This window comes from Ursus americanus, chromosome 18, assembly GCF_024610735.1.
Source record: "Ursus americanus isolate L20-20 chromosome 18, mUrsAme1.1.p, whole genome shotgun sequence".
NCBI lineage: Eukaryota > Metazoa > Chordata > Mammalia > Carnivora > Ursidae > Ursus > Ursus americanus.
Genome location: NC_142144.1, coordinates 25991471 through 26097630, shown reverse-complemented (window position 1 = coordinate 26097630; position 106160 = coordinate 25991471). Strand labels below are relative to the sequence as shown.

Below are 106160 nucleotides of genomic sequence, written 5' to 3'. Positions count from 1 at the left end.
GTCATGGGATTGAGCCCGAAGTCAGGCTCTGCATTCAGTGGGGGAGTCTGCTTGAGATTCATTCCTCTGCCCTTCCCCCTGCTCACGTGTGCTCCCTCTCTCTTTAAAATAAATCTCCCCCCCCCCAAGATGTTTCTTTGCCTATAATTGAGGCTGTTTTTACCTAGTCTTGTTCCGTTTGTCCGATTGGATTGGCTGACCAAGTTAAAGCATACTGACAGCTGGAGGCTTACAGCTGGGCTCCCCTCTGGTTTGCGGGAGAAGTACTGCTCCCAGCAGTGAGTTACGTGTTTACCTTCTGTTAGCTGTTTGTTCCCAAATCTGTTTATGCTAGTGGCAGTTGTTGTAATTACGTAATTTAAATATGACATAAACCAATGAAATATGAGTATGAAAAATTATGAGAATCGAGGGAAACTTTAAAGAGCTAAAAAAAAAAAAAGTCACTGACAAGGTAGTTGTGTCCAAGGTAATTGTAAATGATAAGGGAGGACTGCAAAACCAAAAACAACAAAATAGGGCTCTTTGAATTGATTCCTTCACCTGTTTCTGTAAGTTCTTGGTCCACTTTAAAAAAGTAGAAATAGTAGGGGATGCATTATGTCTGTGGTTTATATAGGAGAAACAGAAGCCCCAATCAGTTGATTTGTATTTTAAAAGATCTTCACTCAAGGGGTGCCTGGGTAGCGCAGTCGTTAGGCGGCTGCCTTCAGCTCAGGGCGTGATCCTGGCGTTCCAGGATCGAGTCCCACATTGGGCTCCTCCGCTGGGAGCCTGCTTCTTCCTCTCCCACTCCCCCTGCTTGTGTTCCCTCTCTCGCTGGCTGTCTCTCTCTGTCAAAATAAATAAATAAAATCTTTAAAAAAAATAAATAAAAGATCTTCACTCAAAAGATCGGCCAGTGTAATCATCTGCTTTAATTGCTGTTTTTTTTTTTTTTAGGTGTACATGGAACAAGACTTGTTATGCATTTGAAAAGTATCCTAAGAACCTGATAATTTTCCTCTTATTAATTTTTATTATGACAATTTTCAAATATACAGAGAAGTAGAGGCTATTGTTGATATGATTTATCAGTTAATATTTTGCCATGTTTGTATCATCTTTTTTAAAGTTTTTAAAAATTTCACCTGTAAGCATTGCAATATGCATCAATGATGACTTATTTTTTTATTCTTTTAAACACAGCCACATTCCATTAACATTCTTAGCAAAAATACACTTCCTTACTATCATCTAATGGCGCAGTTCATATTAAAATTTTGTCTCAAAATTTATTTATTTTTAATTTTTTTTTAGAGAGCGAGAGCGTGAGAGTAAGCTTGTAGGCGGGGCGGGGGGAGAATCTCAAGCAGACTACACACTGAGCATGGAACCTGATGAGGGGCTCAATCCCACGACCCTGAGATCATGACCTAAGCCTTAATCAAGAGTCAGACACTCCACCAACTGAGCTACCCAGGCACCCCTCAAAATGTCTTTTTTATGGTTGCTTTCTTCAAATCAGGATCCAGACAAGGTCTACACACTGCCTTTGGTTATAGGTCTCCTTAAGTCTCTGATTTGGTAGTACTTACCTCCCTCCTTCCTTTTTAAATTCCATTGATAAAGAGACTGAGGCATTTATCTTGTAGAATATCGCACATATCTGAATTTAGCTGATTGCTTTTCTATACCCAGGTTCAGTTTTTAGGCAAGAATCCTTCACAGGTGGTGGTGGTGTGTACTTTCTGTTGCATTACATCATGAAATACACAATGTCTTGTCCCAGGATCAGTCATAATAATGATCAGTGGGGTGGGTTCAGGTGGTGCCAGTCTAATCCACCTATAATAATTTCCCCCATAAAAAATTACAAATTTTTTAAAAGTCTCCCATCAACATTTCACGTTAATGTTAACACCTATTGATGAATGTTGTACCTTGTATTATTTCATCAGGAGTAGAAAAATGGTGGTGGTTCTATCATTCTTTTATTAGCTAGAATTCTCATTAGCATGTTGGCTGCATTGAAATGCAGTTCATGCAAGAAAGGATAAATGCTTGATGTTTTTTCCCTTCAAGTTTTACAATAGTGATTTGATGCCCTGGCAACCTTCAATCATGACTAGTGTGTTTCATTTAAGGAATTACTATGAAGTCAAGAATTTTTATGTATTTGTAGTGTTTCAATCAGTAAGTTATTCATTTTCATGCTCAAATTTTCCCATATTAGGTGCGTCAAGCTAGCACTTGTGTCCAGCGATCCCTTTAATCTTTGAAAACTTCCTTCCTTTGGGTGTTATCTTTTTTGATTAATCTACCAACTACTAGTTCTAAGTCTATAGAACTAGTTCTAAGTAATAAAAGGACTTCTAAAAGTAAGCTTGTATGCACACAGAAAATTTCTAGAAGGAAACAAACTTATAACAGGAAACGAGAAATACTTTTCATTATATACTGTTCCAAAAAATAAAGTTTAGAAAACTCAAATATACAAAAGCAGTATTTTTAGGATTTACTATGGACTGATAATAATTTTTGTAGAAACTTAAAATTACAGTATTTAGTGCTTTATAGTTTTCAAAATTCACGTCAAAATTGATACATATTTGATCCTTAACAAACTTTTGGATTACACTGTGAACTAAAAAAGCCAGGGCCAGAACTGTATGCCTGTATATTTCCAGACGTAAACCGGAGTGTAACGGTCCTCTGGAGCTTGGATGTCATGCACCTCAACCTCACGAGCAATATTAAATGCAGCTGCTATTTCGCACTACATCCCGCATCTCGTCCGATGGTTCCCTAACCAGAATTCCGGGAGTTATTCTGAATCCCTCTGCGTAGCACACACACTAAAAAACTACCTGAAATTCACATTTTTAACTGGCATCCTATATTTTATCTGGCAAATTCACACTCTTTAAAAAACACAGCTCAGCTGGTGCCTCTCCAATTCTTGCTCCACTTCCTAAAATCTCATGTCGCCTCAGTGCGCTACAGCAGGTGTTACGTAGGCAAGTGATGAAAGGGCTTTGGCTACGTGGCCTGATATCAAAAGCTAGGAAATCGTGAGGTATCAGTAAACTTCGGACAGTGAAGAAGTGGCAGGAACCGAGGACATGCAGAGGTCCGCAGCAGTACAACGCGATCGTCTCCGACAGCCACCAGAATAGCCACGGCTCTGCACTTGACGGCACCTTTTGCAGCAGATGTTGTGAATGCCGTAAAGCGGGGTTGCTGCCGCTGTTGGGTGAGGTAAGGTGTAGAAGACGCCGCTTGGTCGCGGGGGAGGGGAGGGTGCCTTCAGACAGGTATCGCGGGTGGCTCGAGTGCCCTCACCGGGCATCCCCCAGCATTCTGGGCACCTACTTCCCCCGCCCCCCAGCGGCCGAGGCGGGCCACAGGCTGAGCGCGCTCCGGGAGGAGGGAGGCACTCAGTGAGTCAGTTCACCACTAGGGCAGTCCTTCCCACGCTCCTGGGCGCGTCAGCAAGTAAAATCCGCATCCTGAGACAGGTTTAGTTTTGGAGGGTGATCGAGACCCTCGTAGGACTTTGCTTGGGGTAGTGACGTTTGAGCAGGGTCGTGAGAGCTATCGCAGGATTCGGGAGAGGACAGGCACTGGGGGTTGGGGGCGGAGAGCGCTGCAGGTTGTGGGACCAATGTGTGTAAGAGTGCAGAAGCATGAAAGGTTTGGGCAGCACCGCGTGCATATTAGGATAATGGCTGGAGAAATGGGTGCAGGGAAGGGAAGGCTAGGAATGTGGCTGCAGCTGACGTTGGGTCTCAACCGGGAGGGATCTTGATGCTCTGTGAGTGTGGGGTTCTTCCACGGGCTGTGGGGAGCTACAACAGTTTTATAGAGAGGGATAATTTAATTAACCATCTCTCATTCTGATGCTTTCCCCGTGGGTTCAACTTTTAGTTTATTTGGAGGCATATTTACTGAAGCAACCCCTTTTTGTGCTTCATAATGGATGGACGCTGCTAGCTATGCTAAAGTTTCTTATGGCTTTGATGTCTGCCTTTTGTTTGCACTGACAGTTGGGGGATGTCGGGAAAGACTGGATATGTGTAGAGGTGGTTGTGAATAGGAGTGAGGAGAACTGAGTTCAGAATTCATCACCATCAATTTTTCAGGTAACATGAGGCAAGTCACTTCTCTCAGGGCTTTGGTTTTCTCAGATATAAAAAGAGGACCTATCCGATGTCAAGTTCTTTCTACTTTTGAAGATAGCAGGTTTCCAAAGAATAAAGGTCAGCTTATGAACAGCTATCAAAATGAGCGTTGGAGCAGTGCATTAAGAATTGGGAAAAGAGGGAGGCCTAGTGGAAAGGGCTGGGATACTCTGGGAATGGGTAGGGTTTGAATCATCTCTGTTGAGCATCTTGGATAAAGATAGAAAAGGCAGGAAGAGGCATTCATATTAAATTAAATTATTTAAAAGGGTGTGAGGGTTAGAGGGGGAGGGAAACAGAATCTGAAGCAGACTCTGCACTGAGGTGGAGTCTGTGGAGGGGCTTGGGGCTTGATCTCAGGACCTGAGATCATGACCTGAGCCCAAACCAAGAGTGGGACATTTAACTGACCGAGACACCCAGGTGCCCTGAGGCATTTGTATTTTAGAGTCTGTTTGTGGCAGTAGGTTTCAAGGGCATAGAGGACCTGGGAAGGATGGTACTGGGTATCCAAGGAACTCCAAGTGGAAAGAAAGTGCAGTGTGTTTGAAAAGGAAGAAAAGGAATAAGAGAAATGCCAGCAATATACAGGACTTAATTTCTTGGATCTAGGTGATTGATATTTAGAACCTGGGTTTTGAAAAAGTGAATTTAAGTGCTTTGGACAAAAATGAGCGTTTTATCAGAATTCCAGCATGCAATAATGTATTGGCAGTACGGTGATTCAGACTGTAGCTGTGGATGTTGCCAATAAGTAGCCTCTTGGACTGTCATTTAATTCTTCTAGAACTTATTCTCTGTAAATTGATATTGTTGGACAAGGTGGTCTCTCTCTCCTAAAACGTGTAAAACATGAGTCTTAAGAATGGAGAGCAACCTTCTGAAATGGGGGAGGGGATAGTTGATGAAGAGTAAAATTGTTAATTTTGAACATACTGAATTTGAGGTGTTGGAAATAGAGTTGGAAATATAGGCAGATGGAGTTCATAGCCTGGAACTTAAATAGTAAGTTTTCTCTCAGAGGTGGTTGTTAAAAATCTTGAAATAAGTTTGTTTTGAGGGATAGATTCTAGAGTAACTAGAGGATGTGTCCATGGATGGGAGGCTAGAAAAATGACTGAAGGAGACGAATGGCTCTCAGAGCAATGAACAAGGGACTCGTTTTAAAAAAGATTACGTGTAGTCATAGTAGATTGTTGAGGCCAACATTGTTATTAAAATACTGTAACAGCATTTGCAGCCAATATTAAGCACCCATTTCTAGGAACTCTGGCAGAAAACAACTCAAATGAATATAATCTCCAGTGTCTTTCTAATTGTCTACTCAAAAATAATATCATTTATATATTTATTTATTCAACAAATATTTATGTGTGTCAGGCACTGCTGGGTGCTATTATTCCTGCACGTAGGGGAACAAGTAGATGTTGTTCCTATTATTCCTGCACGTAGGGGCCTTAACTTCTAGGTCAGTGCTTTTCAAATTTTAACATACATAGAAATCACCTGAGGGTCTTGTTAAAATGTAGATTCTAAATCAGTAGGTCTGTAGTAGGACCTCTATGTTTGTATTTTTGACAGACTCCAACATGCTGCTGATGTTGCTGGTTTGAGGACTGTGCTTTTAAGTAGCAAAGATCTAGATCCTGTCTAGCAATTGTAGCAGTTATTAAACCACTACTACTACCCATCATCTGTTTTTATTAATAATTTCATTGCCTTTATGAAAATAATGTATGATAATTATAACAATATTGGGACAGTATAGAAAAGCATAAAGAATGATGTAAAATATCACCCATTTCCCCCACCTAGACATTATTGATATTTTGGTGAATATCCATCCAGATCGTATATGTGTGCATATGTTCACACTTTATATATTGTCTTAAGTACTTGATACATTTTGAGCCCTGTGTTTGAGTCTTATTAGCTATATAATTTTACTAAGCTCAGTACCCACACATTAACCAAGCAGTTAAGTACTTGCATTCTTGAGGGGAAGACTCTACTCACTTAATTTAACACCATTCTGTTACTCAAAAAATGGGAAGGTATTAACATAATTAAAGCTTATAACATGTGCGAGCTGTAGTAAATGAGTACTTGTTAATTGTCTCAGAATGAAAGAAGCCTTTTAAAAGTTTTGTTAAAAACTTTTTTTATATTTGAAAATCAATTGATGTTCACATAGGATAAACAGAAAAAAATACCTTCACTCCACCCAACCCAAACACAACCACTCTTCTTACCCTGCAGTGTATGCTAACTAAGGTAGCTCTTAAATGACCTCAAGAAATAGATTATGTAAATAATGGTTGGGTCAAAAGAAATCCGTGGTTCCTCAAGTTTCTGCGGCCTTTGAAATAACCATAATCTTTTGTTTATGCCCTTACAGTCTTGTGACAGGGAACTGCTAGCAGCTCGCCCAGTGTCTAGTACATAGGGCTCAGCAATATTTGTGAAGTTAATGGAAGAATGAATGAACGAGGTAGCAAACCAAACTGACCTGTGTGACATAAACTCTGGCTTTCACTCTTCATCTGTACTTGCTTGCATTCACCACTCATCTCACATTCTTTTGTACTCTTCTGGCCACACAGAACTCTTCTCTTCTGTAAAAAGTTGCTCTTTAAATCTATGTTTGTGCTTAAATTCTACTGTGGAAGAATTTGAAAGGCAGAATACTGTGGGATAAACATGAATGATAGCCTTCTGTCTCTAGGAACTGTAATTTAAGACTGACTGCAAAAATAGTACAGATATACAGTGGTGTGGGAATATAAGAGAGGGGGACTTTAATTGTCTGAGAGCAGAGGGAATTATTTGTAGACCTTTAAGATGACTGTTATTAATTATTGCTAGCATTACTGTATACTCTGACATTCTAGGTGCTATTCAGTGCTTTACATGAATTAATTTGTTCAATCCTCAGAACAGCCTTTTGAGTCAAGTGCAATTTATAGATCCACTCTAAAGATGGGGGCGCAAAGACATAAGTAACCTGCCCAAAGTCCTACAGGTTGCAAGTGGCAGAGCAGGATTTGAAGACCGCAGTCTGTCTTTGGAGCTTATACTCTTTAACTACTCAGTAGGCAGTGAGGGGGCAGAGAGGTGGGAAGAGAAAGCCTTGTAGATAGAAGGAATAGCATAGGCGAAGGCGCCTAGGTGAGATGGTACTGTCTCAGCGGATTCATACAAAAGAATAGTACAAAATCAGCCATCGAAGGTCTTAAAGCAGAGGAAGTGACACAAAGAGGTACATTAGAAATAATTTGACTTTGATCCCTAAGATGGGTATTTTGAGGAAAGCCTGGTAGTAGGATATTCAGGTAGGAGGCTTTATATCTAGACAGAGGTAATACGGCCTTTAAAATAGGCTAACTGTATGCAGATGGAAAAGAAATGACAGCTTTTAGAGGCACTGAGAAGGATACACAGTTTGTTGACTCATTAGATATAGAGTTAGAACAGCAAAAAAATATTTTGTTTTGAACATAAGTAATTGAGAATATAGGGATACTACTAACAGAAGAGATAGTCAAGTCATGGGAGAAATCTGGTGTGAAGGCGGACAGTGATTCATTTTAGGTGCTAGTAGAGTGTTCAAGAAGACATATTCAGCAGTCAGCTGGAATATTTATAAGTTGTACTTAGCCAGTAGATTATGGGAACTATCCCTAATAAAATGATTAAGAGCAAGAGAATGTAAAGAGAACTTCCATCTGAATTTTATAGCCAGCAGAGAATCGTAGGCATATTAGACAACGCCACTTCCTTCACCTTTTTACTTTGCCCTTGTAATATCAATCCCCTCCTATTTTCACTTCCTTTCTTAGCTAGACTTTCTTATCTAGGTTTATCATTTCAGACACTCTTTGCAGAACCTTACCATTCCCTAGTCATTTAGAAGGGAGTCACTATATATTTATATATCCGGAGCATCAGATAGACCAGTTTTGTTTTGTTTTGTTTTGTTTTGTTTTTTATACCAGGTGTCAGCATGTTGAGTAGAGGTTATATTGCAAAGAGTTAAGAAGTAAATGAGTGGTAAGCAGATAAAGAGAATTCTTCACCCCGTGCAGCCTAACCTTAGCTCCCACCCTACTGATAGCTCTCAAGAAGTTGGCCGTGAGGGGCGCCTGGGTGGCTCAGTCATTAAGTGTCTGCCTTTAGCTCAGGGCGTGATCCCAGCGTTCTGGGATCGAGCCCCACATCAGGCTCCTTTGCTGGGAGCCCGCTTCTTCCTCTCCCACTCCCCCTGCTTGTGTTCCCTCTCTCGCTGGCTGTCTCTCTCTCTGTCAAATAAACAAATAAAATCTTTAAAAAAAAAAAAAAGAAGAAGAAGAAGTTAGCCGTGAAAGAAAAGGAAATGAACAACATGAAAGACCAGCAGTATTTAGGGAAAATGGGTAGCATCTATTGCTACTGGGCCTTTTTTTTGATTATAGCAGCTGGAAATGTTGATTTTTTTCATGTCTTAACCTTGAATACATTTGCAGAAGCATTTTCTCTTTGTGCTTTCTAAAACGCTGCCTCATCTCTGTAATCGTGCCTTTGCCTAATTACACGACCCTCTTTGTAGGTTAGCCTCCTGTTTTACTTTGTAGTGCAAGCCATATTTGAATCTCAGTTCTGTCTGATTCATACCACCCATGTCTCCCTCTCCTTTCTCTCATGTCCCTGAATAAGTTGGGACCTAGCAGCATTGAGGGGAACAGGCTAGCACACATCATCTATTAACCTAAATTAGGTGTCAGGGCTGACATTTCTTGTCGGAGGGCCTCTGATGTCAAGAGAGATGATCCAGTAAGGCAGGAGTAGGGAAAAATGGAATAAAAAAGTCAGGCAGTTAGACGTTCTTTCAGACAGATCCTTACCCAGATGATTCTCAAAGGAGTGGTGGTGGTCATAGGATGTCAGTTAGGCAGGTGTCAAAGTCTTTCATTGCTATTACCTGCAAAGATCAAGTAATGTAAAACAGGCAAACGGGAAGCCGAAAGAACATGAAATGCTGCTCTTTGCTGTAGAGAGAGCCTGAGCACTTGTCTTGAACTTCCCATCCTGTACATTTTCCCTTCACATTTGTGTATGGCTTTGATCTACCACCAGTTTTTTTCAAACTTTCTCATGTCTTGACACATAGTGAAATTGATAATAAAGGATATAAGAATGTGTTCATTCTTGGCTGGAGGTGACCAGTCTTAGGCTCTGGCTACCCCAGGCCCAAAGACTGAGAGGATTGATAGCTCTGACACACATAACCCATTAAAGATTCAGTTGAGAAGCAGATCTACCCAATCCTTTCTTCATTGCCAATTCTTAGTTTATGGCACTGGTGATGGCAGGCCATCTGAGACACATTCTGTGCTATAATATACCATACTTATTTTAATCTCATATTTGCATTAGAACTTGAAGATACTTGAATTACTTAAACCTCCTAACTCCCCTTAGTGTCTGCATTATATATTTTTCTGAAAACATTTGGTGTCTTTTTTTCCTTTATTTCCCCCTCATTTTAATTTATTATCTCTGCAATACTCATTTTCATTAGACATGATATACTGTCTTCTTTAGGAAGCTTTCCCTAAGTATAAGTAAAAAAATACATTACCTATCCTCCCCAGAACTTTTATTATGATAGGTAAGATGTCACATATAAAAAGAAACGTATACACAAAGAATATTTTTATTTTGCTTCTATGCCATATTTCTCCATATGTTATTTTTAAATGTTTCTTGTTCAGGAGTTGGAACAAAGTATGGGCTTTAAATTCTAAAAACAAAAATCACTCTTCATATTTCATATTTTGCTTTAACATAAAAGTTCCTGCAGGACAGAGAACATTTTAAAATAGAAACTTTAAAAAATAATTTTGTGTACTCTTGAGCATTGTGCAATGTACTTGAGTATACTTAGCATACATTTTATTTCTTTATGTTAATTCAGCCAGTTGTAGGCTGGTAGGGGGCATGATTCATATCTATTAATAAGTATAATTCAAAACGGAAGGTAGTAAAAGCCTCTCCTTGTGCTCTCATAGTAACTTGTGTCTACTCGTTCATAGCAGTTACACTGTTTACATTGCCTCCATATTTGCCTCTGATAGAGTCTATCACAAGCTAGATGTGGGGGTGATAAGGAATGGGGTCTGTACATTTTGCTAAAAACTTCCCATGCTATTCTTTAGGTACATCACACCTTCCATCACCATTAACATCACCATTCTTCTTTTGAAAACTTCTACTCATCTCTAAATTCTTAGAAAATAGGAAACTGTATCTTATGTATCATTTTATCTCCAGTGCTTAGCTTTTTGTGGCATCTGTGCTTGTACAGTAGGCAGTAAATGTTCCCAGCAGGAAGGTAAAACTAGGAGTTTAGAGATAGGAGAGATTAATTTTGACTCGGAAGAGCACAAAAGACTGTATACGAGGGTTACTTGAGAGGAGTTATGAAAAGAGGTGTAGCTAGTTTTATGGAAATGGATGAGGGCATTTCACACAAGAGGGAGTGAGCAAAAGCAGAGGCAGGAAAGTGTGATATGTATTCCAGGAATTCTTAGGCAAAAATTTCAGTTTGTGACATGGGAGAACCCTGCAGAATTTGCTTGTGTTCAGTCTGATTATGAATACTCTTCTGTGGAATTGGAACTTTGTTTGTAGGTGGTAGAAAGTCATGGAAAAATTTTTATTGTGGCATGACTTGATTCATCTCTCAGCAACTTGGTACGTCTGTTGCTGTGTAGGTGAGATTATGGGTAGGTAGAAAGTGGAGACTGGGGCTTTAGTTAAAATTAGGATATTAGGTACAATTAGAGTCTAAATTAGAATGACAGTGAAGAAAGAAGCAGGAGTTGATGCCAGAGATATTTTAGAGTAAAATCAATAAGCCTTGGCCTCTCTTTTTTTAAGTATCACATTTTTTCACTTTAAAGTGGTAACTACATTCCTAATAAACAGACCGTGCTAGCAAAAAAGGAATGTTTTGAGAGGTGAATACTCCTCCTTTGCAATTGAATTGCCTTGGCATTTATAGAAAATAATGAAATAACATTAATTGGATATCATCTTGATAATAACAGTAGAGTTAAGTGATTGATGATACGTGTTAGAGGTTTATTTTATGTTAAGAATTCATTGTAGATTAGAGACATGTCCAAAAAGAGAACAAGACAATAATTTGAACCTTATGTTTCTGTAGTAGTGTATATAGGTCTTTTATGCTATTTATTTATTTATTTATTTATTTGTTTATTTATTTTTTAAAGATTTTATTTATTTATTTGACAGAGAGACAGCCAGCGAGAGAGGGAACACAAGCAGGGGGAGTGGGAGAGGAAGAAGCAGGCTCATAGTGGAGGAGCCTGATGTGGGGCTCGATCCCATAACGCTGGGATCACGCCCTGAGCCAAAGGCAGATGCTTAACGACTGTGCCACCCAGGCGCCCCTATGCTTTCTATTTATTAATTCAGGCATAGAAGAGGCTCAGTTATGGCACACTCTGAATGCCACTTTAGAAAATTACATAGGAATCAATATACAATATGTTGATGTACTATTTAATATAACTACAAGAAACTGAGCTGAAATATTGAAAATGAAGGATATTCTCCTTGTTATCTTGTGAGCTACCCTTGTCAGCATATTTGTTTTATTTTAGCAGATTTTAGCTGACAGCAAAAACTAATGTCATCATCAGTGTTATTTTATGTATGTTGCTAGTTTTTACAATTTGAGGAAACAGAACATGATCGTGATTTATTCAGTTGTTTTTGCTCTATACATTATCTGTAAATCAAATGAATTATTCATATTACTGTTTGGTATCATTTTTCTTAAGTAGTTTGTTGACTTTATATAATGTGTTTGCTTCATGTAGGCTTCAGCTCTGGAAGCTCATTTGTGTTGTTTTAAAACTCTAAACCAAGAACTTTTGATTTTTAAAATGGCAAAGTAGAGACATTCGTACCCTCTTTTATCTGAAATTAGCCTGAAACAACAAGGAGAGTGAGAGACAGAGATTACATCTTTGATGAGACCAGAAATCCTATAACCGCAAACCAAAATCTTTGAGAAATGGTTGTCAGATGTAAGCAGGAAGAGATTAAAAGAGGATGCTAGTAGGAAGAGATCTCAGAGCTTGCAGAGCAACGTGAGAAAGATCTTCTGCCTACAGTGGGATCAGGATGTATAGGAAGGCAGTAGGAGCGTCCTTGGATTGTTTGGCTGCATGAACTAGCAGGAAGGGAAGAGAAAATGAGAAAACACACAGATACACCATCTTTGCAGAACACACTTTCTTGGTGAGGTAAGAAGTCATGGCTAAACAACTTTCTCTCATTGTTCTCAGACACGTTCTCTTTGTATCTCTTTCACACACACACGTACAAAACACTGTGTCATAAAATGCTTTGTTGTACATCGGCGACTACCTTCTAGTTTAGAACCAAGCCTGCTTCTTCCTTCCACAGTCCTCTTGCAAATAAATGATCCTAATAGAGTTCACATCATTCACAGGTAAATAATAAAAAGGAAACAAGAACAGTATCTGCACAAAAATGCTGCAAGAAAAAAAGAAGAAAGAAACAGGGAAAAACAAGTGACAAAGAACCCATGGGAAAACTGTTTTGGCCTAACAAATTTAATGAAACAATCACTTCTCTAAAATAATAGACAAAGTTTATTGGCCACGGAGAAATAGTAAGACAACAGGATATGATAAATCATATTCTGGCAGAGCTCAAGAAAGAAAAGGAAGAAAAATAAAATCAGAGAAATAGATGGCCATATTGGAAGCAAAAGGGAGAATTAACATTGTTGAAAAGTCAGTAAAGGGCGTGACTACAGGCTTTTCAAAGTTGAACAAAGTGAAATGTGAATGAAAAGAGATGAAACAAATCTGCTGTGAAACAAATCAGTTGTGTTCTGGAAATAGAGAATTCAACATTAGAACAGAAAAATATTCAAACATATAACTTAAGAAACTTCCCACTAAAGAAATCTTAGTTCTAGAGATTGAAAGGGCATGTAATAAAGAAAAATTAGTATGCATGAACCCTTGAACAGTGTGGGGATTAGGGACACCGACCCCCCCCCCCCATGCAGTTGAAAATCTGTGTGTTAACTTTTGACTCCCCAGAATCTTAACTACTAATAGCCTACGGTTGACCAGAAGCCTTATTAATAACATAGACAGTTGATTAACATATTTTGTATGTTATATATATTATATACTGTATTTTTACAATAAAGTAAGCTAGAGAAAAGAATGTTATTAAGAAAATCATAGGGAAGAGAAAATACATTTACAGTACTGTACTGTAAAAAATCCATGTATAAGTGGATCCATGTAATTCAAACCCATGTTGTTCAAGGGTCAGCTATACAGTCATCAACGTTGTTATGTAACCTAGTTTTTTTAAAAATTGGATTTCATAGGTAAGAAGTGCATTCTCTGTTCACCCCATTAAAATTTACCTGTAGGGGTGTCCTGGGGGAAGGATCAGATATTGTCAAGGAGATATTTAGCATTATAGAACAGTGGTACAAAGCCTACAAGTCATCAGGGGAAAGAAAGTATGATCTCAGCCCAACTATCAGTTGACAAGTGTATTTGAACAATGTAAGAACTCAAGGTAGGGGCTCCTGGGTGGCTCAGGGCGTGATCCCGGCGTTCTGGGATCAAGCCCCACATCAGGCTCCTCCGCTGGGAGCCTGCTTCTTCCTCTCCCATGCCCCCTGCTTGTGTTCCCTCTCTCGCTGGCTGTCTCTCTGTCTGTCAAATAAATAAAATCTTAAAAAAAAAAAAGAACTCAAGGTAAATAATATCTATAAGTTTTTTGATAAACTATAGGAAGATGAATATCAGCTATCCAGTAGATGAATGGAGCTGATTCAGCAGAAGGATTGGTAGGGAAGATAGGATGAACAAGAACAAATTAACTGTGAGGTTTGGGGTTTTTTTGTTTTTTTTTAAAGATTTTAATTTATTTATTTGACAGAGAGAGAGACAGCCAGAAAGAGAGGGAACACAAGCAGGGGAAGTGGGAGAGGAAGAAGCAGGCTCCCAGCGGAGAAGCCTGATGCGGGGCTTGATCCCAGAAAGTCGGGATCACGCCCTGAGCCGAAGGCAGACGCTTTACCGCTGTGCCACCCAGGTGCCCCTAACTGTGAGATTTGTGGTAACAATATGATAGAACTGTAATGAGGTAGAAATAACTAATAAAGTCAAGATTGAAGGAGGAGAAAAAGCAGGAGGGTAAGTATAAATTTGCTGATTTCCTCTTATTTTTCAGCTGGAGAACAAAGGACAAAAAGTTTAGACATCAAGTAATGAGGTGTTAGTATATTTAAAGGAATAAAGGTGAACACTTGAAGAATTAAGTGCAATATGTTTAACCAAAATCAAATAGTACAGAGGAGGTACAAAGAAGTAGAACTGTTTTGAGTTTCTTATCCTAAATAATCAGATGCAACCAAAGATGAAAGAACAAAACTTTTTATCTTTATACTTTATTTACATTTGCAAAAAACTGAAAACATATATGGGATATTTATAAAAACTGACCATATCCTAGGTCACAAAAAACAACAAAAAGCTATCATACAGATGATATTTCTTGACCAAAAATTTTCTGTTTCTTCTATGAGAGTGGTTCTTAATATGGTCAGCAGCATCAGCATGGCCTGGCAACATGTCAGAAATGCAAATTCAGAAGCCCCATACCAGATCTACTGAATCAGAAACTGTAGGAGAAGCCCCCAAATCTCTTGGTCTGGTTTTACAAATATCCTGTTTGTTTGTTATTTGCAGTTGTTATTTGTAGAATGCCATGATAAGTATTTTTGTTCTTTCATGTTTTGTCTCATATCTGATTATTTATTTAGGAGAGGAAATTAGCAAATCAAAGAATGTTCAGTAGAACTTTAGGTAACTTTTTCTTTGTTGTGGTGCTGGTTATTAGAGGTGAAAAATTAAAAGTACGTTTTTGTTTCTTTAGAAATATCTTTTTTGTTTACAGAAAACAAGATTATCTTCTTATCTAAAGAAGATGAAACCAACCGGGTTACTCTCAAAAGACAACCAAGTGAGCACTGCAGACTAATGAGTAGAATCAATAAGAACGTGATTTTGGCGCTTTTAACTTTGACAAGTTCTGCATTTCTGCTGTTTCAGTTGTACTACTACAAGCACTATTTATCAGCAAAGGTAATTTTTTTCTCTTTTCTCATCATTAGGCTTCATTTTAACTGTGTATTTTTCTAACATTCTTCCCTATTTCAGTACATAAAATTAATCTCAGTTTTTCACATTCTTGCAGAAATAGTTCTTACTGAGATTCTCATCTTTGTGAAGTATGGCAAGCAATTCAACATTGTAGTTAAATGTTGTTATAGCACAGTAATCAAAGGTGCCAAGTTTCAGTAATGTTTAATCTATTGAAATTTTTTCTGATACAGTTATATAAAATTATTACTCTTACAAACATATTATCCCTCACTGGAAAGAACTGAGTAATAAATAATTTTGATAAAATACCAAAATTCATTTATTTCACTATGATATACTTCTCCCTCCCACTCTAGGGGACGATACTTCTCTGCCCTAGTTGACCCTGACCATGAGACTTACTTTGGCTGGTGGAATGTTATAGACATATGCAGAAATTTCAAAGGGCCTGTTATGATATGACTTGCCCTTTGTGCAACCCTGACCTATCAGGAGAAGAATGTGCCCTGGGTAGATTCTGCCCCTCCAGTCTGGGCCCTGGATGGGATGTATGAAGCAGACCAAAGCATAGCTGCCTGGCTGACCTGTGGATCTGACAGAGAAAATAAATGCATATTAGCCTTTAAGACTGGGGCAAGTTTATTATGCAGCATTGTTATGTGGGGTTGCTAGATCTCATTATACAGATGAGAAAACCAAAACTCTAACAGAGATGTTAGATAACTTGCCCATGCAAATCACCCCATTTCTAACATGCAGGGCTGACAGTCTGTACTTCGCCCCATTCTTTCCAGGCTAAATTATTTTTTAAAATAATTGACAAGTACCGAGGCTGCCAGCTACCTTGGCTGTTTATCCGGTGAGTGTCTGACAGTAATGGCATCTGTATTAGTTAGAGATGCTTTTGGCTGACCAATGGTAGCTTAAACAAATAGAGGCTTATTTGTTTCTTCTGCCTTTGAGTCCAGAGCTTCTAAAATTCTCTTGACATTTTCCTTGTCTAGACAAGGCTGGAAGAAGAAATAGTGCATTCTAGAAGCCTTCTACTTTTGTGACATTAGCCAGCAGATTTTCAGGTATAAGATAATCTGGGAAAGCAAGGTTTTACTACTAGCGTTGTTGTTGTTATTTAGCTTTTCCAGACTCTGTAATAGAGATTGTAGAGGAGAAGAAGTGTGAGAGTGGGTGTCAGGTCAACTTACACACTGTCTGTCACAGCAGCTAACATCTTTTGCTGTGCTTATAGGCTTGGCACTGTGCTAAGCATTTCACATACATTTAATTCTCATAACAACAAATTGAGTGTATCTTATACTTTCTATTTTCCCAGAGAAAAAACTGGGGTTTGTTGAGATTTATTAATTTGTTCAATGTCACATAATTATCATTTTTTTTTTTTGAGAGAGAGAGAGAGAGAGCATGAGCAGGAGGAGGGGCAGAGGGAGAGGGAGAGAGAATCCTCAAGCAGACCCTGCTGAGCACAGAGCCTGATGTGGGACTCGATCCCAGGACCCTGAGATCATGACCTGAGCCAAAACCAAGAGCTAGACGGCCAACTGACTGAGTCATCCTGGCACCCCATGAGCTATTATTTTTATTATTATCTTCAATTTTATAATCAAAAGTAGTATTTGTTATATAGTGTCCATGGCATGCAAACTGCCTTAGTAATAAGTGCCATATTCATTAAGCAAAACTGAACAAAATAAGGAATAAAATTAAATAAAGTTTACTAAACCTGTATTGTACTCGAGTTCTTGTTTTTTTATGTTCACTATTAATAATAGGTAGAAATGATAACATCTAAGTTCTGAAATACCAAAGGTTACTTTTATTTTATTAAAAAAAATGGAAATGATATTAAGCTATTCCTAGTCAAGTAACTTTACATTCTATAAAATGGGATTTTAAACTTTATTAATTCAAAAACTTTTATTTAAAAGTCACTTTTTGCCGGGCATTATGACAGGGTGATAGAAGAAATGAGAAATGGTTTCTTTCTTACATTTATTTATAATTTGTTGGGGATGGGTGCTACGGGAAGTATAGATGCTTCTTGTATGTCATTAGTGTGAAGATAAAGTACCATCTGTAAGGAATATAAGTAGTTTATGCCAACAGGAAAAAAATGCTTTGTTTAAAAATAGTAGATGTAGTTAGAGTAATAGATGCTTAAGCTCCCAACATTTTTTTAAAAAGATTTTTTATTTATCTATTTGAAAGAGAGAGAATGAGCAGGGAGTGGGGGAGGAGCAGAGGGAGAGGGAGAAGCAGGCTCCCCACTGAGCAGGGAGCCGATGTGGGTTCGATCCCAGGACCCTGAGATCATGACCTGAGCCGAAGGCAGATGCTTAACCAGCCGAGCCACCCAGGCACCCCTGAAGCTCCCAATTTTTAAAAATATTTTCAGTTTTGTTGAAAATATTTAAACTTTGGCTTTTTACTAAACTTCAAGATCTCACTGAAACTTCAGGGAAGAACAGATGGATCTCGAGTATTCTAGTATAGTTTCTTGTGACATAGGAAGAGAACTCAGAATTTTGTAAACTTTGTTTACTGATTGTATCTGAATTGCATTTCTCATTTGTTCAATATTCTCATTTGTGGGATATTTTAGATAAAGGAAATTCACACAAATAAAATGATTTCTAGTTCAACTAAATTAGTTTGATTTGTTAGCGGAAGACTACAGAATGGTAGCCGCAATCAGCACTAACTTATAGGTTAGCAGCATCAGCATAAAAACCATGATGTTAGGTCATGTTTGAACTTTAAGGCAATTTAGAAGGACAGTTGAGATTATGTGTTAAAGCTAGGACAAGAATGAAAAGTTGGTTTTATCTGTGATCACAGCCCACTTGTAGTAGTAAATGCCTGCAGCAGTAAGTGTTGAGAAGGACTGCAAAGCTTTTCAGGCTCCTCAGGAGAGAGTACTCTTTTATCATCGGTTAGGGAAGACAGGGTATTGCTGTCTTAGAGTTAAGGAGGCCTACTTTTGACCATTTCTAGGGCCTCACCACAGAATTCCTTTTGGCCCTAGCTGGTTAGACAAGTTTAGCCTTTCTATGATTTCCTAAATGAGGTCTGAATAATCTAGTTAGTTGATAGCATTGAAGAGAAGGAATTAGTGTATTATATCTATTGGGTTGGCTACAACTCCATAGATGAATGGAGTTGACTCTTCAGATTCCAGAGAACAACCCTCTAGATCTTTTAAATACAAACTCTTGTGTGATGGCCTTATGAGCATTTTCTTTGAGCTCCAACTTTCAGGTAATTGGCTCACAGCTTGCATCACAAAGGAAGGGGTGTCTGTAGGACCCCCTGTGTGACTGTGTGATTATAATTCTGTGGGCTCATTCAATCTGTATTTATTGATTGCTTGTCATATATGTGTGTATATATATACACACACACACACACACACGTGGCCACTTTATGTATAAGTTATATATAAGGCCACTTTACAGGAATACAGAGATAAATAGAACACAGATCCTACTCTCAGGGAACTCATAATTTGATATAAGAGACTAACAGCATTAATTCTTGAGTTTGGGACCTAGATAGACCTGAGTTCAAATCCTCATTTGGTTGTTTGGCTTACTGCAAGTCATCTCACTTTTTTGAGCCTCAATTTCTTTAAATGGGGCTAATAGCAACTTTGCTGGTTGAGATAATGTATGAAGTGCATCTAACTTAGTGTCTGATATATCGTAGATGCTCAGTAGATGGTAGCTGTTAATAGTTTACACATTCTAGTCCTTTTAAGGTTTACATTGCTATTTGATAAATAAAATTATATTTAATTATTACAGACTTCTCATGAGCCTACATTTATCATTTTTTCATAAATGAGTTATCTGGGGCCCAGATATGTTAAGCTTCTTGCTGAAGATTGCCAAGTTCAGGTCCTAAAAGTTATGTCTTCTCTCATAGAGTCTCATATGAATATGTTCAAACAAAATACTATAGCATTGTTAAGATATGAAATGAGATGGCTTTAAGGTATTATGAATAACAGTAGAAAATGATAAAATATTGCTAACTCAGTGGAGGGAAGACAAAGCCAACCGGACTATGTTTGTATAAAGTATTGGGTAAACCAAACCCTAACGATGTTCTTGACTTAGAACCGTAAGCGACACCAGTGCCTGAAGTATTCAGCTATTCTTATTACCTAGAAAGCCACTTACAGGGTTCTGCGCTAGGATGTCTTTCTTTGCATTATGTGTAGTAACCTCTGTGTGTTTGGTTAGAAGGCCAGGAGGGAGTGGAAAGGGGAGTTTGGATTTAAAGTTTGGCAATAGTCATTCACAGTGAACAATTTCATATGCCATTATTAGAAATGGAAATTAATCTGGTAGCCATTTAGATCATGTGCAACAAAGGTTTTTGAAATATTTTGAGTTGGTCAGTTGCTTGCTAAAATCATGCAAGAAACATGATTGTAAAAAAATCTTCTTTGACTATTGGCTAATTCTCTTATGCTCTAAAGGGTAATATATGGGTCATTGCTGGAGGAAGAGTATTCTATCTGATAATCTGATCTAGTATGATAAACTGATAAATGCTGTTGTCCCTCTCTTCCTATCCTTCCCTCTACCCCCATCCCCATCTCCACCATTGTTCAAGAGAAATGTGAAAGAATTTCTTCCATTAGAATTGAGGGATATTTAATAAATACTTCCATGTATTCCCAGACTTCAGACTTCATAGGTTTTCTGGCCAAACATTTTGGCTTATTAATAAACAAAGCTTTCCCACTGTCTCAGATCACATTTATGGCTCCTATCCACTAAGAACTTCCGGGACTTAGGAGTAATAAAAGAACAGTACATCTACTGGAAGGAAAGGCACTGAGATATAGAAGGGGAAGGCTGCCTGGAGGGTTGGTGAATTTACCATGGTTAGTGTTTCTGATTCTTAGGATTGCAAATTTATTTTCTTTTTATTTAAATATTTTATTTATTTATTTGACAGACAGAGAGAGCACAAGCAGGAGGAGCAGGCAGAGGGAGAGGGAGAAGCAGGCCCCCTGCTGAGCAAGTAGCCCAACACAGGACTCCATCCCAAGACCCCAGGATCATGACCTGAGCTGAAGGTAGACGCTTAACTGACTGAGCTATCCAGGGGTCCCAGGATTGCAAATTTATAAATGATTGAAAAAGATGAATTATTAAAGACTTAAAAAATGTTTTTTAAGTCTTACTGTTTGATTCTCTATTAAGAATTCTGGTTTTTGGTTTCTGTAAGAAACTGATTATTGGATACCGTCTTTCAAAAAAATGAAAGGATTTTTCCTTAAATCTTCACCCCGTATATCCCAAATACTTTCTCTTTAATGGCATATCTTAATTTGACTTATTTATCAGTGGGGCTCAGTAGCCACCAGACTTTTTCTACCCTCCTTTTTGGTATCTGATTCCATCTTTCCATTTATTCATTCACTTCACTTAATTTTTACTCTAAATATCCTATAGGAATATCTTTAGGCTTAAAATTAAAAAAAAAAAACCTCCTGATTTTATATAGCATTTCTTTTAGAACGTTCAGCCATTTATTTCTCAAGTGTTCATTGAGCGCTTATTGTGTGCCAAGCACAGTACTAGGCTATGAGACAAAATGTGAGTCAGGTGTAATGCTTGCTGTCTAGGAAGTCACAAATTGGGGAAATTTGGAATTGAAGAGGAGAGGAGTTAAGAACCCTTAGGGGCGCCTGGGTCGCTCAGTCGGTTAGGTGTCTCTCCAACTCTTGATTTCAGCTCGGGTCATGATCTCAGGGTCCTGGGATCAAGCCCTGTCCAGCTCTGCACTCAGCACAGAGTCTGCTTGAGAGTCTCTCTCTTCCTCTCCCTCTGCCTCTTTCCCTGCTCACTTGCTCTTTCTCTCTAAAATATATAAATCTTAAAAAAAGAGAGAGAGAAATCTACAAAGAGACATACAAGCAAATGATAACATGTTTAAAGCGCAGTTCATAAACCCTGTTCTGACCACTTTACTAGTTATCGTTTAAGAACTCTTCTGTTCTTTAGCTTTTGTAATCCTCTTCTGTACTGCTGTCACAGTTATTTTTCTTAAGATCCGATCCACTTATTCTCTGCATAGCATACCTATGGAATACGATCCAAATTTCTTACCATGGTATGGTGGATAGTCTCTCTGCTTCTCGAGATCTTGTCTTCTGCATACTCTGAGCCTCAGGAGGCTGACCTCTATGGACTGCATTAGCTGAGTTCCCTTGACTTTTCTAGTTGCGGTCAGCCAATGGGAAACATCACCCTGAGGTTGGAGACCAGGAGAAACGAGAGGTCAGGTTATTTATTCTCTTGGTTCTCTATTTCTAGGATCGTTGCTTGATAGGGACTGCATTCCTCCGAAATGGCTACAGTGTAGCCACTGGGTGCCAGTAACTATTCCTCACTGGAGATATATTAACCATTAAAATAAATGAAATTTAAACTGCAGGGCCCTTCACTTCCAAAGGCCCTTGAAGGGACCTTAGGAATATGTTACAAAGCTATATATTTTGGTAAAGTTTGCAGAAGATATTTTTGCATTCTTTTTCTTAAAAAGGACCACCAAAATTGTATAATTTTCAGGCCCCCCTATAAAACTGGATCCTCCTATGTCCTTATCCTTGACCCTTCAAGCTTAGGTAAGTGCAAAGTTTATAGGGAATGAAAAACTGCTGAATAACCTACTTAGGAAGGTTATGATTGAATATTTAATGGTTGAAATAATATTTTGAGTTGGTTTTATGAGTATAAGTTCTCCAGGTAAAGAAGGATGGGAAGGTGATTACAAATAGAGGAAACAGCCTATTTGAAGAGGATGAGCAATGTGGATACCTAGACAAGGAGCACACTACCTAGAGACCAAAGGAAGTACAAAAGTCCTGAGGCAGGAACATGCCTGGCAGTTTTAAGAACAGCAAAGAGCTGAATATGGCTATAGAGGACTTTTGCTTTTATTCTAAATGAAATTAGGAACCATAGGAAAGTTTTGAGCTGATATGTGACATGATCTGACTTAAAAAAAGTAGAGTGGATGCTTTGTTGAGAATAGACTGTTGGGTCAAGAGCTAACACAGAACAGTTAGAAGGCTGTTCTGGTAATTTACACGAGGTGATGATGGCTTGGACAAGGGAGCTGATAATAGAATTCATGAGAAGTGGAAACTAGAGCTATAAGAATTTGTTGATGGGCTAGATGTTGGGTATAAAAGACAGAAAGGAGTCAGGGATAACTTTAGTATTTTGGGCCTAGATAATTGGAAAAGGGAAGTTGCTGTTAACTGAGATGGGAAAGACTAGGAGAAGCAAGCTTGAGGGATGGTTAGAGATCTGGAGTTTTTCTCATACATGTTAAATTTGAGATGCTTATTTGACATCCAGTTGAAGAAGGTCAACAGATAGTTGAATATCTAAGTTTGGAATTCAAAGGACTGGTTTGGTTGGAAATATCAATTGAGAGGTGTAAGCGTATAGATTGTATTTAAAGCCATTAGAGTAAATGAGTTACCAAGAAAGTGAATATAGAGTAAGAAGAGGGAGAAAAGTCTCATGGTCTGAGTTTTGGGACCCTCCAATATCAGAGATGGAAGAACTAGCAAATGAGAACAAGAAGGAGCAGCCAGAGAGAAATAGCAGGAAAACCATTAGTATGGGATTCTGAGAGCCAAGCAACTGAAGTGTTTAAGTGAGACAGAAGTGATCAACAGTTCTTGATAGATCAAATAAGACAAGGAGTAATAATTGACCATTGGATTTAGCAACGTGGAGGTCATTGGTGATCTTGATGAATACTTGGAAGTGTGAAATTAATCTTGTAAGCTCATGAGAAGAGAGGAATCCGAGGCAATGAGAACAGACAACCCATTAAGGGTTTTGCTTAAAGGAGGACGGAATTGTTAGTTGGGAAAAGAGGAATTGTTTGTTTGTTTTAAGATAGGTGAAATAATATATTTATATATTGATGGTAATGATCCAGGAGAGAGAACAAACAGCTCAGAAATTCAGTCTCATCTACTCATGGAGGGCTAGGGTGAGCAACAAGGGCTATGTTACAGAGTTTATAGTCTCTTTTCAAGGATGAAGATTACAAAGCTGTCTCTTTGTGATTTGTTCTCAAATATCCCTTGGTATGAAAATGTTATTGTCTAAGTTGCAGAGCTTATGAGGAGAGACAGTTCTGACTTTACCTTAATTACTCAGTATACCTCTTTCTCTTTTTCGCTCTCCTTCCCTGCATTTAACAAACCATCAGGGTGCCTGGGTGGCTGAGTCAGTTAAGCATCTGCCTTTGGCTCAGGTTATGATCTGGGATTGAGTCCTGCATCAGGTTCCCTGCTCAGCGGGGAGTCTGCTTCTCCCTCTCCCTCTGCCCCTCCCCCCCTGCTTGTGCTCTCTCTTGTTCACTCTCTCAAATAAATGAATAAAATCTTAAAAAAAAAGCCCATCATTAAACATTTACTCATTACCAAGCACTACACTAGGCACTGTCAATACAGAGAAGGATTGGACTTGGTCCCTTGCAGTTTACTGGGGATATGAGTCTCCTTTTTAGGAACGTGGGGCATATTTCATTTTTAGGGTAAGGCTATTCTTACTATTCTTCAGCATCCTCCCATCTATATCTTATAGGTAAAGAACATATTCAAGGCATAAGAAACTTCTCTGAATCTTCTTTGAGCATGAAACATTTTTCCTATTGTCTGTAGACCATCAGACATTCTTTTTCCTGTTACTTTCGAAGTATTTCGGGGCTTATCAGTTGAAGACTGATAATGCTTTCTTCCTTCTGATTCTCTAGACCTGGATATTTTTTTAAATTTTTATTTTTATTTTTTAGTGGAGTATAGTTGATACACCATGTTATGTTAGTTTCAACACAGTGATTCAACAGTTATGCTATGCTCACTACAAGTATAGCTACCATATGCTATGTAACACTATTACAGTACCATTGACTGTATTCCCCAGGCTGTACCTTTGGTCCCCATGGCTTATTCATTCCATAACTAGAAGCCTGTATCTCCCACTCCCCTTCACTCACTTTGCCCATCCCCTCACCTCTTCCCTTCTAGCCGACACTCTAGTGATTGTTCTCTGTATGCCAAGCAAAATAAGTCAGAGAAAGATAGCTTTGAATTTACTAAAATGTTTTTTGTTGTCCTCTTAGAATGGAGCTGGTTTATCAAAATCTAAAGGAAGCCGAATTGGATTTGATAGCACACAGTGGGTATGTATGATAAACATGAATGAAATTCCTCATTTACAATGTTCCTTTGGTTCATTTATTCATGTACTCAATAAGTATTTGTTGAATGATGATGCTGATAATAGCTGTCTTGGTGGGCAGTGGGAGTACGTGGTGGAGGGGAAGGGGCAGGCTCTGTGTCAAGTGTGTTACATGCAGTATCTCATTTAGTCCTTATGGCAACTTTATGAAGTCAGTACATATTGTTATCCTCAGTTCACTTAAAGGGTTTAAGGTTAGTTGGCTAATAAGTGGCTGAGTCTAGATTCTAAGTGTTTACCTTCAAAATTCTCACTCACTGAACTATGGTGCATCCCCCAATGAAAAAATATATGAATCAGGATTGAACTATGAGTAAGGGAAAATAATGATTAGGAATAAAAATCTATTCAACAGGTTTCCTTTTTAAGATAAGGAAAACTAGTAGTACATACGATATATCCCTGTTTTGATTTATAAATTCAGAGCCTATACATTTATAAAAATATGTTTTCTTACCTTTTTTTCTAGGCAAATTTAGAATGAAAAGTGATGCTAGGTTACTAGTTACTAATAAAAAATTACATTTATCCTATCAGTATACATTTTGGTTATGACCAGTTATTTCTTGTGGATGACTTCAGTCTTTGGCATCTCTCTAACCAGAGACATGAAGCTTCTAAGATAGGAAGTGGGTTTTCAAAATCATGAAGCAGCAGTGAAGTAGTAATAATTTTAGGTCATTGCTGGCATCAGTTGGTTTTGAATTACTATTTAAAAAGTAAAGTCTGGGATATCCTTTACCAGGCTCCTCATCTATGAAGTATCAAGATGAACTTTTAATTTATTAAAAATAGCAGATGTTTTGCTCTGTGAACTTAGGGAAGTCTGAGGGGAGCAAGAAGCCCCATCATTTTCATTCAAGGAAGGATCCAGAGGTGGGAGAAAAGAATGGATTTTTTTTTAGAGATTTTATTTATTTATTTGACAGAGATAGAGACAGCCAGCGAGAGAGGGAACACAAGCAGGGGGAGTGGGATAGGAAGAAGCAGGCTCATAGCGGAGGAGCCTGATGTGGGGCTCGATCCCATAACGCCAGGATCACACCCTGAGCCGAAGGCAGATGCTTAATGACTGCGCCACCCAGGTGCCCCAAGAATGGATTTTTTTTAAAAAGGGTTTACTTCCAAGATAAATGAGCAAATATTAAGGAACAGCTTGCTACATTCAGTGAGTTCTCTTTGTTAATTACATTGCATGGTATAAGAATCAGTCTTTATAACTGCAGAATTATAAGGAAGGGAAGTACTAAAATACTTTTGTAATAGTATTTTAAAAGGAAGGAAAAGTGAAATCTGATCAGTAAGTGGGATATGAGCCCTGATAAAATTCTAGAATGAGTTATTAAACAGATGACTTGAGAGCACTTAGGAAAGGGAATGATTATTAGGAACTAGCCTTTCTCTAAGAACAAGTCCCTCCAAGCCCTTTTAGATGAATAGGCTTACAGTCTTAGTGTACCCTGTTTTCAACAAGACGTTTTTCTTTCTTGCAAACAAAATGGATTACTGAAGGTCAGATGGTAATAGTCATGTCTATTTAGAATTAATTGGATTTAGAGTCAATTAGACATCTGTTTCCAAGGAGCATTGATGATTGCATTGATAACAACCTGGAAGGCGTATTTAGAAGGTGAGTTAGAGAATCTCTCCTCTACCCTGCCCTAATCTATATTTATATCAATAATTGTAATGAAGCCATAAATATGTTCATCATGTTTGTATTTAACACTAAGCTGAAAGAGATTTCATTCAACAAACATTTATTAAGCACCTTATATGTGCTGGTGTCTGTCACTTCATCATCTTTCTTCCAGAATCATTTCTTTTATTCTCCTGGTATAAAGCACAGAAAGCAACAACCATAAAAGAAAAAAAAATGATAAATTAGAATATCAAAATTTAAGACTTCTACTCCTCAAAAGACACCATTAAGAAAATGAATAGATATGCCACAGAGGAGGAAATATTTACAAAACATGTATCTGACAAAAGATAGGGTATCAAGAGTATATAAAGAACTCCTACAACCCAAAAACAGATTTTTTGTTCATACTCTATCAAGTTGAGGAAGTATCCTATTCCTGGTTTGCTGAGAGGTTTTAATCATGACTAGGTATTGAATTTTTTTCTATAATTTTTTTTTTTTAAAGATTTTATTTATTTATTCGACAGAGATAGAGACAGCCAGCGAGAGAGGGAACACAAGCAGGGGGAGTGGGAGAGGAAGAAGCAGGCTCATAGCAGAAGGGCCTGATGTGGGGCTCGATCCCAGATCGCTGGGATCACGCCCTGAGCCGAAGGCAGACGCTTAACCGCTGTGCCACCCAGGCGCCCCTTTTTTCTATAATTTTTATTTTGTTATATTAGTCACCATACAGTACATCCCCAGTTTTTGATGCAATGTTCCATGATTCATTATTTGCATATAACACCCAGTGCACCATGCAATATGTGCCCTCCTTAATACCCATCACCGGCCTATCCCAATCTGCGCCCGCACCCCGCCCCCCCCCCCCCCCCCGCCTCCCAGACTCTCAGTTTGAATTTTGTCAAATACTTCTTCTGTATTGAAATTATCATTGGGTTTTCCCCCTTTATTCTGTTGATATGGTGAATTTCATTGATTGATTTTCAAATGCTAAACTAACCTTTCATTTCTGGGATAAACCCAGGTCAGGATGTTTACTCTTTTTTTGGTCTTTTTTTTTTTTTAAGCTACTGGAATTGATTTTCTAGTATCTTGTTAAGTATTACTGCATCTATTTGCATGTGAGATAGTGGTTTACAATTTTCTTTTTTTGTAATATTTTTGTCAGGTTTTGGTATTAGGATTACCCTGGTCTCATACAATGAGTTAGGAAAGATTCTCCCTGTTCATTTTTCTGAAAAAGTTTTTGTAGAATCGGTATTATTCCTTAAATCTTTGATAGAATTTACCTGTGCACCATCTGAGTCTGGAGTTTTTTCTTGTTGTTGCTATTGTTTTGATGGCAGAGTTTTTATATATAACAAATATATATATGTATAACAATACATATGAATATATAGCAAATATATATATGAATATATAACACACATATATAAATTCAATTTTGTTAATAGGTACAGTGCAATTCAGATTTTCCATTTCATCTTGTGACTATTTGTTAATAGTGTTTTTAAAGAAGTTTGTCCATTTTATCTAAGTTATTGAATCTTTTAGCATGAAGTTATCTTTCTAACTTTTTACTTAGTTGTTTCACCCACTAAGAGATAATAAACTCCTCTAGAGCAGAGATTATTGTAGTCTTGGTATTTGCTTACTCAGCACTGAAAGCAAATGGTAAGAGACTTATTACTAGCTTTATCTCATTTTTTAATTTGAATTCAATGTAGTTAACATTAGTTTTGGGGGTAGAATTTAGTGATTCATCAGTTGCATATAACGCCCAGTGCTCATTACATCAAATGCCCTCCTTAATTCCCATTACCCAATTACCCAATCCCCCCACCCACAGGCCCTCCAGCAACCCTCAGTTTGTTCCCTATAGTTAAGAGTCTCTTATGGTCATTTTTTTCTATCCTTAAAATTCTTAATATCCTTGTTTATTTATTATCTTGTATATGTTTTTACATATTTCTTCAGATTTTGTGAATATGAGTTTACCCTTAATTCTATGAGGCACCTTTTTGATGGCATACGTTCCTATGATATTATTACTTTCATTAAAGTATGCTTTTAAGCAGTGATGTATACTAGTTATACTATTTATCTTTGCTGCTCTTTGGTGTTACTTACTCTTGAGTGTGATTATTGTGTTTCTATTTTAATTTTGAAATCTATTTTTTCAATAGAGGACTCTACTTACTGCCCCAAAGAATTATATTTTAAAATACTACATTATTATTAGAAAATCAGACTGTATATGGGAATAGTCTAGCAGGCAATATATTTTAGTTTTAATCTTTTGCTTAGAAACATTATTAAGCAGTATTATAAACATGAAAAAAGTGGCACATACAATTAATTTTTGATTTTGAAAAGACTGACATGACCGATTTTTAAAAACTGACAGATCTGGTATTTCCTCTCCCACTTTGGCTCAAAAAGGTTTAGCTAATACCAAGGGAATAATCTGTAAGCCCAACGTTTTCATCTCAGATAGGACTTCCTCTATGAAGATTTTGTTATTCTACTGATGTATAGTTAATTAGTAGCTTACTATTCTCTATATGTTGCAAATATTTTACTATAGCATATTTTACCTTGTATTGTAAATATACTGAGTGAAAACTATATATTCTTATAAAATTAATGAATAAAAATTTAATAAGGTAGATTGTTGTATCGGTTTAGAAGAATTAAGGGACTTTTTTTCCTTTCAAACAGCGTGCAGTTAAAAAATTTATTATGCTAACATCCAGCCAAAATGTACCAGTGTTCCTTATTGATCCTTTGATTCTGGAATTGATTAATAAAGATTTTGAACAACTCAAGAATACTTCTCATGGCTCCACTTCAGAGTGCAAGTTTTTCTGTGTTCGGAGAGACTTTACTACGTTTGCACTGAGGTATCACCTTTGGAAGAATGAGGTAAGATGATTTGCTTTCAGATAACAGAATGTGTCTTTTACAAAATAGTGTGGGATTAAACCAGTTTAAAAGTAAAACATTTCAAAAATCTTTAAAGCTTTTTGTAAATTGTATTGGGAATATTTTCAGCAGTAAGTTAACAGAAGACACTTAATGGCTTAAGCAGATAGGGGACTTATTTTTCTTGTGTAACAAGAGGTTAAAAGATTGGTGCTGTTGGTATTAGTTCAGCTGCCCACTGGTGTCAGGGCTGGCATCCCTGAAGTTCTTTCTTCATTTTTCTCATCATTACAAGATAGCTGTCATAGTTCCCACGCATCACATCCATGTTTAAGGCAGGAAGATGAAAGGAAGGGATGATGACACTATTCATCCTTTGAAGCAAAAATTTTTCTTGAAAGCTCTGATAAACTGCTTATAACTCACTGTCCAGAGCTTGACTCATCTTGTTGTAAAGGGAGCTAAAAAGACAGGTATTTAGAATTTCCATCAGTGTGGGCAGGCAAGTAGGAAGGGATTTGGTGATGAATATTCAGTATCTGCCCCATAAGGTATCTAAGGGCAATATCACTAGTCTATAGCACTACTCTTTCCATTGTGTAAGTGTGCAGTACTTGTTTGATACTCAAATGGAGTGCTGCTTAAGTGTATCCAAAAATTCAAATTTATATTTCCATCCTGTTTAATGGTTACAAGCAAAAGTTGACCAAACATGCCAAAAATTTGCTCACTTCTTTATTTGGAATACCTCTAATTACCCAATTTCACTAATTTTTCATTCTGAGGAGTTATTCAAATAAGAGTGAGAAAATTAGCCTCAGGTTAAATGAACTTAAGTAGTCAGTCAGCCACTCATGATAGATGTGCCCCAGCTCTGCAGTGGGGTTTGTTTTAGTTTTGTTGACCCCTGAGAGGTAAGCTTATACTCCAGGGTGATGATGGGAAGGCAGTATAAGCAGCACGTTTCCTTGATTGCCCTCGGCTCTTACACAGAGCCTCAAGAGACTGAGATTTGACATTTTCCTGGCTTACAGCTCTTTACAGGCAGTGATGCAAGTGATGGGACAGACGAAGTGTACGTATAAGTACATGGGTTTTGTTGGCATATTTTTTTCTTTCTTCCCGATTTTATATTAAAATATTTAAACTTTGGAGAAGTTAGGATATGGTATTTTAAATTTAATTTTTATATTTTTAATTAAAATAATACCAATCCTAAGTTTGAAAAGTCAGATACTAATGCAGAACTCATAAGGGAAAAGAGCAGTATCTGCTTCTTTCCTCATCCCTTATTTCTACTCCCAGAGTCAACCACTCTCAACTCTTTCTACCTTGTTTATCTTCTCATTTATAAATGAGATGTTTCCACTTCTATTTTTTAATATTTCTTATTTAGTGTGTAAATTATGAGATTCAGCTCATATCTATTTTGTCTTCATATATACACACACTCTTTTCTCCCATCATCATCCTAAAATGACTACATCACATTTTGTAGTTAAATCAATAGTGTTAACCTTATGGATATGTAATCACATGGATGCTACCTAATTTAATCTCATATTCCTTTTCTTATGCAACTCTTTTTTCTCCTTTTCTGTTTGCTGATTTTCTATGTGTTTATTAATAATCTATGTATAAATTCTGTAACAGAAGCATAAAACTGTCAGTAGGCTCTAACACATCAGGTAATCTCTCAGTTCTATTTTCTTGCCCTTGGAGATGTTCCTTCTAGAACTTTTGGTCTTCTTGCCTTAATACAGACTTATCGTTGTGCAGATATTTTTCTGTAACTCCCCTTCACAATATTTTAGGAATTCCCTTCTGAGAAAGGGTGAATGGGAGATTGAAACCTTGCATATCTGAAAATGTTTCTTTTTTCCTGCATGTTTGATTTCTAATTTGACTTATATAATAGTTAGCTTCTACTGTGTAACAAATCACCCTAAAATTTAGTGGCCTAAACGACAACCGTTTGTGTAGCTCATGATTCTCTGACAGTGATTTGGGTTGCATTTAGCTGGGCAATTCTTCTGATCTCAGCTAAGCTCAGTTTCCAGTCAGTTAGGCAGCTCTGCTTCCTCAGGATGGCTGGCTGTCAAATGGGGCAGTGGGGGTGCCTGGGCCAACGTGTCTTTCATCATCCAGGCTAGTGAGAAAGCAAAAACATGAAGGGTTTCTTGACATTGTTAAAATATTAAGATTTTTTAACCATGAGCATAAATACAGCTCCCTTCATTCAGGTGTCCTTTGATGAGCTTTAATAGAATATTGTAATTTTTCTAACAGATTTTGCACATTTTAAAAAAGATTTTATTTATTTATTTAGAGAGGTCACAAGTGGGGAGAGGGGCAGAGGGAGAGGGAGAGGGAGAGCATCTCAAGGAGACTCTGCACTGAGTGTGGAGCCCAGTGCGGACTCAATCCCACAACCCTAAGATCATGACCTGAGCTGAAATCAAGAGTCGGACGCTCGACCAACTGAGCCACCCAGGTGCTCCATATTTTGCACATTTTTGATAAGATTTATTCCTTGCTGCCTTACAGTTTGTGTGTGCGTGTGTGTGTGTGTGTGTGTGTGTGTGTGTGTGTGTGTAGTGGGGGCAGTGGATAATGTGGATATTTTTCCTCTTCCTTGTCCAATTCATTGTTACAGGTAATGAGAATGCTGTTGATTTTTGTGTATTGATCCCATTTCCCAGCTACTGTTCTGAACTCTGCACTGTATAAACTCCAAAGTTCCTTCCTCCCATTCTCCTTTCCTTGCTCCCATCCCTCCTCTCTTTCTTTTTCTCTTTCTTTAAATGTAAATGGTTGTATTTTCTGCACAAAAAGACATTTTAGTTTCTTCCTTTCTAACCCTTAAACCTAATTTCTTTTTCTTGTATTATTGATTTAGGTAGAACTCCCCCTCCCCCAGGATAGCATTAAATAAAAGTGGTCTTTCTTTCTGAAAGAAAGAATATTTTATTACTTGGATGTTGAACTTCCAGAATTGATTCTCTCATTTTCTTGTCTTTGCTCTATGATTTTCCATCTCTTTTTTCTAACTGTTCTACTTTTAGACAAAATCTTTAACAATGCCATTGATTTTCTTCATATTCTAGCTCAAAATTTTTATATTTTTCTAAAAGTTTTGTATACTCTTTCTTATAATAGGATTCTTGTTTCATGGGTGCAGTTTTGTCTTTTTCACTCTGTAGATTTTCATGTTTTGGGGGTTTTGTTTAGTTGTTTGCTTCCTGCTGCGTTTTGTTTTTCTAAATCCCTTCATTTTGGGTGTTTATTTTTTGTTATGCTTCTTTATTTTATTTGGTTTTATGATACAGGCTTTCTACAGTGTTTGTTGATCTTTGTTCATATTTAAGAATGAGGCATTGAAAACCAATTGGAAGCGTTTTGTTATGACCTTGCTTCATAAACTGGTGATTTTCACCGTAGTGTAATAAGGCTATACCAGCTTTTTCACCAGCTCCTAAATGTCAGTATTTGTAGACCATTCCTACTGTTTTGTTGGATTTCCTCATAGAAAAAAGACTACAAAGCTTGTATACCTTTTCTATAAAGAGTCTTTTATTCCTTTATTTTCCCAAAATGAAGTTTATAGAAGTTATAACCTGCCTACATACATAATTCCCCAAGTCCGTATGATGTATTAACTATAATATAAATTAGAAATAAAAGGAAATGTGTATTTCAGCATGTAAATGTTCGGTCATGACTACACTGGAAAACATAATGAAGTAATTCAGATGGTTTCACTTTTCAGTGAATCATTAAATATGATTAGCTTCAATGTAGACTCATTATGAATGATATTGTTAGTAATGTGGTTTTTTAAAATAGTGAACAAGTTTGCAACAACAGAAAAGTAAAATTGTCTCTCCTTTAACATAGCTATTGTAATCCTGGGAAATAGAGGCTCAGGTCATTATGAACAAGTTTTTCACTGCAGGACTATCTGATAGAACATTTGAAATTATTCAGGACATGGGGCAGATTTTCATATTTTGGATTGTAGAATGTCTAGTATTCCTCTCCTGAGCCTCTAAATGCCAGTTGTGTCTTCCTCAGTCATTATGATAATTTAAAATATGCCACAAATTATTTTAAAGATTTTATTTATTTGAGAGAGAGAGAGAGAGCATGAGCAGGGGGAGGGGCAGAGGGAGAGGGAAAAGCAGACTCCCCGCTGAGCAGGGAACCCGCCACGGGCTCCATCCCAGGACCCTGGGATGACCTGAGTTGAAGGCAGATGCTTAAGCAGCTGAGCCACCCAGACACCCCTGCCCACAAATTATTTAAATGTCTCTTGGACACAGTACCACTTGCCTTGAAAACCAGTACTTTAGAAGAAAGAGAATGTGCCACAATTGGCAAAAACCAATATGACCATAGTTGGTGGAAGAAGCAAAAAGTCAGAAGGGGGAAACCATGAAAGATTTTATGAAGATTGTAAGGCCAGGCCTAGAAGTATTATATGGTATTTCTTCCACATTCCTTTGACCAGGACACAGTTTAGCTCTATATCCATAAAGGAGAAGACAATTGTTACTGCTAGGTTAGCGTTTTCTACCAGAATTAACACTTTCTCTCATATAACAGTATAAACAACATAACAACAAATATCAATTGAGCACCTGCTGGGTACTAGTCACTCTGCTAATTCCTATGGTTGAGGAACTTGAAGTTTATTGATGGAGTTTAAACAAACTATTAAAAAGCAGTATAATCAATACTATGATAGAGGTCTGTGTCTGTAATGACAGCATGAATGAGGATACAGCTAATCTGAATGACAACATTCAAAAGCAGTAAGTGATGTGAATAAAGTATTCTTGAAGAATGTTTATGAATGCTTTGGCTTTTAAGGCAAACTTACAGGCACAGCTCCATAATTTAATAACATCAAAGTCTGATATTACCACTTAGAGCTTTGTTTTCCTTAACTGTAGACTAGGTATAATAATATTTTCCTTGCTGACCTCAAATAGTTTCTGGGGGCATCAGATGAGATAATGAATGTGAATGAGCTTCATATACATTATATAAATATAGACTAGAGAAGGTAGTATTAAGAATGGAAAGAACCGTGAGGCGCCTGGGTGGCTCAGTTGGTTAAGCATCTGCCTTCAGCTCAGGTCAGGATCCCAGGTCTTGGGATCGAGCCTGGCATCTGGCTCCAGAGCCTGCTTCTCTCCCTGCCCCTCCCCCTGCTTGTGAGCTCTCTCTCAAATAAATAAAATCTTAAAAAAAAAAAAAAAAAGAATGAAAAGAACCTTAGATTTGGTTGGATAAGACCTAAATGTTGGTGGTGGCTTTGCCTCTTAATAGTTTTGGTTTTTTAGACTTCCATGAGTCTGTTTTTTAATCTAGCATACCTGTGCAACTTATTTTATAAGATAGATGTCGTGTAACTACAATAACACTTATAAAATTTCTTGGAAATCATAGTTGTATTAAAATCTTGGGTGTTCTCAATAATTAATACTGTTTAATCATCCACAGCACTGGTTGTTGATATTAGAAGTAAAAATCTACCATATGGATTAATCTTGTTACATGAGATTTATACTGTAACTAATGATGTTGGAAAATGCACATTTTATAGTATGACTCAGTTTATTTCTAATGATTTGCATTATGATGGACTTCTAATGAAGTAGCAGTTTAAGGTGCTGGGATATAAACTATGAGATGAAAGTACTACTCTTTTGAAGCAACTTTTGAAGAGAGATTAATGGAAGTTAAATTGAAAATTACGAGTTTTAAGTGTTATCCTTATATTAACATTTACTTCATAGATACTAACCAGAGAACACTAACATGAGCATTCTCTTTCCAAGGAAGAAATTGATATTAATTTGCGCTAAGGGAGTCTTTGAACATGTCTGCCAAACTACGTAGTTTCCCTTTTTGGTATTCTCCTTTATTCTCCCACCACCACCTTCCGCCTTGCCACCCTTAGTTTGAAATCTTTGGCCAAAGAGCAGACTAGAAAAAAATATGTATGGCTTAATTTGGTGTAAGAATCACTTTAGTTTTGCTGCCAGTATTTGGTTTTAAATATTTAAGCTTGATGTTTCTTTGGTTTTAGGAAGGCTGGTTTCGGATAGCTGAAAATATGGGATTTCAGTGCCTTAAGATTGAGAGCAAAGATCCCCGGCTAGATGGGATAGACTCACTTTCTGGAACTGAAATTCCGCTGCACTACATCTGCAGATTGGCCAATCATGCCATCCACTTGGTGGTCTTTCATGAGAGGAGTGGCAACTACCTCTGGCATGGCCATTTACGGCTCAAAGGACACATGGACAGGAAATTTGTTCCTTTTCGAAAATTACGGTTTGGTCGTTATCCTGGAGCTTTCGACAGGTAAATTCAGGATCTAAAGAGGAGTTCTGAAACCTCTATTGTCCAGTCATGACTTCTTTCTCTTTGTTTACATTTAGTAATTAAATCTAATATGTAGTTCACACAAATCAGTTTTGAAATGTAAATATTCAACAGGAAGAAATTCATGGACAGGTGCGCCAGGAAATATATATAAGAATGTTGATAACAACACTGTTCTCAATGCCCCCAAACATTGTATATTCACACAATGAAATAGTGTACTGCTTAATACAGGAAATGAATGAATTAGTGCTCTGTGTAACAATGTAGATGAATCCTACAATCTTGAGTGACAGGAGCAAGACATAAAATAATACAGCTCTTGATTATATTTATAAAAAGTGCAAGTACAGGAGAAAGTATGTTCATGGATATATGCTTACATAGTAAAAGTGGTCAAAAGGTACAGACTTCCAGTTATAAGATAAATAAGTTCTGGGGATGTAATGTACAGTGTGGTGACTATAGCTAACAGTGCTGTATTATATATTTGAAAGTTGCTGAGAGAGTAGATCTTGAAAAGTGATCTCAGAGGTAACTGAGGAAAATATGCTTGATGTTTAGCTATTTTACTTATCTTGTATATTTTGAAGAGGCTGCCAGTTTTCTGGGTTAAGTCCTTGTGATAAATCTTAACTTTTTTTTTCAGGCCAGAGTTGCAACAAATTACTGTTGATGGACTAGAAGTTTTCATCCCAAAAGATCCAGTGCACTTTCTAGAAGAAATACCACACTCTAGGTTTATTGAGTGTAGGTATAAAGAAGCTCGAGCATTCTTTCAGGTTAGAAATAATCAAATATTGTACTTTTTAAATTAAGGGAGATGTATTTATTTTTAATATTTCTGGGGAGGGGTAGGAAATGAAGGGACTTACAAAAAATTGGTAAGAAAACCTCTTTTTTGATTCATCCATTTTCTTCTAGATTGTTTTATTTTAACTTTTTAAAAAGTAGATTAGTAGATTAAAGATTTATTTATTTATTTTTGAGAGAGAGAGAGCGTGCACGTGCCAAGAGCAAGGAGAGGTGCAGAGGGGAGTCCCATGTGGGACCTGATCCCAAGACCCCAGGATCATGACCTGAGCTGAAGGCAGGTGCTTCACCAACTGAGCCACCAGGGTACCGTAAAGTAGATTAAACATCAACCTTAAGAAATTATTTCTTCCCTAGTTGAATGGTGTGATGTTTATGGAGACCTTGTTTTATTTGGATAGACTTTTGGTAGGTTTAGCACTGGCCTGTGCTTTCAGTTAGGATACCCCATACACTTTATCAAAGGTGGTGTGTTCTTGAAGCACCCCAGTTAGGATGAAGCCACTGTAGAAGATAGACCATGTAGATTTGGAAAAGATTTCAGTTTTTCTCAGAGGGTTGGCAATGACTATGAATTCTTTGTGTTTATGAAGGTTTTTAAAAGTAAATGCTACACAGAGACCAGTGCTTTTTGAACTTTACTTTATTCTGCTGCTGTAGCTTTCAATTCAATTTTTTATCGAAAGCCTGTTTCCCAGGAACTCTGCTGACCCTGAGGATGGAAAGATGATTTTGAGAGACATGAAAGTTCAGCTCTAAGATATGATTTGAAACAGAAATACAGTGAAACCGGTTAGATTTATTGTGGGGTTTTTGTACCCTAATCCTTCCACTTGCCCTTTATTTTCTGGGATTCCCTTCCAAGAAAGCTGTAGACACATGGACAGGAATGGAATGAGGGAATGAAGTACCAACTGTATTATCACTGGCCAAGTGCCTGACACCCGCAAATGCAAGGTTTTTCTGGTAGCCTGTGTTATTCCCCTGGGCCGAGGCCTGCCAGCCTTCCTGGTGGGTCTTCCCAGGCTAGTCCCCTTAAATCTGTAATTGTGGAGCTGTGTAACATACCCAGTCAGTCTCATGGATGAAAAGGTGGCAAACTGCGTCTGTGAATGGGCGTACTCTCACAGGCAAGCACTGATCATCCTTTATCACGTAGTAAGTAACAAAACGCAGAGGAGATGCAGCCTGGTGCTTGGACTTGACCGCTCACTCTTCTGGCCTTACGGGAGTTTGTTCTGGTTGCCACCTCTGTCAGACCTCTTATCACGGTGAATTGTGAATGTATGTCTTGTCCCCATACTAGATGATGTGAACTTATCTCACTTTATTCACCTCTGTAGCCCCAGTATCTAGGACAGCATCTGCCACAAAGAAAAGATCCTAGAATTATGGAAAAATATATGGAGAGTAAGGTGCTCATCTGAATCAAAAGATTTTTTAAAGACACTTATTAGGACTACTCCATTACCTAGCAAGCATTTGCCCAGACTTATTTTGTTGATCTTTGTGAGAAAGCAGTATAAAGTATAAAATGCTTCAAAATATTGATACATCGTTAGGTTAGTATCAAATTTTTTAATTACGTATTTTCATTCTTTTGAATTCATCAAGCACTCAATCAGAATTTGAGTAAAGGATATGGATGACAGATGCTCAGAGGGCTTATCATATATAGCCTCATAGTTTTGATGTTTAAAGTACCATCACACTGAGGACAGGACTGTAATCCTGTCTGGAGGTTTATATTCATCGTAGGATCATGTGTGTCCTTCACTTGCAGCAAGGTATACTTGTGATTTCTAATCTGCTTTTCTCTTTCGCTGTTGTATTGGTATCACTGCTGTAGGGTGCCTAATTAGGTTGGTAACTCTTTATTCTTATTCTCTTAAATGTGTCATTCTTCATTTAAAAGTACCAGGGGGGTCAGTTTTCAAATTAAAGTGCATACATAACTTTGAACACTTGATGGCGCCAAACAATCTTAAATATAATGCCTGGTGTAAAATAAGCAATGAACTAATCTAATAGAGCTCATAAAACAACCTTCTAACTTTCTATTTCTAATAATATTTTTTTGGAAACATTCTCAAACTTTCAGGAAAGTTATAAATAAAATGCAAATAATTTTTTCCTGAACCATTTGGCAGTAAGTTGTTGACTGTATACCCCACAACCTCAAATAATTTAGTATTTTCCCAAAACAAGAACATTGTCCTACATTGTCTTAATAAAAAAATCAGGAAGTTAACACATAGATTATCACCATTTAATCCCCATTCAAGTTTGCTAATTGCCCCAATAATGGCCTTTATAATAAAAGGATCCAGCTGAGTAAAATATGATAAAAGGATTTAGAATCACATGTTGTATTTAATTTCTTTTTCCCTCTCTTTTTAAAAAGATTTTATTTATTTTAGGGAGAGATAAAGACTGTGAGTGGGGGAAGGGGTAAAGGGAGAGGGAGGAAGAGAAGCCCAAGCAGACACTGCACTCAGCGTGGAGCCCAACCCAGCTCTTGATCTCACAACCCTGAGATCATGACCTGAGCCGAAATCAAGAGTCAGTCGCTTAAACAACTGAGCCACCCAGGCACCCCTGTATTTAATTTTTCTCTCTTTGATTCCTTCCAGTCTGGAATGATTTCATAGTCCTTTTTTTAACTTTTATGACTTTGATGCTTTTGAAGATTACAGGCCAGATATTTTGTAAATTGTCCCTTGTTTGAGGTTTGTCTGGTTTTTCCTCATGTTAGATTCAGGTAATACACCTGTAGTAGGAATAATACAGATGTGATTCTGTGCTCTTCTCATTACATCCTATCAGGTGCTGCATGGCTGTGATTTGTCCCATTGCTGGTGATATTCACATTGATCACTTGATTAAAGTGGTATCTCTAGCTTCACCCCTGTGAATTTTCTGTTTTTTCCTTTGTAACTAATAGAAATTTGGTATGAATTTTTTTAAAGGTTTATTTATTTGAGAGAGAGAGAGTATGCACGAGGGGGGGGGCAGAGGGAGAGAGAGAATCCCAAGCAGACTCCCTGCTGAGCACAGAGCCCGTTGTGGGGCTTGATCCCATGAGCCATGAGATCATGACCTGAGCTGAAATCAGTCAGAAGCTCAACCGACTGAGCCACCCAGGCTCCCCAAAGGTACCTTACAACCAGGTAAATACTGTCAGTATCCCAAGGCGCCTGGGTAGCCCAGTCGGTGAAGTGTCGGACTCTTGATTTCGGCTCAGGTCATGATCTCAGGGTCATGAGATTGGGCCCCACATCAGGCTGTGCACTGGGCATGGGGCCTGCTTAAGATTCTTTCTCTCCCTCTGGCCCTCGTCTCCCCACCACTACTGTGTGTACGCTCTCTCTCTTAAAAAATAATTGTCAATATCCTTATCTTTCAATTTATTTGTTTACATCAGTATGAATTCATGGTTTCCTGTTTTATTCAATAGGTTATAGTCCATTATTTTCTTTTTTAAAATTAATTAATTCATATTTTTTTAAGTAATCTACATACCAAACGTGGGGCTTGAACTCACAACCCAGAGATCAAGAGTCACATGCCCTTCTGACTAAGCCAGCCAGACGCCCCCCCCTTATTTTCATTATTTACTCTGATCCTCAAATTGTTCCCTATTTGGCCAGTGGGAACCTCTTCATGATGTCTTCTGTGTCTTTTTGACATGTCTTCATCATTTTTTTAGTACTTTTTTTTTTGTTCTTTGGAACAAGATGCTCTAGGTTCATCTTGTAATTTCTCTGTGACAATACTGGAATCAGCCATTTCTCTAAGTCCTGGTTCCTTTTAAAAGCCAAGGTTTGGATGCCAGGTGTGCTCATTGCTACTTGGGTTTTGTTGCACACAAGCCTTCTCAGTGACTCTGTGTGTGTGTGTGTGTGTGTGTGTGTGTGTGTGTGTGTGTGTATCTGTGTTTTTATATCCGTCTATCTATATCTGTCTTATCTATCAGTGATGGGGAGGTTTATTTCTATATCTGTCTATCAGTTCCATAAATTCACATTGATAAGCCAGTCCAACTAATTTATTTCCTTGTTTGTGACTCCCTTCTCAAACAGTGAGAAACTTGACTCCTGTTATTTTTAATATATTTGCTTATTTTTTCAATCTCCTGTCATTGCTTCTATCTCCTCTCCCACGTGGTTGATGTCCTCACCCTGCTTGAATGTTGCTCGTCTCCCCCTGGGCTGCCCCCATCTATGGACACACTTCTCAAACTGAACATGGAGCGGGTGTTCCCTCCATGTGGATTCCCTCATCACTTGCTCAGGCTCTGATACCCGTACCAGGCCATGCATGTGCATTTTCTTGCTCTGCCTTACCTAATAGTTCTAGTATTGAATAGTTTAAGAAGGGAGGAGGAGGAGAACAGGAAATGCTCTCTTGACTTACTTTATTTACTTTTATTTTCTCAATCTACCAAGAAGTTTGGAAGTAGGATAATATACATTTTCTTGAACTTGATTTTGTTTTGAGTAACCATCAAAAAATAATTAATGAATTCAGTCCAGTCTGTTGAGTTCCAGTGAAAAATCAGAGGGAAATATGGAGCTATCTGGACACCTGGCCTAGGGTTGTCTACAAAGCTATTATTATCCTCCTTCTACTAATTTTTTTCTGAGACTTTGGACAAATTCCTAAGTCTTAATTTCCTCATCTATAAAACGAGTGGGTACCTTCTGTCACGTTATTTTCAGTCTATATTTTGGGGGAAGCCTGGGAAAAGGTTACCTGAATAGCAAAGATCCAATGGACATGATGTTTAAATTAGGATTTTGCCTTTTTCTAGAGGTGTGGTAAGCCCAAGATTGATATAAGACATTTTTAAGTAGAAATAAATACGCATACTACAATTTTAAAAGTCCCTAACAGATGCAAAAGGTTTATAGTTGTATACACTTTAATACGTATGGGGTAAATTCTAAGAAATGGAATTTCTGGGAGTGTCATGCTAGGAAAGGTATGTCAGAAGTGAGAGTATGTCCATATAGGGGCAGCCTCAGTAGGACATAACTATCAGAGTAATGCTTTTATCAAGCACAGAATTTTCATGTCTGTTACTTAATTTGACCCTTTCAGTCACTCTTTGAAAGAAGGCAAGTATTTGCCTTTCACAAATAAAAAAATTGAGGTTTCAGTGTGCTACACAGTCATTATTGGCTGAGCATAGACTAAGTCCTGCACCTCCAGTGTTTTCCACCACACCAAGGATAAGAACATGTGCCTCCCATTCCAGTCATGTGTTCTAAGAGAAGCCATGGCTCTGAGAATGTTTTCATCTTGAAGGGATCCTGTACAATTTGTATGTTGTAGTGAAGGCAGCTTATCTTCTGGGAGCCCACTTTCTTCCTAGGGTTACTTTTTTCTTAGGATCCTCAGAGTCCCTCCAGCAACTATATTTTCTCCTGCTATATTGTAAAAGAATGACAGGGTATTATAGGATATGCTAGGCAGGGGCTAGTGCAGGAGGGGCTTAGTCATTTATTCATTTACCCATTTACCACTATGTGATCCTCACATATTACGTCGTCAGGCACCATTCTGACTTCGTACATACAGTGTTGGGGAGGTTTAGTACATGCCCTCTCGGAACCGTCTTGACAGCCTAGTGGAGGAAATGTAAGTAGAACCAACAATGTGAATAAAAATAAGAATTATAGTGAAAGTGTATACAAGTAGTAACTATTATAAACTCATTGGACAGATTCTTTCATTTGCCTTTGTCTGTATCTAGGACAAATATTATTCTTTGCTCCCCAAATGTTGAACAAAAGGGTAGCACTGGGAGGATAAATACATCTTCCTAGGAAAATTAAGGAATGTTTGTCAAAAGGTAGAACTGAGACCTGAAAGATTTTGTTAGTCAAGAGCACTTCAGATAAAGGAAACATGTATAAAGGCACAGAGGCTTGAAAAGTTGTGGTATATTTGGGGAGTTAGAAGTTATTGCTATATTATGAAGTGTGAGGAGGGTGGCGACGAGGCTGGACCAGTAGTCAGGGACCGGAACACAAACGTCCTTGTCTGCTATGCGAAGATGTTTAGATTTTGACCCATAGGTAGTGACCCGTCGCTGAAGAATTTATAGTGTTTTCCTCAGTCTAGAATACCCTAAAAATGAAGAAAATTAGAAAAGCATGACTACATATATGATAATGATAATATTTGTATAGGATTTCATAATTTATGAAGCATTTTTCTGTCATCCATTGTCTCATTCAATCTTCACAGCAGTCCTGCAAAGTGTAATTATTACGCTTTAGTGACTGATGAGGACACCGTATCTAGGAGGGGTTTGTTCTCTCATTCTCTCACTCATTCAGCAGATGTTCAGGTGCTGCTCTGGGCACTGGAGATAAAGTGATAAAATGAAGCTACTCTCCTCATGGAGCTTGTGTTCTTCTGAGGTGATATGCCCAGCATCACAGCTAGAAAGAAGCAGGGCTAAACATGAACACAGATAATCTGAATCAAAATCCTGGCTCTTTCTATTATACTCTGTAGTCTCTAAAGACCCATTGAATCAGTGAATCATGAAAATGTCACTAAGTGCATTTTGTTCAGATATGCTTATAGCTCTCAGAATTAGTCTTCTTATCTCCTAACTGCCCAATCTGCTAAATTGTAATGTGAAGGGAGTTGGTAAAAGTGTAAGTCTCCTCCTTTGGGAATTCTGGTTATACTCCTTCCCCTTTAACTTGTCTTTTCTAGAATCTGCCCCTGTAGTCTTATAAATGTGCAACTAACAAGGAACTCTGAAACTTGATTTTTTTGTAATAGAAAAATACATAATATGGGGTTAATATTCAAATTTAATTTAGATGTCACAGAAATATTTCTGGCAATTTAGAAATGGTTGTAATAGCTGACTATTTGTTATATCTGTAGCAGTACCTTGATGATAACACTGTGGAAGCTATGGCCTTTCGGAAGAATGCAAAGGAATTATTGCAACTGGCAGCCAAAACATTAAAGAAATTGGGAGTACGGTTCTGGCTGAGCAGCGGAACTTGTCTAGGTAAAATTCTTGTTGCTTTACATTTGTATTTTTGTCATTTCATCCTCTTTGGCTTTAGGGATGACTGCTTGAGATGACAAAACATCAGTGATATTTGAAGTGTCATACTTATAGACAGAATAAATATAGTGCATGGAGCAGGAATTTATTGATTTCTTTAAATAAATTAATTTCAGAAACATAAAAGAGTTAGTAAGGCTATGTTGTGTTTACCAAAAACTATAAGTCATGTATAAAATTTATATCAGAACATGTAGACTATATTTGATCTTCAGGCAGTCCTTGGATTAGCATTTTATTATTTCTATCCCAAAGGTTGTTCTGCCTTTGAAAACAAAAACAAAAACAAAAAAAACCTCTGTTCTATTTCTTTACTTACACACCACGCAAATGAGAGGAAGACTGAAGGGAGTGTAATAAGGTCTTCCCACAAGTCTTTTCCAGGTCACTGATACTCTCACTGGTTGGCCATCACTGCCTTACCACATTCCATTCATCCTGAGATGGGGAAATGTAGACTTTTCTAGAGTCCTTATGCAATTTGCTATTAGAATCAGAGAAAGATTTATGGATCTCGTTTCACTAAACATTAGATCGAACTTCTTGGAATTCTAAATTATTTAGAATCTAAATTCTGTTGTTTTTATTCCCTCTTGTTTATAACTATAGTTGGTCATAACTGTATTCTTGATTATAGCTTTATTTGTACAAAAATTAATTCTCCTGTTTTTATAGTGTTACCATATAATTTATTGTCTAATTCAAGAGACTTTTTAGAGTGAAAAGGAGTGCCACTAATAATTATGTTGGTATGACAGACGGAAACTGGGATATATGGTTATCCTATTTGTTAGGCTTTGTGGAAATTCATGTGGTTCTTCCCGTCGCGGAGCTTATAGCCAGAGCAAGCCAAGAAAAAAAGAATACGTCTCACACGTATATGTGATATATGCTTTAGGTTTAACTTTCTGAAGCAAGATTGTGTTATAAACTATGTCATCAGAAATACTTCTTGATTAGTTGTCATGATTTATTATGCATTTTTAGCCTCATGGTTTTCTTCATTTAAGAGCAAAATGAGGGAGTTAGATTAGATGATATTTAAAGAGCCTTTCTTTTTTTTTTTAAAGTAGGCTCCACACCCAGCGTGGAGCCCAACACAGGGCTCGAACTCACAACCCTGAGATCAAGACTTGAGCTGCTATCAAGAGTCAGATGCTTAACCGACTGAGCCACCAAGGCGCCCCAAGGAGCCTTCCATTTTTAATAGTTTATGATTCTCTGATAGATGTGGAGTGTGGATTTTTCTCAAGCTAGAGATGAGATGCCATCCTAGACTTCTAAAGATCTATGTTACAGTGAAATTAAAGTTTAGAATGCCAAATAGTGTTGCCCAATAGCAATGCCTATAAAGACAATCATAGACATTTATATACTTTCTGAATAATTTGGATGAAAGAATTAGAAGGATACTAGAGGAGACCTAAGGGCCCTTAGTAGTATTAAGGTATAGATTTTGGTTTTTTAGAGCAGTACTATAGCACCTAATTGAGAAATAGGTATATCGTAAATATACCTAGAAATATCTTTCGATATTGACAATGTGCTGAAAATTGAGGATGATACTGCTCTTTTGTATATGACCCATGAGGGTCACCTGGTGGTGCCATCGGTTAAGCAACCGACTCTTGGTTTCGGCTGATGTCGTGATCTCAGGATCCTGAGGTTGAGCCCTTCGCTGGGCTCCATGCTTAGCGGGGAGTTGCTTGAGTTTCTCTCTCCCTCTCCCTCCTCTTCTCCTCCCCCCACACTTCCACTTTCTCTCTCTCTAAAATAAATAAATCGTTATATGACGCATCAGACATGAGCTGTTCAGAGCTGTTAAGTTCTGCAAATTATTGCTCAGGAAAGGGATATTGGTTAAGCAAAATAATTAAATTATATTTTTTAGCACACCTTAAAGGCAGCCTTCATCATTAGAGGTTTATGATCAAACATTCTCAAAAGTAACTTAATTTTTTTAAATTAACATTATTTTTTAAAAAGATTTTATTTAGTTATTTGAGAGAGAGAGAGAATGCAGGGGAGGAGCAGAGAGCAGAGGGAGAGGGACAAGCAGACTCCTCATGGAGCATGGAACCTGACAGAGGGCTCGATACCACAGCTCTGAGATCACGACCTGACCTGAAATGCCCAACCGACTGAGCCACACAGGCGGCCTGGCTCAGTTAACATTATTAAAGCTAATAATTTATTTAGAAATTAAAATACATGAAAGTCTTTGAGGATGCTGAGTGCTCGGAGCAGTAAAAATGAAGGAAAGAAGGAAAGAAAAAAGAAAGAAAGGTTCTTCAACAGATGGCTTCTTATAACCACATATTTTAGTTTGGGATTTAATTTTTTAAAAATATTTTTGGTAAAGCACTGTAAATCTAATCTTGAGAAATAACATCCATCCTTACAAAGATCATACAATAGTGACTAATTTTTTTTCCAAACTTAAGTTTTTAAAAAGTTTTCTGGTTTCTTTTATTTTTAGGGTGGTATCGGCAATGCAACATTATTCCTTATAGTAAAGATGTCGACCTAGGAATTTTTATACAAGATTATAAATCTGATATTATTTCAGCATTTCAGGATGTAGGACTTCCACTCAAACACAAATTTGGGAAGGTCAGTAGTAAAAATCTGCGTTACTTCATAAGTAACATGTCTCAAAAGAAAAGTATATATTAAGCAACTCAGAGATGGTTAAGAATGTGACATGTGTATCACTCAGTATTGGCCAGGATGAGGTCAGCAGAAGCTTGTTATGTGACTTTTGCACTATTTAAGGAAAGTAGAAAATTTGGCTTTCTGTTGACAATGAGAAGGAGAAAATGATCTTGAACTCTTGCAGGTGAATTTATTGCCATATAAAATTATAACACAATTAGTATACCACATAATGTAAAATTAATACAATTATTGAGAATCTCATCTACCCTACCTGAAGTTATATTGTTTCTCATAAGTCACTTAATTTCGTATTCACTTAGGCATCCTGTCATTATCAACATGAAATGGTCCTTTGGTGGCTAAGAGTTAGAAATATAGAATCATTTCAGATAGTACTTGAATTTCTTATTTATTTCACATGTTCTGGGTCATCATAGCAATTTTCTCAGAGTTCAACTAGGAATAGGTCATCATGACTTACATGAAATCTCCTTTTAGACAATTTGATTTCTATGCCCTAAGCCCATGATTCCTTGCAAACATGTTACTCTTTTTTTTTTCCAAACAACATCTTACTTTTAATTTGGTTGTTCCCAGGTAGGTGTTGTCCTGGAAACCAAGTAGAAGTATGTTTAGTCACTGAAAAATTACCTTCTTTATCATAATTATTCTAGTTTTTTTAAAAAAATTAATAAAATATTTTCCAGAGATCAGAGTCAAAGCAGTAGAACTCTAGGCATGCAGCAAATGTTTACTCTACACTCACTTTCTGCCTGACACTGCACTCTGCACCTGGGACACAAAGATGAATAAGTTACAGTACTTATCCTTGAGGAGTTCACTGTCTAATTGGGGGGAAAAAACACATAATAATTATGTGATTAGTGCTATAACAAGACAGAGGCACCAAGTCTAATGGGAACGTAATTATTTGTAGGTTACGTTTCTTTAGGGAAATGCTCTCAAAATTCTTTGTATCTTTAACTTTTCTTTTTTTCATATACATAATATAATGATTTATGGTATATAGATGGGTTTCTGTGATGCCACATTTATATAAGTACTTATTATTGCTTGAAATGAGAGACTTATTTCCTAATGGTTTTACTTGATTATTAAAGGAATCATTTTTCTTTGGTTTCTTTCCTTGTTTAATCAGAAAGGGGCTCAGGAACAGAATGTCCTGCAGAGTGGTAATTTCGCTACTGTAAATAATTTACTCTGAGTTTTCATTAATTGTCAGAAGCAACATTATTTTATATGCATTTAAGAAAGAAATCAAATGATGGCATGCTACTGATAAATCCAATTTCAGAGATGTTCCAGCTTGAAAAAACATTATCATAGAGTCAGTGTTCTCGCTCTATAAAACAAAATCTTTTTTTTTTTTTTAAGAAAATATATTTCCTTTGTTTCAGTCTGTGAAGGTTTTCATTTTCCTCCTAGGTAGAGGACAGCTTGGAACTATCTTTCCAAGGAAAAGATGATATAAAACTCGACATTTTTTTCTTCTATGAAGAGACTGACCATATGTGGAATGGAGGCACTCAGGCCAAAACGGGAAAAAAATTTAAGTATGAATCAGATAAGTACTTATAAAAGGGGCTAGAGAAATAACTTCAGAAGGTAGAAATAAGGAAGTAACTGAAAATGAAAAACAAACGGAAGACTGTCACAGCTTCACTCTTAGCTAATACTTCCTCAGTTTACCCATAAAGTCCAATTATGTTTGGAAAGTATGGACTACTTATAAGGACAGTGTAAGAGGAGGAAGTGCCCCTGGGTTCAGTCCAAAGAGTCATTATGATTAGAAGCCCTTGAGTCATTGGAAAGGGAAAACCAAAACAAGGAACACAAAAAACAAGCCCAGAGCCTTAGCCAAAACACTGATCGGCTGTTAGAGTTACAGGAGCTTGTTAATTTGATGGAAATGAGTGAGGGTCAGTAGGAAGGGGATAGTCAGGGTGAAGTGAAGTTTAAGTGAGGGCTCTGGAACTTCACTCCTCTGAGGCCACAAATGCTCGGCAAGCTCTGGAATGTGCCTTGAACAATGACTGAGGGCTGATCCTTAAAGCATACTCATTGAGCTTAATAGCTACCATATTTCATCAAATGTAAGATGATATGGATTGTAAGATGCACCATTATTTTATGTGCTACTAAGAAAGGAAAAATACTGCCAATTATAATTCTAAGATGCATGATTCACAGATGGAAAAATTTGGGTGGGGGGAAATGTCTCAGAATTGATGGAGTGCAGTATGTTAGATTGACATTTTTAACATTTTTTTTTAATGCTGCTACAGTAAAACTCTCTGATGAGAAAAGACAAAAATGACATTAGAGTAACAGTGCTCTCCTTTATGATGCAGTTGATCTATTCTCAATTTTGAGAGAGAAAGAGAAGGAGAGGCGAATGAATGGGAATGAGAACCCAAAGAGCATGGGCTTTGGAGTCAGGCAGACCTGGGGGACCTTGGCTGCACCCTAACCTATCTGTGGCCTTTAGCTTTTCTCTGAACATTGATCTCCTAGTCTATTAAGTTTGGGTAGCATTACCGTGTGTTTGACTGTTATGAACATTTTGTGTGTGTTAACACATCTAATCGTCAAAACAACCTTAGGAGGCAGGTATTCTCTGAGGTGCTGAGAATGTAAGTAGTTTGTTCAAGACCGCCCAGCGAACAATTGAAGGATTCAGACAGCAGCCTGTCCTCTAACTACTTTACCCACTACTTTAACCTTTAACCACTACTCCCCACTGCCTCCCTAATACACCTGACGATATGAGGCACCTGGCATACTGCTTAGCACTCACTAAGTTATCAGTAAATGACGGTTATCATTGTTATTATAATTACTAAAGTGATTGTCATCATCATTGTCATTATTATGGTAGTTATGTGACCAGAAGCTTAAATTTGCCTCACTGACTAGCTGAGATTGGATCTTCTATCATTGAATAAATTTGAGCCATTGGGCAGAGTGGTGAGTGTTCTGTGACACAGAAGAGAAATGCCATATTCAGACTGGTTTCTCCTGGGTACATTGACGCACCCTCTTGGTATTGCTGAATCTTTATTTGAAGGCAAAGAGTCTTCATGTAAGATTAAATTCTGGAGGTTTGAGAGTAATCCAAACCTTTTTCTCAAAGTCATAATGTATCCCCAAATTGACCTTGATGCCAGAGCATGTTCTTGAAGCTTTTATTTAATATAAAAAATTATTTTGCTTTATGACAACAACACATTCATGCTGGGTAAGCTCTAAGACAGAAATTAATAAGTTAATGAATATGTAATTGACATTCTCACTGTGGCTAGGTGAATGGGGGTAAGTGTTATTCAGCTATAGTTTGTTTATTCAAATATAATAAAGAAGCTGAATCTGGGGGTGCCTGGGTGGCTCAGTTGGCTGAGTGTCCAACTCTTGGTTTCAGCTCAGGTCACGATCTCAGGGTCGTGAGATGGAACCCTGGGTCAGGCTCCGCACTTGGCGTGGAGTCTGCTTGGGATTCTCTGTTCCTCTGCCCCTCCCTCTCATAGTTGCTCTCTCTTTCTCTCTCTCTCTCTAAAATAAATAAATAAACCTTTAAAAAACACACACACAAAAAGCTGAATTTAATGTATAATTTAGAGGCTTCTTTAAAAACTGTAAGATAGTGTAGCACAGAAATTAAAGGGATGGAGCCAGTCTGCTTGCTTTCGAATCCCAGCTTTATACTCTACCAGCTATATTACCTTGGGCTAATTATTTAACCTCTCTGTGCCTAAGTCTCCTCAAGTGTAAAATGGAAATAGTGATAGAAATTGCTACATAGAATGGCTTTAAGGATTAAGTGAGTTAATACACAAAAAGGGTTTTGAAGAGAATTAAAGATATCCTGAGTGCCAAGTAATTATTAGCTGCTGTTACTACTACTGTATTAGTAGGACAGGAGTAAAGAAAATGATTTCTCTTCTTAGTCTTATGAGAAACTTACAGACTAGACACCTGTATAATTAACAATATATTAAACTGCCAAAGCTATTCTTAGAGAACTCATATGAGGATGTCACTTTTTTTCCTAAGAAAGATGCTTTCTAGAGCCAGTATTATAATTCTGTTTTTCTTAAATTTCCTTCTAAGGCTTGAATTTCTTTCTTCTCACCAACATGATCTGAAACCCACAAACTTCAAAAGAATGGTTCATTTCTAACCACTACATTTCTGCATAGAAAGAGCTTCTTTCATGCTGCTTTAACTGCTCTTTATGGTAGCAGTGTTTGGGAAGTGTGAAGTGTTCTGATTATTTAACAAGAGAAATGAGCAGTGATGGAACTGTCTGGACAGATGGTGTGAGTCCCAGATTTTCTATCCTGTTACTGTGACCTTAAAAGGCAGAGAAAAGAACAGGGGATGGCTGTGTAGAGTAGTTTCTTTGGAAGATTCCCCCAGCCATATGCCATTTTCATTCTTTTCAGCACTATTTACTTGAAGGAACTATAGTATTTTCACCACTACTATTCCTAGAGGGGGGAAAAAAACCCCAACCTTTTAAAGCTAGTCTAAAGGTCTTTTTATCTGTATAATATTTTATTTTGTATTCATGTATAGTTCATTCTGAGAAAAGCTGAATAATATCATAGAATGCTTACCATTAAAAAAAGAAAGAAAGAAAAGGTTAAAAAGGAACTCAGGAAGGAAGAAAAAGGTTTTCCCCTTTTGAAACTTCACTCTGCATGCCTGCAGAATGATGTTTTTGGTCTTCAGATGTAATAATAATATTAATGGCAATAATAAAGACACACCTACTAGGGTATGAGCTGGTTATCTGGCACATGATAGGTACTTTGTGTTTGTTATCTCAGACCACCTCACAGTGAGGTGTTCTCACTCTCAGTTAGATATGAGGAAACTAATTCTCAGAGAAGGGAGGTAACTTGCTCATTAATGGCAGGACGAAGGTTTAACTCCCGAGCTGTTGGACTCTTCAGCCGAAGTGCTTATTTCTAAGACTTAGTAGGTTGAATGAATTAATACATGAAATGCTTTTAAAACAATAAAACAGTACCTGGCACATAGTAAGTACTCTATAAACATTGACTACTGCTGCTACTATCATTACAATATATTATTACCATTACTGCTGCTGTGTTGCTCTGACACAAAGCATGGTACCTTCAACATCGTGGTAACTTGGATTAGTAACTCCAGTGGGTCTCTGAATTTTTTACACTTATTTTTCTTCTCCAGAGTCCCAGTCACTAGTAATAAAAAGTAAAGAGTGCCGCAAGGATGTGATGTTTTATTCCATAACTTCACAGTTCCTACAGATGCTGCCCTGGTTTCTTGGGGTTCTTTCCTTCTGATCTGAATCAGCTGATATAAGTAGAGGCCAGAAGTTTGAGAGGTAGTAATAAAAATTATCTTTGAATATTTGCCATGTGCCAGGCACTATGCCAAGCTTTTATATGCATCATCTCATTTAATCTTTGCAAGTTTATGAGGGAGATCTTAATCTTATCACCTTCGTTTTGTAGATGTGGAAATTAAGGCAGAGCTAAGACTCAGACGTGGGGCCATATCACTTCAGAGCCTAGATTCTTAGATATACACAATGTTAGCATCACCATGATCTACCATATTGTTAATACTCCTTTTATGAAAATAGTCCTTCTACTCAGTGATATTATCAGGGTAATAGAGCTACCTCTCTAGCCTAATAGGAAATACGCTACCCCCTGGGATAGTAGTGGTTCCTTGTATCTTCTGATATTTGTAGTTCCTGTTTATTGTCCTGATCTTCAGAAAATTTGGATGTGTTCTCTGTGGGACTAGACTCCTATCTAGTTGTGGCTCCTATATAATGTAACATTTCATTTGTGTAGAATTTATTTACTAACTCTATGTGCTAAGGATTCACATGTGAACATACTTAGGTTCTGCTCTCAAGGGTCTCATAATGTGGACCATGAAACAAATTATTTAAGTACCTTATCAGTAGTATAGTAATTGAAGTATGTGTTGTATATAGTTGAGATACCAAACCAAAGTCTGTCTAGAAGCAACAGCAAGGAAGTGTGGCTTAAAAATAGAGAGGTTTGTTAGGTAGACTTGACAGGAATATGGAGAAAGGCCTGATAATAGTTTTGCTTAACTACTTTTCTCTTTAGACTGTTCCTATTTTTTTTCTTATTAAAAATTCTATGAGGGTCTTTTTTACATAAAGTAAAAGCTTTATTGGGGCATTTCCTTGACTAGATTCCCAGCAATGGAATTATTATTGTTTGTGCAGTTTAAGAATTAGAAAGGGTAAGTGGGTAATGTTCTAATACCAGTAAAATCCAAGATTTTATTCCTCAGTCTCTACTTTTTCCTTTGACTCCTTAGGACTCTTAAAAGTTGTATGGGCTTCCTCAATCCTTTTTTCTGTTTTAGGGTCTAACCCAAGATACCACATTGCATTTAGATACCCAGCCTTTTGCAGCTTCCTTTGAGACCAAGATTTTAAGCATGTCGCTAAGTAGTACCAAGTTATTATACATCATCACATGTCCCAGTTCTGCCCATTCAAGGGCATTGAGTTGTCTCTTTTTGATGTTGCTCCTCAGCACCTCTAACTGGAAATAATCTCCCCTCCCTCTGAATTTCCATAGATTTTTTTCCCTTTATTTTTCTCATGCCTTATTTGGGGACTTCTGCTGATTTGTCTGTACTTTCTGAGTTATAGATAGAATCAGGCCTGGTAAATTTGTTGGGACTGAGTGAGACCTGAGCCCTACCCATTCTTAAGTGTATTTGTTTTGTTAAGATGATAGGGTGATGCCAGATTGATGTCTTGATCCAACGTACCATCTTTGGAGAATCAGAACCATAAGGTCAAGCCACCCAGTTTTTCAGTCATTCTGCTTTACCAGAAGCTAAAGATTAGAGTTAGTTGTTGAATACCCACTCATAGGTTCTCTAAGCTTCATAGATGTACCAGGCTCCTGTGGTTTTAGCTCTCAAAAATACATTTGCCGGGGCGCCTGGGTGGCACAGTGGTTGGGCATTTGCCTTCGGCTCAGGGCGTGGTCCCGGCGTTGTGGGATCGAGCCCCACGTCGGGCTCCTCCGCTGTGAGCCTGCTTCTTCCTCTCCCACTCCCCCTGCTTGTGTTCCCTCTCTCGCTGACTGTCTCTGTCTCTGTTGAATGAATAAATGGAATCTTTAAAAAAAAAAAATACATTTGCCTTTTTAGTACTTATAGCTGTGAAGCTAAAAAGGCAAATTTGAATTATTTCTTTAAATTAGTACATTTAAAACATTGGCTTTTCTGAAAATGATCTCACATTTCCTACTCTGTTTATGCCTTCATATCTTACAACAGATATATTGTCTTAGGTTTCCTTAATTGTGTCTCCAAACCTCTAGTGAGTAGCAGGTACAAATTATGTCATTGAGGGAAGAACTTTGAATGCATTTTATATGGTAATTGTATACAAAGTACAAAAGTGGGAGTTATTTATACAGTTAGCTTTGCTTACTTGTTTTTTTAAGAGACGATTACCTCAGGGGCGCATGGCTGCCAAAGTCAGTAGAGGATGCGACTCTTGATCTTGGGGTTGTAATTTTGAGCCCCACATTGGGTGTAGATATTACTTAAAATAAAATAAAAATAAAATCTTTTAAAAAAATTACCTGAGAATGAATAAATGGCAGACCTTTCATTTATGTGAAGTAAGTTATATATTTTAAGACTGCCGTATGCCTTGTTTGAATAATTCTGTAAAGTATTTTGTAAGGTAGTAGTCCAAGAGAAATCAAAACGTATTTTCACTGAAAGAGTTGACATGAATGTTCATAGCGTTCTTATTCGTGGTAGCCAAAAAAATGGAAACAACCCAACTGTCCATCTTCTGGTGACCAGATAAATTATAGTATGTTCAGGCAATAAAATACTACTCAGTAGCAAAGAGAAATGAACTACTGATTTATGCAATAACATAGATGAATCTCCAAAATATTATGCTCAGTGGAGGAGGTCAGATGGGAAGAGTACCTACTATGTAACTGCATGTATTTGAAATTGTAGAACAGGCAAAACCAGTGAAGGGTGTAGTAAGATGAGTGATTGCCAGGGGCCGGGGTGGATCTACTACATGAGTTGCCAAAGACCACAGGGACCTTCGGGAAGCAGGGTGGTAGAAGTATTCTGTGTCTTAATTGTTGTGGTGGTTACACAGGTATATGTGTTTGTCAAAACTTAAAATGGGTGCACTTCTTTATATGTAAATTACTCCTCAAAAAAGTGTATTTAGAAAAAAAGTTTATTTACAAGTTTAAAAAAATTATGGAGGCGCCTGGGAGCCTCAGTCAGTTAAGCACTGACTCTTTTTTTTTTTTTTTTTTTTTTTGACAGAGATAGAGACAGCCAGCGAGAGAGGGAACACAAGCAGGGGGAGTGGGAGAGGAAGAAGCAGGCTCATAGCGGAGGAGCCTGACTTGGGGCTCGATCCCGTAACGCCAGGATCACGCCCTGGGCCGAAGGCGGACGCTTAACTGCTGTGCCACCCAGGCGCCCCTAAGCACTGACTCTTGATTTCATCTCAGGTCATGATCTCAGGATCATGGGGTTGAGCCCCACATCAAGTTCCGCACTCAGCGAGGATTCTGCATGTCCCTCTTTTCCTGCTTCTCCCCCCATTCATACATGCTCTCTCTCTCTGTCTAAAATAAATAAATAAAATCTTAAAAAAAAATTATGACTTAGAAAACCAATGTGAAGAGAAAAGAGCCCAAGATTACATACTGAAATAGAGGGATAACTGGGACCAGAGTGATGAATGCGATCAAGGCAGGCTTAAGTGCAGTGGTAAACTTTGAGCCTTTTGCATCTGATTGGACAAATTAGGTAATCTGAGTTCAAAATAAGCTTTTTCTATTTAGTATAAAATTTGAAATCATAATCTATTTTTTAAATTATCTATTATATCCAAAGAGAAATACTCTGGGAAACAAACTGAGGGTTTCAGAGGGGAGGAGAGTGGGGGGATGGGTTAGCCCGGTGATGGGTATTAAGGAGGGCACGTATTGCACGGAGCACTGGGTGTTATACGCAAACAATGAATCATGGAACACTACATCAAAAACTAATGAAGTACTTGCATGGTGACTAACATAATAAAAAAAAAAGAGAGAAATACTATTAAAATTGAGAGGAAGCAAGGACAGCTGAGTCTAATTGGTTGTCGATGAACTATAGATTTAATTTTTTTAAGTTATGCAATAGAAATAAAAATATCCTGGGGCTTTGTTTCTGGCATTAAAGAAGAGTTTTGTGCATGCTTTAAATGGATAGTTTTTGATATAGTCGTTATGCAGGTGCATTCAGGTGTTACATGACAACAGCTACCTATACAAGCTTTAATTTGTCTACTCGTTGATGATATAAATTTGTTCTTGTTTCTGCTTTGGTACAGATAATCAGTAGTTCTGTCCTATGGAGATTGCGTAGCAGAGTTTAAAAGTCAGTAGAATAGATGGAATCACTCAATTTACACTGGAAGTCAGTGGGAAAATGAGGTTCAGTGGGTAGAATTTTATTTTATAAAACATATATGTGCTGTGTATATGGCTTATACATTAGAAGTTTGGGATGGGAGTGGAATATGGGATCAATAAAGATCTCAGAGATTATATTCTAGTTTAGGCTCTGAAAAGCATATTAGCCATTCCACTATTACCCTTTTTGCTTCTGTGTTATCTGGTGGAATTGTGAGGGGCTTAGTGGAAGAGATAATTTAAAAAATGCTGGTCAGCATGCTGTATACTTGGTTCTCAAGAATAGATTGCAATTCTTAGAAAATTGGGCAAAATTGATGGTGAGGACTTAATGTGCACAGTAATTCCTCACTTTGCCACATTCCCTTTGATCTAACACAAATCGCTGATGAATATGCCTAGAAGACATAGCTGATTCACATCACTAATGATCAGGGAAATGCAAATCAAAATCACAATGAGATCTCACCTTAGGCCTGTCAGAATTCAAAAACATAAGAAATAACAAGTATTTGCAAGGATCTGGAGAAAAAGGAACCCTCATACACTATTGGTGGGAATGTAAATCGGTTCAACTACTGTGGAAAACAGTATGGAGATTCCTCAAAAAATTAAAAATAGAAATATCCCATCCAGTAATTCCACTATTGGGTACTTACCCAAAGAAAACAAAAACACTAGTTTGAAAGATATATGCACCCCTGTTTATTTATGATATTATTTACAATAGCATTATTTACGATAGCCAAGATATGGAAGCAGACTAAGGGTCCATCAATAGACAAATGCCTAAAGGAGGTGTAAAGTGTACACACACACACACACACACACACACACACACAGAGTAGAATACAACACAGCCGTGAAAACGGATGAGCTCTTGCCATTTGAGAAAACATAGGTGGACCTAGAGGGTATTATACTAAGTGAAATAAGTCAGACTTAGAAGGACAAATACCATATGATTTCTTACATAAGTGAAATCTAAAACAAACTAAACTAAATGAATGAACAAGCAGAAAGCAGAATTAGACCTATAAATACAGAGAACAAACTGATGGTTGCCAGAGAAGAAGAGAATAGGGAGTTGGGCAAAATGGGTGAAGGGGAGTGGGACATATAGGCTTCCGGTTAGGTAATGAATAAGTCATGGGAATAAAAGGCACAGCATAAGGAATATGGTCAATAGTACTGTAATACCAGTGTATTGGGACAGATGGCAGCTACACAGCATAATGTACAATCTTGTCTAATCACTGTGCTGTACACCTGAAACTTATGTAACATTGTGTGTCACCTATACTCAAATAAATATAAAATATATGTATAAAAACAAGTAAAATAAAACATAAAAGGTATAGCTGAGCTAAAAGAGAATGGAGTGAATAATGAAAAAGCAGTATTTGAACAAAATTCCCAAATTAAAGACAGATAAGCAGGATAAATAATAAATCTACATCTAGATACTTCTTAAGGAAACTGTAATGTCAAAAACAAAATTTTGAGGCACCTATGTGGCTCAGTCAGTTAAGCATCTGCCTTCAGCTCAGGTCATGATCCCAGGGTCCTGGGACCCACATCAGCTCCCTGCTCAAGGGGATCCTGCTTCTCCCTCTCCTCTACTTGTGCTGTCTCTCACTATCTGATTGTGCTCTCTCTCTCTCTCTCTCTCACTATCTCTCTCTCTCAAATAAGTAAATACAATCTTTAAAAAAAAAATTTTTTTTTTGCAGGCTACCAGACAAAATAGATTGTTTACAAAGGAGCAGCAAATATACCTCTTTAACAATAGAGGCCAGAAGATAATGGGGGTTATAGCATCTTTCAAAAGCTGAGGAGAAATAACTAAGTTATGTGCAGTTAAAACTAACATTCAAGGGGCGCCTGGGTGGCACAGCGGTTAAGCGTCTGCCTTCGGCTCAGGGCGTGATCCTGGCGCTATGGGATCGAGCCCATTATCTTGATGATAATAAGTTGAGGAGGAGTTGATTTGTCAGTGTTGAAGGAGTGAAGTATATTTAAGTTCTGTGTGGTAGGAAGAGGGTCGAGATTCTGCATACATTCGGTTTTTATTAGAACTCTTACACTGAAGTATGTAGGTTAAAAATAGCTATTACAAACAGTAACTACTACTAGATAGAAATATTTAAAGCTTCCAAATAGGGGTGCCTGGCTGATTCATTCGGTAGAGTGTGCAACACTTGATTTTGGGGTTGTAAGTTCAAGCCCCACGTTGGGTGTAGAAATTATTTTATTCAAAAAAAATAATAAAATCATTTAAAAAATAACTTCCAAATAAGCAGAACAAAAGAGAATTTATTAATCTTTATCAAATGAAATTAGGAAAGGTGGGACAAAGAAAAGGTATGGCAAGCTGAAAACATGTAAAGATAATCATAACAACAGTCAGCATCGTAATACCACTTACTGTGTATGTGCTAGATACTATTCTAAGTACTTTATTTATTCATTATGCTAACATCTCTCCAAGGTACTGTTAGTACCCTCATTTTATAAATGAAATGAGGAAGTTAAGGCACAAAGAGATTGACCGATGTTTTATAACTGGTAAGAAGAGGACCCAGGGTTTGAGCCCAGGCAGTCTGGCTCTAGAATTCAAAATGTGTCTATGGGGGCGCCTGGGTGGCACAGCGGTTAAGCATCTGCCTTCGGCTCAGGGCGTGATCCCGGCGCTATGGGATCGAGCCCCACATCAGGCTCCTCCACTGGGAGCCTGCTTCTTCCTCTCCCACTCCCCCTGCTTGTGTTCCCTCTCTCGCTGGCTGTCTCTATCTCTGTCAAATAAATAAATAAAATCTTTAAACAAAATGTGTCTAAATATAAAATTAATTACAGGAAATATTAACAGATTAAGCTAACCCATATAAAGATGAAGATTAAAATAGGATAAAAAACCAAAACATAGCTATATAATGCTTGGCAAGAGGCACACCTAAAGCAAAATCACACAGAAAGGTTGAAAATTATAGGGATGGAAAAAGATATCCCCCAACATTATTAACTAAAGAAAACTCTGCTATAATATTAGTATCAGACAAAGTAGAATTTTAGGGGGAAAATTTTAAAGGATTGAAAGACCCACTACATAATTTTGCAAAGAAATAGTCCACCAAGAAATATTGTATGATTTTAATAGCATGGTCTTTAGGGGCACTTGGGTGGCTCATTTGGTTAAGTGTCTGACTCTTGATTTTGGCTCCCATCATGATCTCGGGGCCGTGAGATGGAGCCTCATGTGGGGCTCCATGCTCAGCGTGGAGTCTGCTTGAGATTCTCTCTCTCCCTCTGCCTCTCTGCTTGCTAACTCTCTCTCAAAATAAATAAATAAAATCTTTAAAAAATATGTGGTCTTTAAGTATGTAAACCAGAAGCTGATGAAATTCTAATGAATATTTAACATGTCCACAATTATGGTGGGAAAGATTCTGAAATACTTTTATTTAAAAAACTGCTGATTCAGGCAAAGAAGAAATCAGTAAAACTATTGAAAATATGAACAAAATCAACAAGCTTGATTTATTGGATATATATAAAGGTCTTTACCCAACAAATGCTGAATATAGTTTCTTATCTACTGTATGTAGAACATTTATAAAAGTTGATCATGTACTGTATCATAAAGGCAATCTTAATATACTTCAAAGCATTAATAAAAATCCTCCTGTGTGTGTATGTGTGTATGAGAGAGAGAGAGAGGGAGGGAGGGAGATTCTCTACATTAAGAGATTAAAGGGAGAAAACCTACATGATTATTTCAATAGATGGTACTGTATGACCACAGTGGAATCAAATTATAAACGATTAAAGACATCTTTAAAATGTATGGAAACTTTAAAATGCCCTTCTTAATAACTAATGACTTAAAAAGGAAATAATAGTGGGAATTATAAAATTTGGGGGGCTCAAAGATAAGGTACTACATACTCAAAACTTGTAGAATGCAGTTCAAAGGAGAGAGGTAAACTTGTAGCCTTGAAAACACTGAAGTATGAAAAAGTAGATTAAAAAATTAAGCATTTAACTGAAGAAAGTAAAAGAATAATACAGTCAGCCAAAAGAAAGAAAGTCAAAAGTAAAAAATTAATGAAATAAAAAACAGTATCAAAGATCAACAAATCCTAATGCTGGTTCTTAAAAAAATAAAAAATAAAAACTAGTAAGCAGATATCTAGCAAGATTGACCAAGAAAAAAAAGAGTAAAATTAAAGACAGTATTCACTGCTGAAGCCGAAAAGCTTTAGAGTCTATGCTCTTAACTATGTTACACTGACTTTCAAAAGAAAATGCTAGGGACAGCTTTAAATCATTAAATTTGATAATTAGGTATAATGTGAAAATGATAATTTTCTGGGAAGAAATAAATGTCAAAATTAATTCAAGAAGATCTAGATAACCCAATATCATGAAAGAAATTGAATTAATAATCAGAAATTCTCCTTTCCCTTTTTTTTCTCCTACCAAAAGAAAGTTCACAGGAAAGTTTTACCATGCCTTCACAGGAATAGGTTATTCCGCATGTCATATCTCCTATGTCGGAAAATTTAAAAAGAAAAAAAAATGCTTTAAGCAATTCATTATATGAGACTGATAGCAAAACTGGACTTGGACAGTGCCAAAAAAAATTTAAAGGGTAAATATGGTATTGTCGAACATGGATGAGACTATCTTAAGCACAATGAATCAAATTTTGTAGTATTTGTGTATTAGTGTAATTTTCAACATTAAAGGATTAAAATATTAAAGGAGAAAACTCCTCCATTATTATTTCAATAGATGACATTAAAAACTTTTGATAAATTTCATAATTAACCAGTGGGGAGTTTGGAATAAAAGGGGTCTGGAATTTCTTTAATTTGATAAAGGGAATATTCTCAAAACCTAGAGTGGGCAATCGTATTTCATGATCAACTTTAGAAGCCTTTCCATCAAAATCAGAAAAAAAAAAAAAAAAAAAAAGTGCTCTCCCTGCTTCTATCAAGCAGAATGCTAGAGGGCTTAGGCAGTGGAAAAACAACAAGAAAAAAAAATTAAGAATTAAAAGCAGAGACAAAATTGGTAATGAGAATAAACCATTTGTGTTGTTTTGCAGGATATTCTTGTTTAAAAACATGGCTCTGCTGTTCCAGCCCCAGAGTTTAATGCAACTTATGTTTAAAAAGGTCAGATTCAGTTGTAATTGATGGTATCTCTGTCTTTTACTTAGCCTAGCTAACTAGTAATAATAAAAGCAGTGTTTTCCATTTAGCAATTGTTTATAGGTCGTACAATTAAACTGATGAGATTACTTTATCCAACCACCAGTAAGTAGTTTTACAGATTATAAGGAGGTTTGGAGGGAAAAAAATGAAATAGTCTACTCCAAGTCTTTTTTTTTTTTAAACTCCAACTAACTCTTAATTCTAATTATTCTTTCATGTGAAGATAAAATGAAGTAAACGTGCTATGAAATAGAAAATGTGAATGGAAGAATTTTTGTGTGTGGAAAGATCCCTTGAGTTTACAAGGGTTGCCTTAGTCTGAATTTAAATCTGTTCACATTTTGGATGCTGTCCCAGAACTCTAAAGTACACACTGCTTAGCCAAACTTAACCTTAGCTCTACAAGCTAAGGTAATGTCGCAGACACATAGTCGTTGTTTACTGGTAACCTGGACAGAGTACATGGCATGTGGTGTTCTGTTTCACCCCGCCCCCTCTCTGCCTCTCCTCCATCCCATTTTACAATCAGCTTTCACATTTTATGGTTTATCTTTCCTCTTCTCCGAGAAAGCTGGAATATTCTTTTTGCTGATTGAATTGAAAATTATTGGGTGGAAAGAAAAGCACAACGATTTAGGGATGTTTCCCTTTAGGAACAAAAATGAACCTTTGAGTTAAATTGTCTTTGAGTTATTTTTCACGTTGTTTATGTATTTTTGCTGTTTTGGTTTTGTTCATTTGAACATTTCATTGTTTAAAACATTGCTTTTGTAAAATTTGTAGTATTTTCATCCACCCTATCTGTCCTGGACCTGTGATTTTTCTTTCTTTCTTTCTTTCACTTCTTTGGATAGACTGGAGAGGCTAGTATTTAAGAGAGGAGTTTCCTGGCCTATGTTATGAGATAGGCCATAATTTCTGCCTCATTTCAACTAGAGTGTGTCAACTTGATAGGCTGGGACAGGTGGACATTCTGCTGACCAGCATCTGATAGGGCAGCGTGGAGGCCCATGATGGATGGCTGTGTCTGATGACAAAATAAGCAATTCCGTGAATATGAGTGTGCAGAATAAAACTGGGACCAGCAGATGGTGGAGCTATGCTGTCTGTATCTTATTTCTTCCTCAGCTATGAGATTTGCTGTGGCCGTCTTTTCACAGAAGCCAGCTGGGATTGTCTATTAACTGCCAGCACCCATTGGTTTGGGTAGAAGGGACTTGTTGCTTTCTTTAGAATTTGTTCAGCCTCTCATTTTCGTGTATGGCTTTATGTTCATCTGGTGGTAAAACATGATATTTAAAGGCAGAATGTATGAGAACTGACCTTTCCTTGGAGAACATCCCAGCTAGATCCCATTTCCACAATATGATTATGCTTTGACATCTGGCTTTTTCCTGTTTTTTTTTTTTTTCTTTAGTCCTCTGATATTTTAAATTTCTGTGATCTCTGCTATTGTCACTTCAAATCTCATTACTGAAAGTTCTTTTCATGTTGTGAAGAGAAGAAACCTTTCTCAGAAAACACCAACACAGAATATAGGGCTGTAATATAAGCTTAAATCTAACGAACCAGCTCGTTTTAGCTTTCCTTTTAATATGTTGAATTTAATTCACTGATCTAGAGTACCTTTAAGAAACATGTTTTGGTTTAATTTCTTAAACTTACCTGCTAGTTAAAATAGTTCCGCTATAGATAGAGTAAAATTCATTATAACTAACATTGCCTGAGCTGGTATAGAGTTCTCTAGCATTTGAGATGAAAGAAAGGCAGAAACTACAGGTAGGTTCATGTGAGGGACAGAAGCCTGGCAATGCATCTTGGAGTCATGCTTGCTGTCTATCCTTGGGAAGTCCAGGTTATGAAAGAAAAGAAGATTCACCTCACACATACGCTGCTTATTTTAGTGTTCTGTAGTTAGAGTCTTTCAGTAGCAGTTTGAATTTGATGGGGATTTAATGATGTGTGAACTGTTAAAAATAAGAGAATAAGTTTGTGGCTGAGAACAGAGATTTAAAAAGGGCAGGTGGTAAAATAAAAGGCAGAGCAGGAAGAATGTGGTCTGTATAGCTGTGTTTAAGGGAAGTTTTGTTGAAGTACAGGACATCCAGGCATTAGACCTCTATTCCTGCATCTGAGAAGGGGGCGGGGGTGTGAAGCTTTACTCAAAAAGCCATCTTAGTGCATCCTACCATGCTCACGTATTGTGGGAAATTTTCACTACAGTAGGAGTTAGGAATGAAGTTTGAAAAATACCCTGGCTGACCCTGGGAGTTTCTTCTTTAGCTATCTAAGCTAAGTAGGTTATCAAAAGCCATCTAGGAGCACACTGAACCCCAGGACACAGGAGTTAGTAAGACCTGTCCCAAAGGCACACGCATGTATGATGCTGTTGTTGGAGAATGTCCTGTGTCCAGAGTTGATTCAGGTTTTCTGGTCGACTAGAAGAGTTTGTTTCCTTTCTTGCTGCTACATGTGCCTCCCTCTGTGTAGGAAGGATTGCGAGTATTAGAAATGTAGTAAAAAAAGAATATATACATATGAATGAATATATATGTATTCATTCACTGGTTTACCTGAGATGTTTAAGGAATGGCCACAGCCAAATCCAAGTCCTTCCCTAGGGTTTTCTGAGCTCTATCATTTTCCTCCACTTTTTGGGCACTTTTTGCTTTGACTTCATTCTCAGACAGGCTCTCCCTGCTAATAGATAACAAAAAGGCTCAGCTTCCATCCCACCTGCTTAGAAACCTCAGCAAAAAGAATGCCTCTTTCTTCTGGTAGTTCCAATGGAAATCCCAAAGCTGACTTTTATTTACCTAATTTGTGTATATTCCTATTCCTGATCCAATCACTGTAATGTACTGGTTAAGCCTGGGTCTTTTTTACCCATCTCTGGGTCCTGGGGGTGGGTCAGCCCCTCCTGAACCATAGGTACAAGAGTAGGGGAGGGAAACAGGGATGCTGGTAATGTTAGAAGAGGAAGGGGATGCTTGACAGTCAGAAACAGTAAAATGTCCACTATATCTGTCCCCAAAGCTATTTATTGGGAGAGGACTTTCCTTCAGCCAAGAGTGCACTAGCAGCTGGGTTCTTTAGATCAAACTTGTACTGTCAAGCCTAACTCCTCCCCCATTGCCTCTGTGTTGCCACAGATACCTGTTTCCCAAGTTTACACTGTGCTGGACCGAGTTTGTAGACATGAAGATTCATGTGCCCTGTGAAACTATTGAATACATTGAAGCCAACTATGGTAAGACCTGGAAGATTCCTGTGAAGACATGGGACTGGAAGCGCTCTCCCCCCAATGTGCAGCCCAATGGAATCTGGCCTATTTCTGAGTGGGATGAGGTTATCCAGTTATACTGAGACAGTAAGTTGAAATGGTAGACTTCCCCTTTTGAAACAAAGGTGGATAACTGTTTAAGAAGATAAATCTCTATTTGTCAAATGTAAGGAGGGGCCAAAGATATGTCAAGTGTGAAGATGGAGAAAGAGTCCTAACCTCTGAGCCATCTGATTTAATTCTCTCATTTTACTTTTATTAAGGAGTCCCCCTGTGCCAGGTACAGTGCTAGTTTAGAGTGGAGAAGCAGAGTTGAGTGACACACATGGCTGTCTCTTTCCCTTCCCTTTGGTAAGCACCTCAATTTTCCTTTGAGGGAAACACCCTTACCTTTGAAGCTCCTATGAAATGTGATGTTCTTTCAAAATGTTAGATAATGGTTGGACTGGATGATAGGTTTATTGGGCAAAGCTAAGGAAGGATATACCAGTAAAAATATTAGCCCGTTCCTGTAATCGGCAGTTAAACTTGTATGTCAGTGCTGCTTTTAAGGTTGTAGAGGCGGAGTTAACACATTTAAGTGATCAGACTTTAGATGGCATCAAGAAAAGATGCTAGCAGATTCATTTTACAAGCAACCCCATGTGAAATTGATTTAGAGTACAGGGCATCGTTCTATAAGAGAATGAGAGCTTCTTTCTAGCTTTGTCAAAGATATGCAAATTTCCGTGCATTTTTCTATTTTTGTATTTGAAGTGAAAAGGAAGCTTGTGCTTGTGTGATGCTTTAATTTCCAGCCATTGTGAGAATATTTTCACTGACCTCTGTAGCACCTGTTAACAAATCATTCAAGCGAGATCATGCTACCAGACATGATTTTGAAAGGGTTGTGATTTCACAAAACTTACTTTCCTTGTTTCATTCCCAACCATCTGTTAGGTAAAAATATGAGCTATTCATGGACTTTAATATTTCCTGAATTTTTAATCCTTGCACTCCCAATTTTAATGTTAACACTAAAATATTAATAGAAATACCTCTAATTTTTCTAAGTGTACTCTTCTGTGTATTCATTCATCAGTTACAGCTCCTTACCTTTCATTTATGGCCTATAAACCAATTTAAATGCTATGTGAGACTACCTGCCCCTCTCCTGTATACTATATCACATCTCCAAAATGAAGATAAATGACAAATCTGACAAATGCTTTCTGCGTCCTCCCACCCCAGATCATGGTGTTTGTAAAGTTTGTGTCCATTCTCATTGTTCTACCTAGAGTTTCTATCTGTTGCATATTGATGGGACGAGAATGCAGACTTCCCTGCTTTATCAAGTACCACCAATTTAAGAACCCTTCAGTTTTCTTCCCCTCCTCCCCCCAGATATGTTTTTGAGTGGCCTGGGATGACCCTGTCTCCCTCATCTCTTCATGAATCACTTTAGTGATATATTCCAAGTGAGAAGTAAAGGTAGGCACAATAAACACTGCTATCTTTTTCTTTGTCCGGGAAAGGAAGCCAAGTCTTACATTTTATCCAGGCTACGTAGGACAACTTTCTTGACAAAATCCTAGACTTTCGTCTAAAACCAGAGAATCACAGGAGTATCAGAAATGGAAACCAGAGGGTCTGAGGGAATAGGCAGACTGAGTTTTCCTAAAACAAAGTTGGGGAAAGTGACCTGCAACCACCCCACTCTCTATTTTCAAAACACCAAAAACTTTTTTTGTTAAATGATAACCACTGATCTTCCTCTCTTAGGATGAGCTTTCAGTGCGTACTCATTGGATCTTTTCATAACTAACATAATGAGGTTCTCAGGGGCTCTTACAGATTACCAGTAAACTTGTCCCCAAATGACAGGCCATGTAATCAGATTCTCTTTGCTGGAAAATCAGCCCATAGAAATCATATCTGAATTCTAAATAGCTGAACCTAATTTCATTTTTCACGGTTGAAAAAATATCAAGATAATAATAGTGTTCCCGGGCAAAATCTGCTCTGCTTAGTGAGGACCATTTGCTTGTGCTCAGCATCTAGACGTGTATGTAAAAGTGCATACATATTTCTGCCCATTTCAAATTGGGGCTTCCACTGTTTGCCAGGGGGTCCTACCACCACTATTTAGGTTATTTTCTTTTATCTACCCCTGGAGTCCAAGGTCTTGAAGAATCCAAAATCTAAGATGTCTTGGCCCCATTGACAGAGATTCTGTATCCTTCCCTCCACAGCCCACTGGCAGCTAAAATACCTTTCTTGACTACCTTCTGGTTTCACAGGCTTCTGCTCTTGCTTGGTTCTGACCCTAACTTGAGGGAATGAAAGCTTTTCCCCAGACTCTGAAGGCCTGCTTGCTTCTGATACAGATCCAGCCATACTTCATTCTGCGCTTCTTGGCAGTTCTTAACTGTGCTCAGTGTTCAGTGCATCTACCCTCAAACCTCATCAGATCACTTTTCTTTCTTCACCTGAGTATTCCAACAATAATTCTCCTAGTATGGCTACTTTCAGGTCCACTTTGTCTGGCTTACAGGAGAAAACCTCCTATATTACTTGGAAGTTAGGCACCCATGGATATCTCCAGACAGATCCTGAGAGGCAAGACTGATAACCTCTCACTTTACAACCAGGGGGCCACACGGTCCTTCTCTAAGCAGAGGGCACTTGGCCTTCTTCCCTCTGCTGCAGCCACTGACATCTGGCCCCTGGAATAAAACTACAGTACAACTGCAGTTCCTAAAATCAAGCATCCCTAAGAAGCTGGGCAGTGGGATAGCTGGTTTCTTTGATTCCCTAGCTACAAACCCTGAAATATGACCACTAGATGGCAGAATGTCTACCACCATCCTCCCCAAACAAGTTCACTCAAGTGAAAATCATCTTGCTCTTGAGTCTTAAAAGCTATAGGGGTCACATTCATTCTGTCCCTCTTGTTTTATAGCTAAATCAATAAGCAATAGCAGTAATTTGAGAAACACCTGAAGCTAAAACTCAAGAGTGCCATGACTTTTGGCCTAGTTCCTATGTCATTGCGTCACAGCATAGCATCTTTAACTGTGCTTGAGGTGCTTGACAGAGAAGTCATCCTGAACCTTCAGGAGTCAGTTTCAGGGTGTTTCTGCCATTCCCTGCTTAGTATCTTTCTGCTCCAATTGAAAGTCTGAGGTGACAAAGAAATCAAGAAGGAGTATTTCTTTCTTGTCCAAAATACTTAGGCTATCTTCATACCCTTATCCACAAAATGCCGTATCTCCAAAAGGTGAAATAGTTCATGTTTGGAGACATCAGCCTTTGATCATGATACTCTTAACATCCAGGAGTACCTGATTCTCTTAAGCTCAAGAGGTGTCCCATTGCTACTTCACCTCTTCCACTTCCCCCAGGAAACCATTAGCTAAGCACTCATTTCTGAAAAATCTTTCCTCCTTCCCTATTGATACTCTCTGACAGATGCAAGTAGTTGGGAATAAGTTGTACTCATTCCTTTTCTTCTTTGTGACCGCAAACCATTGTATCTAGTCTTAACATGGCTCCAAACTTCAGATGGCACATAGGACAGCAAGGTGTTACATTAAAGAGCAGCGGTTTATAGATTGGGGACCAGAGCTGCATCTGGGAAACACACTTGGAATGAATTCCCACACTCCAGCCTAATACCTCACCCAGTATCACAAGCCTAAGGCTGCAAATGTTTCTAAGTCTCCCCTAAGTTTTACCTTTTGGAAAATGAACAATTCTTTCATCCTTAACATTATAAATCCCCATGGGAAAATTTCTTCAAATACTAGTCAGAGAAAGTGCCACATTCTCAACTTCTAATATATAATTATCATGGAAAAACTCTAGTTCCTGACCAGACGAAAGGATATCTTTGAAGAAGTGTCCCAGCAGCAATTTCTCTTTCCTCCTCTTCTTCCTCTCTCATTAAGACCTGGGCTGTGTCACCTCTGACATTTCACTTGGGGGGAATCAGCATGTTGGTATAAAAAGATCACAAATTTCTGAATTAGGCCTGAGTTTGCATCCCAGGTTCATCATGTGGGGTTTGTGGTAGAGGACCTCTCAGCCTCAACTTCCACATGAGTGAATTAGGGAAATGTGTACTTCCCAGGGTTTTTAGTTAGGGTAAAATGGAACATAAGTGCTTAGCATCAGGCCCAGGATTAAGTAAATACTCAAGAAATATTCCATTTCCTACTTCCAAGCCCCTTTTCTAATTATTCTTCAAATGGGATTAAAAAAACTATGATTCAGAACACAGACCTTGTTCAGGAGGTTGGGTGACTGAATTTGCTTAGGGGAAAAATTGTTTCATTGTATCACGGCATTAAAGGACAAATTGTATGGTTCATGAATTCAGAGACACTACGGAATTGGCTCTTTCTCTAAATAGAATTAGTATTTTCATTTTATTTGGCAAGCTGTTGTCTCATAAGGTCTCCTTATATGATCCCTAATGTTACATAGTTCCTTGGTCCCTCCCTAGATTTGGTACTTGTTCTGCCCTGGACTTCTTCAATATTCTAGCTTTTTCTAGAGGTAAACCGTCATCTCTTTGTTAGTAATTCTCTACCCAGCCAAAATCAGATGTAAGTCATGATTTGCAGAGGGGAAGAACTTGGAATACTTAGTTTCATGTAGCTATCTGTGCTGATGAATGTTTATATCCGTGCTTTAGTAAAGGAGAATTGAAAATACTCGTTTCCACCTTCTTCCATCAAATTTGTGGTTTTGTCTCAATTAGGCAAGAATCTACAGGATATGTTTTAAGCTATTTTAAGCTTCTCTGCACAAACTAAAATCTAATTATAGTTTGTAAGTCAAACAGACCAATTCAGTAGTGATACCTTTTCACAGGACCAGTAGGCAGGTCTACATTTTTCTAATGAGAAATCTGTACTTCTGTATTCTCAGAACTTCTAGGTTAGAATGCCCCTTTGGCCATCTCCCAACCCAACCCAATGTAGAGATGATGTAGGAACCCATTAGCCAACCAAGCTGCTGTACACTTACAAGCAGCTCTCACAGTGGGGTTGAAAGGGATTATGAGGAGAATTAGAAGTACTGTATTTTGTTTTATAAAACAACGTACTGTCTCATGCACCATTAAAAAACAATTATAAGATTTTGTAGTTTTTTGATGACTCATTCAGAGCATGGGTTTGTTAAATGAAAATAATATATAGCTATTTGCATGCCCCTTCTACTTCATAACCAGAAAAAGATGTATGTGAGTTTTTTAAACAAAATGATATTTTAAACATGGGTAAATTTCAATGTATGCTTACCAGTTGACTATTTGGTTTTATCTTCAGGTAGAGGGAGTTTGTGGTACTACTGACAATACCTTTAATATTATTATTATGATCAGAAATTATAATATATAATCAGTTTAGGATGACGAATAAAATTTTTTTAATCACTTGAGATGTTTTGTGTTTATTCTTGAAGTTTGCAGTAGATATTACAGCCAGTAGTATTTGTAAGCAATCTGGTAAAATAGTAAATCTTGCCACCAGTACAGTATTTCTAAAATTAAGGTAAAATGAAGTCGTATGGGTGGGCCCTAATCAGATATGACTGGGTCCTTATAAGAAGAGATTTAAGAATACAGACAGGCATAGAGAGAAGACTACATGAAGATTAGGGAGAAGGTGGCCATCTACAAGTCAAGGAGAAAGGCCCTCAGAAGAAACCAGCCCTACCAACACCCTGATCTTGGACTTCTAGCCTACAGAACTGTAAGAAAATAAATGTCTGTCTTCAGCCACCCAGTCTGTGATACTTTATTTTTTTTTTTTTAAGATTTATTTATTTATTTGAGAGAAAGAGAGCACACTTGCATGCAAGCAGGGGAGGGGCAGAGGGAAAGGAAGAGGATCCCAAGCAGACTCCCTGCTGAGCTCAGAGCCTGACACGGAGCTCCATCTCATGACCCTAAGATCATGACCTGAGCCAAAACCAAGTGTCAGACACTTAACTGACTGAGCCCCCCAGGCACCCCATCTGTGATACTTTATTAGGCAGCCCTTGATTAAAGCAGTAATCAAGACAGTGTAGCATTAGTAAAGAGATAGACACATAGATCACTAGAGCACAATAAAGAACCCAGAAATTGACACACAAATATACTCAATGGATTTTTGATCAAAGAGCAAAAGCAATTCAGTAGAGGCTAGGATAGCCTTTTTAACAACAACAAAAGTAACCTCAACTTGCACTTCATACCTTATACAAAAATGAACCCAAATGTGTCCTGTACTTAAATGTAAGACTATGAAACTTTTAGGGGGAAAAAATGGAAATCTTCATGATCTAGAGTGAGGCTTTCTTAAGACTTGATACCAACCAAAAGCACAATCCAAAAAAGGGAAAATTGATAAGCTGGACTTCACCAAAATTAAAAACTGCAAAAGCCTACAAGAAGAGGATGGAAAGTCAAGCTACAGACTAGGAGGAAATATTTGCAAGCTACGTAGCTGACAAAAGAGTAACATCTAGAATATATAAAGAACTTGACCCTCAACAGCTTAGAAAAATCCATTAGAAAATGAGCAAAAGACATGAATAGACATTTCACTGGAAAAGATCCACAGGTGATAAGCACACCAAAAAGACGTTCAGGACTGTTAACCAAATAGCCAAAAGCAATCCTGAGAAAAAAGAACAAAGCTGGAGGCATCACATTTGCTGATTTCAAGCCATATTCTAGTGCTGTACTAATCAAAACAGTATGGTGCTGGCATAAACACAGACACATAGACCAACGGAACAGAATTTAGAGCCTGGAAAATAAACCCATGCATATTCAGTCAACTAATATTTGATGAGGAAGCCAAGAATACTCAATGGAGGAAATACAGTCTCTTTAATAAATAGGGCTGGGAAAATTTGGATATTCACATGGAAAAGAATGAAACTAGACTTCTGCCTTCCACCACTCACAAAAATTAACTCAAAATGGATTTAAAAACATACATGTGAGACTTAAAACCATAAAACTCCCTAGCGGAAAATGGGGAAAGAGCTCCTTGACATTGCTTGTGTCAGTGATTTTTTGGATATGACACCAGAAGCACCAAAGGCAACAAAAGTGAAAATAAACAAGTGGGCTACATCAAACTAAAAAGCTTCTGCACAACAAGAGAAACAATGAGAGGCAACCTATAGATTGGGAGTAAATATCTGCAAATAATATATCTGGTAAGGGGTTAATATCCAAAATACATAAGGAACTCCTACAACTCAATAGCAAAAACAAAAACAAAAAAAACCCAAACAATTAAAACTGGGCAAAGGAACTGAATAGACATTTTTCCAAAGGAGATACTCAGGTGGTCAACATGTACATGAAAGGGTGCTCGACATCACTAATCATCAGGGAAATGCAAATCAAAACCTCATACCTGTTAAAATGGCTGTTATTAAAAAGACAAGAGCTGACGAGTGTCGATGAGAATGTGCAGGAAAGGGAACTCTTATTCACTGCTAATGGGAATGTAAATTGATGCAGTCACTAGGAAAACAGTATGAAGTTTCCTCAAAATATTAAAAATACAGTTATCATATGATCCAGCAATTCCACTTCTGGATATTTATCTGAAGGATATGAAATCATTATCCCAAAGAGATTTCTGCACCCCTTGTACATTGCAGGTTTATTTACAATAACCAAGATACGGAAACAACGTAAGTGTCCATCAGCATATGAAGATAAGAAGCATAAGAAGCATAAGAAGAAGGGTATATACAAAAAATGGAATATTACTTAGCCACAAAAAAGAGGGAAATTCTGCCACTTGTGGCAATGTAAGTAGACCTTGAAGGCATTATGTTAAAGGAAATATCAGAGAAAAATAACTGTATGATCTCATTTAATATGTGGAAACTAGAAAAACCAAACTCAGAAACAGATTGGTGGTTGCCAGAGGCAGGGGGTAGGGACTGGGGGATTCGGATGAGGGTGGTCAAAAGGTACAAACTTCCGGTTACGAGACAAATTCTGGGGGTGTAATGTACAGCATGATGAGTATAGTTGACAATATTCTGTTGTATATTTGAAAGTTGCTAAGACAGTTTCATCACAAGAAAACAAATTTTTAGCTATGTGAGGTGATGGATGTTAACTTGTAGTGATCATTTTACCATACATACATATATCAAATAATTATGTCGTACACCTTAAACTTATACAATGTTATAGGGCAATTATGTCTCTATAAAACTGGGGGAAGTGTTGCCATTTTTCTTAATGTCTTTCATAAACACCTCCTGAAATATTACTGAAGCAAATAATAAATCAGTCCTTGCTCAGCTGATAATTAGAAAGCATTTCCTGTGTTGTATGAGAAGTGACTTCCAGGTAGTTCATCCTCTGCCTCAGCTCTGCTTCATCACACTTTGTGTTTGGGGCTCTTATTTTTTTCTTTTGGATGCAAACACACAAAATCTGCTGAATTTCAGTGTATTCCTCTTCCAAAATGTATCATTTTCCAGCAATGCTGTGGAAACGTCCATCTTTACTGAAAGTTACTACTACTTTTATTCCTAACCTAACTTTATACCTCTACTGTTCTTCCCATAAAGAATGTTTCCCTAGGACTCTTCTCCCCGTGCAAAGCTATCTATAAACTGCTGAGCAAAGGTGCTAAATGTAACAGCATTTTCTGAAGGGAGTAAAAGTTATCATCGATAATAGAGAAGTAAAGAGAGAGAGCTATAGTATTGACTATTACTATAACTTTTTAAAAAAGATGTTCAACATTGTTGATCATCAGGGAAATGCAAATTACAACCACAATGAGATATCACTGCACACCTACTAGAATGGCTAAACTTTTAAATAGTGATAACACCAAATACTGTAGTTGTCTCTTTTATGGTTTTCTTTTTGCATGTGTACTGTGCACCATGGTTTGTACTATGATTTTATTAGATAGTGCCCTTCAACATTTTACAAAAAGCCATATAACACTCTTTATAAAACATTGAAAGGAATAATCTTGCCACCATTTTTAGAAGACAGATTTTTAGGTTTTTGTTTTGTTTTTCACCTTTCTTTCCTCCAATTCTTCATTGATTTGCTCTGTAAATTTAATAATCCTCTTTAAAATTTATTTTCTTATTCGTTTGTGTCCTTTTTAGTTGACATTTCCGCAACTTGATTTACCAGCAAAAGCCCTTTAGCAGCTGGTGTGATTATTCTTAGCTTTTGTGAATTTAATTAATTTCATATTTACCACCAGTTTTTTTTTTCTCACCTAAAACTTTTCAATTCCATCTTTTTCTCTAGTTTCAGTAATTTGGAGCATATTTTCTAGTGAATATTGCAGGAAAGGTAATTGGATGACTACTTTTCTGAATGTTTATTACCACCAAATGTTTTCAGGTCACTTAGAAGATTGATAGTTACAATGTGTAAGAGTTTATTTTGGAGCCTAAACTGTGCAACCCTCTAATCCGACCAGATTCTGTTTGTCTGACTTCACAGACAAAAGGAAAGCCTTTGCTTTTAGAAAGCTGTCCTCTCCTCATATCATGCCAATTATAGTTTACTCAGAGCCATCTTTCCCCCATATTCTAGTGGAAGACCAGAGACTGTCTATAGCAGTGCTGTCCAGACAGAGCATCCTGTGATGCTGGAAATGATCTCTGCCTGCGCTGTCCAATACAGCAGCCACTAGCCACACTTGACCATCGAGCACTTGAAATGTGGCAAATGTAACCAAGGAACTGAATGTTTAATTTTAATTAAATAGCATCATGTAGCTAGCATAGGGGGTAATGTACATCTAGAGAGTTTGATGGGACCAGCAAGTGCTTTACTGTTGTACAAATTTGGACTCAAATCCAGGGGTGCCACTTCCTAGTTTTGTGATCTTCAACTAGCTATTTAACTTCTGAGTTCCAATTTTTTTATCTAATGGCTAAGATTAATATCTACCTATAAGGGTTATTATAAGAAATACAGGAAATCTACAGCATCTGGTACACTGTTTAGTACATAGGAGATGTTTAACAAATGATAGCTATTGGCAATATTATCCTTACTTGCTTTTATTTCTAGTTTTGGAATAAATACCATGAACTTATATTTTCTTTATAAACCCAAGTAATAATTTTTCTGTAAGATTAGATACTTAAAAGTTCTCCTGGGTAAAGGGCCCTGTCCTGAGGTCTGGTGATAAGAAATGACCCTGGCCTCAACGGCACACGTGCATGCTCTGTCTTTTGGGAAGACAGGACATGGGATTAAAACAACACTTAACAGAATTGATTCTCAAAGATCAAGCTTAGATAAGGAGACCAAAAGTCCCAGACCTGAGCACCCAAGTCTAGAAAAATCTCCAGGAAGGAGGGCAAGTGGGCAAGGAGCAGATTGGGGGCAAGGGACTGAATATCCTGCTACGAAGTTTAGAGGATAAGAGAAAGTGTAGAAAGGTTACTTGAATAAAAACATGATATCTTTAATGAACACTCCTGGCTAGATTACTGCTCAAAGGTACTGTGTTGAGGGCTGAAGTTCATTTGTTGACTCCGCAAATAATCGAAACACCCCCAAGTCCAAAGTGGGGATTTGGGAGAATTTAGGCTAAGACTGATCCCAGAAACCCTCTTCTCCATTTTCCCTCTTCTCCATTTCCACCCAGCCAGATTCTGTTGCCTGGGTCAGAGAGCTGAGGCCGGGACTATTCACTGATGAGGTCTGGGCCAGCCTTAATGTCTGTTTGGATCCTAAGGGTGTCGAGTGTAGGAGAAGAGGAGCCAAGCACAGGTTGTATCCTGTTAAAAAACAGTCTGCTTCAGCTACAGTGTGAGTTTCAGAATTGTGTCTGAAACTCTAGCTGGTAATCGACTTATTTCAGGCAACTTGAAAAGAGCTCCACCAGCTAGAAAAGATGGATGTGCTCTTGGGTAGCACAGAAGTGTCTGTATTATGAAAAGCAGACTGTAGCAAGAAATCAAGGTTTCCTCTGTAGGTTTTTTATTGGTTACATTTAAAATAACATCCTCTAATTGTCCTAAGAAGCCCCCAGTGGAGCGTCCTGAAAACACCTGCTGAATTTGAGGAATAAGGGGGTGCCTGCCTCATCCCCTCAGTGGATGTGTTTGGTTTGGGATTTGTCAGTCTGGAGAGCTGAGGGCTCTGGGCGGCTCAGGCCTGGCAGATTTCCCCCACCTGCCTAAAATATAGCCCAGGGGGCGGAGGCCCCTTCCCAGCCCCATCCTGTGCCTCCACTCTCCAGCCCCTGGAGCTGTGGCCTTTATTTCAAGGCTGGTCCCCAGGGGGCTGAATGGAGAATGAGGACAGCTGATAAGCCTGACATTATTGACTTTATGGAGAGTATTCAATGAATTTACTTTCTGCAAGAAGGCTGCACTCTTATCTGCTACCCACAGACCATCCAAATCCCCATCTAGGGGACCCATTTGATGAGTCATGTCTCTTAGACAAAGACCAGAGAATATAAAGAGGAGAAGGGGAGTCACACACCTCCTCTTTCTTTTCTCCAGTACCTGGTTCTGCTCACCCCCACCCCTCTTGCTTTCCCACTGCCCTTGGGGTTATTGGCTAGAAGTAGCACTCTCTGCTCCAGGGCTACAGAGTGAAGGCCAAACCAGCCTGGTCTTGAGAGTTCAGCAGCTGGGCACACCCAGGGCTGTGCGTCCCTCTTGTTGTAACTATGGGAAGAAAAGCCCACTCACTTGAGGCACTTATGTGCCCCGCTTTCTGTTGCAATGGTCAACATTTGCTCTGGACAGTCCTCAACACCAGGTGTCCTGAGGGAAATACATGTGTCTGTGTGTGTGTGTCTGGGTGTTACCAAGGGGTGCTGGGTCTCGGGAGCTGGAGAGTGGCAATTAATTGTAAGAGAGAGCCTGATGCTCCAGAGAAGCTTTTCTTTCCCCTCTTTTATATCAAGCTCTGGGATCTGTTTGCTTCAAATACTTGAAGGAAATAAATTCTGCTTAGCAGCACAGGACCCAAAGCAACTGGAAGGAGAAAAGTGGGAGCCAGGATGGCTGGGTTGGGCAAATGAAAGGATATTAGAGGCATGTGTTCAGACTCTCCATTTAGCTTTTGGATAGAGTTTTTCTGGCAATAAAAATGAAAACACAACTGCTGATGGAGCAACTATGATTTTTATTAGATGCCTGTTCTCACCGTTTTTAAGCATTGACTCCAAATCATTCACTGAATCTTCACAATAAATCATGAAGCTGAGGTTTCCAATTCACAGCTGAGAAAATTGCGACTGGGAGAGTAGTGTGGGAGCAAGGATTCAAACACCAGTCCATCTGCCTTTGCAGCCATGGCAAAGGCCTGCTCTTAGCTGTTACCCACTTGGCATTGCTTGGTACTTTATCCCACTTTGTTCATAGCACATCCGTGAGTGTTTGTTATTCCCATGTTATAGAAAACAGCCTCAGAGGGGTAAAATATGTTTGTTTGTTTGTTTGTTTGTTTGTTTGTTTTTGTTTTTGGCAATTCCATCAGCTTTTTGTTTCTTAAATAAGTAGCCAGTTTAACTGGGAAGGCAACGAAGCAGCATGGGCCTGTAAAGCAATTAATAAATTCATCTACTTGCAATCAGAACCGGAAACCTTAGCATCGTACTTAACCCAGGCAAGGCGCAGGATTAGACAGCAGACAGAGAAACAGAGGAAATAAGAAAAGGCATCAAGAAGAGAGTGTTACAACAGTGCAGGAAATCTTTGCAAATCTGATTGTAGATGGATCACTCACCCTTCCCCTCTTCTTTATTCAAACAGGGCCTTACATCTGGATCCAGGGGAGGATCATCCCTGAGATGCAATGTTGGCGTCTTCCAAAATGCAGGATGTCTGGTGGCAGGCTCTGGCTATCCTCCAAGTAAGGATAACTTTGTTTACAGAGTGATATTGTTTCTCTTCCTTTGTCATCTAAAGTCACTGTCTGCTGCAGGGGAAAAACCCAATGGACAGCAGGTTTGTTTCCTTCTAAATCAACACCATTTTTTCCTTGATTGTTTCTATCTGTATGTCCAGAGCCATGAGACCAGTGTACATCAGAGACTCTGGTTTGCAGATTCTAGCATCTTTCCTTCCCTGTCATGACTAGGGAATGACCTCAGGGAAGTCCAAAAATGATGATAGAGCAGCCAAATCTCTCTTTCCTTATGAGAGAAAACCAAAGCTCTCACTCAGCCAGCACCCTCCCCAGCGCTCCAGTAGAAACGTGGGCCATGTCAGCTTATTTCTCCTTCCAGATGCCCTGGTTTCCTACATCACCTGCTCTCCTCTGCAGCTGCTTGTTTTATTACTTTTTTATTTGCAGGAGGTTAGAGAAGGGGAGGCAGGAAGAGCTTCAGAGGAGCTGAGCTAATCACTAAGTGGCTCTATGGGTCCTGTGAATGGAGTGACATTAATGTCCATGAGAATTTACAGCCTCTGCTGGCTCTGGAAAGATGTTTGTCTAAGGACCACTAGTAAAACAGTCAGCTGCATGTGAAATCTTGCTTCTTCGGGCATACTTTTTAGTATTTCACTTGTTTGGGAACAATATTTTGTTTTGTTGAGGATGATAACTTGTTATGTCATTTTATAATCAAAATATATAATTTCTCATATTAAATGGAAAAATTGGATGTAATGCCTTGCATGACACCTGGTACCCAGTGCTAAATAATGGGATAGAGAATTTGGCACCTAAGCCCCAACTGGTGCTTGATATCACCCCCTAGGTCAAGCAGCATCCGCTCTCCTGTCACAGCCTGCTAGCTAGTCTCCTCACATCTTTTCTCGCCGCCCTGTGTACAGCAGCCAGAATGTTCTTCTCTTCTCTTTAAAAAAAACAATCACCAAAACCCCTCCCATGGACTTGAAAGCATTCGTTTCATAGAAACAAGCTATGTGTCTTGGGACAGAAAGTGGGGCAAGCTGGAAGCAGCTGTTTGGAGAAATGAGTCAGCGCTGTCTTACATTCATTCAACAAATGTCTTATCGTGCAGCTTTTATGTGCAGTGAACACAGTTTGTGGGGTTTTGTGATTAACGAAGCTAAGTCCTTGCCCTCTTGACATTTACAGTGTATAGCAGGCAAGCCAATGAGCAAGTAAACCAGAATGAGATTTGCTTTGAAGAATTCACCATGGTGATGGGGCTCCTTTAAAACACCAGAGTCAAAGGAATTTTAATTTACCAAATAAAGTTTCACAGAAAGATAAAACCTATGACCAAGAGTCACACCCACACACCTACAAATTAACTGTAAAAGAACAAGCACAGTCTTATTTGGAAAATGCGGAGTAGGTTGTCATAGTATAAAATTCATGACAAAAAGCAAGGCAAAGAGGGCCATTTTTATATTGATATGGGGTTTATTCTCTAAATCAATAAAACTTCCATGATCTTCATGCGTCAAATGCATTGTATCTTAAAATACAAAGATCTAAAGCAAGCACTGCTAGAAAAACTGAAAGGAAGGAACAGACATGAAGCAGCAGAGGGAGATTTTCTTACAACTCTGTCAAACAGATTAAAACAGACCAAAACTCCCAGGAAGGATGTGAAGGATTGATTTAATGGATGCATATAAAAACATTTTATTTTTCAAACAGGATATTTACCTCCTTTTCTATTGCTTATGGATCATTTAAAACAGTTGATCATATATTTTACCAAAGAGAAGCTCTCAATAAATATCCCAAAGCAAAATTATGCAGAGCATATCTTTGACTATACCACAATGAAATTAGAAATTAATAGCAAATTGTTGCCAAAAATACAACAATAAAGAAATTTTTAAAATACTTTCAAAAAGAGAAATTAAACAGCAGATGTTAGGAACTAATGACAACGATAGTATAAATGGAAACACAGAACGACCCCCAAGGTATATCAAAAAGAAATTCATAGCCTGAAAATTAATAAAATAAACATTCAATCCAAGAATGGGAGATGGAGAGAGAACAAAATAAACATAAGCAAATGAGAAAGAGCAGATTTAATAAAGATAGAGTAGACATTAATACATTAGAAAATCATAAAAATGCTGGAACACAGAGGTAGTTTTCAAAAAGAACAATAAAATGTATAAGCTTCCGCAGTGCTAATCAAGAAGAGAGAGAACACATAACGTGAGGACTGTGAAAGACAACACAAATACAGATTTTTTTAAATTTTTTTAAAAGATTTTATTTATTTATTTGAGAGAAAGAGCATGAGCAGGAGCAGAGGCAGAAGGAGAAGGTGAAGCAGGCTCCTCACTGAGCAGGGAGCCCAATGATGCAGGGCTCGATCCCAGGACCCTGAGATCGTGACCTGAGCCGAAGGCAGACGCTTAACAGACTGAGCCCTCCAGGTGCCCCCCAGATATATATATATATATATATATATATATATATATATATATATATATATATATATATATAAAATCATCGAATAGATGTATATAACACTTAATGTTTCTGACAATGTCAAAGTTTATATGTCAAAGTACCAAAATTAACACTTGAAGGAAGAAAACCTACCTAAAAGGATTTACTAGTGAATTCTATTAACTATCAAGAACCAGCTAATTTATGTGATGAATAAATTGATGGCTGCATTCACAATAGGTGGATGGAAGAAGGGATGGATGAATGGAGAGATGGATGGATGGATTGGGGCCTGGAAATGCAAAATTGGGGATTGGGAAGGGAGTTAAGAATGAGAGGGGAGGAAGGAGTTTTAAGATTGGATAAATAAGACTGATGCTTGACCTCCAGCCAAAATGACCTTGGCCCACAACCACCTGGGCTGACAGAATTCCCTTCTGAAAACCTAAGGTTTGGTCTCTCCTAAAGCTGACAAATTCTGCACATAGGACTAGAGGTCCAGTATTCACAGGCTAATCCAGACAGATCAATTAAGCCAGTAGAACCAGGCTGTCCTAGCGACCTGCCCTTCCCTTGCCAGGAGCCCGCAGGTGCAGTCTCTCCAGGGGGCAGTGAGAGCCATGAATAGTAAGGGTTTTAGCTCAAGCACACAGAGGCGTTTAGCTGCCCAAACTTAATCCCCCAATAATCGGATTATGTAAATTCCTCCTTCAACCCCTTTCCCCTGGGGGACCCGGACCTAGCCCCTAACCCTGGGCACAGGGAGACTGGGATGGGAGAGGGCCCATCATCTGAAGAATCACTGCTAGTGGCACCGTGCCCCAAAATGTCTCCCCGTTTTCAAAACGACAAAGGTAACAATAATGAGTAGGACAGTTTTGAGAAGAAAACTGATGTTGACCCTGGTCCCCGTGTCCCAGCACAGTGGTGCCCCTTTCTCTGAAGCTTGTGGCCAGCTGTGCACAGATCCCACTTACAGCTTCTTGTCTCATTTTGCATCATTGTGCCTTGTTGCCACAATTCTTTTTTTTTTACAATCACAGAGTATGCCATTAAGCACATATATTCCCTCACAGGTTTTTGGCTAAGATGAAGGATAGTATAGGTCCTTGGTTTAAAATATAACCTGAGGTCTATCAGAATTGTGATATAACAGGGCATGGTAGAAAAGCCTGGGCACTGAGAGGCCACAGTTCCTCTTCCACAGCACACAGAGAAGACAGAAGGGCAGAAAGAGGACACATTGGGGATGTTTGCTGGAAATACCAAGTTGTATTTCTGAAGGCCCCGTTTGTGCACAAGTTGACCAATTAATCCATCTTTTGCATTGCCACCAGAATGAGCCTTGTAACCTATAAATCTAAATATATCACTCCCATCTTCAATCCACACATTCGGCTTCACATGGACTGTCTTCCCCTCTACTCCTACTCATATAATTCCTGCAGTCTTTCCCACCCTTCCACCCAGGTACCCAGGCAACTGAGACCCCTGCCTTTTTAGATGTGCTTTAGATGGCCCTGTACTAGCCCTCCTCCAGTACCCATCTGGGGCCCACTTCCCACATTCTAGATCACATTCTGGGTATCCAGGACCCCTGGATTTAGACCACACTTTAGGTATCTAGGACCCCAGAATTTCTGCTCCAATGGCCCTGAGCCCATTTTCAGAGCCTTCACAGGGCTCTTCCTTAGGTCCATGTGGGCTGGGAATCCACATCATATACACGAGGCCCTTCACAGAGCAGAACAGAGCTGGGCAGTGGGAAAAGAATGGAGACTGGTCAAGACTCTCCATATGTACCTTTGTCCGGGATCCCACAAACGTCAGGGGCAGACCTGCCTAAGGGCCTGGTTTAAATGCCATCCCTCCCACAAGCAATCTCTGAATCTCCAGCTAGAATCTTGTGACTCCCCAGTTCCAAGTTCACACTCTCTGGCACTCAGGACTGTCTTGTATTTAGTCATTTGTGTCATGCCTCTCCCTCCCAAAGGCTGTGAACTCCTTGAAGGCAGATGTAGCATTTTCTTCACATTCTTGTCTCCTGAGACTCTAGCAATTCATGCAACAGCTTTTCTTATTTATAAAAAGAACCATATTTTTTTTTTTTGAGGAGGGGTCAAACAACCCCAAAGTCTCAGTGGCTTACAACAGCAAAGATTTACCTCTCACTCATGTTACATGAGGACTGTGGTTGGTTATGGATTTGTTCTATGGCTTTCAGGCTGAAAGAGCAACCCAAAACATAACTTCTCACGACAGCCCAACTAGGAATTCCTCTTAAAGCTCCCACTCCACCACCACAGAGGGCAGGTCTGCTCATATTCCATTGGCTGATGCAAGTCACATGCCCAAGCCTGGCCGTGGGCGGGGAAGTCCTCTCCCACCCCCTACAGGGAGGCACTGTCAGTCATATGGCAATGGGTGGGGCTATATAATCCTCTCTCAAGGAAGGGAGCCGGTAGTTGTCCTTACAATCCTATCATTGTCCCTATTTTCCAGTTGAGGAGACTGAGGCAGGGAGAAGTTACATAATTGGCCTAGGCTCGCATAAATGGCGTAGACCAGGGATTTCAACCAGGGTAACGCAACTCCAGAGTCCTTTATTCTTACCCACTAAGCTGTAATGCACTGTGAATTTATCATACCAAATCGTATGCTGGGTCCTTCAGAGAATGTGATGTCTAGAAATTCATTACTTATCCATTCGTTAATCAACCAGTGTTTGATGAATGTCTATTCACTGGGGTTGGGAGGAGACAAAATAAATAAGTAAAATATTACTAAATGGGGATGAGCACTAAAGAGAGAATAAAGCAGGGCGGGAGGATGAAGAGTCCTTATATGTGTGGAGGTGCAATTTTAGATGTTCTCAGAGAATCTTCATGAGAAGGTGACATTTGACCAAAGACCTGAAGAATGTCAGCTCCCTGAGGGCAGGGGTTTGTGTCCGTTTTGTTCGAAGTTGTCTCCCTGCCCCTGAACAGGGTGGGCTATAGTAGGTGCACAGTAATAACGGTGGAATGAATGAAAGGAGGGGGAAGTATGTGGATAACTTGGAGGCAGAGTGTTTCAGGCAGAGAGAACAGTGCAAAGGCCCTGAGGCAGGAAGGTGTTTGGTGTGTTCCTGAAACAGCAAAGGTCAGAATGGCTACTACAGTTGACTAAACCACAGGAAGAGAAGGAACAGACAGGTCAGATAAAGTGTATCTTAGGGGCCATTGTGAAGACTTCAAGTTAACTCCGAGTGAAATGGAGAGCCGCCTAAGGGTTTTGAATAGGAAGTGACAGGAATCAGAGCTGGATTTTCATAGGATTCTTCGGAGTGATGCTGGATAGCAGACAGAAAGAGAAAGTATAGAAGCAGAAAGACCAAGTAGAAGGCCACTGAAATAATCAAGCTGTGTGCTGGGCCCCGTAGACCCTGAGATGCATAAATCAGGGTGTCTGCCCAGTGCAGTGACTGCTACACTTCGCTGTGCATCTTCATCCTCTGGAATACTTAGTAAAAATGCAGATTTCGGATCCCACCCCCAGAAAACCTGATCCAGTGGGCCTGGGTCGGGGCCTGGGAAGCGGGGACGCAGGGAGTGGGGAGGGACGGGCGGGAATCCCGGGCGGGAAGGGGCCCCGTGGGTCCCGGAGACAAAGGGCCGTGTCCTATAAAGGCAGCGGCGGAAGCGCGGCGTCCAGGCGAGGGCGCACACGGCCAGCGACGGCGACAACGACGGCGCGGTCCCCGGCTCTTGGCGAGGAGGTGCGTCGACCCTGGGGGGACGCGGGTACCGCCGGGGCCGGGCTCGTGGGCTAGCGGGTCTCCCGCGCAGCCCCGGAGTTCGTGCCTCACCCGCCCGGGAGGACAGAGGTGTGGAGGCGACTTGGTAGCAGCTACCAAGTCGACTCAGTGAGAAGACCTGGGAGGTTCCCGAGGGGTAGGGGTGGTGGCGCGACTCCGGGGGAGCAAAGCGATGCCCTTGTGCGTGTTGGCCTGGCCACTTCACCTTGATACGCGATGCCGAAGACACCCCGCAGCACCTCTGAGGGCCATTTGGGTAGCTTCTGCGTCCAGGTGAGCTACTCCCCCGCACCTGACAGGTGCGAAACTTGAGCGCGAGATGCTTCCTGGACGCCCTATTAAGGCTAGGGGGAGCGACGGTTATAAAAAGGGAAAGGCAAAGGTCGGGAAGTGAAGTGGGCAAGGCTTCAGGCTGGGCGGGGTGGGCGGGGTGTTCAGGTGCGTCAGGCAATAAGGCGCAGGTGGGACAGCAGCTCTCCCAGAGTGCGGGGTGCCCACCTGAAGACTGTTGCTTAAGGTCAATGTATTTATTTAGAACATCAACATGCAGAGTTGTCCAATAAGAAAAGTAATTTGCATAATAGCGTGTGTTCTGATTTTTAAAGGATATAGGTATTCTGTATAAAGGATCTATATCATATTTATGCACAGGAAGCTGGCTACTGCTGGGGAGTAAGATTGAAGAGACAGCCTTTTATTCTTTACTTTATGCCCTTGTGTGCTGCTTCTTTGTTTGTTTGTTTCTTGGATGAGCATGTGTTACTTCTATAATGATTTCAAAAGGCAAAACTATGCCCAGTGTTGAAAGTTAGGCACCTTCCCCTAACCCAACTGTATAAGCCACCTTTATCACTCTCTTTCTGGAGTCTGTTTTCCCTTATTTTCAAGAAAAAGATGAAAGAAGAGACAAATACACATGACCAAATGAGGAGAAGAAATTTAGTCTTATGAACAAAGAGCCATATGAGTCTGAATGCTAGGGACAGGCCCCCACAGGAATGTTAGCCGTGAGCCTGTGCTGTACCCTTTCTTGTTGTCCCAGGCTCTGTGTCCAGAAACCACTGTCACAAAAAAGCAGCAATCCCTAGTGGGGACATTGGTCACTTTCTGTAGGGGCATAATTGTCGTTCTTCTCCCTGGTAACTTGTTACCTTCAGTGGTATAATAGAGGTTTGTGCACACCTATATTCCTATTATATTTACGATCACATTCCTCCTGCCTCGGCATTCCTAACCCCAGGTCTGTGACACCCACCCAACCAGAAGCATGTAACTCGAAATCAAGGGTTCTATATATTTGGATGAGAATAACATTACATCTTTATTTCCAGTAAACTTCATTTGCAAATGTGGGTAATGAAAAGTAGTACTGGTGGTGAAATCACCAACAAAAGTCATAAATACCTTCATCTCACGGCTGTTGCAGATATTTTGATTACACATCACTGTGTAGAAATTATGGTAATAAATAATTTAATATGTTAAAAGCAAAGCACATTATTACTATATTTCATTTTAAAATTATTTTAATAATTATTAATTATAATTGGTGATTTTTATGTGTCTTATGTATTTCAGTTCATGCATTTAAAATAATTATTTTGAGGAGGGAACCAAAGGCTTTTTACTCTATTTCAAATCATTGTTCTGGGATAGAGTCCTTCCCTCGGCTTCCCCAGACCGCCAGAAGAATCCATGGTGCAAAAAGGTTATGTGCCCTGACCCACCAGGAGTCAGTGGTGACAAGGATGCATCAGTACAGAGGCGTGGGACACTGGCTGCGCCACTGACTCCCCGTGTGACCCGGGACAACATGTTTTACCTCTGTTTTGACATTTATCAGATGTTTTCTGATTCTGGTGTATTTTTTAAGCTCTTAAATTATTCTGAAATCAAGCTTAGCAGTAATCAGTCCTTACAACTGGAAAAGCACTAAGTGCAATTTTCCTTTGATTTAATGAGTATGTTAGTAATTTCCCAGTGACCGCTACTTTGAATTTTCCCAGCTTGTTAAAGAACTGATTTCTATTTCCCCCTGTGGAGGAGAGTAACACCCTTGAGGATAAATCAACAAGGCATTATTAAGCTCCTTCTAGGATGGCAGGCTACATTTCTGAAGCCTATCTTTTCCTCTCCTTATTTCCTCTGTCTGCTTCTAACACAATAGGATTGAGCCCTCTTAGAAGAGAACACCAGTTAGTTTATCCTGCTTAATCTTTTTCTTCCAGCTTGAAAAAGACGCCCCCCCCCCCCAAGGGACTAGAGTTGACTTAGTGAGTGAGCTAAACCCTCTTTTGACAAGAGAAGCTTGAAAGTAGGTTTGCTCTCACAGTCCTGGCTGCAAAGCAGCCAGCCTTAGTGTAAGCAAAACTGGATAGTTTTCTTTCTATCTTAAAATCCCTTGATTTAGGTTCAAACTGCCCTATGTTAGTTGTAGTTGGTTACAGTTCTGAGGACACTCAAATTTTTCATTGTAGATGAAACACTAGGTTATTTAGAAATGAGTTAAGCGAGATCAAAGGCAATAGGCAGGGACTGTGGCATTTTAGAGCAGGAAGAGGCCCTTGGGATCACCTAGTCCACCCCCTTCAGTTTGGAAGGATACATGGAATGCCTTGAAGGCCCCTAGAATCCTGGGTTGGGTGCTGCTTCTCTGCTCCTACAGCCTCTGGGCTTCTCTCTCCATTCGCAAGGCATGGTTTCCTCAGGATCCAGCTGCCCAGCACAGTGTCTGACACATATGGTCAGTAAGTGTTGTTATGTAAGCTTGGAGTGCACATGATGGTAATTAGATCATGGGTCCTACTAAGAGTATCTCTGCAGAGACCCAAGTGGCTGATGGAGGGAGCCTGAAGCCAGCCAGTGAGCTTGGGCGGCCATGCCTTCCCCTTACCACTGGGTTCTCAGCACAGCCGTCTGTCTCCAACCCAGACAGAAGCAGGAAAGGCAACAAGAATGGGGATGGGCAAATGTCCTGGAGCCATACAGATGATTGAAAAATGCTATTCTTTGAAGTAATGACCCTTCCCATCTGTATAGGGAAGAGAATCCTTGTATTTATTAAGCACCTATGTAGCAGGCACATAGTGTCTCACTTATGTATTTAAATACTTTACAGAATGTATTATTTAATCCTCACAAGGACTCAGATGATGGCTTTATTTCCATTTTCCAGAGAAGAAATTGAGGCTTAAAGAAATTAACTGATTTTTTCAGAATCATATAACTAAGAAATTGGGAGCTGAGATTTACAGCCAGGTCCTTCCACATTAAGACCCATAAACGTTCTTAGTTTTTGTCTATTATGAAGCAAATAATATATGAATCCTTTCTTGTTACGAAAATGTAAAATATTACCCCACTATATCAAATAAAATGTACCCGTCTCCTTTTTCTATCTTCCCCCATCCCGCCTGTCCTTCCCCAAGGAACCACTATCAACAGTTTGGCCTGAATCCTTCCAGATGGTTTGCTGTGTATCCACACACACATAAAAGACATATAGAGCAGAGCAAACAAAAACACAAAACAAGCTCAGACCTTTCTACTGCACTGTAGCAGCTTCATTAGGGGAAAAAAATGCTAAGTTGGAATGAACATTTACTTTTCCCTGTTTTATTTGTAGAGATAATAATTGTAATTATTTAATATTTATTGACCACTTACTGTGTGCCAAGCACTTTGCTAAAGTGGTTTACGTGGATCATTTTACGTGTCCTTACAAGTAATACCCTGAATCCTCCTTTACTTATGAGGCATTTGGTACACAGAGAGTTGAAGTAGATTGCTCAGGGTCACACCGCTGAGGAGCAGAACCAAAAGCCAAACCAGGGTTCTGGCTCCAAAGTCTGTGTCCTTACTCACCATGCAGATGCTTCCATTGGAGACTGATCCCTGAAGAGTCAGGGCTTGAAGGTAACAGCATGGCTTGTTCTAATTAACTGAGATCGTCATTTGGTTCCTACCGAAGGGCAGAGATACCAGCACACAGTGTGGTGAAATGACTTCCGGAATATGCCAGCAGCCTCTGCCAGTCCCAGCAGCGTCTACAATACTGTCGCTACAACCAACATATGCATATGTACGTAGTGTGAGTTAATGCATGAGAAACAATGGCTGGCTCAAAGCAAAGGTGCTGTTTGCTCTTATGTTCCTTGGTTTATAGTTCACAGAATGCTTTCACATGCAGTATTCCATTTAATCCTTACAACAAACTGTGAGGAAAGGATGGTATAATTACGCCCATTGTATAGCTGAGGAACTGAGGCTCAGGTTGGTGAAGTGACTTAGGCAGCACCTCGCAGCTGGTTGGTGTTTGGTGCCGTGACCAGAACACACACCCTCTGAGGGAGAAGGTGGCTTTTCCCCTAGGCTGGCCTCCTGCTGTACCTGCCTCCAGGATTGCAGGGATCTGGTGAGTCTACTGCTTCCTTATCACAGTTTCCATAGGGATGAGGGGTTCCTATTTCCAGAGTAGAGCAGTGGTTCTCAACGTCTGCCACGCGCTGAGATCACAGAGAGCTTTGTTCACTGATGTATCATCTATGTTCCCATTAATGCATGTTAGTCCAAGCTGCCTGGCAGAAGGGGTCCATGCCTCTAAGAGTTAAAAATGGCAAAGGAAGATTTGGCAGGAGATGGTGATAATCAGCTCTCCTGGGGTTGGAAAGGTCACCTAAGTGCAGGCTTGTGGAGGCCTGCATATCTTCTGTAACATCCATGGCAAATCGCCACCCCCACCTCCCCCTTGTCTTTTCTTCTTGTCGTGCCAAATATCCCCACTTCTGTTTTTCATACAACAGAGTCTCAAGACTCTTCATCACTCTGTTCATCCTCCTGTAAATGTGGTCCAGGTCGGCTATTTTAGGTCTTGCACGGTGAGACCCAACCCTCCAGGTGAGGGCTGCCAGCTAAGAGGGGAGCTGTGCTATCGTCTTCATTCCCCCTGATGAATCTTACTAGTGAAACCTACGATTACAGTTTTTATTTTTTGAGAATCCATATTTAATTCCCTATTGGCTAAATATATATTTTATCTGCACAAGTACTAAATCCTATACCATGCCTGATTCTGAACAATTAGGAAGAGTTGCTGGTAAAAGAAGTAGTGGAGATACTGGAATAAAAAAAGCTTGCAACGGGCACTTGGAAATAGCTAGGGAGGAAAAGGCTGAAGGGTATTGTTCTTACCCTGTCCTTTCTTCTCTTATCAAAAGGAAGACTCAGGGGCGCCTGGGTGGCTCAGTCAGTTAAGCGTCTGCCTTTGGCTCAGATCATGATCCCAGGGTCCTGGGATTGAGCCCTGCATTGGGCTCCCTACTCAGCAGGGAGTCTGCTTCTCCCTCTGACCCTCCCCCTTCTTGTGCTCACGCTCTCTCTCTCAAATAAATAAATAAAATCTTGTAAAAGAGAAAAATGAAGACTCAAAAAAACCTAAAAACGAGGACATGGAGTTTCCTAAAACCTGCATCTCAAATTCATGGCAGGACATGCGCTACCCACCATCTCTTACAAGGTATTGGCCCTTAGGGCCCTTTCTCTTTCCTGTCTCAGGAGCTCAAACATGACCAGGAAGATCTTCACAAATACCAGGGAGCGGTGGAGGCAGCAGAACGTCAACAGTGCCTTTGCCAAGCTGAGGAAGCTCATCCCCACTCACCCTCCAGACAAAAAGCTGAGTAAAAATGAGACGCTTCGCCTGGCAATGAGGTACATCAACTTCTTGGTCAAGGTCTTGGGGGAGCAAACCCTGCAGCAAACAGGAGTGGCTTCTCAGGGAAACATTCTGGGACTCTTCCCCCAAGGATCCCACCTGCCGGACAGGACTCTACTCGGTGACTACCAGGTTCCTTCACTTGACCCAAGCCACAGCATTGCATAGTGGGGCTCTGGCTGTCATCACCCAGGGAGCACTTGCTCAGAAGCTACTGGCTGTCAGCAGCCTTTTGCATGTTCCAATGTCAACGGGATGAATAATTTGTGAGTCATGCATTTAAGCTTCACAGGAGGGGGCTCAGGGACAGCTGCAGGGAGCCAGCCAGGGGCCATGAGGAAGATGGCTTTGGAGTCCGCCACCCCGGAGCTTCAGGCAGCCTGCCTCTGTTTTATGTATCCAGGATCTGCATAAGATGTTGTTTGGGGGGGGGGGGAAGCATAGATTAAAAACAGGTTTGGAAATCACTGTTTTACTCAGTATGATTTCAATGACAAGGAAGGAGTTTTCCCATAACAGATCTCAGATGGATGAGTAGAAAATGCTTCCCTCAGAACATACTTTACAGTTTGTTTTGATAAATGAGGTATATGTGATCGGGGGTGAACAAAATAAGGTTGATAAATGTGAAGAGAGCCCTTACAGAAACCAACCTGGAGACTTGTGGAAACTTGAGGGAAAAAGACCCTCCTGACACGTGAGGATTACAGGAACACAGCAGATACATGTGGAAGAGCTCTGCATCTTTTATCCCTGTGGAAATATGAAGTGTTACCTGCATTGAGCCATTTATATCTATGTTATCTCTAAAGCCAAATGGTGGATTATATCTGTGAGAGGAAAAGACTTGATAATTTAAGAATTAGAGTTCATAGTTTTCTTATGAAAGACAGGTAGCTAAAATAGGTTATTTAACCCCTAGTTGCACATGTCAGGCATTAACACTTTTAATTCAGCCTGAGTTCCTGCTGATTTAAGACCTGTAAAATTCAAATATAATTATGAAAATCCAAACATTACCATTTAACGACTCATTTAACAGAGAGCTTAGTTTAAACAAAAGATCTAGAGTAGACAATAGGAATGTAATACCAGACTTTAATGAATTAATGAATTTGTAATTTGTCTTCCTCGCTATGGAGCATTAGCTCAATCTTAGCTGGGAGGGGTGGTACCCACTAGTCAATGAAACAGTGTGATCTGGCGGAACTACTCATAACCACGTTCCCCCCTGATGATTGGATTCAAAGATGGATTCAAGGATGAATCCCATAGCTGAGCCCAGAATACAAATAATGTTATTTGATTGTCTCTGGGACATTTTATTTCCCTAAGTTCTTGACAGTACATTAGTTTTAAAACCCTCGGAACCACAGGTAGGAAATTGATGGATTTGCAATTACAGGTTTCCAGTGTATACACAATAGAGGAATTTAAATTTCCTGTTACTCTAGAAATAAGATGTTGATTTATGGGAGGTTGAAATGAGCCTCTTTGGTTTGGTGATCAGAAAAAAACTTGGTAGGTGCGCCTGGGTGGCACAGCAGTTAAGCGTCTGCCTTCGGCTCAGGGCGTGATCCCGGCGTTATGGGATCGAGCCCCACATCAGGCTCCTCTGCTATGAGCCTGCTTCTTCCTCTCCCACTCCCCCTGCTTGTGTTCCCTCTCTGGCTGGCTGTCTCTATCTCTGTCAAATAAATAAATAAAATCTTTAAAAAAAAAAAAAGAAAAGAAAAAAGCTGGATGAGGCTCCCCTAAAATCTCATTCCCCTCCAAATAACAAGGTTGTAATGTCATTAACACCTACACAGCATTCACGCTCATAGCCCAATGCATTTATCCGAAGCAATATGTTCTTCTTCAAGGTCCTTTCTTTAAACTGCATTCTCTACACTTCCCTATGGACCCAGAATAGTCCAGGGAAACACATATGCACAGAGACTGAGGGACTTCCTCCAAATGTGCATTTCTTGCTCATGAGGTTATGTGGACTTAAATTTGTCCCCAAACTACCAGCCGATAGTATATATCAAAGATTTGATGACAGTTGTCAATTGAACAACATTACTTACTCTCTCATCTGGCATTAAATCAAAATGACACTTTGACAGTGTTTTTATATTAGCTTCCTATTAACATGTTGCTGAGGAGGGCACAGAGGACCTCTTTGCCTGAATGCAGGATTTTACTGCTCTTCTCAGAATGAGTGCCCTTTTCTGCAGTTGGGGCCATGTCTGTTGAGTACAGAGGGCCCTTCCACTGAAGTGAACGAGAGTGCTCCTGAGAAGTCATGAGGAGATTGAGTTATCATTAAACTATAGGAGAGGCATAATGATTTAAAGGAACCCTGCAAGAAATTCCATTGATAAGCGAATAAACATTTAAAAATATTATTTGATGTAATTTACGTCTTAAATTATTTTGCAAGCTTAGATTTTGGTATGTCAAGTTGTGTGGGGCTAGAGTGACTGTCAAAAGGAATTGTAGGTACACATGGATCAAAACCTTTGGCAAGTTACCTATGAGACTGGAAGCTAATTCAAAAATTACTCTGTGGTCTTCCTTGGTAGTAGTAGTAAGTATAGTAGTAAGAATTTTCCACTAAAACACATTGGAGTTCACTGATGGTACATCTCTTTAGGGATTATTTGAACCCAACAGAAAAGTTTAGATGGAATATATCATCTATGCTACTCTTGTTATTTGAAAAAAAAATGTTTGATCTGCTATGGACACCACTAGAAACTTCCAGAAACCAGGTATAAACAGGCCATTGATTTATATAGATCATGAGATTGGCAGAGGAGAAAATAGGTCAAATGATATGAAGTGACTTTCCAGAATGGACAATTCCTGGAAACCCAGGACACGGTGCCTGATTTCCTGACCCTGTGGCCAACATTTCTTCAGCCCTGTTCAGCCTCCAAGTTTTTTAGGATTGAAAACGGATAAGCACCTTATTGTTATGCTCATCTCTTTTCAACAGCATTCAGTAATCTTCATATGCCTTTTTATTGAAATTGATTTCTTGTGCTTTATAGAATGTGATTAGATGTATTAACCAAAGATTCTTTTGTTGATATGTTTTGTGAGTTTTTAACCATTGAATTTGCTATTTAACTATTAATTTATTGCAAATAAATTATTTAAGAAAAGAAATTATTCTTAAAAAAAAAGAATTTCACAAATTTACTAAGCTTTTCCACCCGTTCTCTCTATCCTCACAGTCACTGTTCTGGCTTTGACCCCTCCCCTACCATTGTCCTTAGTCTAGGAAAAAATCTAGCATCCCCTGGTTAGTCTTTCTCTCCTCTCTCTTTCTCTCTCTCTACCTCTGGCTCTCTCTTCATTTCACCTTACACACAGCTTGCTCACCGTCCTTCTCAAACCACAGCTGGGGGCAGATCACTCCCTAGCTATTAAACATTCAGTGTCTTAACCACCAGACTGAGACAAATGCCTTACTCCAGGCACTCTGCAGCCTGATCCTTCCTTGTATCTTCCACAATCCCCTAAATATATTGTACATGCTAATGAAACGATCTCACTCGATGGTCCCCAGACATGTTCCACTTCTTAATACTTCTGACTTTTCTCTTGTGATTCCACCTGCATGCATGAATGTTCCCATTCTCTCTCATTCTACTCACCCCTCCACCTGCACCAAATTCCACTCACTACCATACTTCATGACTGATCTTAAACACCACTCCTTCACAAAGCTTAACTCCTCTTAAACACCATCTCTTACCTGGAGTCCTCCTAGATTTCCACCATTCAATCAAAACTTTCCTTTTTTAGAATCCCCTTTTGTGCTTCGTGACCCTTACTTCCTCTACTCTAGGTTACAGAGGTCTGTGTATATTCTGTCCCCCCCGAGCTAAGATCTCCTCAAGGAAAGGGATGGTTTCTAACATTTACTCCTCACAACAGCTCTGCAAGAGACCTCACTTTCAAAATGAGAGAACTGTATCAAGACTGCCTCTGTTAAGAATAATGCTCTAGCCTCCCCTAAAAGAGGACATAGAAATGAAACTTGAACAAGCTGAGTCTTCCTGAGAAACCCAAAGTGTAACGCATTTCTGAACAGTTTGTTTCTCCCCATTTCTATTCAACGTGCCCCCTGGCAGCACCTGCTTTTGGAGGTTTCACCACCTAAGAATGGCTTGAGATGGCCAAAATATGTGTAAGTTATGCACAACTGGCTTTGTCCTTAAAAAGCCAAAGATGAAAGGAGTCTGGGAGAATGGACAGCTTAACTGCTGACCCACAGGCCAAAGGTTAGTTAAAAGTCACATCCTTAAATAAAAAGGTCAAAGATAAGGAGGGAATCTAAAAGTCCAATGGCAATGCAAAGCGAGGGATTTAAAGTGGCAGGTGTTAGAAAGGAACGCCAAGGAATGAATGCACTCAAAGGGTTGCAGGAAGCCAGGGGCATAGTCTCCTAAACCACTTTCACTTCTGGGACTGTTGGGTTTACCATAAATAGGGAAACTTTTCATTTTATTTTCTCTATCTTGCTAATGACCTATCACAAAGAGATCTTAAAGAGCACTAGATTTTAACATAAATATACATAAATTTAGTTAAGTTTGTAATCTGCCAACTAAATTTAAGAATTTAACTTCCAGAGCTCGAGAATTTCCTGGTAGTCAAGTGAAGCAAACTGTTGAATTGCCTTTTCTGGGTAACTCTGACAAAACAGGATTATCATCCAATATGTTCAGATCCTTGGACCTAAGTATTATCCTTCTAGGAATCTATCATGAAGAATTAATTGCAATTATGGTCAAAGATGTATGTACATGGATCTGTATTTCAGAATTTTACATCGTACATAAAATTATAATGATAAGACTATGATCTCAGACTCTTGGGGTGCTTCCTATATGCCAGACACTGGGCCAAGAGCTTCCAATGTATCAGCTCACCTAATCTTCATAACAATGTTGTATTGTTAGCATTATATTAATTATGTGTGTTGTTCTCACTTCACAGATGAGGAAACTGAAGTTTAGGATATTATTTATCTTGCTCAAGTTTCCACTGCAGAGTCAGGATTTGACCCTCAGTCATTTTTACTCAAAATTACTGCTCTTCAGAGACAGATTTTTTTTGGCATCAGAATTCTTACTTATTTTTAAAGTTTAAAAATTTATTATCTTTTTTTATTTGAAGTAGAGTTGACATACAATGTTACATTAGTTTCAGGTGTGGGGATTCTTTTTATTTATAATTTTTATTTTTTAAATTTAAATTCAATTTTGTTAACATATACTGTATTATTTGGTTCAGGGGTAGAACTTAGTGATTCATCAGCTGCATGTAACACCCAGTGCTCATTACATCACATGCCCTACTTAATGCCCATCACCCGATTACCCCATCCCCCCCCAATCCACCTCCCCTCCAGCAATCTTCGGTTTGTTTTCTATAGTTAAGAGTCTCTTATGGTTTTGCCTCCGTCTGTTTTTATCTTATTTTATTGTTCCTTCCCTTCCCCTTTTTTCATCCGTTTTGTTTCTTAAATTCCACATATGAGTGAAATCATATGGTATTTGTCTTTCTCTGACTGGTTTATTTCACTTAGCATCATACACTCTAGTTCCATCCACATCATTGCAAATGGCACGATTTCATTGTGTGATGGCTGAGTAGTAGTCCATTGTATATATATACTACATCTTCTCTATCCATTCATCTGTTGATGAACATCTGGGCTCTTTCCATAGTTTGGCTATTGTGGACATGGCTGCTATAAACATTGGGGTGCATGTAACCCTTTGAATCACTATTTTTGTATCCTTTGGATAAATATCAGGTGTGGGAATTCTTAATTTTTTAAATCCTGACCCCTTTAATGGAACATCACGGAGCAGGCATATTACCCAATAACACTATTGAGTAATCGAACACAACCCTGAAAAACAAAGCCTCCTGGTTAGAAACACCAAGGTGGGGGTGATACCACGGTAAGACACTATGAGGACACTGTCTTGCAGAGGCAGGCTTAAGTGAATCTGCAGGAGAAACTGTTTCTTCCTCTGTTTGGACTTTGCTTTCCCCTTCCACCTCGGCTTGAGCATGAACTATGGTTCAGGGCATTGGTACTTGTGTGTGTGCATGTGCGTGCATGCTTGCGTGTGCAGGCATAAGGTGGGAAATCTACTCCTCCACATCTCCTACCTGTCCTTCTTCTGGTTTTAGCTCCTCTGGAGTTGAGGAGGAAGGAGGGTCTAAGGAAATGGACAGTGTTTTTCTTCACTGGGTATGGGATTGCATTCTCTTCCTAGATTCAGTTTAGACTGTTCATATCAATTCTTTTTAACTAGTGATACAAGTCCCAGGTTTAGAAACACTGTGGAACAGCAGAGAATTACATCTCTTAGATTCAGCAAGACTCCGCCTTGCACATCGTCTTATGGCCACTGCGACCCCCTCCCCAGGTTGGGGGAGGTGGAGTGCTGTGGTGAATATTCAGCATCTGCTCCAGTCGTCAGATCACTTCAGGGCATTTTTTGGATCTTTCACTAAATAAACCAACAAACTTTACGATGTGTGTAAGATGTGCACATGTTCTCTTTCCACCAACCGGTAATACACCTGAGAGCGTACAACTGTGTCGGCAATTGGGAAGCACCAACCCCATCGCACCTCAAACAGGCACTGCACAAAGAACGGATTTTGAAGCATTTTAAAAATGAGGCAATGGTGACTGGAAAATATGTAGAAGGGGATGGGCTAATCAGTTACATGAGACTCTTGGGTCTCTAAGCGAAGTTTGGAGGAAGAGGTTGTCATATCAGTGACATCTTTTGGCCTGCCCTTCAACTCCTTTCAGTTTGGACCAATGAGTAACTAGATAAGGTTAAAGCTGAGGATCTGTTGGCCTGAGATCCAGTTGCTTGGTGTCTCTTTAACACTCTACCCAAAGGGGTAGAAATTGTCACAGAGATCACAAAATGAGCCAAATCCCATAGGGAGGAGCCAGGGGAAGGAACGACAGCCAGGTGTCCTGGGATGTCTCCAGTCTTCTCACATGGTACGGTAATATTCAGGATGGGACAGAACATTGCCATGCTTGCTAGATTGAGCATCGGGGACTTTCTGGGCAAAAACTGGGTACATGTTTAGCTTTTAAACAGTATGTGAGAGGAGAGTCCTAAATGTTCTCTGAGTTTACTCTCCAGGCATGCGTAGACTTAAAAAGGAGAGGAGAGGGCTGCTGAGGACAAAACAATCAAATAAACAAACAAGAAAATAGACTGTTTACCAAACTGAGATACGAATCTTCTAAAAAGCTTTTGCCTTGGAGCCCTAATTTGGGCAAACATATGGTAAAATATTGTGGAGTAAAAATCAGTTTTCAGAAGATAGTCACGTGTACAGTTGAAAAGAGAACTTTCTAAGCAAAACTATAAAAATACAAAATTTCCAAGGCATAGACATCTTTTTTTTTCAGTACTTCTGTTTAAAAAATAAATGTGTAAGTGTAAGTTACCCAGTGAGGTAAAATGTTTAAGTGAATAGGCTAAATGTGTAAAAAGTTAAAAAGCTGTACGTTTTATCATTTGAGGCTATAAGGATACTAAAATAAAATGGGGGTCTCAATTTAACTGCCATATTTTTATAAATTGATAAAGTGTTTTAAAATCTATAGTTTTTATATTTTGGAAGTAATGTTTTTTAAAGATAGGATTGAGATAATAGGGGGGATATAGTAATATGCCCAAGAAATGGTTTTCAGAAAGTCACTTTCCAAGGCTGTTTTTTTATTAAGTAGGCTCCACACCCAGTGTGGGGCTTGAACTCACTAGCCTGAGATTAAGAGTTGCATGCTCTACCAATTGAGCAAGCCAGACACCCCTTGAAGACTACTTTTTAAAGAAAAAAAAAAAAAAAGAAGAAAAGAAAAAGGAGAGGGGAGTGGGGTTAGTAACATTATTTTTTCTTTCAAAAGTGTTATTAAGCTCTGTGAAAGACAATGTCAAGAGAATGAGAAGACAAGCCACAGATTGGGAAAAAAATATTTTCAAAAGATGCATCTGATAAAGGATTGTTATCCAAAATATGCAAAGAACTCAACAAGAAAAAAAAATTAAAAAATAGACCAAAGACACCTCACCAAAGAAGATATACAGAGGTCAAATAAGCATATGGAAAAATGCTCCACATCATATGTCATCAGGGAAATGTGAATTAAAACAATCAGATACCATTACACACCTATTAGAACAGTTGAAATCTGGTCACTGACAACACCCAATGCTGGAGAGCATGGGAAGCAACAGGAACTCTCAAACACTGCCAGTGAAAATGCAGAACAGTACAGCCACTTTGGATGGCAGTTTGGCAGTTTCTTATAAAACTAAACATATCCTTCCATACAATCCAGCAATTGCACTCCTCAGTTTTTACCCCAAGGAGTTTACAACTTATGTCCACACAAATACCTTCACACAGATGTTTATAGCAGCTTTATTCATAATTGCCCAAACTTGGAAGCAACCAAGATATCCTTTAGGAGATGAACAGATAAATTAAGTGTGGTACATCTAGACAAAGTAATATTATTTAGCAGTAAAAGGAGATGAGCTATCAAGCCATGAAAAGACATAGAGGAAGAAGCTTAAATGCATATCACTAAGTGAAATTAGCCAATCTGAAAAGACTACACACTGTTTGATTCCAACTGCATGATGAAAAGGCAAAACTATGGAGACAGTAAAACGATCAGTGGTTGCCAGAAGTGGGAGGGTGTAGGATGAATAGGGAGAGCACAGAGCATTTTTAGGGCAGTGAAATTATTCTGTATGATATTATAATGATGGATACATGTTATTATACATGTTTTCCCTCCAGTAGAAATTTTTTAAAGATTTTATGTATGTATGTATGTATGTATTTAGAGCGTGAATGGGGTAAGGGGCAGAGGGAGAGGGAGAGAGAAAATCTCCAGCAGACTCCATGCTTGAGTGTGGAGACCAAGGAGAATGGGGGTGGGGGGCTCGATCTCACAACCCTGAGATAATGACCGGAGCTGAAACCAAGAGTTGGATGCTTAACAGACTGAGCCACCCAGGCGCCCCTCCAGTAGAAATTTTATTCAGGAAGCCAACGTGTAACATCAACAAAAACTAGATTTTTAAAACCAGTAACATTTATTTGTATGAGTTTATGTAGAATCTAGTTATAAAATTAATCAATGATAACAAAGAAGCACTTTTAGTGAATACAAAATTAGAATTTTAAAAAATTCCAACACAGTTAACATACGGTATTATATTAGTTTTGGGTGTACGATATAATGATTCAACAATTCTGTACATTGCTCAGTGTTCATTATAAGTGTACTGTTAATCCCCTTCACCTGAGTTTAGGGTCCTCCTATTCCGCCATCTTCCATATGTCATTACACATTTATCAAAACCCTTAGAATGTACAACACCAGGAGTGTTACCTGTTTTTTTTTTTTGTGCAAATGCAACTATATATTCTCATTTCCATCTTTCTTATACCACCTTGCTTTCTCTCTTAACACTATATCCTGGAGATCTTCAGTACCGTAGAGAACGTTCTCACTCTTGTTAACATCTGCACGTATTATATCAAATGGATGTCCCTTAGTTACTGAGGGACACTTTTTTTTCTAGTCTTTTGCTGATACTAACAATGCTGCAATGAATAGCAATGAATAGTCTTCAACACACAAGATTTCCCGTTTGTAGATGTATCTGTAGGATAAGTGTACTCTTAGCCGCAATGTGTGGTAATTCTTGTTTCCACAGTCAACTATAGAGCGTGTTAACAATTGCTGGGATACTTGCCAATCTGATGGGTGAAAATGTTATCACAATGCAGTTTTAATTTGTATTTTTCTTCTTATGAGTGAGGCTGACATCATATACTTAGGAGTCATTTGTGTTTTTGTGGACTGTCTATAGATATTTTTAGCTTTTTTTTCTGTTGGGTTGTTGGGCTTTTTCTTTCCAATTTCTAAAAAGCTCTTCATATATGAAGGAGATCAACCCTTTTTCTGTGATGTGAATAACAAATAGTCCCCCCCCCAATATTTCATTTCTCTTATGACTTTGTTTATGATGTTCATTTGCCACGTATAAGAATTTGATTTTTATGTTATACAAATTATCAATTTTATGGTTCTGGATTTCTAGTCATAGTTAGAAAGACTTCCTTCACTCTGAGGTTTTTGTCTTTTCGAACCCATTTTAAAATCTTGCTGTGAGGCCCCATTTTTGAGGTTTCTGAGACAAGAAATGGCAGGGGGGAGATGCTGAATATTTCCTTCCCTTTAATACGAAGGACTTATTAAGACATTGAAAATTACATATTTCAAATAAATTCAAATAGATTAAATTGCTCCCTCACCAAATTCTAAATTTGGCTCTAATCAAAGTTTCAAAAACTTGCTCCCTGAAACTCTGACACAAGAAAGTGGGGGACCCAGGGCCCACAAGGTCTGAGATAGATCAGCCCCCTCTATCCTAACCTAGCGGAGCTAAGAGGACACACACTCCTGGACAGGAAGAAAAAGAAGCATTCAAAAGGCAAAACAAAAAGAAAAGGAAGGGAAAAAACAAAACAAGAAATAAAAGTTCAGAAGAACAATTTTCTCAAAAATTGGGTCTCCAGAAAGGGATAGCTGGGTAAAGGCAGGAATAACGTCTGCTACTGCCTGGTACCCCCAGTGTGACTGGCCCCCAGCAAAGCCATGTTCATGATGAAGGGCTGTCCGATAGGGGCTGTGGTTGCAGACGAAGGGGTATGTATGGGGGCGGGAGCAGATAAATACCTTGACCTCTTTTTCTTCCAACCAGAAGCCCAAGAGAGGGGAGGCCAGAGTGATGGAGGTTGAGGTTTGTATAGATCTGCCTCCTGGGCATAAAGAAAGGCAGTTTTCACTGCCCCCCCCAACAAGGACCAGGTAATATATTTTAATGAAAGGTTTTTGGTATCTATTGAAATTGGTATGGGATATATAATATTAATACATTTCCTTGCATTGTTTGGGTAAGTCTTTACTTGGTCATGATCTAAGTATCATGATATATAATTGTATATAATTTCATATACTGTCAATCCATATCTTGACTGTAATGTAAAATACACCTGAAAAAATCAGACTTACAAAAGCAACATTTGCTAAAATCTACACGGGAAGGCAGAACGTCTTGTCTGACCTGAGGACACCCTGCACCACTGCCTTTTATGCCGCCCGGCCAATCTATGTAGGAGATGTACTACGTGCAATTGTTTCAACACACAGCCCGAGGGAGGTATGGCCTGTCAGAGTTAGTGAGCTTCTCAGGCTTTGCCCTGATGGCCCCTTCTTACCCTTTGCTCTAGATTTCAGGCCTCCAGACCCCCATCTCGCACTCAGGGTGTTCTGCATGCTCACTTGGGCTTCTAGCAGATAGAAATTATTTTCCTACCTGCCTCCTCAGACTGAATTTTCCCCCTCGGTTCTGGAGCTTCTGAAAACAACCTTGCAGGGTCTCCTGGGTCCTCTCTGAGAGACAGAATGGTTCTAGGCTCCCAGAAGAAAGATGTTCCTTTAAGGAAATTGAGAAGGAAAGACGTGCTAGCCAAAAGATGGGGGAGACAAAGCAGAGAAAAGTAGTTCTTGGGACCAGTAAACTCCCTGCACTGTGTTTGAAGATCATGATACCGCTACGTCTACATACAACATAAACAGAAGTGAGTATGGCAAGGTGGGCTTGGGGAAGGGAAGGATAAACCCCTCAAGGATGGGCCATTAATATCCACTGAGAGCCTATTATATGCCAGGCATTTTATAAATGCCATCTTCAGTACTAATAACCGTTTAATGGTACTATTGGTTCCAGTTTATAGTTGGAGGAATTGTGGCTTAAAAGAGTCTGAGAGACAGACCTGAGATCACACAGTGATTTACTGCACACACAGAGTCCCTTTCCGAGTTTTCAAAATAATGAAAATCGCAGTTCCACCCACAAATGGCCAAGAGCAGAGAAAGGTGCACTCAGTCGAGAAGTTTTCTGGCCTCACTTGTTGTAACAAGTCGACCGTTGAGTTTTTCTTCTGTGGCTTCTAAGCACACATTACCCAAAGGCCCAACACAGCTACCTCCACCTCACTTTTCCCCCCTCTTCTTTTCCAGAAATAAAGGAAACATACAGAAATCCAATTCAGAAAGTACTGAAATCAAACATCCAATGAACTTTGTTCCCTACAAGTAAACCCCTTATCAGTCTCTTGCAGAGATCCTAAAACGCTTATCTCGATAGACCAGATTATGGGGCTGACCCACTCTCAGTGCTGAGTAGGAATCAAACAGGCATTCTCTTCTGTCAGCAGCTCCCGCTTTGCCAATCCAGATAAATCAATTAATGGGATGCAGAGCTGCTGTCTTGCCTTTCTCCTCCCGGTGCTCACCTCCCCGAACTCCCCCGGACTCCTCAGTGCCCAGTTTAATACCATCTAAGAGTCCTTATTTACAAGAGGGCTTGTGCAGGTGCAAGCTTTCAGGCCAGCAGCCCGGGAGCAATTGTCGCCCCTCCCCTTTGCAAGCTCCAGGCTCCCCTCTTTGTGAGATACTTTTGTTTTCTCTGCTTTTCACACCAAAGACGTCCCTCAGCAGCTAATCTAATCGGATTATGCTAATTTGTACTTCATGAACCTAAACGGCATAACTAGATCTGCAGAGGGCTAAGGCCAGGAAGAGAGGGACAACGACTTTGTTGGTAAACCTACCCCCAAAAAAGCGCAAAAAGAAAGCGCGTCCTGTGTTTAGCCACACAAAGCTGCTACTCTGGAAAGCCCACAGAGCTCTTGACAATTTAGAGTGCCCAGAAGTCTCTGTGTTCAGAATAGAAAAGGCAGCGAGGGCAGTGAAGGCACAATAAGGACCACAATGACAAGGCTGTTTTTCCCTTCTACAAAGTAAGGTTCCTCTTCTTCCTTTTACCCAATTTGCTCACATTTACCATCTTGGCTAATCAATATATAAATTCAGAAGCTGAAGCTGGGTGGTACAGTTCAACAAATATTTATTGGATCCTAATACTCGTTAGGATGATGCTTTGTGCTGTGGGCTGCACAAAAGTGTCTAAGACTTAGTGCTTACTGTTCAGAATTTACCACTCTGGTAGGGAAAGATATCCAGGTACAGAAAGTAGGAAACACCTCAGTGTGGGGATTGCAATTCTTCCATTTGTTTTCTCTGCTTCATGCTTGATGACCCTGCTAGTCATCTTCCACAATCTTCCAGCGATTATTTAAAAAATTACTTATGTTCTTATAAAGCTTTGTGTTTATTCAAAATGCCTAAGTATATAACTTGATCTTCATAACAGACTGTGAGACAAGTAAAACTGATACTTCTAATTCCATTTTCAAGCGCTGAGACTGAGAATTGGAGACATTAAATGGCTCATCCAAGACGAACCCTCTGGTTAATAATTGGGTTCCCAGTCGAGTGCTTCCTGCCCCCACCCCCAGCAGGCTGCCTCACATAAGGCTAGAGGGGACCTTAGAGGCCAAGGACTCCATTCTATTGTGTTTGATGAGTAGGACCGCATAACAATGTTAACATGTTACACCTATAGCTTAAAAAAACAAAACCATCACGCATTGAGCAATTGGCAAAACCAATTTGAATTTTTAAAGGGGTAAGTGAAATTGTTCAACCGGAATAATCTAAACAAGCATTTTTGATAAACTTCAGCTCGTTTTTAGCCCTTACCTATCCTGTCACTGTTCTTGTGTGATTATACCATTCCGTTTCTTCTTTTCTTGGTCTAGACATCCAATGCTCCCTGAATTGGTCTCTCCCGCCCATTTTGAAGCCAGACCCTTTCAGGCATCACGTTCTTGCTGCCCCAGGTGATTAGCACTCAGCACTTGTGCTAATTAGTTTCTTTTTTTTTTTTTTTAAAGATTTTTATTTATTTATTTGACAGAGAGAGAGAGACAGTCAGTGAGAGAGGGAACACAAGCAAGGGGAGTGGGAGAGGAAGAAGCAGGCTCATAGCGGAGGAGCCTGATGTGGGGCTCGATCCCACAACGCCGGGATCACGCCCTGAGCCGAAGGCAGACGCTTAACCGCTGTGCCACCCAGGCGCCCCGCTAATTAGTTTCTAAGCTGAGTGTACCCTTCGGGTGATGAAGCCCCAGCCGCTGCAGGTACCCTCCCTGGGGATTGCCACATACCTTTCTCTGTCACAACTCAAGCATCTTCCTCTTATTCCAAAGTCTTCACTCCCTCTGGGATCTGACATCGAATTCCTCTATCTGGTCTGAGAGACTCTCTTAATTCACGGTTCACTTACAGAGCTGACAAGGTTGACTAGGCTAAAATTAATGAATGATTCAGGCCTTCTCAGTTCACGTGCTCACTTCACCACTTCTTCCTTTCCATCACCTCCAAAATAGGCTAAATATGCAGCAATAATCAGATTCTATCAGAAGGACAGAGGGGCAAATTTTATCTCTGCTATCTGTCCCTCCCTGTTTTTGTTTAAAAACTAAAAAAATTATCATCTCATATCTTCAGACCCTGGTTAGAGTGGCAAGTGGAAAGGCAGAGGGTTAGACATGGCAGATTTCATATGTGCTTAAATAAACCATTTCTTAGCATAAAAATGTTTTTCTTACTCAACTTATAGAGTTGGTTTAAGGTAGTTTTTTTGTCTAAAGGGTTACCACCAGTAGTTTTAATTTCCTTGTGTGGTTGAATATTATAAGCCAGTCTCAGACTTTTTGCTAGAGTTTAATATTCAGCAATCTAAACAATGATGAATATTTAAATATCTTCATCTTGGTATAATTTTGCTGCAAATGGCCTTCTTTTGCCACTATGATGATGCCCTACTGGATTTTTAGTGCTAATTTAGTGTACACTGTCTTGTCAAATTCTTATAGGGGTTAGGGCTGGGGGTTAGGGTGGATGTGGGCTGAAGTCGTGGGACTTTCCCAAACTAACTGTCTTAACCTCACTCAAATCAAGTATCATGGACATAGCTCTGTGAAAAAGATGACTTCTTTATGAAAACTGTAGTGATGCAGATTTTTTTTAAGCCTAGAAAGTTAAAGAAAATTGGCTAACATTAGAAAATCCTGATGAGTAAGAAATGCTTGTGTTGTATAAAGTTAGATATTTCATGGAATATACTAATATACATTATTGTTATGCTAGAAAATGTGTGATTGAATTCATTCTGGCAGTTTTTTCCTCATGTGTTGTGTAGACCCCAGGATTTTCCAAAGCCAGAACCCAGCAAATCAGTGAATGTAGACTACCATGTGAATGGTCCTCCCAGTCCAGTTATACAGTAAATTGTGGTCTCTAAGGGATGCTACTATTGAGGCAAGCATACTGAAGACAAAATTAAGAATGGGAAAGGCGTTATATATCAGGTTAGAATAGACAGGATACTAAAACAAAGTCCAAACATCTTTTGGTGTTTTGCCTAGGATCAATGTTTACAGTACCATAATGGAAATTGGCAAATGTACATGTAACATAAGAATCAAAATCCACTGTTACACTTAGGATTAGAGTCAGAAAAAGCTAATAAATGGCAAAGGTCAGAGGAATAGCATCAGCAAGATAGCAGAATAGGAAGTTCCAGCCATCATTCCTTACACAGAAACACTGATGTAACAACCATCCCTGGATGAGGGTATTAGCAGTAGAGCTCTGGAATCTAGGTGAGAGGTTACAGCACTCCAGTGGAACACAGAAATGAGAAAAGAGGCAATGAAAGGGTAAGAAGAACACTTTCACTTTCTATATGTCACCACTCCCTCAAGCCAGCACAGTGCAACGCTGAAAGTGAGGCTTGTGAGTCCTCCACGGGGGAAAGAGAGAGCAAAGTGAGCATTCAACTTCCTCTGCCTTTCAGGGTGCTACCTCTGAGACCCCCTTCTGTCATGTTTCACCCAGAACATTGAGAGAATCAGCAAGACTAGATCAACTAGGGGATCAATTAAGAACAAAGAAAAGAGGTGGGGGCTTTCACCAAGTGTATACAGATCTCAACAGCTGGCCTGCAAACGCCAGTAGCAAACTGCCTTTGAACCCCTGGGACCAGGCCCACCTGACAGTACACCTTGGCAGCAGGCACACGTGTGGACCCCACCAGTGAGCTCACACAGAATCTCTGGCTAGGTTGACTGGTGGAAGGCTTTCCCTGACAAAGCCAGTCTGAAAAGACTGGAAAAGGCGACTCCTTTTTCAAATGTGCAGACACCAATGCAAGGTACAAGGATCATGAAGAAAGGAAACCAATACCACCAAAGGAATAAAATAAAGCTTCAGTAACTGACTCCAAAGAAATGGAGATCTATAAACTGCTTGACAAAGAATTCAAAATAATCATCTTAAAGAATCCCAGGGAGCACAAGAGAACACAGATAAACAAAGTCTGGAAAACAACACATGAACAAAATGAGAAGTTCAACAAACTTCTTTAATGGTAGAAATCAAAAGAACCAAACAGAAATTCTAGAGCCGAAGAAGAATACAAAGACTGAACCGAAAATTTTAATACAGAGCTTCAACAGCAGAGTCAATCAAGCAGAAGAAAGAATCAGCACACTCAAAGACATGTCATTTGAAATTATCCAGTTGGAGGAACAAAAAGAAAAAAAAAGGAATAGAAAAGAGTGAGGAAAGCCAAAGGAACTTATAGCATATCTTTAAGAAAATGAATATATGCATTGTGGAAGTCTCAGAAGGAAAAGAAAGGGAAAGGGGCAGAAGGATTATTAAAGGAATATGGTTAAAAACTTCCCATTCATCAGAGGATGAATGGGTAAAGAAAATGTAGTATGTATGTACAGTGAAATATTATTCAGCCTTAAAAAAGAAAAAGTCCTGTCATTTGCAACGACATGGATAAACCTGAAGACATTATGCTAATTGAAACGAACCAGGTACAGAAGACAGATACCACATGATATTGCTAACATAAGAGTCTAAAATAGTTAGATAGAAGCAGAGAGTAGAATGGTGGTTGCC

The 106160-nt window shown here is 39.0% G+C and overlaps 2 protein-coding genes across 7 annotated transcripts; both read left to right on the top strand.

The window, feature by feature from the left end:
* Positions 1-3196: 3196 nt before the first annotated feature.
* On the top strand, positions 3197-77123 carry FKTN (fukutin). 5 transcript variants are annotated; one of them, XM_087869498.1, is made up of 11 exons: positions 11646-12478; positions 15192-15379; positions 24584-24643; positions 29072-29275; positions 35373-35650; positions 36321-36453; positions 43397-43526; positions 46066-46199; positions 47691-47818; positions 64140-64357; positions 77045-77123. In XM_087869498.1, the coding sequence occupies exons 2-10, from the start codon at positions 15275-15277 to the stop codon at positions 64351-64353; spliced, it is 1386 nt and encodes a 461-aa protein (XP_087725624.1). In that variant the 5' UTR covers positions 11646-12478; positions 15192-15274; the 3' UTR covers positions 64354-64357; positions 77045-77123. The 5 variants fall into 5 exon arrangements, with proteins under 5 accessions (XP_045636338.2, XP_087725623.1, XP_087725624.1 ...); XM_045780382.2 differs by lacking the exons at positions 11646-12478; positions 77045-77123 and adding an exon at positions 3197-3240 and having other exon boundaries at positions 64140-69697; XM_087869497.1 differs by lacking the exons at positions 11646-12478; positions 77045-77123 and adding an exon at positions 3247-3422 and having other exon boundaries at positions 64140-69697.
* Positions 77051-92296, top strand: TAL2 (TAL bHLH transcription factor 2). 2 transcript variants are annotated; one of them, XM_087869501.1, is made up of 2 exons: positions 77051-77144; positions 88954-92296. In XM_087869501.1, exons 1-2 carry the CDS (start codon positions 77083-77085, stop codon positions 89303-89305), a joined length of 414 nt encoding a protein of 137 aa, XP_087725627.1. In that variant the 5' UTR covers positions 77051-77082; the 3' UTR covers positions 89306-92296. The 2 variants fall into 2 exon arrangements, with proteins under 2 accessions (XP_087725627.1, XP_045636340.1); XM_045780384.2 differs by lacking the exon at positions 77051-77144 and adding an exon at positions 83255-83697.
* Positions 92297-106160: the final 13864 nt, after the last annotated feature.

What these genes read in the sequence shown, in the direction of transcription:
- TAL2 (XM_045780384.2), top strand. Translation starts at nt 83,597, where the DNA reads ATGCCCTTGTGCGTGTTGGCCTGGCCACTTCACCTTGATACGCGATGC. An exon ending in TGGGTAGCTTCTGCGTCCAG is followed by an intron (nt 83,698 to 88,953) that starts GTGAGCTACTCC and finishes ATTGGCCCTTAG; the next exon opens with GGCCCTTTCTCTTTCCTGTC.
- FKTN (XM_087869498.1), top strand. Translation starts at nt 15,275, where the DNA reads ATGAGTAGAATCAATAAGAACGTGATTTTGGCGCTTTTAACTTTGACA. An exon ending in GAGCAGCGGAACTTGTCTAG is followed by an intron (nt 43,527 to 46,065) that starts GTAAAATTCTTG and finishes TTTTATTTTTAG; the next exon opens with GGTGGTATCGGCAATGCAAC. An exon ending in TCAAACACAAATTTGGGAAG is followed by an intron (nt 46,200 to 47,690) that starts GTCAGTAGTAAA and finishes TTTTCCTCCTAG; the next exon opens with GTAGAGGACAGCTTGGAACT.